Genomic DNA, 104,123 nt, shown 5'->3' on the forward strand with positions numbered 1-104,123 from the left:
TGCAGCCCCTCCCCAAAATAAAGGAAGTTCATTATATGTTGGATTGAATATATATTTTATAGTCAATCCAACACAATTCTTCACTCAATGCAGCCCAGGCAAAGCCAAAAGGTTGGACATGCCTGATGTAATCTAATCTGCTCAATACAGAAATCTATTATCACAGCATCCAGCAGGAGTACCTTCTGAAGTACTCTACTCCATTGCTAAATCGTTCTTAACATTAGGAAAATTTTCCTGATGTCCAGCACTCTCCCTGTCCTTTCTTTTCCAGTCTAAGCATACCTAGTGCCTTCAACGGTTTGTCACACATTTTCTTCCAGGATATATTCCAGTCTTCCAGTTTCTTCCCAATGTAGTGTCAAGCACTGTATATAAGTTTCTAATACTTATTTAATTGCTTGTATCACAGATTTTTCTCTTGGAAGCTCAAAGCAATTTATATTCTTTCCAAAATAATTCTTGCACAAAAACTTCGTGACAAAGATGCCACAAAAAACTGGGCACCCTATTGAGCTTCACAGTTCAGTGGGGACTTGAATCCAATCTCTTTATTAATCCCAACAATTTGGCTCCTGCAACACTCATGGATGTACTTGGCAGAGTATCCAATTTATGTTTTAAAAAGTTAGAAATTGTCAAAATCTTGCAAGGCTTCAACATTCTTGCATAGGGTTTTACGTAATACCAAGTAACAAACTTAACTTTGTAAGATATTAACGTTTTAATTTTTTTTACAAAAATGTATTTTAGTCTCCAAAACGAACGAGTTAACATTTCTGTTTTAAGCTATACAACATTGTTAATCTCCACCAAGAAAGCTATTTACAACTTTTATTTGCCCAATCTCTTTATTTCTTGTGTTCAAACAGAAATGATCTTAAGCTCCATACCAGCACAAAGTTCCTGGAAATAACAGTTTTCTTCAGTCTTTGCCAATATTAAAGGATATTACTTCTGTAGTATCAATGCCTGCAACTAAATAATCTCAAATGTTGTGCAATACACCATTGGGAATTGTTATAATAAATTATTCTACGCAACATATTTGAAGGTATCCTGTTTTGGATTATGAAATGGATTGAGTTTTATATTGCATTCAGTATTATTATTTCTATTTATGTCCAAAAGATCAATATTCAATAAAGTTATTAAACAACTCAGGTTTGAAGCGCTTCGAATATTTATTTTCATGGCAAAAATAGACTATAATATAATTCATTTCACATATATTACATATCAAAGAAAAACAACCCTTTCTATCAAATATAATCTGCACATTGTTTTAAAAACCCATCTCAATTGTACATGATTTAAAGCTGCAGCAATTATACATTTTTACACTTGATAGAGACAAAGCAGATCTTATGTGTAAAAAACACTTTAGCTTGACATTAAAAAATAATACTTCAATTTTGAGATGTGCTACTCAATCCTTGTATACTGACGTAAAAAAGGAGAAATTGTGTAAAAACCACTGTCTTTTCTTTGCATAGATTTAATTGCTTAAGGCTAGTGGGATGTTGAGGCATCTATTTCAAGATGCAACATGATGCAATATTGCTACTTTTACCCAAAACTAATTTCAAGCTCTACATCTTCATACATTAGAAGAGTAGCATGGGAGCTGTTTTCTTGGACTTCAACCCAGGTCTCTAGTATAGCAGGACATGATGTTCATGATGTACTGCCATTTTTCCCCTAACAAGTGCTGTTCAGTCCCTTGGAAGGACTCTACTGGCGTGGGAATGTGCAGTACTCTTAGATTTAGATTTTTTAAAACCTGCCTTTATTATTTTTATAAATAAGACAGAACATACATAACACTTCTTCCTCCTCCTATTTTCCCCACAACCACCACCCTGTGAAGTGGGCTGGACTGAGAGAATGACTGGGCCAAAGTCACCCAGCCAACTTTCATGACTAAGGCAGAGCTAGAACTCAAAGTCTCTTGGCTTCTAACCTGTGTCTTAACCACTAGGCTAAACTGGCTCTCATTCATCTTGCCCGAGTAGTTTCTTGGCAGAAAGCCCAGAACTGAATAATTCAAAATAAATTCCATACCACTGTAGTGGTATGAATTCAAATTGTCTCACAGTAATTCAACAAATGAGGTCGGACATGTTTTGGGTCCATGGTGAATACAAGAAAACAGCATTACAAAGAAAGTTTGACATTGTTGATTTTATGTATTTTGTCTGTAAAAAAAATTATGACCAAGTTTGGTTATTTTTGTAGCTTTTATGAAGATTTAACAGGAACGTATTTTAGCGAACCTAACTGCTCATTTTTATTCTGGAACCTGAAAGTTCATTTTAGATTGTTTCAAACTCCATATGTTTAAAGGTGATTCTAATAAAATAAAATGGCACATAACTTCCCTCAATATATATTTAGGCATAATTTCTTCTCAATCTGTGCTCAAAAAATGAGGACAAAATATAGTGGAATTTTAAAAAGACATGCATTATAATACACAAACCACAACTATGTGGTTTGTTTCATCTATATTAAAGCAAATGATATTTTATTTAGCACCTCTGAAGAAAAAAAAAATCAGTGGCACTTGCTTCTTTGCAAAACACAGCATCATGTCAACAGTGATTTTGGCCAAACAACATACTAGTTCATTTAGTAGCTTGTTCAAAACATAAAATGCAGTTTAAAGAAAATTATGCCCAAAGGATACATTCAAAATAGAGCAACAACTGAGTTGGAAAGAAGCTGATAGCCCAAAAAGACAAGTGCAAGGCAAAGAAACTGGTCCCTACAGTATGTAGCAACAAGATCCTCAACTCAGATAGCATTCTTCTCTCTTTCCAGTCTTTTACATTCTTCAAAATATTTCCCCTCCTACTCATGATGTTAGAGTTTATCTGCAGTAATTTGATCTACAAATTACATTTTTCAGATTAGGAAGGAAAAGAGTAGGCTTCACAAAGAAAGGAGTAATCCCCCATAGTTATCTGGATTGTACCTAGATTGGACAGTACAATATTGTGCCACTGAGATTTTTTTTTTCACATCTCCTTCACTGCACTGGAATAGGTCATCTAAGATGTTTCCTTGTAAGTGTCATAGCTTATAAATCTGATCTTGAACTTAGCTTTAAGAACTACAAACCACATACAATCACAGACAGCAAGGCAACCATATAAATCACGTTGCTTGCAACAGTCTATCAAAGTTAGCAAATGTATATAATTTAGATATTTAGAGGATGATATTAGATATTAGATATTTAGATATTTAGAGGATGACTTCACTTTGCAGTTCATTTTGCTCTGTAGTGCATGCTAATTAAGACCATTCAAGCGCAGAACAGAGAAATCATTTTATTCTTTCTTGCACCCCACCCCTACCAAGTATAACTGTTAGAAGATATCCCACCAGAGAAACAGACGAGCAGAATCCTTGAGCTCTGACTTCATAAATAGGTTCATCCATAATATTAATTTCCCACTTCTACCTTTCTACCTTGTGCTGCGCAAGCCAGGCCCAAATAAACAGCAAACAGTTTCATTATACAGAAAACTTTACATTGAACATTTTTTCACAGAACGTCGGAGAGCCAAAAGATAGAATTTAACCAAGACTTAAAAATTAAAATTTGAATTTTCAAAAACTATTTGGAACACACCTTTATGGACTTGGACTACCATACTGCATTTCAAAAGTTAAAGTGAATGCTTTAGGAACATCATCTTGCAAATTATTGTACAGTATTGTAGACACTAACACTCCCAAATGTATCTTCAGCCCGCCCTAATGCATAGCCCCATCCCGCCATCAAAAGTTCATGCCGGATATCTTAACTTTCCTGAAAAGCTCTTTTGAAGAAGGTAGTGTTTTCAAAATGAAATGCCAGTTCAAGGAAGATCGGCAAAAGCCAACATCTTCAATGGATTGTTTTCAAAAACTGCTACTATCACCTTGTAAAAATTGCATGGAAAACCAGTTCATATACACAGCTCCCAAGTGGTAAAAAAAACAAGGAACATCGAGATTGCACACTGGATATTAGTATCATTAGTATCAACCCATCTGATTGTTCTTTTTGCCATAAAGATCAATCAAATAATCTAAGCATCTCAGAAACACCTTTTGGCATCTCAGCCGGAGAATGTATAATGCATTCCTGTAAACTAAAGTTTACAAGAAATATTCCTTAGAGTCTGCACCACAAACACAGATCAGTTTGACTTCTGGCTTAATAAAATCTGATACTCTCAAAAGGACACATAGTACTGCTTTGAAGAAATAGCTCCCATGTTGTTCGAAGTATCATACTATGCTTACTGTGTTGTACAGCTGCCTGAAGCATTCATGCATCCATCCAACTTTCCCTCCCTTCCATCCTCTTTGGTACAACTATACAGCCTAGTGGAAAATACATAACTCTTGCTTTTCACATGTACACTTTCCATCAGTCATTTCTGCTTTAAGAAGCATGCAGACTTTCTAATGTTAGCATAATGTTATTGGAGAGGCTGCTTTGGAGATATTATCCAGAGGAAAAGAGAAATAAATTTGGTGACTAAAAAACATTCATCCTTTTTCTTTTCTTTTTTACTTTCTTGATAGGGAATTATTAACAAAGGCAATTTTACTGCCACTTTGCTAAATTATGCAGCCCAATAACCACATTCCACATTAAGTCAAATTCTTTTGTACTCGCTCCACATTCAATACCTTTTTCTAAAATGAAATTTGCAGGCTAAGCAGATAAACATACCGTTTCTCTAGATAAATAAAATATTTAAACCAGTGTTTAAATATTCATCTGTATTCAACTTGATTTCAATCAGAAGTAACAAGCTGTTCCTTAAAGAAATCATTCTGGAGCTACACTTCATTAATTATTACTTTCTGAAGTTTTGAGGAACTACACACGATTTCCTAGGATAACCTTTTTCTTTTATTGTACTTTTTGACCTAGAATGTGACCCAACAATAATTTCCTTACAGCAGCAGCTGTAAATTTTGTCCTCGCTTTTACCATCTTATTTTCTTTCTCTTCCCTTCAAAGATTTGCCAACTATTTGTTTAATGTACCACAAATGTTACCACCTGTTACCATCTTCCATTTAACTCTTTTCCTGTTACAAATCTTAAGCCAAATACTAATGTTCTTTTATTGCATGCTGTCTGTAGCCTGCAGTTTCTAGAGTAGTGCCCCACTTCTGGCAAAAAAATAACAATACACTCTCTGTCTTAAGTGCTTCCTTTAATGGCTTGTTGGTGATGCTGGTTGCAATATAAAAATCAACACACACACACACACACAAACATTCACAGAGATTGAAATAAAAAACTCAAGCACAATGATGCCATTTATCACTACTGTATAGGCAGGGCACACTTCTTTCACCACAGTCTATCTACAAGTATACATCAGTATAGCTTTCCATTCATAATGATATAACCATCATGATTTTCAGTACAGCGCAGTAATGTCTTCCTAGGATCAGCAGTTGTATGCCTGCCATGAACACAGTTTCATCGGAAGAACCCAATGAATCATTCCCATTTCAAATCACTGCTCCCCAACACACACACATTCCTTTCAGCTTCAACATGAACTCTGCTAAAGCAATGCCCAGTTGCATACAGAATTTTTAAACTTCATGTAATCCTGGGAGGCAAACGTCTGCTTTTGTAAACTCTTGAAAAGAAGGAGACTTTTGAAGCTTGAATGAAGAAAACTTATATAAGCCTTGAACTCTTAAGAAACTGGATGAGAACTCCATAGACAAATGTGTATTGGCTTAGGGTTTGCACCATCATCATCCTTTGCTGCCTCAGCATTTCTAGCATTCTTGGGATATCCAGTGCCTAAAAAAAACATACACATAAGTTGGGAAATTATTTAAGTGGTGATAATAAGCCACAACTGATGTAATAATCTGGGAAGAACAGGAGGAGGAGATTCAGTTTCACAGTGATCAGACAAAAGACATATCAGCCTACAGAAGGAATGATGATGGAGGAAGCATCTCAGAAGGGTCCCTCCCTAGTTATCGGAAAAGTAAAGGGAATGGAGGGGAAAAGTACTTTCAGACTTGCAGGATTCTGTGACAATATAACAAAGGCAATGTTAGAATAGAATAGAATAGAATAGAATAGAATAGAATAGAATAGAATAGAATAGAATAGAATAGAATAGAATAGAATAGAATAGAATAGAATAGAATAACAGAGTTGGAGGTCTTCTAGTCCAACCTCCTGCTTAGGCAGGAAACCCTGCACCAGTTCAGACAAATGGTTATCCAACATCTTTTTTAAAACTTCCAGTGTTGGAGCATTCACAACTTCTGGAGGCAAGTTGTCCCACTGATTAATTGTTCTAACTGTCAGGAAATTTCTCCTTAGTTCTAAATTGCTTCTCTCCTTGATTAGTTTCCACCCATTGCTTCTTGTCCTGCCCTCGGGTGCTTTGGAGAATAGCTTGACTCTCTCTTCTTTGTGGCAGTCCCTGAGATATTGGAACACTGCTTTCATGTCACCCCCTTCTTTTCATTTAATTAGACATACCCAATTCCAGTATCTGTTTTTTATATGTTTTAGCCTCCACATCCCTTAATCATCTTTGTTGCTCTTCTCTGCACTCTTTCTAGAGTCTCAACATCTTTTTTACATCGTGGCAACCAAAATTGAATGCAGTATTCCAAGTGTGGCCTTACCAAGGTATTAACACTTCACGTGACCTTGATTCTACCCTCTGTTTATGCAGCTGAGAACTGTGTTGGCTTTTTTGGCAGCTGCTGCACGCTGCTGGCTCATGTTAGCATTCGTGGTTTTGTTTTGTTTTTGTCTGGATTACATAGACACTTGTATAACAAGTCTTTAAATATCAGTAAAGAAACAGAAGAGGAAGGAAATGACATGATATTCTTTTTAGGTGCTGCTCTGACAAGGTTATTTAGGAATATCTTCTTGGAAAAAACATGCTAGTTCAGGGGTGTCAAACCCGATCACATTGCGGGCCGGATAGTGACATATCGGGATGATTTTTGCCTTTGCGGAGGTGGGATGGGCATGGTCTGCGTGGGCCGTATCCGGCTTGTGGGCCACCAGTTTGACAGGCCTGTGCTAGTTTTTGTGGATTTTGGTTTGAGTAGGTTTTAGATCCCTAATTTTGTACTTTCCAATCTAACATTGAGACAAGCACATTACTGTTTGTCCAGTAGTTACTTCAATCATGAAAGAAGGTTGGTGCATTGTGAGGATCATTACTGAACATGAAATAAACTTTCGTGGGCTTTCTCAATAGGTATCCCCTCAAGGATATTCCCATTTACTCCCATAATTCCTAGTTTTAAAATTAAGGAATTACCTCATTGTGCTCCAAACAGGCAATCATGATCTCTGATAGGATGACCACTCCAGTTCTTCCTACACCAGCACTGCAGTGCACCAGTAGAGGGGGATTGGGAATTGCAGGGTCTGCGGTACTGTTGGTATGACGCCGTACTGACTGTATCTCTTCCAAGTATGCTATCGGATCCAGAGGAAAAGAAGAAAGGGAAAATATTTAAATTAGATATCACTGATATATTTTTTGGGTCTTTGTAGTAAGAAAAATGTATATCCTAATTCCAACTATGTATTGAACTATTCAACTTTTGAGTTCAGAAATTAAACAAAACTGAGCTTAGTATTTGGATAAGATCTTTAAAAAATATTACGGCTGTAGGTCTGGATAAGATGATGCAAAACATCCTGGAAAAAGATACTTCAAACCACTTCTCTATTGCAACCAATAAAACTGCAAAAATGTATCCATCAAAACATTTACAGCTGACTTTGATTCAAGGGAGAATTTAGCAGTGCCCCACGCTAACACTAACCTGGAATATATATCTACATGTAAACTTCATGTTATGACTGTGATTGAGCCCTTTGAATGATCTGTTGTAGGTCAGGCTGGTCATTCAACAGGTCATCACATGACAGACCCTTTTTGATGACATTCTTTGTACTGGCCATTAAGCAATTTCCGCAATGGTGTTTTTGTTTTTTGCCAGAAACCAGAAGCTAATGCAGGTTTCTAGCAAAATAGTAATAAATCACAGTCACCTGATTGCAGATGCTGCAAATAGAAGTAAATGTGAACTGACTGCTGAACACCACAAAATGTGATCATGTGACCATGAGGGGAGGATATCAGAACTTTCAGGTTGCAAGTACCACCCACATATGTCTGCTGGAACTTTGAATGGATGCTAAGTGACCAGTCATAAGTCAAGGACTATCTGTATTCAGCACAATGTTACATACAAATAAAGTCTGTTTAAATATCTTGCCTTCTAATTAGGAATTTAAATAACATAATTAACTTTATTCAATGAAATATTGATATATTTCAGTAAATTTCAGCTTTGCTTGCTCTCCACAACCTTCCCTTCTGAAATGAGATGAATTTACTGTGGTCTCCTTAACAACGATGTCTAATGTTCTCTTAGGTGACAGCTGTGATTAAAATCTAATGACCTTATTTTTTTTAAAATGAGTAAATTACTAAAGTTCCTAACAGAACAAAACAGCAGAAATGAAAACAAAAGTGTGCTCAGTTATCCTTATGGCAATGTGGGAGGAAGAGAGAGTAACATACAAACGCATAATGATTCTTTCATATTGCAATAAACTATATCTTAGCTCAGAGCCTAAACAACTATTGATGGTGTCCACATATCACATAAATTGCATTCTTTCTCTCCCTCCCCCCCCCCCCCCACACAAAGAGGTTGAAATCTTGTAAGAACATTAAACCTTAAAAGATTTCAGTATTTTTACAATGTATTTCAGGGCTGATTTGGCCAACATTTGGTAATGTTGGGATAGGCTAACCTTAAAATTGCACACAACAGTGCTCAGATCACCATGCACCTAGTGGAAGGTGTGCATTTAGACTTCATACATAGCCTGGGGAGCCATAGATGTAAGGCAAAACTTAGCTACTATTTTGTTTCAGCTGGTTTCCTATGTCATATGCTTTTACATAATAGAAATAAGAAATAAAGGGAAAGGAAGGGAAAGGAAGGGAAAGGGAAAGGGAAAGGGAAAGGAAGGGAAAGGGAAAGGGAAAGGGAAAGGGAAAGGGAAAGGGAAAGGGAAAGGGAAAGGGAAAGGAAAGGAAAGGAAAGGAAAGGAAAGGAAAGGAAAGGAAAGGAAATGCAAGCACATACACAGAAACCCTTTTGTGTCTTCTGGGCAGCCATGCTCTGGCCAGTCAGTATACTGAAGATGCCAAACTGTTCTCTCTTGTCCTGTGAGGAGATGTTTGATCTTCAAACCTGTGGTGGCATAGCAACCAGAATCAGTCCGGAAGCGAGTAGTGATCTTGAATCTCCCATAGGTCACTGTGTTGTGCCTTGAACCAAGTCTCGGCCAGTATCGGAAACTTTTCTCTCGGCCAACTTCCTGCAAATATAATGTCTAATCAGCAAAAGAATAAAGAGGTAGCTGCAGAACATTCCACAAGACTTATTATTAATATATTATTAATTATTATTTTGGGGGAAGGAGTTTAGTAATTCTTCACCCCTTCATCTTCAAGGTATCTTTTCAAATACCTTGTAATCCAAATTGGGCTGAGAGTTGCACGGGTCAATGAGATACAAGAATCAGAAAGCATGACTTCCGGTTAAGCTGAGAAGTGAAAGTTTTTGGCTGACCGGGATAATAAGTAACATTTAAATACCCTGGAATTTTAATTTCATTAAAGATACATCGTTCCCAAAGAAGATTGGAAAAAGTGACAGATGAAAGTTAAAAGGGAAAGTTTTTCTTCTCACTCTCCTTCCTTACGGTGATAGCAGATGGAAATCGGAAAAACCCGTTTGGCACTAGCAGGTAATTAAACTTGAAAGTTAAAGCCAAGGGGACATTAAAGATTTCTGAACATTGGGGGGAAAAAAATTTTTGCTATAAGTGGGAAGGGAGAGGAAAAGAATTAATATTAAGATTTTGCTGGAGGAGGCTGCTTGGAACTTATAAGACTAGAGTTAAATTGTAACAAGACTTCTAAAAGATATATTTTGGAACTTTGCAATTGAACTGTACCCCAGGAAGAGAAAGTATAAAAGAAGAAAGTGCTAAATGAAACAGTTTGTGTATATTTGGATTGCTTGGTGACTTTGGGACCTTTGGAAATTATTATTTGAAAGACTAAAAACATTTGGGTTGTTTAAAAAAACTTTTTCATATTTAAAAAAGAGATTCTGCAAAAGTATATAAGACTGTATTGGTGTATTTGTATTTGAAATAATGTTAGAAAACTGGAACATTATATGATTATAAAATGGGATGAAATATTAAAAGGAATGTGTAAAATGCTTAAGATTTAATGATAGAGTTTAATTTGCTATGGATTATTGTTTTAATTATATTATAAACTTATTATTTTCCTATTTTAAAATATAGTACATAGCTTTAGAATGTACTAAGCAGAATCAGAATGAAAATTATATATTATTTTAAGTGTTAAATTTAGGGGAAAGATATAAAGGCGTCATACTTCAATCAGTGATTACAGGAGAAATTTTTGTGTTAATGAGAAAAGATAATAGATAATTGAAATAGAACAGACAAAAGATACAAGCATAATGATTTAAATTGAGATGAAATAAATAAAATAGAATTAAGAGAGTGAAAAGAGGAGAAGCTATATAGAAAAATATAGAATGGTAAATAAGATATGAAATGGTATATAAAGTGAGCATGAATTTGATTAATGTCTGTACAAAAAATGTAACCCGGGACTAAGCCGCTTTCCAAAAGAAGTTTTATGTTTTCATGTTTTGTGTTTTGTTTGTGTATGTTTGTTTATTGAAAATTAATAAAAAAATTATTAAAAAAAAAGAATCAGAAAGCATCCAAGTGTCTACTGTTGATTCCTAAATCAGTTGCATTCCAACTTGATGTCCTATAGATATATTGGAATGCAACTTCCCATATATTAAGGTAAAAAAGGCAAGCAAACAATTCTAGTAGTTACAGTCCCTAAACATTTAAAAGGGACCAAACTGAATAAAGTATGTGTTGGTTTTGAATGATTTTCCATACTAGTTCTCTACATCATTTTCTGGAATCCAGTCAAGACAAAAATCAGCTTAAACCAAAGGCTGACCCGTACATTCATTGCAAAATTATATTTTTGAGGGCTGAGGTATGATTCAGGAAGATATATTTACCTCTTCTGCTGTCACCATGGTTATAATGGCAACCCCTTGCTCCCATACCATCTGCCAGAAATCTTGGCATGTATTCTGCAAAGGACCTTGAGTTGCAATATAATCCCACTCCATGCCCCCGACACAGACCTGTAGAATAAAAAACAGGATATGGATGCCAAGATTATGAAAGGATACTGGTCCACAATGCAAAGGGAGAAAAAATGAACCCATATTCTTTAATTTCTGTATTTAATCCCAGAAATAGAATTTTGAAAAGCTTAAATGCTAAAAATGGAACAAAATAAATTTTTGTTCTTTCCTTTAAACATGGTTCCCTCCAGTGGTAGGATTGAAAAAAATTTACTACCGGTTCTGTGTGCATGACCTGGCTTGGTGGGCGTGGCTTGGTGGGCGTGGCAGGGGAAGGATACTGTAAAAATCTCCATTCCCCACTCCTGGGGGAAGGTTACTGCAAAATCCCATTCCCTCCCCACCCCCCTAGCCTGATTTCCAGCTCCCTTCTCCTGTGCAGAGCAACAAAAGAAGACCCAGCTGAACAGCTAGGACTCGGGAGGCAGAGAATAGATGGGGGTGGGGCCAGTCAGAGGTGGTGTTTGCTGATTCTCTGAATTACTCAAAATTTCCACTACCAGTTCTCCAGAACTGATCAGAACCTGCTGAATACCACCTCTGGTTCCCTCCATACCAATCAAAACTATTAAAAGAGTGCTTTCTAGGGCCATTACTTTGGGGGTGAGGTGAGGGACTTGGACAGGAAATGCCTTTTTTCAGTTGATTCAGACTACAGATAAGGCTAAAAAAGCATGCTATGGTTACATTCTTAACCTTATATAGCGCCAACCACAAGTCCCTAATCTGTGCTTTCTTGCTTTCTTGGACTGTAATTTTTTTGTATCATTATCAAGCAATTATATTAACATATATTTTTTGAGTATGATCTCAGACTTTGGGGAGAATGATATTTTAAGAAGTTTTTGAAATTTAAGTGGAAGAATTGTTTATGAATACACATCTTATTTCTAACCCTACCTTAATGTGTGATGCGTTGATATAGCCCGTATTATTTTCCTTAGTAGGGACTAGCTCAACTCTGGTGTCATCATAAGGAAGCACATCCTGGAATCGGTTCCTTTCTGCATTTTCTGGGAGACAGGCTATTGAACAGTCACCTTCTACAAGCCTTTTCTTCTGAATCCGTTCATATTCCGTAAACACCATCCCTTGGTCTAACCTTTGTTCCAAACCCTTAAACTAAAAATACAGAAACACAGATGGAATCATACTAGAGATTTTTCCTTCCATAAATATATGGTAGTGAAAAAAATATAGGTTATTTAAAAAACATTTAATATATAACTTCCCATTTTATATTATCTGAGTTTGTCTAAAATATTCTTGTCTTTTCCCTTAAGCCAAATTTCTCAATGATTTGTAACATATTTAAAATAGTTGTATATGTTCCTTCTCGTTGTTACAAATGCTGGCAAACATGCCAATAGAAATTAAATAATTTAGATGCATGTACAAATAAAACCTAGCAGTGAAATTCCAGACAGCCAATACCTGAAATGAGATGAAGCCAAGGATAATTTGGAAAGTTTGTTTAGGGCCACTGACTCTACTCTTAGGCACACAGAACAAGGAACCAATATCAAAAGAGTATAATAATAATACAATGGTTGCCATCTACCATTTCTTTTAACAACTGTTTGCTGTATGAAGGCTGTCTACGACAGAGTTGCCCAACTTTCTGCTTTGCAAACTGGAGGGGGAGGGAGGAAGAAGATGGTCCTGTGTGTGCAGCGGGCAAGTGTGTGTGCGTGCAACTCCATTTGCATAAGCAGCCATAAACACCCACTGCTCAAACAAATGGGAGTGCGCGCACATGCGGTCACCTGCTGATCACACAAATGGGATGCACATGCACACGGTTGCCCACCACTTCCACAGATCACTTCCGAAAGGCGAAAGGCCCGGTAGTAAGCTGCAGCCCGGGGGTTGAGGACCCTTGTTCTAGGAAACAAATATCATTTTAACTAAATATTTTTAAACCATTTCTAATGAAAAAAAACTATAAAACCTGTGCCTCAGTCATCTTTTCAGAGATATTTCTTTATGTAAACAGAGAAATAGAATGACAAAGGGCGGGAGGAAAAGCAGTGAGCGTAGGAGCAATGTCCCACTTCCTGACAGCTTCCCCACTGAGTTTCCCAGTGGGAATCTGGCACAGACTATCGCAAATTTCCCCTTTGCTGCTGGGTGGGGGAGGGCGTGACACTGGCTGAAATTATCACAGAACGTTGAAAATGAAAGCTCACATGACTGCAATGGCAGTACAGCAGCAGCAACAGTAAACCAACCACAACTTTTCTAAATTTTATTCCTTTGAGAACCATGGCTACTGGATTTTGGATACATTTTATATGTTAGCCCATTTGAGGCATGTTAGTTCAAAAATTGTTGCCCTGTGATGCACTGTTTTGCAAGAGAGTTTTAGTAGTACATAGATAACTAATTAAACTTAAATAAATATATATTTGGTCTAAGCAGTTAAAAGACACTGATGATTGACAAGCTGATGATCAATCCTAATACTATTCTTGTGTCCAAAATGAATTTGGATAGACAAGTTTGAATAACTAAACATTGGAGACAGTGGTGGGATTCAAATTTTTTTACTACCGGTTCTGTGGGTGTGGCAGGGGAAGAATACTATAAGATCTCCAGTCAGAGGTGGTATTTGCCAGTTCTCCAAACTACTCAAAATTTCCGCTACCGGTTCTCCAGAACTGGTCAGAACCTGCTGAATACCCCCTCTGATTGGAGATGAATTTTCAATACACAGCCACAATTCCAAGCAAACTTCAGACCAACCCGTTCATCATTTGTTGCTCTGGGAGATTCTTCCTTCCCCTCACTTGGCAGAGGAAGACGAGACAATGTTAGTCCATTCAGAGCTGCTAACTTCAAAGGTCCTATTTTTTTAGCTTCAGCTCTGTTCTTTTTCATGACCTGTTGGAAGAAGACAATCTTTCAAAATATATTGTGATAGAAACCAGAGACAAACTGGATCGCTGGAGGAGCAACAAATTTGGGAGACAACCAGAAAAGTACTTCACCTTTTCCCACACACACACTAAGGAAGGGCACACCATCAGATCCTCTGGCCAATACAGTTCTACAGATAATGACAGCCAGGCAACCTTCTTTTCATGTTGCCCTCTTTATTTAATTCTTAAGTTTCTGAAATTTCACAAATTAATAAACAGACTTGCCCAAGAAAGTGGAGTTTCATGAACAGTGAGAATAACAATTGAGAATTAGGATAGGGTAGCTACAACTTCAGGGAGATCAATTTATTCAGTAAGAATGGTTAAAATCTTGCTTTTTTCCCATGGAACTCAAGGAGAAGCAGATATAAGCCCTTTTCTATATAAATAAGGAAATAACCCTATATGTTAGGTGAGGCTTAAAGTGCAGTGGTCCAAACTTTGAAGTTATACAAGAATATGAACACTTCCCCATTCAAGCCTGGTACTCTAGGGGTCTGCGTGTGTGTAGACGTATAATTTCTCTTCATGAAATAATGAATCATAACATAGCTATACATGATATACATACGCTAAATAAAAGTAAAGATTTCCTTTTTCCAGTCATATTTGACTCTAGGGGGTGGTGCTCATCCCCACTTCTTGGCTAAGGGAGCCAGCATTGCCTGAAGACATTATCTGTGGTCATGTGGCCAAGGCACACGGAACATTGTTATACCTTCCCACCAAAGTGGTAGCTATTTATCTACTCACATTTGCATGTTTTTGACCTGGTAAGTGGATAAGAGCTGGAGCAGGAATGGGGAGTTCACCCCATTGTGGGGCACTTGGGTCTTTCCAGCTGACAAGCTCACCATTTTTTACTGCTGAGCCACCCTGCCTCGTGTATGCATATATGTATACAGAGGTGTATCTATCTATCTATCTATCTATCTATCTATCTATCTATCTATCTATCTATGGAATGTTTGATACATTTCAGTAGGATATGATATGACATGCCATAACATGCTATAAACTTACATAACAATCTTCTCATGAAGCAATGAGGGAATCATAATAGCTATATTTAGGATGTAGGACCATTTAAAAAATTCATGTGAATCTGCTTCTATGTGAGTATTAACACGAGATCTCCGTAAATTTAATATGTATACTAGTTTTCTCCAGGCCATGAAAGGGACCATAGCTTGAAAATAATCCATATTCTTTTCATACCGTCAGTCCCATGTTCATTGCCATGTCATCAATAGACAAACCTAGCAGAGACATATACTTATGATGCCACTGGTTTCCTGTTTGATTCACATGGGGAGTTTTTCAAATATGACATAAAAAGAGGAAAAGAAGACAGTCTTGAGAAAACTCACCCCTAAAGGAGGCAGCCCTTCTACAATATTCTTCTTCCCTGACAGTAATTCAGACACTGGTCTCTTCTTTATGGAATCCTTCCGCACTCTATACCGGGCAGAAATGGTTAAGTCAGACTCTGACACAGATGGAGTTAACAGTCCATCTTCTCTCCTTAGCACCTGAGAGTCACCCATGATGTGTGAGGGGCTCACATCTTTTACCCTCCTGTCAGTCTCAGTAATGTGCAATTTAGGTTCATGTATATGTAAAGGACCAGGAGATGAAGCAATGGAACTATAAGGGTAGTTCAATAAAGATTCAGTTGGATAACATGCCATTAGGGAAGGAAGCTGGGATTTTTCATTGAGAAATGGTAGCGCTGGATTAGCCTTGTTTTCGTCTTCACATTCTTCCTCTTCCTCGCTGCTATGAATGAGCATAGTTGCATCTGAAAGAGATTTCTTATGCCCATAATTCACATGGTCTTCTTGCTCCTCAATTTCTTCTTGCTTTGCCCTTTCTAGGAATACAGAAGTCTGTGACCCAGAAGGGATCGCCTTTGGCTGAGCCACATCTGCAGCTGAGGCTGACATGGTTCTCTCTTTAATCCTCATGGCCTCAAAACTGTGTGCCAGGCCAGCAATTTCAATGCTGTTTCTCTTCTGCAACTGAGCATGCCGGGCTGATGTCAAAGGCTCGCTCACTTCCTGAAGGGAATGGGCAACTGGTAGGCTGTCCTCCTGGAACGTCTGGACAGAGTGATGGACCCGTCGGGTGATGAGATCAGGATTGCTATTGCTACTGTAGAAGTGCCTGGATAGATCTGGTGTGCTGTTAGCAGGTCGTGGATAAGGATAAGGAGGCGGAGGGCGGTATACTTGAGTCTTCATGATGTTTGGTGCTGGATATTCTTGGGCTTGCAATTGAACATTTGTTAGCTCAGGAACACTCACGGCTCCAACTACCAAGCGCCTTTCAGCGGGATACGGATAGGAGGACTGGCTGTGGAAGCTGTAATTCAGATTAAATGGGTAATGACCAGAATGGGGAGAAGCAAAGTTAGCATGTTCTCGGATTTCAGGCTGACTGTACACCAAGGCATCAGGCCTACTATAAGCGTATGAATTGCCTATATTAAGGTTTCTCATGGAATGACTCTGCTTGTCTGAATTCATCATTCCTCGGTTTAGTTGCTTCATCACAGTCTCATAATCTGGGGTAGGCCGATAAGAAGGTGGTATTACGGCACTATGTCGATGCGATGGGACATAATCTGAATGGAGGACATCACTGCCAGTAATGCTCGGGTTGGAGGACATGGGCGATGGCTGCATGTAGTGCTGCAGGTTATTCAAGGAATTTGTGCTGTGAGCACTGTAGACACTGCCATTGCGGATTCTGCCATTGTAGTCGTGTGGTGCTCTGTCTAAGCTAGTCTGAGAATGGCAGTAATAGCCATTCTGGTTCGTCCCATAGAGATTATCTGGAATATAAATGTTGGCATCTATTTATACCCGCACAATGGTAGAAAGAGACAAAAAACGACAACAACAGTTGCTATCATGATATCATTCCTTCAATTCCAGACCACTGGTAAAAGCAGCTTCTATTTAATGAAACATACATATATTGAAATAAAACCACTATTGCAGATTCATCTAAAATATTGTCTGCTCACTCCCTCCAGCCCTTCCTTCCTGAGGAAAAAAAATGGCTCTCTCTCTCTCTCTCTCTCTCTCTTTCTCTTTCTCTTTCTCTCCCTCCCTCCCTCCCTCCCTCCCTCTGTCTCTCTGTCTCATAACGACATACAACCTTGGCCCTTGGCCCTGCACATAGCTTCCAGAAGGATATCTATGAGTGAATGCTGTTATTCTAATGAAAAATTCTCCTCCCTGTATACCAGCTGAACAAGTTTTTAGTAATTAGTTCTTACTGTCTCTCTAAAATATGATTAATATGACTACTAATTATAAAGTTCGCTGGTTCTATTTTTCTCTTATAAAAATGCTCTTGTATTTTCCAGCTGTAAACAACGCAGATGCTCAGTGGTAGAATATATATTTTGTAAAAAGAACTCAGGTTCAAACTCCAGAGCATTCAGTTTAAGGATGCAGATAGCACATGATCAGTAGGAGTCTGGTAGCAACATTTCTAACTAACACATTTTATTAAAAAATAAAATGTGGCTTTCATGGGCTGCTGTCACAAAAGATACTGGCAGACTCCCCCAGATTTTTTTGCCATGATAGAAAACATGGCTCTCTTCCTATAATATTTACAACAAGCTATCACATGATGTATTTTTTTTAATTAGAGAACTTGAAAGGTGCTGCCAGTGTCAACAACCAATCTAATGAAACAAACAATTTGATCTGGGACAAGGCAACATCTTATCTTCTTACATTAGAGCCATATAATTAATTCCTTATTCAGGTCCTAAGCAGTTTGCATGCTCTAAGCCATGTTTCTTTTAACCACAGTTTATTGAATAAACCACAGTTGCTGAATTTATATACTGCTTTATGTCTTTATATGAATCCAACCACTGATTACAGGTAGTCCTCAACTTCCAACAGTTCACTTAGTGAACGTTCAAATGGCACTGAAAAAAGTGACTTATGACGGTTTTTCACACTTACAACAATTGTAGCATCCCCTTGGTCACGTGATCAAAATTTGGCTGCTTGGCAACTGATTCATGTTTAGGACATTTGCAGTGTCCAGGGGTCATGTGATCAGCATTTCTGATAAGCAAAGTCAATGGGGAAATCAGATTCACTTAACAACAATGTTATTAATTTAACAACTGCAATGATTCTCTTAACAAATGTGGCAAGAAAAGTCATAAAATGGGGCAAAACTCCCTTAAAAATGTTTCACTTAGCAACATAAATTCTGGGCTCAATTGTGGTCGTAAGTTGAGGACTACCTATATACCAAGAGGACTAACTATATACCAAGAACTATCTACCATTAACTATTAATGGTTCCTCAATAATATCCTCCAATTTCACATTTTCCAATTGTTCTTTTGTGAAGTAATCCAGTTTCCTAAAAATGCTGAAAATTTACCTTGCGAGGATGCATATGGTTCTGGGTAGTGTCCATTGTAGTGTAACTGAGGTGGTGGAGGCATCATATAAGGCTGTGGTTTGGGCTGCTTGAAGTAAGTAAACATAGATAACCATTAGAAAGAAACTTTACTCCAGTTCTAACATCTGCATGCACTTTAAGCCTGAGCACAAGAATATCAATTCTGATAATCATAACTAAAAAGTACAAGAAAGTTTTACAGAGATGAAGGAGCTAGCCTGTAAAAGAAAATTGAATCAGGATATCTATACAACCAAATATAGAAATATGAATTTTATACAAAATATACTGCAGCACCTTTCATTCCAGTTGATTTCATCCAGAGCCATTGGATACAAGATAGGCGGCCAATACTTTTTATAAATAAATAATAAATATGTATTAATTAATTCAGATTATTATTATGGATTTGTTCTACTATGAAAAACCTGGAGTAGTCAACAAAATCAGTACGTCAGCAGTGTCCTTAAGTTTGCATTGTTAAGAAAGCCGAATTCAAGATTGGCTAGATAATGAATCAGAGTTATGTGTGATTTTAGGAAGTCAATGTGATTTGCTTCCCAGAAAAAGCAGCTTATAGGAACACATGCATTGTTGTAAAATATATTAAGTTATATTGAAGAGGATTTTTCAAAAAGAAGATAATGTATTCTTTAGATTTTCTTCAGCATTTATAGATTTAAATTTATATATTTAGATACTTGCTAAATTCTTAGCTTCACTAATGTAAGTGACACTTGAAAATATATGAAAGAGATTGTGAAATATGGTAATTTTTATATATTTTTTCCTATCCCATTGCAGCAATATTATATTGTCAACAGAATTGATTACCTACTTAAGTCTCTCAAAATGTTTAGTCTTCTGGTTAAATCTAAATTATCCAGATTATGAAATCTTGAAACAACTTAGTGTTCAGCTTGTTGCTTTTCCTTTAACTTAGTACTGTATGCAGTTTTGAGCAAAATCTTTTTAAGTAGTGAGAATAACTGAAAAGTGTTTGGGTATATTACATTTCAGTGCACAGGCAGAGGAATATGCATATACTTAAGCTAAAGTGTGCAATACTAAAATATCGTGTAATGTGCTTAGTTTTTATAAAAGAGGATACTGTTACAACATTTAGCATTCATCTAATTTATTGCTAGATTTTATTATAATCTCTCAATGTACTTCATTGGAGTAACTGATAACAAGTATGGTTATCAATAGGTTAAATTCAAGAAATAAGAAAGAGCTCACGTATGGAGTGCTTACCAGAGACAACCTGGAGGTTGATCGCCTTCTAACTGGATTCACTGTCACTGTCTGAGCTTGTCTACAAAGCATAATAACATAACACATATTTTGTAGTGACATCCTATTCATGCATATTCATAGATTTCAGTATGCTTAGTGGGAATAAGTGTCTTTAGGGGAGTAGTTTGCAACAATTCAAATTCATAAAATGATTTTTCTCCCATTACATACTGAATGTCGGTTTAATCATCCACAGCTGGAAGCATATTGCATCAGATCAAAATCATGTATGTTAGTATATGCATCCCTTCCAGTAGCAGTCAAAAGGACAATGAATACTCATCAGATAACACAGCAATATTTCATTCATTCGGATTAGACTACCGGGGCAAGAACATTTAAATTTTCAGAAATACAACAGATTATGAAAAATGATATACGAAACAGTATTGTATTGTTTATAGCCAGAGTCACCTAATTGGATAAATGGGTGGTATAAAATATATATATATTGCTTAGCCATCAGCAGAGTTCATCTACCCGAACTGTAGCTAATTCAGCTACAACCTAACTACAAGTTATGTGATTAATCATAACTGATGAATTTCTAAGTGAACTTCAAAATAATCTTCCTCTTTTCTTTGTTCATTGATAGACTAAATGAAGGGGAAGGGAGGTTTAATTTTGTCAAATCACAATGCTATATGTAGCTTTATCAAACAGCGAACAGGACATACTGGCAAACATGGACAGAAAACAGCATGCATGGCTAGATATTATACCCACTTTTGAAGAAAGCCATGCCTGCATTGACTGATATATCATAGCCCAGAGAAATCAAATCAACATAGACTACACAGGGATCAATCTATTAGAAAAATATAGTAGTAAGATGTATAAGAATTTCATACAATGCTCCACATGGCCTGTTATAACATTTGAAAAATAAAACAGTATTCCTCTAAACCCTGTAATTTAAGCAACTCCGAACAAAAATAGCAGGCATCATCTTTTAAGAGTTTTACGCCATTAATTTCAATGAGTTTTTCTCCATAAAAAAAATCCAAGGAGGAGAAGATGCTTTTTTATTAGCAGTGCTCAAACTCATCACCTGGAAGGAAACTAGCTCAGGGGTGGGCTGCTTGGGGTTCGCGAGACCCTCTAGCTAAGACTCTGCACAGTTCGAAGAACCCCAAATCCCACTCCCAACTGGTCCCGCCCACCCTGCCGCTTCCACAAGTCCCCATGCGGCCTGTTTGGATGCAGGTAAGTGCAGGGTGCACGGTGAGGCTCAGGGAGGGTGAAAAATGGGCCTCCCAGAAGTTCGGGAAGGCCAGAAACAGGCCCGTTTCCAGCTTCCAGAGAGCCTTTGGAGCCCAGGGAGGCCGTTTTCGCCCTCCCGGAGGCTCAAGAAAAGCCTCCGGAGCCTGGGGAGGGCAAAAATGCCCCCCCTGCCATGGTGCAGGAGACCATCTAGTCCATGCCCGCCAAGGCCATGCCCACCCAGCACCAGGACAGAAACCTGTTGCTAAACGTTTTGAAGCCCACCCCTGAACTAGAACAATGTTCAATTGTGAAACAACATTTTTTTTTTATTAAGGCAGGTGAGACCGTTGTTATATGCACTCCCAAGTTCACTTTACAGTCACTCACCTTTACTCAGAACCTGGGAAAATAGCCACCCTCATATTTGCTCTACACACACAATCATCCACACTTATATCCATCCACATTTACTCACGTCCTTCTCAACTAGGTTGGAAGGCACTAGGCAGGGAGTTTGAAACAACCAAATCTGGATCCAAACACAACTCAAAGAATGGGAGGGCTTCAGGACCCCTTTTATCCCCCCAAAGGCCTTGACAAAACTGGCAGCTACTCTTGCCTCGTTACGTTTGGTAGGTGTTGGTGGGATTTGGGGAAGGGTTTTCAATGTGCTCAGGCCCAGCTACTTTTGTCTGGTCCAGGTGACATGTTTTCTTTGTTTCCTTAACAACTTAGTTCCTTCTTACTTACATCCTTTAAGGAATCTTTCAGACAGATTCCTGGCTTTGTGGCTTTGTGCACCCTGATTACATGCCTCCATATCTTTAGGCACAGCAGCTTCAACCTGGTCTCACACAGTGATCGATTATTGGTTGGTTTCTCTCCCTTCCTCCAGAGATATGCAAGTTACTAACATTGTGATAGTACAATATGTACTAGTAGTAAAATATGTAGATGGGATCTGTGAACATTATATAGTTTTAAAGCAGTAAGTCATGGTTAAGATATAGTTTATTTATTGTCTAACTTATAGGAACTATACTTTAGCAAGGCTCATTTCTGTGGCTTATGGTTTCTTCTTGTGCCATTCCCAAATATCTAACCAGTCCAAAGAGATGCATGACAAGTGCCATTAAAAAGATAAGAACATGCCAGGAATTGAAAATAGGAGCCATTTGTTGTTCACCTAAAACCTACTAGTCTTGTTTATAGATCATTCTTCATACCATGGCTAAAATGGATTATAGCTTAAGATATGTGAATGGATGCATTCTAACTGAAATTGTTGCTTTTGAACTTTCTCTGACTCAGCTCTGTTCCTACATACAAAAAGGAGCAATATGTTTTTAAGGGCTCCCCCAAATAATTTCTTTTTGCATATCTTGTGTTCTGTATTAATTGGCCTTGTGACAGAAATCATTGGCTCATCAACAATATTCTAATGTGTACCTATTCTTGTAAACACCAACCTAACATATTTATTCTGAAACAAAATGACAAATCTTACATACCCACACCTACATTCTTTATATGTGTAGGGCACAGACAGATAGGAGGTTTGGTATATTTATTGGAAATCAAAGTCCAAAGGCTTCTTTAAATCACATCACTGTGGGTGCATAAGTAAACATGGGAGCACTATAAATACTAGACATGCAAAGTGTGCAGGAGGAAGGAAGAAAGAAAGAAAGATTGTGTGTTTTGGCTCACCCTTTGGGCAGAGAAGGACGAGAAAGAATTGGAAAGCGTGGAAAGGCAAGAATGAGGAAAGATTTCTGAGAGCCTTCCTCAGGCGAAGAATCTGGGGAGTCTCTAAAGACAGGTACATGCAGACAAAATATAGGCAATGAAATAGCTCATTAAGAAAATGTTGGCTATAAACAAATGTGACATTATAATAAGTTTTAAAGTTGGCTTATTAAGGATAACATCTCTTCTTCATTAAGACTCAACTCTTCTTAGGCAGAAAACCTAAGCTTGCTTTTACAGAAGGGTTGTGTTAGATAGCTATGGGGACGCATGTTTTCTGATTTTAACCAGTTGGCCTGAGTTAAAAGGAAAATAATTATTACTGCAATTTTAAAATGAGAATTCCTAATTTACATGAAAGGTTAAAAAAAACTCCCATAAGCTGAACAACTCCTGGTGACTTAATAGACATGTTTATATAGTTTTTCTGATAACAATACATAACAATACATAACTATTCTGCATCCATAACTAGAAAAAAAAGTCAGCTGTGTAGATTTAGCAAACCAGGAGACAAAAATATCTGTACATGCTTAAATCCCAACTCCAACGTTAGACTGAAAAGAACTTTACTAGTTACACATTTATTCTGAGAAGCAAACCTGGGTACATGTAACATATGAAGGTTTTATGAATCCTGTTCATGATGTGAAGCTCAGCGTCATCTTTCATGAACAATTTTCTTCATTTCATAATTAACATTGAATATTGATTACATACAAAATAGAGTGAGGTATGCAACTAGAGCAGGGGTGTCCAACCTTGGCAACTTTAAGACTTGTGGACTTCAACTCCCAGAATTCCTCAGCCAGCAAAGCTGGCTGAGGAATTCTGGGAGTTGAAGTCCACAAGTCTTAAAGTTGCCAAGGTTGGACACCCCTGAACTAGAGCAAAAGCACCCCCAACAGTCTCATTTTGTAACCCTCAGACTGTCAAGGATCAACCCTGAAATTCTGGCAATTTTGGCTAGTACAATTAATCCCCCTTCTCTTTCTTTTACACTTTATGGCTTAAAATAGATTAGTTCCCCTCTCTCTGCAAAAGCTTTAAAATATTTCTAATAGGAAAGTGCAAAAAAATGGAAAAAGATAGCTAAAGACTATGAAGTTATGGTTTTCTAGAACCAAGTTTTGCAAAGGCGTTTGATTATTTACAGCATGGAGGGTTTTAGGTCATAGAAGGAAAATAAAAAAATACTATAATAGGCATCACATTTGTTATAATAGGCATCGCATTCTGTAGGCACTATTATAGCCACTATAATGTGATGCCTATTATAGACACTATAATAGTGCCTATAATAGTGCCTACAGAATGTAATGCCTATTATAGTTAACAAATGTGGTGCCTATCTCCATAACTCCATTTCCATTTCTTGGCTATTCTTTGAAGCAGACTTCTTTCTTCTTCTTTGTTTACATTTTTAAAAAATGAATTTCAAAAGTGTACTTAGTGCTGCTAGTACATTTTAACATGCCCATAATGTTTATTACAAACTGTTTCCAGGGTATCTATCTCTTATATGAACAATGGCATTCCATTATTTCTTGTAAAACAATTCTCCGCTACTTTGGCCTGTCATACAATTTATTTTATCAGAAACTTCATCAAATAAAACTATAGACCAGATGTTATTATGCATCTATCCACTATTCATTGTTTAATAACAACAAATTTGACTGCAATGTACAAAAAAACCTATTGAAGTTTCTTTTTAAAATTTGCAATTCTGGCCCCCAAACTTACATTTGGGAGCGAATTGAATCATTTTTTTTTGCTTATATGTTTCTTTAAACACATTCTTCAAAAAAAAAAAAAAAAAAGATATGTCTTAAAAACACTTAATCCAAAAAGGAGTAAACAGATTAACTTGATGGAGAAATGCAGGAATCATTATCTAAACAAAAGCAGCTGAAGCAGTTTTTTAAAAAAATCTAGAAGTACAAAATAACATTCAGATATGACTTAGGCAGAAGCCTTCCTAACGCGCCAAACTATTTGGAACATAAAGAGAGACAATCTTGCTTCTATTTTTCTCCCTCTGAAATTTCCAGACCTAGTCATATCCATCCTCCTCCACAAGTCTTCCTTCCAGATTGATCCCTAAATTTTTAATAACCTATTTTTCCCCTCCTAATCAATCCTGCCTCCCTGTTCAGTCTTAGATCAAGAATGAACCAATGGAATTATCAAGGGGACACCCCTTCTCAATATAAATGGGAAGGTCTTTTCCTGCTCTCTGACTCCTCTCCACCTAATAAAATATATATGTTTTAAAATATCAATTATACCTGAAATATATATTCTTGTCCTAATGCAAGTTAGTTCAAGTTTTATATACTATTCTAGATCTTTAACTTTAAATGTAAAGAGTTCGATTTGTTATTTTTCCCCTTTCTTCTTGCATCTGTTTGAATTCCCCTTTGTCTTTTATATCTGTATCTGCTTGTTTTAATCTCCAAGATTGTTCCTTTTACTCCTCGGGGAGTCCTCTTCAACTATGCCAGAGTTTCATTCATATCCTGAACATATGAATGGTTTCAAAATTATAAGCTTGAATGTAAATTCCCATTTTTAACAACAATTCTGATAAAAACTTGAATATAATTCTTTTTTGTAAGGAAATTTGGCTCGTGTATTAGAAAAACCTTTCCCAGTTTTTTTTTATTTCTGCTTGTGGACTTCCTGAATAATTTTATCTCTGGTAAATTCATTAAGAAGCATAATTGTAATAATCATTTGTTTTTTTTTTAAAAAAATTGCAAGCCTGGAGTTTTTACCTCTGATATCCTAAGTTATTTTCAGACAAATATACATCTGGGAAAGGCTCGTTAAGTTATGTTACTATATAATCTAATCATCATTCTCAGTTGTTCCTAATGCCTCTACTTCAGAAGTTATTTTGCTTGTTACAATCTTCTGCAGAGATATTCTACAATAATCCGCCAGAGATATTTTAAGCTCCATTGTTCTTTCATGTACATTTTGATCCCTTTAGTTTATTGCAAAGCACCTGTCCTGAAGACTTAACTTTTTTATTTCTTCTAGAAGGGAATTCTATATCGATAGCCAGTTGATCATGGTGGGCAAACCGATCAGCAAAGCTTTCAGCATGTCATCTCCTACGGAGGCCAAGCCATGGGATTTTTTTTTCTGAAATTAGGCTGTCTGCTAATGTGTTAAACAAGTAAAAACACAAATTCAATTGTATACTGATTCAACTGTCTACCTTATGCCTAGCCCTGATCCCTGTTTCCAGTGCTGTATGTCCTTTCCCCAAAGAAGGCAAGCTAGTATCTGTCCATCAATGTTAGTCTCTGAAGTGGTAAAGAAGTCAGAGAGTAAGAATGCTTTCACCCAAAATGCAGTACACTTGGCTCTTCTTCATAAAAGACAGAACATGAAGAATGGATCAGCACCATGATCCATCATTCTCTTTAAATTTATAAAGGGCTTGCTAGAAGTATAACAATTCAGAATGTGGCTACTAAAATGGTGCACAGACTGTCAACTTGGAAACAGATACTGCCGTGGTGATTATCTTCTGATGTCATTAATTTAATATGTTCATTTAGAAATCTAAGTACTGTATCTTTGGAGCTGATGGAATTTATTTCCAATGACAGAATAACAGAGTTGGAAGGGACCTTGGAGGTCTTCTAGTCCAACCCCTTGCTTAGGCAGGAAACCCTATACCATTTCAGACAAACGGTTGTCCAATCTCTTCTTAAGAACTTCCAGTGTTGGAGCATTCACAACACGTGTCACTTCTTTCAATTGTATTTTTAAATTCTGAGATTCTAGGAAAGCCATCTGACAATCTTAAAGGCATCTCAATGCTTACAGATGTTTCAAGCATTTAGATGCCTATAAGTTATATAAGCACATATAGCACTGCAAATCCATACACTAGTTCTTCTACAATAGTTCTAGAATGTGCTAGTAATATTGTCTCACAGTTCAATCCATTTAGTCAGAGCCTGCAGCAAGAAAACCTCTTTCACCATACACAGCTGCTTATATGAATGCTGAAAGCAAAATGTCTAAGATAATTAAGTCACAGAATCAGGAATATGCTTTCAAAAAGAAAATACCATAAATTAACTATTTATAAATATCAAATGCAGATAAGAAGCTGAAAGATATGGTACTTACAGGCTACATTTATTTAATCTGTAAAATTTGTGTCTGGCCACACACATCCTCCACACATATTTTGCTGTTTCCATATCTTCCTGTCAAACAGAAAAGTTACATGTGAAACAAAGCAGGTTCTTAGTTGGGCCCAGCATAAAGGTCACGCAGAGACAAGCAGGATCCCCTGCAATACATATGCCTGCTGCCTCTAGAGGTGCTTTCTTTATGATCCCCACATATGAACAACCAAATGCAACAAGCTCAGAACTAATTCAAGTCATATACCCACATTATCACAATATAGGTTTATACTGCACTTCCTCAGAATTCATTACAAAAATGTTTTTATATCTGTGAGAGTTACTTCACACACAGATAGGAATAAATGGCTGTCAAAACAGGAAACAGATGCAGACTCTTCTTCCTTTTCAAAATAAGCATGCGCCTTTTATCATATAAATGTAGGATTGTGATAAATCATGTTTAAAAGTGCAATGAAACTGATAAAATTGTTAAAATATATAAAAGATAGCAGCATTACATTATCAATAATGCAATATTAGCCAAACACTGAGAGAAATAATAATAACAAATCATGTTTTGCCATAACCAGAGCTATCTGTTTTCTGGCAAGTACTTTATAAATAAAGAGGAAAAACAGACCAAGAGATAGAAAAAATATGATGCTATCTATACCTCTGAATAAAGCAGAATTATTTCATTATAAAAATCTGGCTTGGAATCATCCTCTTAAAAAACATAGAGACAGTGAGTTCTCCTAAGAGAGCTGTAAATTTTAATTCCCTGAATGCTATAGTGACAAAGTGCAGAACATATGACAGATATATGTATATTGGTAGGGATAATATATGAAGATAATTGTTCCTGTCCAAATATGTTGGTTGCTAAAGGATTATATAACTTATGCTAATATTTGCTCTAATAGCAGAATAATATAAAAAATTAAGAGACTGTCACCAGATACACAAACTTTCTCTCCTACATACATACAGACTCATATATCATACACAGACATATCTATATATACTCTCATTTATAGAGAATCTGATTTCTTCCTCGTATCACAATTGTTTAAAATGTTCCAAAATAAAAACTCACAGTTTGGAATTGGATTGTCTCTTCTTTATTGGCTAATTCTAATGCAAAAAAAGATTTGTTGTGGGTCATATTAGCAATGTCATGCCACCTGCATATGAAAAGAATAATGACAGAAACTTAAGCACCCATAGCTTTCACACATAATTATGTTGTAGTTCCCTGTGTAAAAAAAATATATTGATTTGCTATTATTACACATTTGCAGAAGTTGTTAGTTTCCATATTTCAACTTCAAATCTATAATCAAAGCTATAATCAAGTTGCTTACTTTTGCTTTAGTCTCCACACAAGGAATTGCAAAAACTGAACTAACACCATCTGAGGTCAGGGACAAAGATCTTATACACCAGAGTCTTACATAATTACAAACAGGGAAGAAGGCTCATCATTTGCTACCCTTCCATTTCTTCCTGGTCAGCAACTAGAGCTGGCAAAATCCAAAGCTGGTGGCCTGAGATCAGAAGCAATGTACCACTGCCAGCTACTTCTTCTGAGAAACAAGTGCCTCTAATTCATTACAATCTAAGGGTGGGAAAACTGATGTACTGTTTGAATCTGGAGGCTGCTGCTGCTGCTGCAACTGTCATTTAAATCCTAGAGTTTGCAGTGGCTGAATTTATTTATTACTAAAGGCTTTTGTATTAGTAAATTTATTTTATCACAGCTGTGTCCTCGAATCTTTGTAAGCCTTTTAAGTTTCATATTGATATGGGAAAAATAGAAGTATGGGAGGAAAAAGTAGTTAAGAGTCAGAAGTCTTTGGATCTCAATCTTCCTGTCCAGCTGTGCTTGGAACCTTATCCTTCTGTGTTCTTCCTGAGACTTTCTCAGGTAGGGATCCCCCAACTTCAGGAAGAGCTTCTCACTGAAGGCAGTTGATTTAAAATTAAACTTGATTTCTTGAATTTTGAACCCTATCTATTAACTTGGAAGGGAGAAACACGCAATCACTTTCCATGATCCAAAGTTAGATATTGCACACTTAATTATCCCTACAGTAATTACTGAAAGATAAACAAGAATTTCATAGCACAGATTAGACTCTGAAGAAGCAGGATAGGAAGAGTATTGGTGCTTTTGAAACTTAATGTTGAAGATCCCTGAGAATACAGTGGACAGCAAAGGAAACAAACAAATCAACCCAGAGTTCCCACTTGAGACACAAATAATCAGGTCCAGGTTATCCTATTTCAGATACATTATGTGAAGAACTAGCTCTCTGGAGAAGGGTTCTAATGCTGGGAAAGGTGGAGGGAAAGAGAAGAGAATAATCAGCAGCAAGGTGGATAGACTCACACTGGTGATGAGTGCATTGTTGAAAGACCTGAAATACCAGCTTAGGCACAGATTATTATGGAGGAAATCTATTTATGTGACTTGATGGCATGTCAATTAATCACAGTAGAGGTCTCATTAGTTGTGTGACTACAGCTTTATATCCTGTATGGCTTTAGCACCGGCAACATGTTCTTACTTAGCTCTAATACATAGAGATTATTATGATTATAAAACATCACCTTCCCATCTTGCTTGGAAAAAAACTCACCTAAATATTACAGGAGGCCGACCATTTTTATGCTTGACAAAAATTCCATCAAGACAAGCTCCGATGAATATGTCACTTCCTTGGCTATCCTAAATAATGATAATGAAAAAAGTAAGTTGTTAATGTTAGTATGGCAACCATTCAGCCACAGCTAGATGAACATTTAAATTATATTGCAAAAATGATATGCCAGCAGGTTAACCTAATTATCTAATCAAGAAAGGACTGTTTGAGGCTATTATTGAGGGCAATGCTTCCTAGAATAAGGAAATAGCTTTGTTTCCTTATACATCACTTATCCAAACATTCCCTAAATAATTAATGCTTTCAACATTCAGTTATTACAAAAATATTATCAGAGTAATTTATCAAAGAGTAACATAAATAACATTAAATGATTAACCAATAATCCTGCCAAATAATAGAAAAACTAATTAAAAGGTAATTTTAAGAAGTAATATACACAATCCCTGCAGGATTACACAAGAGTTCTATAAACCAATTATTGGTTTAATTTGGATTACACACTGTGCATGCCCAGAAATAGTATTTGCCATTTTTGCATACCAAAACATTTGGCATCCTCCTAAGCATAATACTGGAATGATATATCTTACCTAGGGATGCCTCTGCAATATGAAATTAAAAAAACACAGATCCCAGAGTTACTAATATTTTCTATCTGCCAAGCTGAATGGATACATCTTTAATTGTCATCTAAATGAAGACAGCTTTTGGTCATCCTTATTTCCCTTTGAAGTTACTTCCTTAATTGAAAAGATTCACCACACTGTAAACCAAATCAATTTGTGGGTCTATTGGAAAGTCTTCTGTGGTGTGATTTTATAGCCCCAGAGAAGCTCATGGTGGCCTGAGCTGTGGTAGCGCAGTGCTTAGAATGCAGAATTGCAGGCTGATTCTGCTGACTGCCAGCAGTTCGATTTTCACTGGCTTGAGGTTGACTCAGCTTTCCATCCTTCCGAAGTCAGTAAAATGAGGATTGTTGGAGGCAACATGCTGACTCTGTAAACCACCTAGAGAGGGCTGTAAAGCACTGTGAAGTCATACATAAGTGCTATTGCTAAGTGCTATTTTAATATTGGGGTTCTCATCTTTTTGGATTTTACAGACTAAAGTCTGCACCTCAAATACAACTATGGAACCTTCTGACAATGAGTACAATGTTTTCAGGACCAGCGTTGTGCAATCTCATTCATCAATCCATTTAGCAATCAGATACTTATGCTTTGTACAACTGCAGCTTCCATGCTGTCTTCAAAGATAGCCCACAAAGGGAAATTATAGTAATCTAAATCTGAAGTTATTAGAGGATAGAGGATAGATGACTGATGCCAGACTACCCTAGTCCAGAAGGGTTATACCCTACAACCAGCGAAAATTAGGCTTATCTTTTCATTACCAATGAAAGGCCAATGAAAGGCCTCTAGTGACAATTTGGAATTGAGATTAGTCCCCCAATAATGAACCTGTTCCTCAGAGGATAAAGTACCTATTCCAGAATAAGTCACCTACTTAATTCCTAGGCTTGAGAATGCATTATCTAAGTTTACCTTCAGTTTGTTTGCCCTCATCCAGTATATTATTACTTCCAGGAAGATCCTGCATAGCTTCTTCTAACTGTAAGTTGCACACTGATGACACAAAATTGTCAATGTACTGAACTCATTTTTTAATATATTTGAAATCCTGCCTTTTAGGTTTACTAGATATAGAATACAATTTTTATGTATTACAAGACTATGTTTGCTATATTTATTGGTTAACATGAAATCCAGAATATTTTCAGTGTAAATTTTTGCATTCTAAATGGAAATTTCAATCCTATTTCTGGACTGACATCTGAGTGTTTCTGCTAAAGGTTTTAACAAAAAACATTATCAGTGGTACAAGATGAAAGTATACTTTTAAAAAGAAAATTAAAAATGCAACAGGGAAATAAATTATCATATTTGTACATCATTGACTGACACAGGCCTTCAGTAAAGTTAACTTTTACCTTAGCAGGGTAGGTCTCTTCACCATAACCTTCCATTCTCTCAACTTCTTGCATATATAACATCTCTGCATCAGGTGGTGTGAGGCCCCTTCAAAAAAAGGAAAGGAAAAAAAACTTAACTGGCTAACTAGTTTCTTAGTTTCTGTCTATATTAATATAGGGTATATCGCTTGAAGTTTACATAAATACATTGCTCCAAAAATGTGATTTTTTTCGCTAACAAAACACAATAAAGCAGATCAATGAAGATTAAAAGATGTCAGAATGTTTGCAGCGTGACTACTATTGTGAGACAACCCAGGAGCAAAACACCGGACACAGAGGCTTTGTCTTTTAACAGTGGTTTATATACAAGACTGCTATATACATACACATGTTAGGCACGTACCAGGCAATCAATCAATCAATCTTCAACTCTACACGGAGAACTACAATGGAGATAGAACACGAGGAGAGAGAGAGACCCTCTCATGGCCTCCCTTCAACTTCTTAAAGTGGCAATAACCCTGCTGACCCATCCTCATTGCATCAGCATTTACAGCAGCCTTACAGCAACTGGTCAGCTATTAAATCTTCATAACCTTAACAGATGTATATGCACAAACACACATACAATAGTTTACCATATCTTATGAACTCAGACTACTGAGTTATTTTATGATTCAATCTATTCTAGAAATTCAAAAAATAAATTCAAAAAATTAAGCCAATTCAGTAATAGGCTTAAATAAGTTTGGTAATTTGCTTCATATAAACAAACTAACCCACAAATAAGGAAATCACAATAGTTTTTTATTTAAATCCAACCATACAACAACACACAAAATACAAACGATTACAAGGAGCAAAAATGATATTTGTATTTTCAGGTCTCTTACAAATGTATCATAAGCAGAATTTAGTAAATCTGTTGCAAATTCCAAACATGGGGCCAATGCAAAGAATACGTTGGGCCTCTAAAAACTGTAGTTAATGATTCTAAGGCATCCATGTTCCATATTCAAACAATTTGTAAGTATAATAGTATTATTAAAGCAAAACTGTTTCCCTTTAAACCACAGTTGATTATCACTATTTATCATGACTTTCTGATCAATGGAAGCTAGCATTAAATATTTACAACTATTAATAAACAGGGTTTTCAGTAGCCTAAGAGCCACATCAAGCAGGACAAAGATGCTGAAAATATTCCCTACATTCATTTGTTGGGATCACAGTTTAAAATACATGTTAAACCTACTGTAAGCTTACAGTGTTTTTGATGTAGCTATTACTTCAAAAGATTGATAAATAGATTCACCAGATTTCAATCACTGGGCCAAAAGAAGGATTTTGGGCTAAGGATTTTGGGCTAACAAAGCAGATTTCTGTTAACATAGAAACTAGATTTCTCATCATCAATCCTAATTTAAACAAATCCCTATTTTATAGCAACAATTAAGTATGCAATCATCTGACAACTTTCAGACTTGAAGCAATGTCAAAAATTCAGAACCAATACCTATATTTTTGGTGGAGTAATGCCACTTTCTGAGTTGCTTCTTCTAACATCTTCTCATCTTGCAACCAGCCCTTAAAAATGGAAAACAAAGCATTGTGCTTATTCCTCTATCCATTGTTGACATCCTAAACTCTTTTTGTTGTAAGATGTTAATTAAAAATATGAACATATACGACTCCATCTGCCTTTCTTTCAGTTATTTATATACAGTATAAATATGTCATCAAACCAATACACTAATAGCAACTTATATAAGATCAATAATTAAAACATTTACAGTGAATAACTTAGTTAAAATATCCACAGAAAACAAACTGAGCAAGTATTCATGATACCCATATAAGGGTATCATGTAAGGGTAATATTTAATATGACATAAAAACATGCACAAAACGATTAATGTTTCCATTGTTTGAAATTAGAGAAATCATTTTTTTTTATTTTCCCATTCTGATATTTAAAGGAATTCCGATGTGATCCATATTGAATAGTTTGATCTGTGTTAATCTATCTTTCACATTTCAAATGTCCCAAGTCACAGGTTTTTTTTGGAAAGATTTTTTAATATATATATATTGTAAGCTGGATGTACATTAGTCTTCGATTTACAACAGTTTATTTAGTGAATATTTGAATTTACAACAAACATGTGATTTATGGTTATTTTTCACACTTACAACCACTATAGCATCCACATGGTCACATGATTCACTTAACAACTGTGTTATTAGTTTAACAACTGTGGCAAGAAATGTCGCAAAAAGGACACAATTCATTTAACAATTGTCATGCTTAGTAACAGAAAGTTTGGGCTCAATTGTGCTCATAAGTCAAGGACTACCTGTATCAGCAGGCAGGACTGATTTTATTTTATTTTTAATCTGCCTTTTAAATATCTCCAAACATGAGAGAAAGACAAAACTGGACCATCCTTACCACAGGAAACAAGGCAAATCTCTGTAGAAATTCTTGTGATTCATATTGGTCATAATCCCCAAAATCAGCTGAGGAATTAAAAAGAAACAAGCAGAAATGAAATACTTAACATATAATTATGTTGGAAAGTAATTCTGTTAGTGATGAAGCATTATTTGACCGATGAGCAATAGGCCACAAATAATTATTGCATGCATAGAGAAAATTCCTATCCAAACTCCCATAAGTCATATAAACAATACAAATGGATATGTTACAACTTCCTGTTTTCTTATTTAGAAACAGAAGTGTAGAAAGCTAAATTATTGTATGATATATATGTCCAATTAAGTAATTATTTGCTGAATCTCTATGATTTGAGAGTCAGCTGGGATAAATACGAAAGGCAGAATGTTTGTCACATAAATTATTGTCTTGCATTTCTTCTATCCCGCTGACAAAATTAACATTCTATATAGCACAATATTATTGCTCTGAGCATGTAAAGTATAACAGAAAATAAAATGAATATTCATGGCTCCCCATTCCCATGCCAACAATTCATCTTTTTTGCCAATCTTTTCTATAATACTTATGTATTATGTATTATGTATCATGCAAAAATATTATTAATAGGAATCTTCATACATCCAACATTTCAAATATCAATATCAGGGCATACTTGCAACATTATTATTACTATTAAAATTATGTGTTTCTTGAGGTACTAGGTGACTGAGAACATGCTGTTCTCTAACTAAAGCCCCCTGACTCACAGCAGAGATAACCAAGAAGGTAGCAAAGCAGTGATGTATTAACCATTAAGCAGACTAAGCATGTGCTTAGGGCACCACGCCCAAAGGGGTCACCACAAAGTTGAGAATATGGCTTAGTTTGTACAGTATATACAAGGGGGGGGGGGCACCAAGATTTGTCAGTGCTTAAGGCACCAGTGAGCCTTAATCTGCCACTGTAGCAAAGAAATACAAAAAGAATTCTATAATCTCAGATCTAGTGGTCATCTAGATTTTTGCAGACCAGATGGGATATATCTTACTTATTTATTCACTCAAAGAAGTATCAAGAAAAAATCCAAAACATTTCCTGTATTTAACTCAAAACAACAACAAAAGTAAATCTAAGCATCCTACAAAACTATATAACCCGGACGAAGGTCTGGCAGAGAATGACTGCTTCCAATTCTCCTGTGATTTGTGAGGAAATAACTCTTAGTAAACTTTTTCAATCTGCATATTTTGGGATGGGCAAATTCTGCCTGCAGGAGGCAGTCTCAATAATACCCAATTTCTGACTTGCATAGGAAAGTATAACTTATAACCAGCCCCTAAACTGCAATAAGAAACAAATTGGTAACTAGTAGAGGATGCATAATGTTGGTATTATATGATTATGTTGGGACATTCCCATTAGTACAAATACAGCTGCATTCTGCACCATCTGAAGTTTCCAGGTAGTCTTCAAGAGTAGTACCATATACAGGTAGTCCTCGACTTAAAACATTGTTCAAAATTAAAATGGCACTGAAAAAAGTGACTTCAGATTGCTTTTAAGAAGACTTACAACTGTTGCAGCATCCCCATGGTCACATGATCAAAATTCAAAACCTTGATAACTGGTTCATATTTATAACACTTGGAGTATCCCAGCGTCATGCAACCAGCTTTTGTGACTTTCTGGCACTGTCATTCAAGCACTGATATAAATCCCTTCCTCCTAAATAAGCTAAACATGATTGCAAGCGTGGAAATTACCTTGAACAGCTAAGCCAGCAAGATGAATTGCTTGTTCAAAAGTGCAAGGTATGTTTCCTTCCAAGATGTCTTTCTTTAGTTGTAGGTAATACTGATATCTATGGGGAAAAATGTTTTTCAAATGCCTCCGGTTTATGAAAATGCACATAGTCAAAAACATTCTATGATGTATATATATGTACATACTTATATGCCTATACAAAGATGCTACTACTTCTCAGCTATCAACAGTTGATTGTACACAAGTTGGGGCCTGAAATTATGTTTCGCTGATATGATTCTATGGAACAAGAAGTATGTATAACACTTTCAACATATGGGGAAAAACAGGATATATAAATAAAATAATATTATATAAGCTGATATATGCATATGATATGATACATGGTAGGCCAGGCATTGTAATTTAGTAGAGGAGTATATGCAGAAATTCCAGATTCAGTCCATAGTTTTTTCATTACAAACAAACAAACAAAAAGCAGCAGGCAATATGAAAAATCAGTATATGAGATTCCAGAGAACTGCTGAGCAAGTTAGTAATTTTGGAATCAGTAGCGTGACTTTGCAGAAGCCAACTTCCCTTGTATCTAAATAATAAACAAGTGAAACTATTAAGGTAATGTTCCCCATCTGATATTAAATCCTTAACTCACAAGGATCTCAAGTGCAACATTCTTTTTCTTTACTCATAGATCCTCCACACATTCCCTTCATTACACTTCTACTAACTTACAAATTAGCCTACATTACCATTTCTTTCTTTGTATTTCCATTTTTAAGCCTTATCTAATTCCATCCTTCATTAAAATTTATCAGTTGGAGAAGAAGTATCACTTAAATCCATTAGTATACTATTAAATTCTTCCGACAGATTCAGATTTCATGTCTGAGCTTGAACTAGGTAAAGAAAATAGTCTTTGTTGCACATGGCCTTCTATTCTATAAAATTGTTATATAATCTAAACTGGTGAAGGATGTCCCAGATTTGATGCTGAAGTCTCTTCAACATACAGTCTGTTAGTAAGAAAAAGTAATAACTCCTATAGATTTGGTTACTTGTATCATATTTACTAGCAACTAGACAATTCATAGTCTGTTGGGTAATCTTTCAGAGATATTTACTAATTTATTCATGCATCCCTAACCTTCTGCCCTCACTCACACCCGCACAACACTTATCTAACTTGCACCATACCCATGTGTAACCTCCCCAAGCAAGAGGGCACCCTTTACACAGCTCACACAACCTCCCCAAACTATACTGTCTCTTGCACATCCTCCTCAATCTATATGGCATCTCTCACATGCCCCAGAATATACTCCCCAAGTTGCATGGCACTTTTCACACATTGTCTCTGACCCGCATAGTGCCACCTCTGTGCATCCACTCACTACCTTCCCACCTGTTACCAGATACTTATCTGCTGACCTGGAACTTCAGACTTCCTGCAGGCTTCCCCATAAGCTTTTCTTTTGAGAAGCTAGCAGGATGCACTGGAAATAACACTATGGCATGGCAGTGCTAAAGCAGCCCAACTTCTCCAAATTTCAATCCCACAGAAATAATAGGTCCCAGATTTTTTAAACATTCTATAATTTAGCCCATTTGAAACACCTTGATTCAAACATTGCTGCCTGATGCCACACTGTTTCATGAAATTGAAAGTTACAGTTATAAATGTTTTAGTAGTATATAATTTCCTACAAATAATAATAATCTCTCACATTGCTCAGTAAAAATAGCAGCCCACATTTCCATGGTAAATTGCTTCGATTCAATCATACTTCCAAGATTTTTAAATGTGAATTGTGACACATCAAATCACATGATGGATGACTATGCTTGTGAAATAACTAGATTTCAAACATTGGTACTGTTTGTTAACTCTGATCAACACCCTTCCTCCATTTATGAAAGAAGCATCCATGAAATTGATAATATTCAGTGACAAAGATATGCAAAACTTAACCAAAAAATAAAAATAAAAAGTAAAATGCTTGTTCACATTCAATATTTGACATCTCTAAGTAAATCTTAGACTCTGGATTCTTAAGTCATCCCATGCAGTGTAAACCAATGCTTCCCAAATAATGCCATCCCAGTGTATTTTCTCCTATTTTCTAGGACAAAAAGCAACCAAGAACTTCAACATCAAATCTGAGACTTCACTCAGCAGCTTAGTAAGATAACATTTTTTATCACGTACGAAAGGAAATCTACTTGTGTTTATCTGAGCTAAAATCCACTGCCCTTGAAAGAAATAATATGCATTATTAATCAAAAAGATTTTTGTTCAGATCCAGAAGGACTAATCTATAGTAAAGAATATAGGAAAACAACTGGTATCAGATTCAATAGGGCCATGTAAAATGTAGTTACTTTATATTTAGAATTATTCTATGAAAGCTTACAAGATTCACCTGGTAATTTCCTGCTGAAGTTGAGAGACAAAAGGCACATAAAACACCACACCAAAGAACACAGTTGGCTCCAATGCATATTTATCCAGTTGCTTTTTGAGAGGCTTATCCAAGTCTATCCACCTGCGCTGGTTCTGCTTGTTGAAATACCAAAGGCTAAAATAGGTAATCTAAAAGGAAAATATGAAAAGGAACCATGTGACATGTTAAAAAGGTATATCACAAAGGGCAGATATTGTCCTTTTATTCTTTTATATACAATAAACAAGTCTAAGAAATCAGCCTAGAACAGGGCATATCTTTAATTCATGTTTACATATGCAGCATGATCATCATGTAAAACAAATCAAACACAGACCTTTATCATTTGAAAAAAGTCCCTTAAAAAATCCTTGTCTTTACAAAATAAACATGATACATACTCATTTCTCTCTATAGCAATCTAGAACTATAAAGGAAAAGGTATCAATTTTGGATGCTTAGATAATTCATAGCAGGAGTTTCCACATGAATAAAATATGCTCTTTCCGGTACACATTCATAGCTGCAATTGTATGTTTTGCTTCAGGTGCTCATTTAAGAATCTTGCAGTGTGAAATATATTAAAAGGCAATAATATTTTAATCATGTCTAAACAAATTGCTAACATTAGCAAAAGACAAATGCCAGTCCTACAGAAAGCTGACATAACTCTAGAAATATTTTAAGCATTCAAGAATAATGCTGTTGTAAGATTTTTTTAAAAATTACTCTTCATTCAATTTCCAGGAAGTAAATCAACCCTAGACAGATTTTTACATAATTATATTCCATTAATTGCAATTTTTCTGATCTGCTCAACAAACAGCATAGATGTTCAATCTAAGAATAACAGTTGTGGGAATGTTTAACAATGGATTGGACTAGTGCAAAATACATGAATACAGGAAAAAAGCAATGTGGAAAAACTAGTAGTACAATATTATTTATTCCTTAGGGAGATATGTCAGAATAAGAGAGTTAGAAGGGACCATGGACAACTTCTAGTCCAACCATCTCCTTAATCAGGAAATCCTATACCACTTCAGACAATTAGTTGTCCAATCTCTTCTTTAAAACCCATAATTTCTGGAGGCAAGTCATATCAACGATTAATTGTTCTGTCAGGAAATTTCTTCTTAGTTTTAGGTCTTTCAAAACCTAGAACAAATGTATAACACACTGCTCAAAAAAATAAAGGGAACACTTAAACAACACAATGTAACTCCAAGTCAATCACACTTCTGTGAAATCAAACTGTCCCCTCAGGTAGCAACACTGATTGACAATCAATTTCACATGCTGTTGTGCAAATGGAATAGACAACAGGTGGAAAGCATAGGCAGTTAGCAAGACATCCCCAATAAAGGAGTGGTTCTGCAGGTGGTGACCACAGACCACTTCTCAGTTCCTATGCTTTCTGGCTGATGGTTTGGTCACTTTTGAATGCTGGCGGTGCTTTCACTCTAGTGGTAGCATGAGACGGAGTCTACAACCCACACAAGTGGCTCAGGTAGTGCAGCTCATCCAGGATGGCACATCAATGCGAGCTGTGGCAAGAAGGTTTGCTGTGTCTGTCAGCGTAGTGTCCAGAGCATGGAGGCGCTACCAGGAGACAGGCCGGTACATCAGGAGACGTGGATGAGGCCATAGGAGGGCAACAACCCAGCATCAGGACCACTACCTCCACCTTTGTGCAAGGAGGGACAGGAGGAGCACTGCCAGAGCCCTGCAAAATGACCTCCAGCGGGCCACAAATGTACACGTGGCTGCTCAAACGGTCAGAAACAGACTCCATGAGGGTGGTATGAGGGCCTGACGTCCACAGGTGAGGGTTGTGCTTACAGCCCAACACTGTGCAGGACATTTGGCATTTGCCAGAGAACACCAAGATTGGTAAATTCATCACTGGCGTCCTGTGCTCTTCACAGATGAAAGCAGGTTCACACTGAGCACATGTGACAGACGTGACAGGGTCTGGAGATGCTGTGGAGAATGTTCTGCTGCCTGCAACATCCTCCATCATGACCGGTTTGGCAGTGGGTCAGTAATGGTGTGGGGTGGCATTTCTTTAGGGGGCTGCATAGCCCTCCATGTGCTCACCAGAGGTAGCCTGACTGCCATTAGGTACCGAGATGAGATCCTCAGACCCCTTGTGAGACCATATGCTGGTGCAGTTGGCCCTGGGTTCCTCCTAATGCAAGACAATGCTAGACCTCATGTGGCTGGAGTGTGTCAGCAGTTCCTGCAAGACGAAGGCATTGATGCTATGGACTGGCCCACCCATTCCCCAGACCTGAATCCAATTGAGCACATCTGAGACATCATGTCTCGCTCCATACACCAACGCCACGTTGCACCACAGACTGTCCAGGAGTTGGGGGATGCTTTAGTCCAGGTGTGGGAGGAGATCCCTCAGGAGACCATCTGCCACCTCATCAGGAGCATGCCCAGGCATTGTAGGGAGGTCATACAGGCACGTGGAGGCCACACACACTACTGAGCCTCATTTTAACTTGTTTTAAAGACATTATATCAAAGTTGGATCAGCCTGTAGTGATTTTTTCCACTTTAATTTTGAGTGTAACTCCAAATCCATGGGTTGCTAAATTTGATTTCCATTGATAATTTTTGTGTGATTTTGTTGTCAACACATTCAACTATGTAATGAACAAAGTATTTAATAAGAATATTTCATTCATTCAGATCTAGGATGTCTTATTTTTGTGTTCCCTTTATTTTTTTGAGCAGTGTACTTTGAAAATTAGGCATAATTCTTAGCATTCTGCTAATCTGTCAAGTTAATGAATACTTTGCATATAGAACTTCACCAACCAGTATACTTAAATCCTGTTGAAATTAATTCACAATTTAACCAAACCTAAAATGGCCAAAACATTATACCACAGCTATGTAAACAATTATCTCATGTAAATCACCTCATTGCCAGTAATATGATTGTATAACTTCAGGTGCTCTAATTGACATGAATCTTCCTCCTCCAAAAAAGAAAGTACGTGAAAAATTCTCTTGTCTCATGACACTAACAGCTAGTTTGTTATCAAAATCTGTGTGATATTCTTCTTCCACTTCAGAACTTTCTATAGACATAAGTAGTTCAGTAATGAGTGTGAAGGGATTAAGGCTCTCCACTTAATGCTGAAACTATAACTGTGTCAGACTTCATTCTTGGCTGCTTCAAAATAGTTAATTCAAGAAGCAATCTCGGAGTTTTGTGAAATATGTTTATTAGAAGGAAGGTTAACAGTTAAAACCCCAAAATTCCAGTGATTACTTTCAAGTTAAATACTTTCACAGAGGCAGTTGAAACAGGCAAAACGCTTGTTCATTTTTTCATTTTTGTTTCAATGCAGTGGGCTAGAAACTTGCCTCTTCCATGAAGAAGTCTGCATGTGTTCCCTGTTTTAATACCTGCAGACTCTATCAGTGTGAGAAGAATCTCTCACAAGTTCTTTAGAATTCCTCATAATTGGCAATGGTTAGCTGGAGGTACTAGGAGCTGTACTTCAACAAGTACAGCTGAAAAAACACTGCTCTGTCAAATGGGTAAAAGGAATTATGCTTATATCTGCCTCATGTTTATATCTGCCTTGTACAAACATTTTTTAGTGGGCAATGTTCATGAACAGATTTAAGGGGGATGCCAGAAATGGTTTGGAGCACAAGAATTTGTTCCCAATCAACCTAGGCAGGCATTTCTCTAGGCAGAATAGGAATCTGATCTGACACCTCTTCAATGTGGATCCACAGAGATCTAGCCATGGAAGCCTAAGTTGACTGTAATCATGGCTGGATCAATGTTAAGATGACATAGAAGGGCTCTGGCACAATGCTGCAGAGATGCACAGCTGGGGGCAAATTACTGCCAGAGTTTGTTCCCACTCTGCTTAGGCAGGTCAGGATCCCACATAGCTGTTGCTGTAAATAACAGATATTGTTCCAAGGTAAGGGTGGAGAGAAAGGAAGCGAATAGGTACCTTGAAAGCACAATCTGTATTTCAGGAGTTGTACAGACTGGCAGGCTGATCCTTTAGATTAAGTGGTATGGTTCTGAATTTAGTTGCTTTGTTTTTCACTTCAAATGGAAAGTGTTTTTTGAGCCAGTGTTTTTTTTTTGTGACTCTAGACAACTGCCTGGAAAGTCTCTATAATTTTCTTGGCAATGTTTCAGAAGTGGTTTGCCATTGGCTGCTTCCTAGGGCTGAGAATGACTGGCCCCAGGTTACCCAGCTGGCTTCGTGCCTAAGGCAAGACTAAAGCTCAACTGTTGGTTTCTACCATGATGCCTTAACTATTATACCAAACTGATTCTATGTTGTTAAGATTCTATCATTGTTTCATTTGCTATACAGATTGAAAATTATTGAGAGCAGGTACATTTCTTCTCACATAGTTTTGTCATTTTCAGACGTGGTGGTGCTGCAAAGTTTGCAAACCCAATTTAATCTGTAACTTTCTACACTATATTTGACTTCACTTACATCTCTTTTGAATTCACTTAAATGATGTGCAAGATCTTTTTTAGCATTTCTCAGCCATGCCTAGGTACTATAGAGCAGGGGTCACCAACCTTTTGGACCTCAGGGACCACCAAAGTCATAATTTTAAATCCCAGGGACCACTAACTGGTTCTGTGGGCATGGCCTAATTTGTAGGTGTGACTTGGTGGTCATGTGACTGGCTGGGCATGGCTTGTATGTAAATATTATAAATATTTATATAAATATTTAATTTTTTTATTAAAAAGAGCAACTTTTACCCAAAAACAGGCAAAGCAGGCAGGCAGATTGAGTTGCTCACAGAATCACAGATTCACTTAGAGATCTATCTATCAGCAATCGGCTATCTGAGTCTGTCACACAAAATTTGCTAGCAAGCAAACTCACAAAATTAACTCACAACACACCGTGTATGTAAATATTGAATTTTTTTATTTAAAAAAGAGCAACTTTTACCCAAAATCAGGCAAATGAGGCAGGCAGATTGAGTTGCTCACAGAACCATTCAGTGATCTATCTGCCATCGGCTAGCTCAGTCTCTCAAATTTGCTTGCCGTGAGTCTGCACTGAATAATAGAACCTTCAGTCCTAAGGGAGGTTTGGCTGTGCTTAAAAGCACAGCCAAAGTTCTAAAGACTAGCTAGAAAGCAAGAAATCCAACCCAACACTTGATGGTTGGAAAAAAGAAAAATAGCAATTTAGCAGGCAAGTTTGCCAGGTAAGGAGTGAGTGGGCGGGGAGGGTTCCTGCAGACCATGGGGGTGGCGCAGCCTTGTGTTTCTGTGCAGCCTGGATTAATTGCTTTGGGGGGGTGCTCTGGGGGTGAGATTTCTCTGCAGCCCACCAAAATTTTCTCATGGCCCACCAGTGGGCCCACCAGTTGGCGACCGCTGCTGTAGAGTCTGTGTGTATCTACACTTGCTCTGCATTAGGATAGTCAATTATTCAAGCTGGGATCGTGATCTATTACAGTAACAATCTGACTGCATGTGTAAGCATGCAGATACATGTCTCTCTCTTACTACAGCTAGTCCTTGCTTAGTGAGCACTATTGGGACTAGCAACTTGGTCACTCAGCTGAAAGTCATGTGACCATGACTAGGCTTACACCTTACTTCCCTTTGATCATGAAGTAAAGTAATGCAATTACTAAGTGAACCGTGCCTGAACTTACAGTTTTTACCTGTGAAATTGCATGCCAGTTGCAAAGCATGTGAATGGCTATGTGACTGATATATATATATATATATATAGCACAATATTGTACTGATTCATTCTTTGATAATGGTATTAAGACTGTTACAATGTATTTACTTAATCTTGATAACTAAGAAGACTCTAACTAGATGGATATTTTAAGTTATGTTTCTTGAAACTGAGAATATAAAATATTTCCAAGTATTGTTAAGATATTTTCACACTATACTCTAAACAGTTCAAACCACATAACAAATTGCTTCACAAAAGTAATCCAAAACATCAGCTGCTGGAGATTGACTCAAGCAGCCTCAGATGAAGGGGGATTAGCAAAAACAAGGCAAGGGGGTGGGGGACCTCAATTCCTACAACTAGCTTTTTAAGTTCAAATAACCACAGGAATCTGTTTATCTTTCAGAACGGCTTATCATGTGATGTAGTGTAGTCCTAGTATTCTAGAAGCAAACATTTATGATTGCATAATGTAATTACTTTAAGCAATTGTTCAAAAATGTCAGGACTCAGTGTCTCACTTACTTATAAGGCTATTAACTTTGCCAACTAATTAGAAACATGTAATGTGGGATATAAATAGTCCACAGTACTGGGACTGCTAGAAATATCTGCTCCCAGAATATTTTTTAAAGCTCCCAATAAACACTTGTAACAAAATAAGCCACAAAGACAAAAAAAGAATTTTCTTCACTAATTTGTGACCTATTTTTTACTAACTTGAACCAAAATACAAATCTAGAAGTAGGAAATATAACCATACAATAGAATGTATTAGATAATGTCCTCTTCATAATATTTCATATATTATGTTTTGAAGAGAAATGTTAACCGGTACCTAGAAACACTAAGGTTCACAAGTTCACATTACATTTACTAATAATGTGTCAAGGCAAGAGACTATCTCGACATCCTCATATCAGTCTTGGTTTAGATTACATTCTATTTACTGATAAGCATGGTTTATATTTTTTATATTACCTTAAATCAAAGTTTCTCCTTCAGCCTAATCTACCTTGTATTTTAAAGGTATGCTTTCCTAGGCTCCTTAGGATAAAGTAGAAATAAAATGTAATTTAAAAACAAATCCCCTCAGACAGACAAGATATCTGGTCATAGTAGAAAACTCTAGTGCTGATGTGTTTGTTCTCCTATGTTGTGCCATGCGTTTATGAAGTGGTTATTTCATTTTACCAATGTATAGATCTGCACATGGCTCATTGCATTGTACTGCATATACCACGTTGCTCAGTTTCTGTCTGAGTGTTTTATCCTTGGAGTGGACAAACTTCTGCTTTAGTGTATTCTTGGGTTTGAAGTGTACATGTATCCTTTGTTGACTAAAGATCCTCCTGAGCTTTTCTAATATGCCTGCAATGTACAGAATGACAATGTTGCTTCCTTTACTGTTCTCATCATTGTCTGTTACAGAAGAGCTCCTATAGGGTTTTTGGGGGGATTTGATGAAGGCCCACTTGGGATAGCCACATGTTCTGAGGGCTTCCTTGATATGTTTACATTGTTTTTCTTTCCACCTTTGCTGTTAGGCAGGCCTTCAGCTTGGTGATGTAAGGTTCTGATGACTTCCATTTTGTGCTGCGGTGGGTGGTGGGAATCAAAACGCATGGCACAACATAGGAGAACAAACACATCAGGACTAGATTCAGCAGTCCATCTGCATTTGAAAGACATATAGGCCACTCTTTTGAAGACAACAAAGTCCATATTTTGGACAGAGAGGATTGCTGGTTTGAAAGAGGGGCTAAAGAAGCCATCTGTGTCAAAACTGAACAGCCCTCTGTCAACAGAGGGGATGAGAAACGACATCATCTCTCTCCAACACAGTCCTTTCAACAGTTCCAAGAAGGTGCCACACCAATTTGTAGTACTCAGGTGACCCTGATGACACAGATAAACCTCCAGGTGACATTAACGACCTGCTAAAAGAATGCAAATGTCCACTGTCTGCAAGGAGTATAAATCCTTCCATTCCTCATCATCCAATCAGAACTAAAGAAGCTTCTTGGATGAGAAGCGAAACATTTTCAAAGAAAAAAGAAAAACCAGAAAGTCCAGGTGTCTCTTGAAAAAAGCATCTTTGGGACTAATTAGCTAATGAAAAATAAATTACTGAAAAACAAGAGACAGAACTCTAATATTTACCCTTATAAACATAGAAAAATATTCAGAGGCAAATAAATCTAAAGAGCCCCACCTGTTGTATTTAACGCATTTGGTGTTATCAATATCGGTCTGTAATCTGTTCAGAGTGGGAGTTGAATATGCTGAAAAAAATACAGCTGGCTCATTGGTTGGAAAACTGAACAAAATAATAATGGGATAGTAGCGCAACATTTTGCCCAATTGTTGAATTAACAATTATGTACTGATAATTACTAAAATTTTAATGAACTCAAGACAGTACAAACAACCATGTCAGTGATGTTCATTGGAGAGTGTAAATATGAAGCAGAATGTTGTTAGATATATATTATAATCACTACACACTTCACAGGTAATTAAGGCATTACTTCATTTCAATGGAACTGCTCTTGTTAAAGTTAAGAATACATTTGTTTCTATTTCTGTTCTTGTTTTTAATATTATCTGTTCCTAGACTGTAACCTTATTACTCCAGGCAATCTAAGTATAATCTCTCAGGTATTTATAGCACAACCCATTATTAGTGAAGATTCTTTATAGCTTTTGCTACATGTGGGTACACTTGTAGAGATATTTTTTAATTGCAAAATCCAGTTTTGTTTATGTGAATGCTTTATTTATTTATTTATTCAATTTCTATAGCTGCCCATCTCAATCCAATTGACTTTGGGCAATGAACAATGTCAAAACCAAATAATGCTAGAGAAGCCATTGTGCAGAAAGATGGAGGAACTCTACATCACTGACGGAAAGCCTGCTTTGTTTTGTGCATAAAAGATCAGGTTCAAATTCCTGCTACTTTCAGTCAAAAATAATTGTGTGACAGGTGACAAGATTGCTGTTTGTTCAATACACTTGAATATATATTGTAGATAGCAGACAATAGTAATAGTAATAGGGTAAATTTAAAATTGAATCTGACCTACTACAATTTAGTTTTTAATCCTCTTATATTCCAAGGTGGAGATGCCAACAGCCATGTTTCCTACCTCTCGAAGTTCAAGTCTCTGTGCCACAGCCTCCAGACTTTCCTGCCCAGTGCTTTCCACCGATAGTGTGAACTCCACAAACTCATTGTTAAGTAGATGAATGCGGGCTACCAAGCAGCTCTTGCTAGATACTGTATAGCGTCGAGTTCGTTTCAACTTCAGCCCAAAAGGTAGAGGCATTTCTTCCTTCACTCATTTACAAAAAGCCTACAGAAAACCATCTGGCAATATTTTCTCTTCTATTAAGAGTTTCAGATGATCATCCAGCAGCGGCAGCCATTAAAAAGTGGCAGGTTTTCTTCCAAGTTCTGAATAAAGGAAGCATCCACAAAAATTCTGAAAGAAAGAGGGGGAAACTGAGTTAATTAAAACAAGGCTCAGAAGTATTTTCACATTTTAATAGCTTATAAGACCAATTTACACCAGCCACATATTATAATTATTTTTATGTAACACTCCCCAACTACTTAATTAGCACCTCCATAAACCTTCCCTAACACCGTTACAAAAATGTTATTCATTTTAAACAAATAACAAAAAAGAGAAAAAAGATTAAAGGTAAGACCACATCTCATAAATTCACAGTTTAGATAAAATTTGAACTGAGATCTTCCCACCTCATGTTCTTACCAGGTCTCTCACATTTTTTCTGGGACATAAGGTTAATTTTTCCAATAATTAGTTGAGAGATGTAAACATTGTATGACCAAATTTATAACCAATTTTGGGTAATGAAATCTAAATAGAAATTATATGGTTGTTTATATAATAACATACCTTTGAGTGTTTGTTTGTACCGTTCAACTGGGAGAATAGGACAACAACTATTGAACTAAGATAATTCAGATGAACTAAGTTACAGAATGCCAGAATCTATGACTCCTACAGGAATGAAATTTGGAAAAATTGTGGCTGCTTCTGCACCACAATGCCAACAGACCACATTTCTCAGAAACCCATAGACTGTGTGGAACAAGATAAGATGGGAGGGAAGTATCCCTGTCGCCTTTCCTGCCTCTCTAGTCCCTGCGTGCAATCAGCTGGTTGGGGTTGGCTGCTTTGCAACTGAGGTTGAAATTTGATATTTCTTAATAGCAGTGGGTGATGAGGGAAGGACAAGGAAGCAACTTGGATGCTGCTGGCAAGATAGGCCTAGCTGAGGTGGCTTGGTAGTTGATGGGTGAGTCCTCTTCCTCCCTGTAGGGAGAGGGCCCTTAGGGACAGACCCAGTTGTGAAGCAGGGATAGTTTTCCTCATGATTCATGGCTCCTTTTGTTCCCCCTTCCCCCAGCAAAGTGGCATACAGTGCCCTGGGTCAGTCAAGGAGGAGGAGGAGGAGGTCTGATGTCTTATACTCCCTGCCAACTTCTCACAAGCAACATCAATGGAGAAGTCAGCAGGAAGGTGATAAAAATGGAGAAGCCAGCAGCAAGGTGATAATTGCTAACGCTCCCATTCCTTTTTGCCTACCCATAGTCATTCTATTTCTCTGTTTAGGTAAGGAAATATCTATGAAAGGATTGGGTTACATGTTGTTTAATGGGTCACATGTTGTTTAATAGAAATATAAAACACCTCAATATAAAGCATTTAATATTGTGGGTTATCGGTTACATGAAGCTCCCAAACTCATATGCCATAGTATTAGCATTGAGAAATGTTGATAACATTTCCCATATATTTTCAGTTGAAGAACAAAATAGTGTGTAAAACTTATTCAGGTTTCACAGACCTGAAGAAACAAATGCAAGAAAATAAGCCATCCTCTCAAAAACTTTAAAAAAAACCATCTGGACTGATGCCCCAACTTTGCATAATTCAATGGTTTCATTATATTACTACCCAATTCCTATTTTCCCTACCTGCACATTTTTTAAAAACATGTACTCCAAGTTTTCTGAAATATTATAAGCAGGATTTCATACAATGTGATCATGTGACAACTTTCAAAATCATTCTGAAAGCTTTGGAAGGACAGAGATCTGTCCATTCTTGTCTGTACTTTATTTGGTTTAAAAAGCAAGAAATAAACCAAAATGTATAAGATGAAGTAGGCTAAATGGAAACCTCTCATCAATCCCTACATTAAGGATACTTATTATTTCCATAATATTTCATATTATTTAAAATATTTAATATTTTAACTTGGAAATAAGGAGAAACTTTTAACCTGGAAATAAGGAGAAACTTTCTGCAAGTGAGACCAATCAACCAATGGAACAGCTTGCCCTCAGAAGTTGTGGGAGCACCATCACTTGAGACTTTCAAGAAGAGATTGGACTGCCATTTGTCAGAAATGGTGTAGGGTCTCCTGCTTGGGTGGGGGGTTGGACTAGATGACCTACAAGGTCCCTTCCAACTCTGATTATCTGTTGTTATGATTAATTTATTTGGGACATTTTATGTCTGCCCAATTCAACATGATTCTGGATTGTATACAAAAATAATCAACAAACACAAAACAAAAGCAACATGTACGTTAAAAGAGACCTGCTGAAACAATAAAATAGCGACCATGACTGTAATTTGCTATAATTTATTTGGCTTATTCAGCTATTGCAGCCACCCATATCAGAACACTATTCCAAAAAGCAGGGACCTTCAGCAGAGGCCACTGAAAAGGCATGCCTTCAAAATTTCGAACAACTACATTGTTTCAATGGTTCTTTTTCTCAATAGAAAGAGGAATGGATTTGTACATCCTGTCCTAGGCTTACAGTTACTTAACCTTCTTCTCCAATATAAGCATATTGTCGATTACAGTGAAAAAGAGACCATGATATTTATCAAGATTCTCTGGTTTTCAGAAGATATTCACCAGGGCAAAGAAATCTGCAAATCAGTTTGAACGATCAGGATGTGCCTGTATTTCCTATAAGATGTACAATATTATAATAGTTTCCTCATTTCCCCAGGGCCTTTCCAGTTATGATGATGGAAAAGGGTATGGAAAGGCTGAACTTAAGACTCTGCTACCCTCTCCCTACTTTTTAAAAATCTCTACATGAAGCCACTGAGCAAAGTCACCTTTAGACACAGGGCGAGGCATCACAGGGTAAGGCATCACCAGTACATTGGCAATTATGCATATCCATCTCGGATCAGCCAAATAATGTTGTTGAGGGTTTTTCTTGATATCTGGAAGCTCTGGGGATCTGGATGAGCAATTTTTGAGGCTTCCTGGACTCACAGCTCCTACTGAAAAAAAAGTTCTTCTTGAGCAACAATCGTGCTGTTTTCTGAGTTAGGAGTTTAGACGACTGTAATACACTCTATACTGAGTTGCCCTTGAATTAGTCCAGAATGCAGTAAGGCAGGCAGTTTTGGGAGTTTCACAATATACTCATATATTATTCTGATCTGTGAGCTGCAGTGGCTCCCAGAAGGCTTCTGGGTGCAGTTTTAGGGGCTGATGATCATCCATAAAACCCTACATAGCAAAGGACATTATTTGTGGGTCTGCTTGTTTCAATTATCTCTGCTCATACCACCAAAATTAGCAGAGTGGCCATGCTCCAGAGCTCATCTATTCAGCACTGACATATTATGAGGCCTACGAATCATGTTTTCTCTGCCACAGCACTTGCCCTTGTAACAACGTTAGCCTAGAGATTGAGAATGGTCTTGATCCTGTTGGTCTTTCATAAGGCACTAGAGACCTAATTGCCTCAGGATTTTGGATTGGAAGATTAAGCAGGGTTAAGAATGTGTGAGTTCCAGTCTTTGGATAGACTTTGAATGATGTTATCCTTACATACTGTTTATTCTGGGTATTCGTTTTATATTGTATTCTTATTTGGTTTTTACCATTTAGTCATTGGGAAATGGGCAGCTATATGAATTGTTTAAATTGATCAATAAAAATATTTTTGCTTAAGTTTAGTAAGGTCACTGCTCAAAAAAGTCCAGTTTCTTAACTAGGTAAGTTAAAGAAGAAAGTTTGGGAGCTTTATTGTATAGTATCTTAAGATATCCCACTTAAGGATGTGGGCTGGGCTATTATTTTTCTTAGTAAAAGTAGGATGCAAGCAACCTGAGAAGGAATTGGTGGTTCTCTCCCCATCCCACCCCTAATTTTACACCAACAATTATATTAACACTTTTAATCTGCTACCTGTTACATAACAGGCAACCATGCAGTATATACAGCATATCTCTTTGTATCATGATGGTTAATCAACCAGGTTGTCTTGGTTTAAACTGATTTTCTAGATCCATTTCAAACCACTTGCAGACTTGGCAAGAAACTGAATAGAAACTAGTGTAAAGTCATCCTGTGAACTGTGTCAGGAAAAGGACAAGCTGAGTGTGACTCTGTTGATCCTCTTGGACCTGTCAGCAGCTTTTAATACCACTGACCATGGTATCCTCCTGGAATGGCAGAAGCTTTATTTAGTTATTCCATTCCTATGGCTGCCCATCTCAACAAGTGACTCTGGTGTGACTCCTACTATGATGTATAGATAGCGTGTTTGTTAGTAGAATTCACTGGTTTAGGGATTTTTTCTTTTTTGTCTTCACCGTGAGTTGTGTTGTGGGTGTGCACGAAGGGAGACTCAGCCAATGTCATTGTACACATGTTGTACTCTGACAATAAAGGTTGGTTTTATTTGATCTGACTTAGATGGTCATTTCCAGAAAAAGGTGCTGGGAGGTTATTCTTCTGACTCATAGCATTTGGGCTTTGGAGTCTGTTATGATCCCATCTTATCTTCTTACATCTATGTGAAGCTGCTGGGAGTGGCTTTCTGGAGATGTGAGCTGAGATGTTGTAACATGCAGTACGTAATAAATAGTGCTGTGGAAGGTTAGCAGACTGTAACAAGACAAGACTCTAGACAAAATAGAGGTACTGTTTATGAGTGTCGTATCTGTCCAGTTAAATGATGTTCCTCTGGTACTGGAATGGTCTGTACTCATGCTAAAAGAATAGGTTTGCAGTTTAGGGATGGTTGTAAATGCATCATTTGTTGAGGCTCCAGTGACCTCATCAGCATGGAGTACCTTTCTTCTGATTTACCAATTGCACCTTTCTAATAAACATTAACAGAACTGGAAGGGATCTTGGAGGTCTTCTAGTCCAAACCCTGCCCAAACAGGAGATCCTATATCATTTCAGACAAGTGGTTGTCCAAACTCTTCTTAAAAAGCTTCCATGATGGAGCATTCTCAACTTCTGAAGGCAAGCTGTTCCACTGATTAATTGTTCTCTTTATTTCTAGGTTTGTTCTCTCCTTGATTAGTTTCCATCCATTGCTTCTTGTCCTGCCTTCAACTGCTTTGGAGAATAGCTGATGCTCTCTTCTTTGTGGCAGCCCCTTACATATTGGAAAACTGCTATCATGTCACCCCTACTCTCTTCTTTTCATTAAACAAACATACCTAATTTCTGCAACCATTCTACATATGTTTTAGCCTCCAGGCTACTAATCATCTCTGTTGCTCTTCTTACCTGGAAAAAGACTTGCCACAGTTATTCATGTTCAGTTTCTCAACTGGATTATTACAATGCATTAAAAGAGGCTGCTTTTGAATATTCTCCAGAAATTTCAGTTGGTTCATAGTAGAGCAGCTTAAGTGCTCATTGAGATTGGGTGATATGCATCTATTATGCCAGTACTTCGCCATCTACACTGTTTGCCAGTTTGTTCTGGGCCCAATTCAAAGTGCTGTTTTTCATCTTTAAAACCATAAAAGGCTTAAGACCAGATTATCTGAAGGAGCACTTTCTCCCACATGCAGCTACCTGAACCTTAAAATCTTCTAATGAGGTCTTTTTTCAGATAACGCCACCAAGGTGACATGAGCTTCTACAAAAGAAAGTGTTTTTGTGATGTTACCCTGTTTATGGAATACCCTCCCTAAAGAAGTTTGACTGGTGCCCACATTAGTATTATTTTGAAATGAATACATTTTTATTTTTCCAAGCCTCTTAATCTTATTTTAATTTATATTGCTTCAGATTTTGACAAATGCCTTTCCATGGTCATGGTATGATGGTCTTTATTTCTATTTTTTTGTATATGTTTTAATGTGTGTTTATTTTCTTTTTGTGTTTTATTGTAAACTGCATAGAGAGCTTCAGTAATAAACACCAGGAAAATCTTGTATTAGAAAGATTTATTATAAATCTTTACTAGCACCAATCTATAATAAATAAAATTTTAGCTATATCAGCAATAGATGATGAGCATGTTGCACATATTTCAATAATAAAACTACATAGAAAAATACACAATTCTGCACATTCCTACATTCTTTACAACATAAAGAAGGCTAGGACATTGTTCAATATGGTTCACAGATAATCCTATGCCAAAATATAATGTCTTCAATAAGGAATTGACTGCACTCACAAGAATCACTAAGCCATAACATGTTTATTATAAACTATAGTTTATACACACACACACACACACACACTCCTGAAATAACATGGCATATAAAAACCAACAAAAATATTTCTAGTACTCCATAAAGCAACACCTCCCTCACATCCAACAAACAATTTTTGTGAGCTTCAACCACATACTACCTAATACTTGTGGGATACGCCAGGTCTTCAAGACTTATTGGAAGTCTCGGGGCTTGCTGATTCTGAGGTGGACCACTACTGAGGGCAGGGACCACTACTGAGAAGGCATCTTACCTAGGTCCCATTAGATGCAACAAATTGATACATATCTTTATATAATGTGCGTACACACAAAGGTCCAACCTTTTGTAGGCCAGAGATCTCACCTGGTCTTTGATGCTGTGTCAGAGGCCATACTCCGAAAAGTACTGATGGATAAAATTAAATTAATTGCATTATTTATTTTGATTATAATTGAATCTTTATTAAAATAAGTAATTGTTATTTTCCAATGAATTTGTTCATTTTTACTCCTAACATATGAGGGATACCTGTGTGTCATATCCAAGCTTTTGGAAGATCCCAATTGTGCACCTCTATGCTAAACTATTCAGGTTAATGTATAGTAATTACATTATATTACATTACATAATCTATAGATATAAAAGCAAAATACCACTCATGCAGCATCACGAAATCTCCAGAACCGTAAAGCCTACAAACTTGAAATTTGGCACATATGTTCTTCTTGGCTTCTAGGTGCTCACTAAGAAAGGATTTTTCAAAATGACCATCAGGTCATTAGTATTTCCTAATACAGTAATTAACACTCTGATGCTAATGAGTTCTACTCCCCCTCCCTACCCGAAAAGAACTCTGTTCCAACTGCCAGTTGCCTCACATTCCGTTACCTCACATTCTGTTACCTTAGTAACTCCACAGCCATTTGCACCACTCAGGTGACCCAAGAACACAGACAAACCTCCAAGTTGCCTCAAGTTGCAAACTACACTTCCCAACAAGAAGCTACTTTGGCATCAAATGTTGTAGTATTTTTATTACCCACCATCTAATCAGAGCTGAAGAAACTCCTTGGATGAGAAGCAAAACATCTTCAAAGAAAAACCAGAAAGTCCAGTTGGCCTGAAAAAAAGTACCTTTGCGGCAACTGTTGGAGGATTGTATATAACACTTTTGCTGAATGGATGGATGGATGGATGGATGGATGGATGGATGGATAGATAGATAGATAGATAGATAGATAGATAGATAGATAGATAGATAGACAGACAGACAGACAGACAGACAGATGAAAGGGAAGGGAAGGGAAGGGAAGAGAAGGGAAGGGAAAAGGAGGAAAGGGGAAGGGAAAGGAGGAAAGATGGAAAGGAAAGGAATGGAATAGGGAAAGGAATGGAAAGGGAAAGGGAAAAAGGAAAGGGAAAAAGAAAGGAAACCCTTATTTGTTTCAACCACTGACCACCAGTGAGCCAACTGATTGTGAACCGAATTTCTCCTGCATAGCCCAATCACATAGTTTCGTTGAGAAGCATGGGTATCCAGCTAGTATGTTATATTACTGTTCTGGTGATGTAAATAAGTTACATTATACCTAGTGTGATATATGATCCTTAACTATTAATGTTATGCTGAAAACATAATCTAGAAATTGCATTTTATTCATGAAGTAGTAACATGTATTACTATATTACTTCCGTAATTCACAACTCACTCAATCAAAGGCAGCTACATTTATGACTATTATAGAGCAAGATTATTTTAAGGAAGTGAAATGTAGTGCTTTCAACCATGGGACATATTTGCAACTATCACACCTTTCCTTATAGTATTCATGAGAGAAAGTTTTTTTAATTTCCAAAAACAAACAACAATAAAAATACATGAGATCTTGCAAGTAGAAAATATACTTGAAGTTGAAATGTCTTCAACCAGACAACGAACAAGTTGGACTGCTCATGAGTACTTTAAAGACATCATCAGGATGAATCTCACACCTGATTAACAGCTCATGATGAACTTATTTGTTTTCTATAGTCTGTTGAAGACAGTTTGCCACTACACTGCTGAATCTCAATCCTTTGTGAACAGTACTAATGCTATTACTCAGGAAAGTTACTTTTTTATCTCATTAAAGGAAAAATTAATATTTTTTTTACAATTTGGACCTCTGTTTACTTCTTATTCAAGATGATCAAGGCATGGATCCATTCCAGTAATAATTCACAATTATCAGAAGCTCCAATACTGACCTTAGAAGTATTACAATTGGATGTATAAATGATAGTCCTCTGAATCTGTTCCTGTTACTATATTAAAAACTACATGTGTTAATCTTTTAAACTGTTGTCATTCCCCATCATATTCATCTACAACCTCAGTACAGCACAAAATTATATATTCCACCCAGGGGTGGGATTCAACTAGCCTTACTACCGGTTTGGTGATTATGTTTTGCGCATGTACATTAACCTTAGGCTGTGCCTCTGAGAGAGCTGAAAAGCACTGCGCGCAGGTGCACAGCATTTAAAACCTCTTTTCCCCTGCTTTTTCAACTTCAGCTGTGCCACACAAAGCAGTAAGGTTGAAAAAGCAGGAAATAAAGGACAGGTAAGAGCCCAGGCAGGCAGGTGGGCCAAATAGCAGCAAACACAGAACCGGTTCTGTGTCTGCTGCTCTTCAGAGCTACCGGTTCTATAGAGCCAAGCAGAACCGGTAGCATCCCACCCGTGATTCCACCTAGATGCAAGTACCATATTGCAACATTCTATAAGGTTTTTAAATTATATATTAAATACGCTATCTCAGAAATATGCCTGAAGTTTGACATTTCACCATATTTATCTAATCACATATATAATTATTAATGCATGAAATTCTAAAGCTTCTTCCATTATTCCTTATACCATATTACATATTCCAACAAATACTTATAGCTCTAATGTTCTCATTTAGAAACATTAAGCACATGCTTAAGCCTATAGTTGCATCCATGTTTAATGATACTAAGACCTATTTTAAATTACTGGGACTCACTTTTGAATGAGTATGGTCACTTTCACTGACTTCAATGTATTGCCATACAACACTTACTTTTGGCTAGATGGTGCACCATGTTGCATCTTCTATTGGATTCATTCTTTATTAGACTGATTTTTTGATTTAGGAATATTTTTAAAATGTTAATTTTCCTGACAATGAATCCTATTTTTACACTTCAGAAAAATCAGAAGGCCAAAACATTCTAAAATGTATCTTCCTAATCTTTGTAACTTTCCAAAAATGAGCCACAGAGAATGCAGTCATATTACAGCAAGTCAATTAGAAAATGCCAGCGGATGGGTGGAGAAGGTATCATGCTTCAATCCTATTCAACAAGTTTCCACGCTAGCCAAGCACAATTCTTGCTAACACAGCACAACCAGTTTTGTTTAGCAGCTGTTACTTTCTGCTACCAGCTGCTGTCATGTTAGACTTCGTCATATTCGCCTATTTTAAATACTCTCCATTCTGCCTAGTTAGGGTACAGAGATTAGTAAATCCAATAAAATGTATGTTGAAATCATAGCAGTCCTAGAACTCTTTACAAGAATCTGTTTTATCCCATGTTTTAGTATGCAAAATATAACCAGCAATATTTCCCATATAACTTTGTTTTCAGATTGGATTGCATAAGAATTCCATACAGTAATAAAAGAAGTGGGAAGTATCATATACGTCAAGGAAAATGATAAATCTCCCTTCTTCAGCTTACATATTTTTAGTTCAAAAAATTAAAAATGGAGGGAACATACATATTTATGTTAAATGTTCATTCCATTACAATATATTTTAAAGCAAAAGAGCAAGAGAACATTGTTAACATTATTTTGTTAAGAATGGGATGTGCCAATATAGAAGATGGTCTCAAACCATTTTGATCTTAATCCACACATCAAATGCATCCCATAAAACACTGAAGATTAGTTTTTTCCTCACACTGGTGCGTAGAATTAGAATAATAGAGACCACTGAGAACGCAAAGCACTATAACTGCTCAAAAAAATATCTCCATACATAACTCGATTTAGTTTCCTACACAAAGATGCTTCATCTCTTTTCTGTCGTTTGTGAGATATATTAAGCAGATGAAGAGACAATTTTATTTTAGAAACGATGTTACATCGTTTAGTCAGACTCAACCAGATAGAGATTAAAAGGAGTAACAGGAAGCGAGAAAGCAAAAGGTAAGGAAAAAAGATAACCAGTTTTAAATTTAAATTACTTACAGAGCATGTCGCGAACCACTTTGCCATCCAAGACCGATTTTACTGTGAAACAACCTCCTTTCCCCGCCCTCTCCTAATTATGTCAAGGAGAGAATCCACTTGCCATTTACTCTTTACTGCAACCTTTCCGGAGTCTGAATGGGGACTTTTCCAAAGTGAGTGAAGAAACCACGAATCCTACTTTGGAAACGTTACCATCTTAAAATAAAACAACCAAAGGCAACCCCCCCCCCGCGCCCCATATCCTTTGCCCAGCACCACCATCGCCATCGGCTGGCTCACTTTACCTGTTGCGAAAACCCAAGGCAAAAACAAAAAGGTCTCCTTTAGCTGCAAAATCCCGACAGCAGCCCCGAGAGCGCTTCAGACGAAACCATTTCACAGGTTATTCCTTCGGGAAGGGGGAAGGGAGAAAGGAAGGTCCTGTCTAAAGCGAGCCGCCTCTCGGCTCTCCTCTCGGGCACTCAGAGTGCGAACGTGCCTCACTTCCTGCCTCTCAACAACAACATCAACACCCCCAAATTGAGTCTGGATATCATTCCACTCGGCGAAAAGTTAGGGAGAAGGTGGGAGAACCAACGCGGGCCGTCCCCTTCGCCAGCCAATTCTCTTGACAGAGGAAGGCTGCGGGAGCACAAGGAGAGCTTTTCTCCGAGCGCTCAGTTTCCCCCTCCGTCTCCCCCCCCCGCCCATTCCTTCCTCGTTCCCCTTTTGGAGGCGTTCCCATTGGCTCCAGCCATGCGGAAGGATACGGTGTGGTCATTAGAGTACAGCCCTCTGTGTTTGAAGCCCCATTACCTCAGAGGCCTGGAATGCTCGGCAGGGGGAATGTCAGCAATGGGACAGCTGCTGCCGCTGCCCTCGCTGGAAGGAGCGGAGGCGGAGGCGGGGAGCTGGCAAGGCACGAACGGGAGATGCCGGAGGCACACGTCCGTCCCTAACTTGCCATTCCTCTTCGTCGCCTTCGCCCGCTGCAGCAAGAAACAAAGACTTTTTTTTTTTTTTTGCCCGACAAAACTCGTGCCCCGTAAATTGTCTCAGTTTTTACCCGGCCGTCTATATCCCTCTATCGTCGAGCGGCGTTGCGCGAGTAAAAAACAACGATGAATAACAAAGTACAGGCGTGATTGGCACCTCGTAATGTGTGGTTCTTTGCTAGCTTCTATTCAGGCAACTGAGAAGTTTCATTGGCAAATTTACACTCTGATCGTCTCCTGAATTACATCTGAAGAAAACTTCAGCCGAGGCAGTTATTCCTGGCTCTTCTGTTTCTCATTTCTTCTGTGAGCGTTTATAGAGTGGTGTTACTGATTTAAAGAAGCACATCAGCCAGCCTGGCCTGATCAGGACCCATCTGATTTCCAAAAAGGATGATGTTCCAGAGGGCAGGTGCCATGACAGAATAGATTCTGCTGAACCCCCCTAGTAGTTGATACATGTTTGCCTATGGGATTTGGAGTATGCCCTTCCTGCTTGACTAGAAAGGATGGGTAGAAACAAAATACAAAGTGCCAGTCAGTCCCTGATGCCCCCTCAGTGTCTTTATTTCATGCTATGTGCTTTTCCTAATGCTTTGTGAAGATGTGCATAGGAGAATAATGGGTCTCCTTATCATTTTAGACCAGCTTTGGCGAACTAGATGCTCTAAAGCCCTTGCAAGCAGGAGCTGGAGACCTATCCCTTATCCACCATTGTTCCCTTGAAAACTGGTATTTGGAAGCATGCTGCTCCTAATGGAGACCTATTGTTCAATTCCCTTTTAAAGCCATGCGACTTACCAGCCATCACTATATTTTGTGGCAATAAATTCAAGTTAAGAATGCATTACATGAATTACATGAGAAACTGGTTTAATTATTCTATATCACCTTCCAAGCAGCTTCACTGAGTGGCCCTTGATCATAGCCTTTCAAGAAAAGGGAAAACTTTTTTTTGTGGACATCCACTGTCATGCTGATTTTCCAAAGCCATCTAGCTGTGTCAGTCTACACATGAGATGATGCTGACAACAGTATGTTGGCTTGAAAAACACTCTAAACTAGAGATTCTAGCTTAAAGAGAACAAGGTCAGCATGTATGAGGGAGCAATAGACCTGGTTGTTCTTGTAATATACTCAAGATATAGCCAAACCAATTGGCATTATCCTAATGATTATCAGGGTACACCAGAACTATAAAAAGTATTCTGGATGTGACATACCATTAATTGATACAAGGACATTGCAAAATTGGTAGTTCTATTTTCAATCTTTTTTGTGATCCCTGGCATAGAAATTGCCATTTTTATACAGCTGCTGTACTCTGGGTACACATCTTCGGGGAATTCTCTTAGAAGCCATTCTGCTCTCAAGGGAAAGGGGCAAAAGTACCAAGGTGACTGCAGGGAGAGGGGCTAGCTGGAAGTCAAGAGCCAAGAAAAGGAAGGAGGCAAGTTTTCATCAATAGGAACATTTTGATTATCTGCTTTCAAATCAGTCTTGGCTCTTAGTAATCACATAGATTTCCTCCATTATGATCTGTCCCTGACTGGGTTTTCCAGTAGTGCATCCATCACTACTGTAACTCAGTCTATCCGCTTTACTGCTGGTGATTCTCTTCTCTTTCCTGTCACTTTTCCCAGTGTTAGAATTTTCTCCAGAGAACTAGGTCTTTGTATAATGTATCTGAAATATGATAATTTCAGGTGTTATTTGTGCCTTGATGAAGAACTCTGGATTGTTTTGTTCAATGATCCATTTGTTGGTTTTCTTGGCTGTCCCTGGTATTCTCAAAAAGTTTGCTCTTACCCAAGTTTGCTCTCTACTGCAACTTGACCATAGACATATCTGTCCAACACATTCAACTGTGAATACCAATGTAAACATCATCATTAATTTACAAAATAGTCAATCCTTCTTTGGTTATATTTTCAGTCTGTGTTACCTAACAATCCAATCATTTCTCTGGCTGTTTCACTGTTTCTATTAATCTAAGATTTTTGAAATATAAAAATGTGGTTTTTTCTCTCTCAGGCCCTCATCCTGCTGAACACTTAATTCTTACAGTGCTATCTAATGTTTGTGCGTATATACCCAAGTAGTATGGTTGTAGCATTATTATTTACCCCTATCCTTTTTACTCCCCTCTCTTATTGGTATGATGATGATGATCATTATTCTGTTGCTTTGCATGTACATTTAAACCTTCTGCATCAAATTCCTTGTGTGTCTAGTCCCACTTGGCCAAATAAAGTATTAAGTTCAATAATGCCTCAATGCCAATTTATACTTATTTGCTAGTATTTGTGCTACTTGTTGTTCTTCTTGCTTAGGTAAGCTTTCCACATGTTATAATAAATATTTTTATCTTTTACAGTTTTTCTTGACTCTCTATCTCATTAAAATAGCTAATACCATTGTTAATCTGTGGTACATGCTCTAGCCAACTTTTCTTTTTATGGTTTTAAATAATCTCCCAGCATTTTAAAATGATTTAAACCCCAATGTTTCTTTTAGGGGCTACAATAGCATATTTATATTCTATTATATACTATTAAGATAGATATTATTTCTCATATTAAATATGAAAAACATTTACTGTGATCTGATTTCAACCTATTTTTCCTTCCATCACTATAAAATTAAACTCTAGAGATTGGAGAAACCAGCAAAGGGGGCAAGAGTCTGACTAAAAATGATCATGCACACTGAATTTGTGTATTGTGTTTACTAAAGACTAAGTCCAATTAGAGCCAATTTGGTGTAGTGGTTATGGTCTCTTGATTTCTAGCCCAGCATCTTTAACCGCTACACCAACTGCTCTAACTGTACTTAGTTCAATTAGACCCATACATAAAGCTATTTCTGCCATAAGCCCATAGCCAGGTGATTGGGTTGGGCCAGTTACAATCTTCCTTGGCCCTGGAAAGGAGGCAATGGCAAACTACTTCCAAAAATCTTGCCAAAAAACCTGCAGAGACTTGCCTAGGCAGTCACTGGGGATTTGAAGAGACAAAAAGAAAAAGAAGTCAATTAAATTCAATAAGATTTACCTCCCAAAATGCTGGGAAATAGGCAAATGGCTAAATAAGTGACAGAATCTTATATTAACTGTATGAACCAGAACAAAGAATTGATTAAAACAGATCTCTGTTCAGTTTCTAAAGCTCTGGTTTCATCTCCTTGTCCTTTTCCATCTGGAACAGGAAAGACCTCAAATTTCTTCTTCCTGGCAATGCTGAATTAATTCAGCATTGTTGGAGTCAAGCTGCTATCACAAGAGTGAATCGGGTCAATAATTCATAAAGGAGCCTTACTCTTTGTTTTTCTCTAAGTTAATTTCTGGTGGGAGCGCTGGCCACTTGTGGCCAATTGAAAGCAAGAAACTGAGGAATGAAAAAAAAGGTTAAGTCCTTCCTTTATTTTTATTCTTCATACCAGAGGTGGTATTCAGCAGGTTCTGACCAGTTCTGGAGAACCGGTAGCGGAAATTTTGAATAATTTGGAGAACTAGCAAATACCACCTCTGACTGGAGATTTTACAGTATCCTTCCCATGCCATGCCCACCAAGCCACGCCCACAGAACCGGTAGTAAAAATGTTTGAATCCCACCTTTGCTTCATACATTCCATTCACCTTCTAGAAGCATTTTTTTCTTTGCTCAAACAGGTTGACAAAATAGAAATTTATCTATAGTATTTACTTTGGTTTTCAGTTATTTGTGCTATGTGAATAGTGAGACATATCATGGGCCATTATGCAAACACAGTAACTTGGACCCAGAGTTACAAAATGTTTGTGAAATTTAAGTTTTCTGTCCTTCCTCCTCAATGTAATCCCATATATACCAAAAGTCATTTTGTGGAAATCCAAGAGCCACTATAAAATCTAGAATATAATCTAAGATGTTTGCATTTTACGGCCTATGGGCCACATACGACCCTTTGGCTCTTCTTGTCCAGCTTCCCACTGCTGATGGCTTCTACAATAGTCATAGTTTCCCATGTGGCCCCCTGGGAAAATTAATTGCCCATCCCTGATATAGTCTATTAAATAAATGAGGGGAAGGGGCCATATAGTTGGGAATTGAGAAAAACTTCGGCAATTTCTTCAATCATCAATTTTATCAATCAAGAAAGTACAAAACCTATGTTGCATTTATGCAATTCTATGAAGCCTAAAGTAAATAAGAGTGCCCTTTGTAGGATCAGTGAACCCAGAAAATTATGTAGTGAAATATAATAATTGAAAATTAATATGAAAAAAATCAAATATAAACTGGAAGTGGCAGACATCGGTTTCACTCATCAAAGAGAAGACTATGTACATTTGCAGTTATTACCTTAGAAAGTTGGAACGTTTAGCAGCGAGAATGTCAGCAATGGAACAGCTGCTGCTTTGGCTAAAAGGCCATTGCAGAAATATAGATGGGGTTTACAATAAATAGCAGCTGATCAGTTTTTTTTTATTATGCTAAGCTTTTCTAATTAAAGTCAGACTTTCCAAATGCATTGGTTTTATTTTTATAGTTCTCAGAAATGTTTTAATCTTCTCCTTAAATTAGGTTTACTGTCAATATACTGCAGATGGACCAGTGGGTGCATTTTAAAATGTCCGTAATCTGAAACAAAAATAATTGTAATTTGTCAGCTAATAACAGTGTAAAGCTATCTAGCTGCCCTCTTGCAGATACTTGCAGAGAAATATGAAGGAAAAACACAAATGTAGTCACATTAGGAAAAAAAGGCTTTTTATATCAATAATACATGCAAAGTATGAAAACTTCTTGAAAGTACTGACTGGGACACTTCTAGAAGTCAACATTTCTTTATGATCTGTATCATTGTTACAAGTTTACAAGATTATTATACTCAGAATCAGTGGTGGAGTTCAAATTTTTTTACTATTGGTTCTGTGGGTGTGGCTTGGTGGGCGTGGCAGGGGAAGGATTTGCCGGTTCTCCGAACTATTCAAAATTTCCACTACTGGTTCTCCAGAACTGGTCAGAACCTGCTGAATACCACCTCTGCTCAGAATGGATTTTTTGCTTTTTTTTGTATTGTTCTTTCCTTAGAATAGTTCTAAGTATGTCAGTGCTTTTAAGTCTTTGAAAATATCTTTTAGTTTAAATTTCAACCCATTGTTTGCATAACTAAGAATCTGAGTAGTATAATCATTCTTGGTAAAAAGTCAGAATTATTACTCCACTACATAAATCTTCTATATGACTTTTCAGTGATAATTTCCCATTTGACCTTAATAGGCATAACAGAAAACAATGTCTTTATAGACTGGCTTTGTTTTGATTCCGCCCCCCCCATCAAATGTACTAGTTGTCCGGTCTCTTCATCACCACTGCATCCTTTTCAGTGAGATAACCTAAGGAAGCACTCAAAAAGAAATACCGTCTTAGATCACAATAAGATTAATCAAAAAAGGAAATTATTTATAACTGTTATCCATTCAACATAGATAGCGGAGGTACAAACAACATTTAACACAGCCCTATTGTAAGAAAACCTGTGTTGTCACCAGAACGACAAGTTCATAAATACATTCATAGAGCATCCTTTCAAAGTTATAACGGCACTGAAAAAAGTGACTTACAACCATGGAACATCCTTGCAGTCATATCATTTAAATTTGGGCATTTGGCAACTGGCATGTATTTGTTAAGGTCAAGTGAACACCATTTGCGACATTTCCTGTTGGCTTCTGATAAGCAAAGTCAATGGGATGTTGGAAGAGTTATCCTTCTGGGTTCAGTTCCAAGTGGGGAAAAAGACACTGGAAACATGGAGGCTGTTTGGAAAGATGGCTTAATGGTGGACAAGACCACATGGCTTGGAGCTCCAAAGAAGGATGATCACATGTTTCAAGGTGAAGGAAAACGGAAGGGCTGAGATGCTGAGAGTGCCTGGTTTTATACCCTTTGTTGAGATTTGAATTTGAGCTTATATTCTGATTGGTTGTCAGACTCCCATGGGGCCATGCAGGGGCAACTCTGTAGGCTGTCCTGAGTTCCAGGCTTGGTTGAGCCTTGCTGGATGATGATGTAATGAAAAGGACAATTGCTATAGCTTTATCTGGAGAACTTTGTAATGTAAAATATTCTGGCCCAGGCCTTAATGGCCCACCCATTAACAAAGGTGGGGGTGAACCTCTGCTTCTGAGGTGAGTTTCTGCTTCTAAGTTTCTACTCTTTTTAGGGGGAATATTCTGCCTTTTTAATATTTCCTAGGATATTTCAATTTTCTAGAGAGGGGGGGTGCGAACAGGGGAAAGCTGAATTTACTTAATGACAAATTATTCACTTAAGAACTGCAGTGATTCACTTAACAATCATGGCAAAAAGGAAAATTTCCGGTTTGAGCTTCTTCAGCAACAGACCGAAACCTCGTCTTTGCAAGGCTTCGATCTGTGCTCACCGCTGGAGCGCCCCGAGCCGGCTGGTTTCGGGGCTAAGCCACCCCGTAGAGGTGGTGAAGAGGGGGGAGACTGCCTGCAGGGTTGAGGAGAGCCGCATCTCTCCTCCCCAGCTGGCCATTACTCCCTTTCCCGAAGGCGGTTGCAGCGGTGGTCAGAAATGGCCACCACAAAGAAGAACTCAACAGGAAAAGAATGTGCAGGAGGAAGATAAGAGAAAGTTTTGGTTGACCGGGTCAAACAGCAAAAGCAACAAATAAGGTACCCTGGAATTGAAACTGTTAAAAAACAATAACATTGTTCCCTAAGAAGATTTTTAAGCTGCGAAGGAGAGAAAAAAGGGAAAAGATTTGGTTTTCTCCCTTTCCTATACTGACAGCTAAGAGACAAGCAAGAAATTGGAAAAAATCCACTTTGACATCAATAGGCATTTAATGCTGAAAATAAAAAGTCAAAGGGATAATAAAGATTTCTGGATAATTAAAAGCTTTTGAAAACAGGAAAGGAGAGAAAAAGAATAAAAGGGCAGGATCTGGAAGGGAGGAGACTGCCTGGAATTAAAAAAGAATTTACAGCAAAATCTCAACAAGATTTCCAAAAGATACATTCTAACTGAAATATTGCAACAAAAACCACAGGAAGAGAAAGTCGAAAAAGAAATAAGAAAATATAACTCGGGACTATCTGGATTACTTGATGATTTCTGGATTCTTGGTTATTGTTTTGAATGACTAAAATCAATCGGGTGGTTGTTTACAACTGTTTAAAATGGCTCCACTTTTAGAAGAACTGAAAATGGAACTTAAAAAGTACAAAGAAGATGCACAAGAAGGAGAAGTTCTTTTAGCTTTATTTCAGTTTTTAGAAATGGAGATTTGGAATTATGAGAAACAACAAGAAATGCCTGCAGAACAAGAAGATTGCGACAAAGAAGAAGCCATCTTTAATGAACAAGTAATCTTAGATGGGGGAAAAGGAAAGGGGGAAAGAGAATGGAAAGTTTAAGATTGGGAAAAACAACTAAAAAAAATAGAGTGAAAAATAAGTATAAAATCAGAAAGCAACAGAAGAGGGAAATGCAGAAGAGAGAATTAGAACTAGAGAGACAAGGGGGTAAAAAGGGGAGGGAGAAGATGAGAGGGAAGAAAGGAAAAGAAGTTATAAAGGACAGAAGCAAAATATAGAGAAACAGGGCCTATTTAGAGATAATGGGTGAAAACTTAATGGAAAAAGGGATTCTGCAAAGGTACATAAGATAGTATGGTTATATTAGAAACAGAAATAATTTTAGAAAATATGAAACAATGTATGATTAAAATGTCTCATAAAATAGCTATCATAATTCAGTGGAATGCTTGTCAATAAATAAATGTAACAAAATGAATATAAGACATATGTGAAGAGAAATAAGGGAAAAATTAATTATGGAGATTATATGTGTTTTTAAGGAAGTATGATATTTAATTAAAAAGTGTTAAAGATGTTAAGATTTTAATGATTATTAATGATAGAACTGAACTGGAACGGAATGAGGGTTTATAATTACATATATTTACAACCTTTCTTTCTTTCTTTTTTTAAAGAATATAGTGTGTATTATAAGAATGTACCAAGCAGAATTCAATTGGAAGTTATGTATTATGTATTATATTGAAGGTCATAAACTTAAGGTATATATTGAAGTTTAAATAAGAGTTGAATGGATGTAATTAAAAGATATAAAGGTGTCATACTCTAATTAGTAACTACAGGAGAAAGTTTGTTTAATGAGAAAGGATAATATGAAATTGAAACAGAACAGACAAAAGTATAAATATAATGATTTGAATTGAGATGAGATAATCAAAATAAAATTGAGAAAATTAAAAGACGGGAAAAACTATATAGAAAATTTAAAATAGTATAAGATATGGAATAGAACACAAAAAGGAGCATGAAATTGAGTTTTGTGTCTGTATAAAGAAGTTCAACCTGGGACCATGCTATTTTCAAAAAAGATGTTTTACTTGTATTTTGTATGTGTGAAAACCCAAATAAAACTTTATTTAAAAAAAAACAATTGTGGCAAAAAGATTGTAAACTTGGATGTGTTTAACAACCACCTTGCTGGTCCCAATTGTGATCTTAAGTCAAGGATTAATACATTTTTTAATACTCCATACTGAATGGTTAGGATTTTTGAGTTGCCACGGGGACTTTTTGCTTATTTTAAAATTAGCATCAAATATACTGAAAGCACAATAAAAGTGTATAAATATCAAGTGAAAAAGACACACCACACCCTCAAACTGAGTTAAAAGTTTCTTTCAAGCGCTCCTACAGAACATTACGGAATGGCATGTACAATAAATGTAAGAAGGAAATATAGTTCTCAAACCTGGACAAATTGCGTGTTATTAAAAATGTTATTTACAATGCCTCTCAATGTAAAATATTCGACTCTCCACTTTTTCTTTGGCAAATGGGCTTCGATCTACCTTCCCTGACGCACCCTTTGTGGCGAATGTTGCCATAACAACCCACTCAAGGTGAATAGCTGCTTGGCCGACAATTGTGCTTTTAATTGGACAGGTTGCACAACCAACTCACAAGCCGGCTGCCTCCCCAGAGAAAAGCATCAGCTCAGAGAAGCTTCTTGTGGAGGGCGCACTAGTACCAGCTCCGCCGCCGGCTTCTTCCTCAAAGTGGACGCTCCGCTTCGGCTAAGAGTCCAGTGAGGCCCGCAAGGAGGAGCTTTGTTTCCTCAACTACCGCCAACTACCGCCTCATTACCAAAAGGAGGCGCTGTCGGCGGAGGCCTGTTTGGGTTTTGTCCCGACTCTTTTTCTGCCTCTCGTTCTCTCTCTCTCTCTCTCCCTCTGTGTCTTCCAGCCTGTAGCTGGATTGGGGTTGGGCCTAGCTGGTTTCGGGAAGAGTGGGGACTGGAAGGCTTTGGTCGTGTCGGTGGCCATGGAAATCGGCACCGAGATCAGCCGGAAGATTCGGGTGAGAGACACGAACCTCGGTGGGGTGGCAGATGGTGATGAGGACTGCAGGGTACCCCTCCCCCACAAAGGGGAAGGCGGGCAAAGAAAATGTGGAGCGGGGTAAAGCGCTTACCCCTCCCCCCACATTTCTTTTTCCGCGTGGGCCCTTTTTCCGACTCGTTCCCTTCCCCCCTCCCCTTCATTCTCCCCGCAACCAATGGCAGGGTCGAAAGTTGGTTTGTCCGAAACGGTTGCCGCGCGTGGGCTTCTTCTCGGGGGTTGCCTCCGAGGCTTAACCCAAAGGTGCTTTTTCAAGAGGCATCTGGACCAGAAACTCCAGTTGCCTCTTGAAAAAGCACCTTTGGGATAACATGACCTGGATGACTGAGAATCTCCCATAGACATTCTCCGAGGTTTAAGCGTCACCTCGTCGCTTCATCCCTAGAAATTGATGGGCGCCACAAACTGAGTGCTGCTTGCTACAAGATCGATTAAAATACAGTTTTGTACACAAAAATAAAAATAGGAGGAACCTGCAGGTATCTTAAAGCTGTAATTATCGATTCCTGTTGATGCACGTTCACCGATTTTAATTCTATAATCTCCCCTCCCTTTTTATCTCGTCAATGTCTTTCTTAATAAACATATCTATTCTGCCTCCCTGCCCAAATCCCCGGGTACTCCTATGAATAACTTTGGGCCAGTCACTCTTTCTTAGTTTAACACACCTCATAGAGTGGTTGTGAGGAGGAAGCACTGTGTATCATGTCATTCTCCTGAATGAAAAATGGTGTATAATTTAATAAATCAATGTGCATCTGTCTAAAGAGACAACATTTTTGACTTGTCAGTTCACTCAAAGTGAAGGAACTAAAGTAAGTAACAAGCAGCACAGTCTTCAAGTCTATTGGCTCGAAAGTTTTGATCCAAACTGTCTGCCTTCAAATTGGGGGAGAAAAAACCTGCAGAAGAGGTGCTCCAGATAATGACAGGTATGAAACAACTGCACTAGAAAGAAAGAAAAAAAATATTTGGGATCATTTAAAGAAATAGTTTTAAAGATAAGATATACTAGACTTTTTTGAGCAAAAGGCATAACAGATTTTCAAGCAATATCATCACATTTCTGGAATTATTCTGGTTATAAAACTTTTCAGGACACTGCTTCCTTTTTATTGATATGCTTAGTCAATTTGTGGTTGTATGGATCCTGTCCAGGTTATTTTTATGTATTATATTTTTTATTGTTTTTCATAGTATTTACTAAAAAGAAGAGATACACAGAATTATTTATGGTGCAAGGAGAGTAATCAAGGACAGTTTTTCTCATTGATATTAGCCTACAATATCATTAGCAGCCTTGAATAATGAACAGTTCTTTAGTAAATATGAAAAACAATGTATGAAAGTAATGCTTCACTTAGCATGTAATGGAAAATAAAAAGATAATCACCACAAGAAACAGTGTTATCTATCTATAGAGAGTTATGGTCATTGGCTGGGGAGCACAAGCAGGTGAGTATTGTCTGGCTGGCTTTTTCAAGGCATACGATTGGCAATTTATTGTGGGAACAGAATATTTGATCAGATTGACTTGCATTAATTTGGAATGTTCTTATATTATTCCAGCAAAACTCTTATTTGGTGTACAAATGAAGCCCATTTCACAAATTCTTTCAAATATAAAGGCCCAAGGGATTGGGGTGCATATATTTGTTCTTTCCAGTGCACAAACTTTGCCTTTTTACTTTTAAACTTCCATGGATTATGCAAGGAAGTCTGAAAAGGTGCTGTACTCATATTTACTTGAATGTGTATCTAGTTCTTCATTCTATTGTATACTGAGAGGGCTGTGTGTCAAGCAAATGAAAGTGTAGATCTTTAGTTCTTGTGCTTGACAGGAAGTTAGAAAATGAAAAAGGAGGGAGGTATTGGTCACTGCACAATCAACTGCTCACGTGCTTGTGATTCTCAGTACTTGTAAAGGTTTGTGAATAGGCTTAAATGTTTATAGGACTATAATTCCAGATAAATGAGCAAATTATAAGTTTTTTAATTTATTTTGTTTTGTTTTTTAATTTTGGATCAAAATACAATCATTTATAAAAAAAATTGAATGGATAACCAATGTCTATAAAAGTAAATGTATAAATTCTGCTCTTTATTTAAAAATATTTTGTAAATTGGAAATCCATACATATTAGTACTGATTTGGAAAATACTTCTGTTGATATAAATGTAGCTATGTAGAAAAATAGTGAAGGGATATATTTCTAGTCAAATAAAGCTTTTGATTTTGTCACATTCCAGAATTATATCATCATGCTGTTGTGATAAGAAAAGCTCTATTTCATTTTCTCTAATTACCTAGCATAATTTTTTCTTCTATGCAATTCCTAAAGGTACAGAAATCCTCTTGGCATGGTATCTATAGTAACCTGGAAGCAGGGATCTTTTCATTTGCTTTATTGTTAAAGAACAAAATAGTCCATGTAGTGTAATTAAGTTTACTTGGTAAGAAATGGCAAAGGCTTTCTTTGTTTATTTTATGCTCAAAGAAATCTTGCTCCTTTTGTTCACTTGAATTCCTAGAAAGTTACAGGTAGTCCTTGAGTTAACGAATGTAATGGAGTCTGCCAAGTACATTCCTAATCTGAGTATTTGTTGGAGTGAATCACGTAAAATGAACATGAAAACTCCCTGCTTTTCACCCCACATTCACTAATTGAATGTGCAAGTGATTAAATGCATATGAGGTATCTCACTCAAGGTGGAGAAGGCCAGGGGGGGGGCTAGTAATGGAACAGACCACCTGCTTAAGACCACCCAAGACTTCCCCTGACCCACTGAGATACCTCATGCTCCCCACAATTGCTCCCCCCCCAATCCTGCTGCTCTGGGTCACTTACCTTGCGAAGATTTAGCGAGCTGTCTCCTCTCCAGCCTCTCTGCCATGCAAGATCATAGCCCCCAGAAACTTCCAGTTTCTGCCCAAAATGTTTGCAAGCTGTTGGGATGCTTTGAAGCACTGAAATCACACTCATCTGCCTTTTCAGAGAGTGGTGGCCTGAAGTTGCACGAGATCATGGCCCTCAGAACATTTCACTCTCAGCACACAAAACATTTCCAAGGATACAGGTAGCAAAATTGTCCAGCGTGGCAGGATGGGAAGGAGGAAGCAATTGTGAGGAGCCAGGGAGGGGGAGGAAATAAGCAGGGTGAATGTTGCTGCGCCTTTGCAGTCGTTCATAAAGGTGAACGACTGCCGTGGTGCTGCAACATTCGTAATTTTAGGGCTGTATTGTAAATACTTGGGAAATTGATTATTTTGTATCTTTGAACAGTCACTGTGAACTGTCATAACTCAAGGATTGCCTGTATTTTTTTTCTTACTATTTTTCTTTAGGTAGCTGCAGGAATGGGTATTTAATTCTGTCTCATTTGCTGAACATATTTGTTGAGTATGAACAATCAAAATCTTATCTAACAAAAACTTTTCATGGACAGTTAATTTAGGATATGTGGCTCAATCAAGAAAGTGATTAGTTTACTTGGTTCTTCAGAAATAACAATAGTCCAATTTCATCATAGTCCACAATTCCAAAAATGTGTTCTTCAGTTCAGTCATACAGATCCCTCTAGTCAGCTTATAAAACATTATGAAAGCTGTTTGCTTGAAATTAACTTCATATCAAATAAGTAAGTTTTAGGATTGTGCAATGCTTTGGACTTGATCTTCCAAAAGTGCTTCAGAGGATGTAGAAGCACAACCACAGCACCATTCTTTAGTACAGTAGCAGCGGTCCCCAACCTTTCTGGTTTGGTGACCATAACAGTTCCATCATAAAACCACATATTCCAGACTCACTTCCTCTCCTGATCCACCATCTAAGGGAAAAACTAGATTTTAACAGTCTTCCATTGTTAATATAGTGAATAGCATAGAAATCAAAACACAGGTAGTCTCATCTTACTACCATAATTGGGGCCAAAATTTCTGGTGCTAAATAAGATGTGATATAAGTGATTTGCATCCCATTTTATGATTTTTATTGTCACAGTTGTTAAACGAATCATACGGTTGTTAAGCGGACTTGGCTTCCTTCATTTATTTTGCTTATTGGAAGCCAGCTGGGAAGATTGCAAATGGTGATCACAGCACAATTGCCATAAATACATGCCTGTTGCCAAGTACCTGAATTTTGATCATGTGACTATGCAGTGATCGTAAATGTGAAAACCAGTCACATGTCACTTTTTTCAGTGCTGCTGTAATTTTAAACAGTCACTAAATGAATGATTGGAAGTCCAGGACTGTACTATACTATATTACTCTACTATAGTATCTGAAAGTGTAACCTTGGGTAATTTCTCAAGCATTTAATTTAAGTAGGTGTGTAGAATATCCTGTTTTAGGGGTGGGAAGTTTTGTCAGGAAAAATATGTAACAGTGAGATTCTTTGCATGATTTATTTATTCAATTTCTATAGCCACCCATCTCAATCTAATTGACTTGGATTACTTGAAAGAAAGCCTATTTGCAGTCACTTTTATGTAAAGTGTGCAAGGAGCACGACCCACTTCTCATTTTTAAACCATGTAATCCTATGCTGGAGTTGTGTTTTCAGAACACTTAAATATGAAAGGGACGCAGTGCTCAGTGAATATATAATTAAATGGAGGTTTTATTTCTCCTTGAAATATACCCTAAATATGTGGATTATATAGGTTATATGTTTTTAGTATTGCAAATTTTTATCTACATAAAGCAAATTCTGGATTGTCTTCTACATGACAAAAGAGCCTAGGCAAGACCTACAGAATGGGTAACAATAATAATGCATTTGTCTGCATATTTACTTGCTGGTTAATCCCATTGGACAAAGACCTCTGTATAAATATTCAGAATTTCTAGAAGGGTACATAATATTGCCCTTAGCAACTTTGATTTTAGTAGTTGCTTTTGGCTGTGTTTGAAGACAAGAGGAAATAACTATGGGTTAGCACCTTTTCTATTTACCACTACCACCACCTCAGTTGGGGCTTCAGTGATGGATGGTGCACAGGAATCAAAAGCAAATATATGTGCTCCATCTTAGTTTAAACTGTGGTCTGAGTTTGAAAACATAAGGTCTCAATACAGGAATAAGCCCCTGCTTATTCCCCTGGGTTGAAAATCATAACTCAATTTTCTAACCTGCTGATAGGCCACAGAAGCTTTCTGAAGGTGTGATGATATCACTTGAAGGGGTAGAGCTGGAAAGTTTTATGTGTGCTCAATTTTAGTTTTAGGGATGGATCTGAGAATCTTCTGCCTTGTAAGAAGCCTTTTATTTCTATTACCATTTTCTCCCCACAGAAATTCAGCAGGGTGAACTCAACATATTTCAAGGGTTGCAAATGCAATTCTAGGGAGGGGTGGTTGGGGATGCCTGCATACCATGATCCACTGTGGATAAGTTTTGCACAGGTTCTATATGTTGTATATAGAGTTGTTAGGCACAAAATTAAGGCAGAATTATAAGTGTGTGTGTGTGTGTGTGTGTGTGTGTTATGTATTTCAAAATGAACAATTCTACACTGCAGAATCTGTGAGACATATTGAGCAATCCAAGGATGAGATCTACATTTGCATTTAGTCATCTGAGTTCTATCTAGGATATTATTTATTATATTCCTTGCTAATAATATATAATCATTAATCAAGGAGGCGCTCACTTGGCTGGGGGAGCTCTTCAAATCTCAGAAGTTTTGTAGTCTCTCGGTATTAGTCTGTTTACTCTGGGACTTGGCCATCAGCTGCTTATATCACAAGCTTTATCTCATTTGCAGAACTTTTAATTTATAGATAATAAGTGATTATATTATCTCCTTTGGCAGCTGAGAATTCTGTTTTTAATTTTTCCTTCTTGACCCATTTCTATGTATTTCTTATAGTTCATATTTTAAAGCTTGATTTATTAAAGCTTAATTATCATGCCATTTGACTATTTTATAACTGGTTTTAATTGACACATCTCCCTAAATTTTTCCTAACCTTAAGAATACTCAGCTGATATATACTATATTTCCAAAATGTTGTATCAGTTTATAAAATAATCTGATTATCATATGCAATTTAGCACTGTCAACATAGGACAACATTAAACCTTTCTCTGCTTTTATAATTTATTATAGTTTAGGTTAGATTATTATAGGAGCTTAATTTATGCATCGTGTTAAGCCAAATCCTAGCAGACTGCATTATATCGTAATATGATGTATAAACTAGGTCAGTATGTTCATTAGATCATCTTTGAGCCAAAAAGGAAAACATTTAATTTAAATGCTACAGCTTTCATGGTATATCTCCGCCTTAAACACATCATTTAAAAAAACCGCCTCACATTGCATGCAGATTGAATCCTATGAATTCTTGCCCTCCCACTTGTCATCTTCTATTAGTTTTTTTTTGTGCTGAATTTTAGATGAGTTTTTCAAGTGAAGAACCTGTTCTCTAAAACTGGCATGCAGTCGGGGTTGTGCATTTTATAAAAACAAACGAGAAGAAGTGCTTTAAACTTCACATGAGCATAGTGTATGGGTTGCTGTTCATTAAAGCAACTTGCTCTTTTCAGGCTTCAGTGCAAGTGTGGAAAAAATGAGACTGATTTAAGGAGTTTATTCATTAAAGTTAATCCAACTCTAAAACAATTGCTACTTTTCTTTCAGGCTTGCACTGAAGTCCAAAGAAAACTTGGTATACTTTAATCAATAACAAAAAAAAATGCAAGGCCTAGACTAGAGCACTTCTGAAAAAAATTTGGAACATGTACAGCCTATCACATGTATTGATATAATGCTTTATAAAGTTTTTAAAAATGTTTGGCTATTCATAGGATCTCTTGAAAAAAACATTAACATTTTGCTTTTTAGATGTTTGAAACAATTTCAGAATATTGATGGTTTGAAAGTAAGATCTTTTTTCTCTCCCTTTTGTCCTGTACATATAGAGTGCTATAAAGGGAAAGCTACAGGAACTAGGAGCTTACGTTGGTAAGTTTGATAATAATTTTAGCTGTAAAAATAGAAAATATACAAAATATTATATTGATATGCAGGCTGTTTAGATTTGTATTTTCCTCTTGCATAAATCTGTTTTCTAGGGCAGCTAGAAAATAATTATAAAAATAGAAAATTTAAAAAAAACATGTAAACTACATTAGCAGCATTCTTTTCAAAAAAAGAGGCACTGAGACGCTAACATTAGCAGTTTTAAAAAGCTAGGAAAACAAAAAATGGAAAGCATTCCAAAGTTGCAAAAGCTATCATTAAAAAGGTGTGACACTTGAGAAAGGCTTCAGATAATGGTCTTGTTTGGCAGACAGATTGATCTGGAAAAAAAATGGTTCAACTGTTATTTGAAGAGCAATTTTTAAATAATAACTTTGTTAAAATTTACAATACAAAGATAAAATGCTAATACAAACTAATAAAAATATATTTTTTTAAAAAAAGTGCGGATAGGAAAAAGAAAATAAGAGAAAAGATATATAAAAGCTGTCTCCCCTCTCCCTCCACATAAGTTTAAACAGCTTCAGTAGCTTAATAGCTTTTCTACTATTTCAATAAAAAAATTACCTCTTCTTCCCATATCTTACCAATAATCCAATTATAAAATACTTCAATTTTTAGTTCTAATTAGCCGAAGTTTACTAAGAGCTGCCAAAAATTAATAACACATATGTTTTGATCTTGATCAATTAAATCAATTTTTAGTTTACCGGGCTAAGAGCCGCCAAAATTAATAACCCCACCCCCCCCCCCAGGGGCGTGAAGGCTCGCCGCGGGCGGGCGGGCGGGATGAAGCCCGGATCAAGGAAAGCCAAGGGCGCCCACCATCCGGAAACCTTTATTTGTACATACGCCCCTTAGCTTTTTCGGGCAAAGTCGTTAACGCCCAAAACTCTTTAAGAAATAAAGCAAAAGAATTATCTTCTTCCTTTATAAACAGATCTTTAACAACTTGTCATTCAGTCCTAATCAAAAAGTAGTTCAATTAATAGCTAGTAGGAACCACAACATATACATTTTAACCCTGGTCAAATAAATTCACTTTATATTCCTAGAGTTTACTTTTATAAAGCTTGCTTTTTAATCCCATCAGTTAATTTCTTATCATTTTATCTTTGTCTGCTTTCAGGAACAGCTTCAGTAGTTTAACACATCCTTTTCATAAATCCAAAATAAAAAACCTTTCAAATCATTCTTCTGATTTATTATTTATATGTCCCCTTTAGTTAGTAAGACGTCAGCTGGTTGCAAATGTAAATCCATTGTGACATCCTTTTCCATATCACTCTTGTACGCTGGCATTTTCAAATTCATGCTCAAATTAACAGTAATTAGTCTTTGTTTTATACAGTAAAATTTGTTTTTCTTATATATCCTCTCACATCTAATTCAATTCAGTTTATTGCAGTCATAGACCAATATGAGTTGTGGTGGCTCAGTGTTTAGAATGCAGTACTGCAGGCTACTTCTGCTGATCACTGGCTGCCAACAGTTTGGCAGTTTGGGTCTCACCGGCTCAAGGTTGACTCAGCCTTCCATCCAGGACCCAGATTGTTGGGGGCAATATGCTGACTCTGTAAACCGCTTAGAGGGGGCTGTAAAGAACTATGAAGCGGTATATAAGTGCTATTGCTATTGCTAATACAGATGCTAAACAAAATAAAGTTTAAGACCGAATTAAAATACATTTATAAAACAACGCAGCTAACATGTATACTTGAGATTCAGAATACAGCCTAAATTAAATTATAATGTAAATACCAAAATTATATTAAATATGATAGCATCTAAAATTACATCAAAGTAAGAGTATCTAAAGCTACTAGTATCAACCAAGTAATAATATATAAAATTTAAATGAATTATATTGAATTATATTTACAAAGAATACATTGTGGGCAGTTAGCCCATCAGCATCTGATAGATTTTTGATATTCACAAAGCCTAGCTGCCTCATATATACATACATACATACATACATACATACATATATTTTTTCAGGCAAGCTTGTAGATAATTTCTGAGAGACTGTATATTGTTCCCAGGCAGTTTTAATTTCTAGAGTTGAATAATATTGATCCATTGTATTAATGGCTCTCTTTAATTGTAATCTTTAATTCTTTCTGATTCCCTCTAGTCAACTTTCAAATTCCCCTTTTTTCCATATGTGATAAGTCTTTATTGATTAGCTCTTGGGCTATATCAAAATGCAAAGGTCCAGCAACAATTTGTTACTAAAATTTAATAAAAGCAATTCAAAATGAAATTTGATAAAATACTATTTAAAATGGAACTTGATAAAATACAGTTTAAAATGGAATCTAGACAAAATACGATTTAAGATGAAATAGTAATAAAATACAATCCAAAATAAAATTGTAATAATGTACAATAATTTAAGATATGGATAAAATATAATATATGTTTATTTTCCAATCAGCAAAACTTTCCCACAGGAATATTTCTTCCAATTTATTTTACAATATTCAGATATTCTTTTACAAAATTTTGAATATCCTCATGGGCATAGGAAATATCCTTTGAAGTCCATCTAGAACCCTTCCAAAAGTCAACATTCTAATCCTCCTTTTGCTGTTTTGTAAAAGTTAAGGTTTTTTCTTTTTAAACCTTAAAACTTATATAAAACTTTTTTATCCATTAAAATACGAGATAGAAAGAAATTCACCCAATATGATGAAACCTGCCCTTCAGAAGGTTCTTAACAGCCAGAAAATTGTTAATAAGCAACTCCTAAAGTAGTTGAGAGGAAGTAGGCAAATCCAGTGTTCATTTGAAGGTTCTGGACTGTGGCTTAGGCAGAGTGATTTTACGGAGACTCTCCGAGCTGTAAAAACCACTGGAGACAGTCTGTGGGTAATCCTAGCCTTCTTGATTAGGACAGGAGTTCCAAGGAAGTGATCCATTCATCAGTTCCTCTTCTCGCTGTGGCCATCAGCTCTGCTGTTATGGAGTTGTCTTCAATCCACCATTGTTCCCTGAAAGTTGAAGACCAAGTTTTTTCTTCATGGTCTCTGTGCATCACATTCATAGAATGAAGATGGGAAAATAATTTGATTAACCTATTGGGAGATTAAGTAGATAAAACTCTATAGCTGTTGCTTTGACATTTAATTTTTAGATTTATTCTCTATTCTTTAAATCAGATGAAGAACTGCCAGATTACATTATGGTCATGGTGGCCAATAAGAAGAGCCAGGAACAGATGACAGAGGATCTTTCCCTTTTTCTAGGAAGCAACACTGTGAGATTTACTGTGTGGTATGTATCTTCCATCTGTTCCATGTACCAATATATGTGCTTATTAAAAGGCACAAAAATAGTACAGCACTACAGCATTACAAAAAATAATCCTTAAAGATGAAAAGCCATGTGGAGAAGGGAGGAGGAAAAAATTTTCCTACTTTTTTTTCTTCTGTAGGTCAATTTTTGCTATTGTTCTGATGCAAAGAATTGAAAAATGGAAATGTGTTGAATATGAAATGTTTTCTTCTAGAAAGAGAAAATCTTTACATTAAGAATTCTTACACTGAAATATTTTATTCTTCTCAGATTGTCTTTGAAACCGTACACCAAAAATACATATTTTTCTGAATGGGGAGATATTATAATTTGCATGCTCAAGAGAAAAATGATACTTGCAAAAACAAGATAAACCTCTCCCCCAGGGACCACACAGAGAAGATATAGGTTTCTATTTTTTCAATAGTAGACTCACTTTATTTCTGTGCAGTTCTAAATATTTTCTATTCCCCACGCTAGTCTGAAAAGGATGCAGTGCAGTGGATAGCAATCTACTTATTTTCATGGGTTAGAAAAATAAATCTTAAGGTAAGCAGAGGAAGTATAATGATTTTGGAGTCTAAAATCAAAGTTTACAGACATTCTTCCTATAAATATGTTTTAAAATGTACAGGACAACACAAGATTATTGAAGTATTAGATACTAATTTAAATATACATTATCTTTAGAAAGCCCTTTTACAGTGCCTTTAGAAATTTTATTTAAACAAGAAGTGTACATGTTTTGAGCAGCTGGGAACCATATTTCATCTTTGTATGGTATACTTGGAGCCATATTCCAGAAAATAGGCAGGTTTAGGATAAAAAAGGTCAGAATGAATTTAGATTTGATTTCATATAAATTTAAAATATCTTGCAATGTAATTACAGATAATATGGTGACTCCTTTTCCAAGTTTATAATAAAAAACACAGTTTGGTGACAGTTTCTCTGGACCTTCAGCAACTGCATGCAACTCTGGGTCTTGAGTTCATTTGTTGTCATTTAAAATTTACTAAAATATTTTCTTATTTTTCAGGCTTCATGGTGTCTTAGATAAGCTTCGGTCTGTAACTACAGGTATGTAAAGGCTACATTACATCTTTGAGATAACTTGAAAAAAAAATGTGTGCACATACTTTGATATAAATTTTGGGCATTCCTCAAAAAGTATTGATAAATTTATTTAGACAAGGTGACAATGGTCTAGGCAAGAAGAGCAATAAAAAGTGTTAATGTGAAATTTACAAATTGTTTCTTGTATTGTATGAATAAGAGCAGATATATTTTTATTGAATCCACAGTGGAAGGCAATTTGCAGTTCTCTATAAATACCACCCTTAATTTTGAGGTGAAACCAATTTTACTTCTTTTTCTAGAGCCCACAAATCTAAAATCTTCTGAACCTAACATTTTTGAGAGCAGTCTCTCTTCTGGCAAAAGTGCATCAAGTCGGAATGAGGAGAGGACTGGAGAAGAAATCCTACAGCCTCTTACAGTGTCAAGTTCTCTACCTGAAAGGATCGACTTCCGAGTTTCTACCAGTTCTCAGGAACAGAGAGCTGCTGCTCTTCGGTAAGATTCTCACTGAGTTATTAGGAGCTAGTGATACATTGCAGATGAACAGATGTACATCACAACATTTCTGGTTGAGATCTCAACTACACCATAAAATTACCAAGTAGACTTTAAAAATATAGCTATTGTTATTTAGATTCCCTCAAGTATAATGCCCCAGAAAACTGAAGCTTTGTGTTTGTGTTTTCTCCCCTTGTGTATTTTCTCCTCTGTTCTTGTTTAGTGACAAACATTATTTTCCATCGCAACCAATACAGAAAACAGTGATTCATGCATACATTAATTTATATATGCTTCAGGACTTCAAACATACTTTGAAATTCAATTTAGAATCTTGGAAGCAGATGGATGGCTTTCTTTGAAATTGGAAATAAGAGGGAATCAAAAAAGACCTGAGGGGGTGAGAGACAAAACGTGGGACATAACAGCACATGAGTAATCCATAAACTATGATTGGCTGTTTAGCTTAAATTGAGGTACATCTGCATTATGGGAATGTTTGTCTATGATAAAGTAGTGATGGGAGGATTACTCAAATAATGTAAGGTGCTGCAACTTAGTGTACCCTTGTCTTTAAGGCTGGCTTTGGGCAGTTGGCACATTTGACAGTTTGAAAATTCAAAAGGTTTGAGTGACAATTTGGGTACTCAAAAAGAAAGGCAGAAAGAATCATGTGAAGAGGAGTTTGCCCATTCTGATTGGTGAAATTGCTCCTGAGCATCATGTCTGCTTTTCCATATAGTTCATTCCCCAGCTTATATGTATCTCTTTCTGGCTAAATGACCACATTTATGAACAAAGCACTGGATTAAAGCCTCTCATGGCTTTTTTTAAAGAAAGCCAATAAAATCCGTGTGTGTGTGTTGTATTTGAGTATTTTCTCCTCCCCAAATAACCTGCATAGGAATGTTAAATTCACTGAAAATAATGGAAGATGAAACGCAAATGGATAAATAAAAGCCTTTGAAAATAAGCCCGAAGATTATTTACTGTTTGGTAATGGATGTTATTATAATGGATGTCATTATTTTTTAACACATTCATTATTTTTATTTCCTTCCTATCCAATTATATCTATACCTAAATTATATCTATACCTAACTTTATCAAGTTTTGTTCTCTCCCGACTTTCTCTTTCCAGTTCAGCTAAGCTATTACTTATTAAATGATTTGTTTTATGGGAAATTAATATTAATTAGCTGTTAGTCATTTAATATGATTTAATATGTGTGTATATACATATATACATACGTATGTATGTATGTATGTATGTATGTAAATAGTTCACATAAACACCTTCATTTGGGAATGTAACAAACCTTAATGTAACAAAGAGAAGAACTTAACCATTATAGTCCTTTAGTGATTGCCTCAGACAGTGACTGTTCACACTTATGACTATGATAAAAAAAAAAGCTTTGTGACCAGTGCCTGCATATAGGATGGCTGCAGCATGTCTCTCAGTCATGTGTTTGCTATTACAGTTAATTTATACATACTCTGTGCAAATTCATAAGCACAGACGTGGTCACATGATTTTTATGCTTCACTTAATAACCAAGTTGCCAATACCAATTGTCATCACTAAACAATGACTAGTATTTATTTCTAAACCCCCTTTTGGGTAGACTGAAATTACCTTAAATTCAGGATCACTTGTCTTTCCCATTGATTCAGTAGCCAGGAAATCTAATCAGCATTATACAGCTTCGTAGGTTAAGCGCAGAAGGTTATCTTGAAAGCCCTAAAAAATCTGGTAGCATTTGACTATGTCAGAATTTCTTTAAACTTCTTTTACAAGGTTATCAAAAATTAACTACAAAGATAATCCATATGTAGCAATATATGCTGCTAAAATTATACTATGTAATAGAATTTCTAGATTATGTGGAATTGGTATTAGTTGCCTAAACTTTATTCTTAAGGCTATGCTTAACCAGACAACTTTTTCTAATAGGAAATTTTGGAAGAAATTGTGAAAATCAATCAGTAATTTTTCATAATGAATTCTGTTACTGATGTATTATCCATATGTCCTATGGCACATAAATTTATGAAACATAAAGAATTGATTTGCCAGATATCACAAATCAGTGGAAAACTAATGGGTGTCTTTCATTAGTTGATATAAATAATCTGTTTGATGACATTCCAAATTGCAGTTGATTAATTCAGTTGAATATTTTGAAAACCTGAATTCTGTTACTGGTGTAGTTATAGTCGCAGATCGCCCCCATACAGGTTCATGAAGATTAAATACACATTTTTCGTACACGGTCTTTAAAAAGGTTTGTTTAAACACACATCTAGGGGCTGCAATACAGATGTAAGCCCACCTGGAATAACTGCCAAAGTAACTTGAGAAGACTTTGCCAATTTTTAATGTCATCAGATGTGTGGGCTCTGAACATATCCCAAACTAGCAATGATGGTTTTTTTCTTTAAGGCTGTTCCTGGACGTCCATTCCAAATTTCTTCCAGCCATTTTTTGTTCCGTCTTCATCCATCCAGCCTTTAATATGAGCACGCACTGTAATTCGTGGTGGGAATTTGACCTTTTAGGCAAGGTCTTTCTTTGAAAATAATGACAGGCCGCAGCTTAGTTCCATTAGCCAAACATGACAGAACGACTGTGAAATGGTTTTTTTCATTTCCTGTGGTTCTGAGTAAAATAGTTTTTTCTCCCAAACTTGCCACAGTTCTGTTGCTAGGAAGATCAAAGGTCATAGGTGTTTCATCCATATTCCCAATATCTCCCAGGTCAAAGTTATGGATCCTTCTTTGTTTTATGATGAATGAATGGAATGACATCACTTTCTCATCAAGGTCTTTTGGCAACTTCTGTGAAATCTTTGTTCTTTGCCGCAAACATAAGCCATGTCTATTCATAAAGCGGGTACACCATCCTGCTGACACAACAAAAATTTTAATGCCTGGTGCTTTTAATTTGTCATCTTTAGCCATTTGAAGGGCACGTAAGCGAATTCCCATACGTGTCACGCAGTAACCATTTTGACGACACTCCATAACCCATTTATACAATTCAGTCTCTAGAGCTTCATATGAAGGCTTTAAACCACGTCGAGCTTTTTTTGCCTTTGGAATCTTTTCCAAGTCAGCTTTCATTTTCCGCCAGTCCCTCACTTGTTTTCCGTCAACACAAAATTCCCTACTTGCAATACTGTTATTGCTCTCTTCTGCTCTTGACACAACCTTAAGTTTGAAACCAGCTTCGTATGACCTGCGTTTTTGTTTTGGTCCAGGATTAGACATATTGGGATCCATTTCTAACAGGATAAAAAAAAAACTTTGAAAACTTTTGAACAGTACGCATGCACTCATATTATTTGTGGACAAAAGTGGATATTCATTCAGGCTAGAGTGCTTTAAAATGTAAATGAGGTTAGTTTCACACACACTCATGCACACCGTTTCGCTTTCCATAAACTAATTTTTTAGTGCATGACAGATGAAGTGCCTGACAGATGAAAGTCCTCTTAGGAAACTTTAGATCTTAACTGGCATTACATTTAAAATCAAACATGTTCACATCCTTAATATCTCAATTTTTTTCCATGGCAAAGTGTTTCTCAAATAATAATCCATACAAAATTCTCACCCACCTGCATTGACCAAATAAAATTACTAATATTTTGAACATGGAGAGAGCTGTGTACCTATCTGCCATTTAGCTGCCCAAAATGAGAAGCCAACCTGGGGAGGGGAAGGAAACTCATACCACAAACATGAGATTCCACCCATTGACTCTTGCTAAAGTGCATGATAATTGCTAAAGTGCATGATAATCCTTTTTGTAATAGCATGTTAACTAAAGAAGAAATGAATTTGAGGGATGGTGCTCATGGCAAACTTTCTCTGCTTGGATTTTGGCTCAGAAGTCCTGAGAAACAATCACATTTCAATGGGCTTTAGTATCTGGGATATTAGACTTCCAGTATTCCAATATATTGGAGAAGAATAAAGGGTCTGAGATACTTTTCTCTCTGTTGATAATGGTACTTTTCATCAATCAGGTGGTGGGCTATGAAGCAGGAAACAGACCAAGTGTACAGAGTGAGAAAAAAGTTTCACCTAGATGTCATGATCCAAATCAGAAAATAAACCAGGATAAGGCTCAATCCAGGTTTTAGTTAAGAACTAAAAGTTGCAAACTTCACATTTCAACTTTTTAATTTTCTTCAGGTTTTAGCAGCCCCAGTGATAATGGTAACAGCACTGAAGTAATAGTAGACTTCTATGAAATATAACTAAAAAGGCATGTTGCTTTCATTAGTGTCAAGATGGCATGAATTAACATGGCATAAATACTCAATTGCAAGTTAACTTCATTCACTCTTGGCATTAAAAATGCCACAGGAGGGAATTATTATCTAATTAAAACTTTCACTAGGACAGTTAAGAATAAGTTTGATGTTCACAATTTCCTCTTTGAAAAATACCAGTAAATAGGGAACAAGAAGATGAAGAATAAGAAGTGTGTTTTTTCACACTTTTCACACTGCAGTGAACAAAAATGGCATCATAGGAACAGGCTTATTCTCAGTCCAAAGGTTTGTTTCTGATTTCTTCCCTGATTTAAGGGAAATTTGGGGAATGACCTCACTATCATGAAAGGTTTAATTGATTCACTAACCCAAAAGAAGATGATGATGATGATGATGGTAGGCAGGAGTCACTCTCTCCCTTGCAAGAAAAAGCAAGAGCCGTTTTATGATCTCTCTCTCTCCGGAATAGTCAAGCCCTTTCCAGCAGGCGCGATCCACCGCCCCTTTGCACCTTGCAAAGGCAAAACCCCGGGATTTTGCATTTGCAAGGTGCAAAGGGGCAGCGTGAATTGCGCCTGCTGGAAAGGGCTTGACTATTCCGAGAGAGAGAGAGATCATAAGTGAATCAATTAATTTGGAAAAGCGATCTCATTATGAAAGTCAGTGTTCTCTGCTAGTGGGGCGTTTGGAAGAAAACAACCCGCGGTATATCCACGTGTAAGGGGATCAGAAATCCCGCGTTAAGCCACGAAGTCCCCCAATCGCACAGCCCAGAATCGCCCTCCCCTCATGGGGCAGCAACGACGCTCTGCCCGCTTGGTTTTCCTCAGCCCCAGCTGCCTTCAGTCCGCTGGGGAGGAGGAGGAGGTGGTGGTGGTGGCGGCGGCTCGCGTTTTTTGAGCTCTAGGCTCGCAGGCTCATAAAACAACGAGAGCCGAGGTGCCTTCGGCTCCACTTGGTTTTTGCTTAGCCCCAGCTGCCTTCAGTCCGCTGGGGAGGAGGAGGTGGTGGCGGCGGCGGCGGCGTCTCGCCCCACGCCATTTTTTTTGAGAGGGAATCTGACTCGAGTATAAGCCAAGGCGGGTTTTTCAGCACAAAAATGGGCTGAAAAACTCGGCTTATACTCGAGTATATACGGTAACCTTGTTCAGCATTTATTAGGAATGCTATGAATAGTTCTCCTCAACGTTTATTTTCATCTTTAGAAATGTTATGGATAGAAGATAACAGTAGGACAGCTGTCTTTCTTGTATTTCTCCTTAAAATTACATACATATTCATGTTCATATGTATGTATACTCCAGTGTGAATTTGTTTTTTATTTGCCTTGTTTTCTCCCTCACCTACTAACCTCAGCTTATTTTAGTTTTTAACTCTACTACTTGTTTAGTTTTAGTTTTTATCTTTTTTTAATTAAAAGAGACATAAGAATATATTTGGCCTGGCAAGTTCCAAGGAAGCATCAGAAAGTACTATGTTAGTCATTGCTTCCTTAGAATAAATTAAACTTAGTGGAACCTGCCTCTGCAAATACCATAGTTGTGAGAGCAGTTGGAAATAATTGAAAAATGGAGAATCCCCCTAATGTCAAATTAAATAAATGCTCTTTGTAGATTAGATTGTTGCCTTTTTACTCCATGTCAGTAGCTAAGATGAACAATTGATGTACAGAATTTGTAAATTATATTTGTGCAGATTTTGCTATTGGCTTTCTCATTGCCTTTATTGCAAAGCTGTTTCTTAAAAGATGGCAGACAAAGTTAATCACCCACTTTCTCCACAGGCAGCCCAGTCATGATGGGTCACCATCCCCGTTAATGTCAACTGTAAAACCTTTACGGGAGCTATCCTCCTTGGAAGCTGTGATTGACATTAAGCCTGAACCAGATGATCTCATTGATGAAGATCTGAATTTTATACAGGAGAATCGGTTACCTCGGAAGAAGCCTCTGGTTACAGTAACATACGGCTCTTCGCGACCAACAGCTGAAATCTACCGTCCACCCGCTAGTCGAAATGCTGAAGGCAGTGTTCACTTGCAGAGGTTGCCACAGTCAGGCAACCTGCAGACTGGCAAGCAGCTTAATGTACAGGGTGATAGGTCACAGGAAACCATCCACCTTTGTGATCCAGATGTATTTGACAGCTTGGCCGAGAGTTACCAGCCCCCTTCAAAAGGGAACGCTGATAAAATTAGCAGTGAGGTAAGTATGTGAGTCCAAGCTATGCCAGTATTTAACATGTACTCAACAAACAGAGATCTCCATGGATACCTGAGGTCTTCTGTTCTAAACATAGCAATGTTGGTCAAAAATATCTCATGACTGGCATGTAAACTTTGTGGCATCTAGGCTCTAGTTGCTTTATGGATTAGAGGTGAAAAGTGTCTGTGGGGTATGTGTTTTTAGTCTAAAACAAATAGATGTTGTAATTTTATTATTCTAGCCATTGGCTTGGTTGGGACCAATGCTTTTACAATTCCAGCATGACAAACTCTGCTGATTAATACTAAATCAAATGGTTCCATACATTCTGCCATTAGGAAATGCTTTTCATGATAATCTTCTCCTATAAGACCATGGAGTACAATCAGTCAAGAATGGACAATTCTTACCCAGTGTGACATATATAATTAGAGTTTTAAACTCTTGTTGGGTCTCTTACTATTTTTGTGCACTGCTGCATTCCACTATTCGTGTCAGTGGTTCAGTTGTCTACATAGCCAAGAAGCCTTATGAATCACTGTTTCTCAGCCTACCTCACAGGGTTGTTGTGAGGATAAAATGGAATCTTGCACATCATATTGATGCTTTAGATGGGAAGTATAATACATATTAAAACTAAGCATAGCTGCCATTCCTGTTTGAATGGAAAATGTGCTACTGAACATTGCCAGCCAGGTATATGAAAAATATTCCAGAGTAGTCAGGAAACCATTATTTCTTCAAGCCACATATATCTGACAGTTCCAGAAGTATCCCAAAAATTATCTAAAGAATTCTGATCCTAAATCAGATAGCTTGGGAGGGAGAGAAGAAAGGGGGATGCTAGCTTAATCTAAGATGGCAAGGGTTCAAAGCCTGAGGATGCCCCCAAGAAGGCCTTTTCTTACAATCTCAGAAGATATGAGGTAGGAAAAGAGTTTCTTCTCATGGTTTTAATAATAACAAATGGCTAATAATAAATGGCTTCATCATAGCCTCAGAAACAGACTAAAAGTGAGTGGAACTGTAATTTAACTCCTGTGACCAGTCCCATCATTATGGGCTAGTTGAAGTATCAAAACTATTACGGTGATTCAAATTGGGATATAACTAAAGCATGCATCACCATCTCAAGAAACAGGTGTAGTTGGTATTCTAGTTTGGCAGTCCACAAATTTCATTGGTTATTGATCTATTCCAGCTTTAGTTTCAGGCTTTAGCTTAAATAGCATGGGCCTGACTTTTCTTAGCGGCTATTCCTCTACATATAAAATTGAATTTGTCTACATATTTATTCATATTGTATATTTGTTTATCTGTGCAATATCTTTCATTTCTGAGGCATTTCCATTCACAGAGATGCAATTGTTAAACTGTGGAATTAGTATGAGAAAGGTGCATCAGCTTTGGGTTTGAAGCGTCCATCTCAGTTTGCTTTATTTCATGGGTATTTTTAATTAGGGTCTCCTAGTTGATACTTGTGTTTGCTAATGTCTACTGTGTATTTTCTGGTTGCTGATTGTTGCCATTTACAATCTGTACTTTGCCTTATTTTTCTGTCATATATTTTCATCTTTGTACATCAGGTTGAAACACTGAGAAACCTAAAAATTAATAAATGATATTCATATCTTGATCCCCTTGCCTCTCCCTTTCTAATGTTTCTTCCTCTATCAAATTTAGATTTTAAACCTTTTGGGCCTTTTACAAAAGTCATCCAGTACATAATGTCATATTCTCAAATGTTCCCATTGGATAGTCCATGATGGGACTGTAAGTACTCCAGAGTAGAAGTCCCCTCCCTACAAAATTTAATAACCAAATCATGTGAGAGTGGTTCTTTTTATTTTTCTCACTTAAAATCCTGTGAGGTTTTACTAATCTTTAAAGTGTTTTCTAAGTGTGTGGGGTCTTTCAGAGGTTTTATGAAAGAGCGTTATATGGTCAAAGGTATCCCCAAACACTGCATTGCTAACAGCTGTCTTCTATGGAAATACTAAAAACATTTGATACCAGTGTAGTTTCACATAAAGGAAAAAATTGGAACTGCTGATTTATTTGGAACTGATTTATCTGTCAGGTTGTCAGGTTTCACTTGTTATAGATGGGGTAATATGTTTTTTAGGAATCAAATTTCATTGTTGTAGGAATGGAATTCTAGCACAAAATACAAACAGCAGCACTTTGTTGATAAAATATATGATTCCTGTATTTTTTCAAAACAAATTCTCTTAATAGTATTTATCAAAGCAAGTTAACCTCATATTGTTTTGGTCTGCCAGAATGATAGTTATTTCTGCCTTTCCTGAATTAAGGATATACTGTTACTGAAGACTTCTATACCTGCTTGATGTATGACCAGGAGTCATCATATTCTTAAGTTTTTAGGAGGCGTTAATAATGGATAAATGATTAGGATATTGGTAGAGCTTTTTACGATAACTGAAATCATATATTTAATACTGAATAGAGTTCACAACACTGATTTTGAATTTGAGAATTAGTTAGCTTATTTTTTTTTAGAAAATAACATTTCTAGCCCTTTGGTTTGTTAATATATACATGCAAATATTTGAAATATGCTAGAGAGAAGATTTTCGGCATGATATATGGGATTCTGTTCTAAAAACTTGCTATGTAAGCTGCATTTTATGATTCATACACAAAAGCACACATACAATCTTTTGCTGGCTCTTGTCTTTCCTAATTTTTATCTTTTATTCTCTCCATTGTAACTTTTTAAAGGCAGATAATAAATCATCCGCTCAGATTTCTGGGAATTTTGAAACCCTACATAAAATTCAAATCTATTTGAATGTTATCTTATTGTCATTGTAGATATTTTGAGTATCTGCATTTTTAAATATTTGATATGAGTTATCACTAAACATTTTTTATTTGTGTTTCAGTCTTTATATATGTAACATCATCCCCAGCACTGAGCACCACATTTGACAGTACTTGACTTTAAGCAATACTGATTGTGATTAGTTTGAATGAGGACGACTCATTCAAATTCTTGTTCAAATCCTGTTCTACAAATATAGTGATCAATCTTATCTTGGTTAAACATTACCTCTCTCCTCAGTATACTGCATTGCTCTGCCATAGAGATAAAATGCAGAAATATATATATATATGCTTATATTAATTCCTTAAAGAAAAAAGGAGATATAAATGTGCTGAATGTTGAAAGTCCAGCACAGTAATGTTGTATGCCAAAAGATAAGATGAAATAACCTTTATTGTCATTTTTTTAATTGTGAGCACAGTGGCACACATTAAAAATGAAATTCCTGTCCATATTTTTGCCTTAAAACCTGGAAAGATAAAACAGCAGAAAAGAAAGAGTTAATGGAAAGATGATATAATTTGTCTTCTTGCCAATTATTTGGCATTGTTTTGATTATAAGCTGTGATATATCAAAGCATAGGATAGAGAATTGAACTAATTGATCTACAGGGAATTATTCTAAGGCTTTGAAACAAAATTGTTGCCCTCCAGATGCATCCAACTAAAATATCCATAATTGCTTGAATGTGTGTTCAGAAAAGAGTTGGACAACACTACTTAGTAAGTTGAATCCCAAAGATGCTTTTTCAAAAGGCAACTGGACTTTCTTTGTTTTTCCTCAAAGACGTTTTGCTTCTCATCCAAGAAGCTTCTTCAGTTCTGAAAGATAATCAGTTCTTTGATTCAAAAGACAACTGGACTTTGACGGTCCAGTTGCCTTTTGAAAAAGCACATTTGAGATAATCATGACCTGGATGACTTAGAATCTCCATAGATAAAAGTTGAATAAAAAATATTAATGGAAAAATAGTGCTAGAATATCGAGTAATGCGTCTGTCAATCTGTATGTTCTTTCATTTCGATATTTTGTATGGAAGCAACATTAGGAAGGGTGGGGATATAAAATAAACATATAGAATCTGTATTCCAAATGTGAACTGATTATTCTCCTGAATAAGAAAATTTCATTTTATATGCTGCCTTGGGATAGAATACATGACAGGTGGAATAGAAATATTTATCTAAACAAAATCAATAAACATACCCCCCAATATAATCTAGTTTTCACTATTTTTACTCTACTCTTACTCTATTGCTTGTGCAAAACAAAGCTAGAATTTTTTTCCCTCTTCAAAATGAATAAATAAATGGAAGTTTGGACACAGCTTTACTCTGTCCAAATCTGATTATATTGTTATATTTATAATTTGCTTAAAACAAAGGAGCTTGGTTCTCTAAAATCTGCTGCTTCTTCGCGTGTTTATAATTTATAAAGTACTATCCAGACTTTTATTACTTGATCAGGGCCAGCAATAGCCTTCTTGATGGTGATTACCACTGTTTTTTTAAAGGAAGCAAAATTTAAGCCAAGGTTACATATAACTCATCAGCACTCTTACCCCAGAAAATCCTCACAATGAGGTGGGGAGGCAAAAAAAAAAATCAGCTATTTTTGCATTTTGGAGTTCCCAAGGTGCAAAAATATTTTTAGCCTTACAGATATTAAAGGCAAATGTTTAAGATTCTTTAAAACTTTTGAAATCTCTCAAAGTTCGTCATGATTCCACCAGCTTATGGAGAGCAGCTGTCAATGTGCTAAACACAGTTTTATGAGGGAGCCAACATCCCATTACATGCTGCAATCAATGTGAAAGTAAAGCCTCTATTACTTATTCCATTATATTTTAAAAATTGGATTGGATTCTTGATTTTTTCTTGTTCTTGAATCTTCTGTTGGCATCTTGAAAAGGTTGCTTAAATATATTAGTTTGGTTTTATCGTATTTTTATTGTTTTAAGCTACTTTGTGCTCTTTATGTCTATAGTAAATGTATAATAATCTCTCCCTCCCTCTCCATACATACATACCCAATTGCACACATATGAAAACATACTTAAACAGACACTGTTGTCTACTGTGTATCTCCCTAAAACTGCTCTCAGAACATATTGTGTGATATTCTTTTGTTTTGTCGTGCTGTATGGATTCCTTAGTAGTTTGCAGAAAGGAAATAAAAAGGAAAGAAATAAAAAGTGCTTGACTTGTGAAAAATCAGGAATTCTTTTACATAAATCTTCAAAGTATAATTTACATGGAAGTTACCCTGGCCGGGAAATACATTCACTGATAGATCAGATTTATCAAATAAAATATTATCCTATTACCTGCAGGAAGAAACATTGAGGAAGAGAAAACTCCCAGTTGTAAGTTCAGTAGTCAAAGTGAAACGGTTCGGTAATGATGGAGAGGAAGAAGAAGAGGAAGATGACTACGGTCTGCGACTGGGAGGCATTTCAAGTAGTGTGTCTGTGCCTGCAAAACCTGAAAGAAGGTACTGATCTCTTTTTTTAAAAATACATATTTTTGAATTATACAATTAATAATTAATATATAATTATATTTATATGATGGTAGCTTTATTTTAAAGTCTGGGTAGGCCTCTGGTATGAATCTGTAGATTTAGATTCATATATTCTGCAGAAAGCAGGTGTCTGTCTATACTAGATTTTGTTGATAATAGTTTTGATAAAGTGATAAAGTTGATAAAGTGACTGTGAAATGTAGCATACTTTACAAGGTTGAGAGACTGAGTTGGGTGACTATTAATGTATCTCCATGGATTTCCACCCTTTTTTTTTTAAATGAAATGTGGCAAAAATTAAATATGTCAGAAAAATGGAAGTATTACTTTAACACCTTTGTATCTGTCTTATTTCGATCATCTAGGCCTTCACTGCCACCTTCCAAACAAGCTAATAAGAATTTAATATTGAAAGCTATATCCGAAGCTCAGGAATCAGTGACAAAGACAACTAATTATGCTACAGGTAGATCAATTTCTGAATGATTTCTATGCAAGTGTGAATGTAGAATGATACTTTCCACATCCGGTGAAAAGATAGCTTAGAGCAAAATGAGTTAGTTTTTATTAGAGTGATACAGGATTTTTGCTGCATCAGATTAACATGACCATCCTTTTGAATTTTTTTTAGCCCATATCTCTTATCCATAATAGCCTTTTTACAAGCAAAAATTTGCTTGTAAGTTGGCATGAAGCAAATGCAACCAAAGCCCGATTTGTTACATGGAAACAATTGTTCAAGTTTGTTTATATAATAGATTAATAGAACATATTTTTTCAGAAAAGTATTTAAGTTAAAGCTGATGAAACCTATATTGATTATGACTTACATTTCCCAGATTCTTTGGTCATAAAAATTAAACTATTACAATTTCAATATAAGTTCCTAGTGCTGATCTATTCTCAGATCTTCAATATATAATTTATAAGTTGATTGTCCACTTTTGACCAAAGATTCTCAAAAGTTACTTGCAGTTTAAAGAACCACATTGCAGTGGTAAAGATAATTAAGGTTGTCTAGAGGAAAGGCCTCTGAGGCCTTTGGAAAGATGACCATGTGTTTTAGTTCTGCAAACTGGCTGGGAGATTTTTTTTCTTTTCCACATGTTATATTTTTTATTTTCTTTCTTTCTTACTACCTTTCTACCTTTTTTCACTATTAAGCAGCCTCTCTCAGTCTTACCAACTGACCTTGATAAGAAGTTCTCAAAACCAGATTTAAGTCTGTTTGGAATTAATCTAACCTCTCTTTTGTTAGTAAAGCAGAGTATTTCTATAAAGGTTATCTCCATAAACCAATTAGTATGCTGTGTGAACAGTGGCATTTCCTAGTAATCCCTGCCTGCTTAGCCAATAATGAGGGATGCTGGGTCAAAATTGCAAATTACATGAATGATTCCACAGCACAATGGGTATGCGCACATTGGATAGCCCAATCTTTTATACTGAAAATTCAGAGTATCTTGAAAATAGTAGTCTTCCTAGTTAAGAACTGTATTTTGGGGCTAAATTTAGCAGAATTTTTTAGAACATCACAATTTGGGATAAAATACCTGTCATTGTTTGCTTCTTTGTATAACATATTGTTTTGGTTTATGGAAAGTCCCACCAAAGCAGACAGTTCCTGTGGCTCCCAGAACTCGAACTTCCCATGAAGAAGTCCTCCTTGAAGTAATTCATGGGCAGAATCAGCCAAGCAGAGTGAACTCTCAGATACAAGAAGAAGAGCCAAGAGAACAGACATTAGGAAGAATTCCAGGTAGTATTGAATATGGCACCATAGTCTCAAGTGATCAGAAAGCTCAATTATACCTAGATAGTGAGATATTGTAGTGGAACCTTGTCTGATGCACTCTTTAAAGGAAGATATTTCAACCTTTTTCTCACATCCAGAATAATTCACCTGTACTCAGATAAGCACAGAAACACAAGTAGTGCCAAATGGATTTTATATTGGAGGATATAAAAGAAGCTTCTTTAGATCTCAAAAATCCATGTGATCTAGCATGTTGTTTCTCATTGCAGAGCATCACTGTTCTGAGATAGTTCATCAGTACAATTTTAAGACAACCCCCTTCCCTTCTCCTGATAACATTTCTGAGCATGGAAATGGGGTAGGAAGGAAATGAGTTTGTACTGTATGTCAGTAGTCCCCAACCATTTTAGCTCTGTACCTGCAGTGTGGGGAGGGAGGGAGTGGTTTCATGCATGCAAACTAATCCTGTACATGTGCAAATTAACTTTGTGCACTTGCCCGCTGCTTCTGTGCCTCATTTCCCAACGGGCAGCCAACCATTACCAGTCCATGGCCTTGCAATTGGTGATCCTTGCCATATGTTTAAGGGAACCAATCTGATTCATAGGCATTGAGAGATGCAATTATTTCATTTTGATTATTTTCAGTTTTAAAGTACAATTCTTGTCTTGAAAAATAAATGCAAAATATGTTTATTAGGGAATGGTGTATGTGAAAATAAATATTTTTGCCAGATTTATTTAAAATTATAGTTTATACGAAAGATAGAATCGTGTAAAGCTAATGTGGTCCAGAAATACACTGATTCATGTGCTTTTATTGTAAATTTGATTAGGCTGCTCCATGAATTTATCTAGTCTTTTTAAAAAAATCTTTAAAAAATCAATCCTAAATTTTGTGAGGTGCAGTTATGAAAATAGAGATAGGATGCAAGCCTAATGGCTACATTCAACTTCCTACCAAATAGAATTTGGGAGAGATTTTGTTCAAACAGTCTGAAAGAGATAGAAGCAGAAAATGTTGAATTAAAAAAGTTCCCCAAAATGGGGAAAGTTACTTCAGTGTTGTTCCCTAAGTTGAATTGAAGAGGAAGGAAACTTCATTTGAATTCTTCATTTATTTTAGGAAGCCAACAGAGGCAACTCTTTTCCCGTCTCCAGATTGAGCCGGGCACTGAAAATATATTACAAAAAACTGAAGGTTAGTTGTGGCTGGTATTTTTAAGTATTATCTTATATTTTAATACGCTTAGCAAAAACTAAATTTATTTTCTGATTTTTTTTAGTAAATAAAATTTCTGCTGCAGCAGGAATTGCCAGTCCGACTTCTTATGAGTTTTTTTTTTTAATATAGGCTTTGCAGCGTATTGTTTCTGTTGGGCTTTGCTATGTATACTTACTATTTCTTAGGGCTCCTGTGTTAAAAACTTGCCAAGGCCAGTATACAAGCTGCAGAATCATTGTTTGAATAGCTTTGTCTGCTCAGCAGAGAATAGTTTGCCATTTTTTAATGATCAGTAGTCATGATTTATCTTCATTGAGTAGCTTCATGCTTACTCTCCATTTACAGTATGTTGTTGATTTCAAAGCTGTGTGAGACATTTGCCATTTTCTCTGGTTTAGATTATTATGACTTGGAATCAGTGATCCACACAGATACAAGATCATTTATTTTGAAGAAGCCCAAGCTGTCTGAGGAGGTCACCATACCCAGAAACCTGGAAGTGGGAAACAGAACTACAGATGCCTTACAGGCACTTTCAGGACGGCTCATTCAGACACGGTAAAAAAAAAACAACCCACTCCTTTTAGTTCAGTAGAGACATAAACTTGGAACTAGGCGCATTCATACAGTGTATCTAAATAGTGAAATTGGTCTTTGCTTGCCCTAACTGTGAAAGTAGCACGCTTTATATAGAGACAAAGCAGATTGTGGTAGACTTATTTCATATGTTTCCTTAAGCCCCTGATTTGTCTATTCAAATATTTCTACCAGTCATAACTTTTCTAGTCAAGAAGCACACAGAACAAAATTATGAAGAGCGGATAGATTTCCTTCTTTGCACAAACTAAGGATATGAGACACAAGTGTCATTTCCTCTTTAAGGGTATTGTACATTTTGAGGGAGAAGTGATTTAATCTGTGAAATCTTTTAGGTCTTAAAAAATAATTTATAAATAATTATGCGGTATTGATTGTTATTAATTATGTTCTATTGATTATATGTCATCAAGTAATCTTCAACTTGAATTGTTGGTATCAATTACCATTCCTTTGTTCTTGTTTTAGTAACTTAAACAATTTTTATTCTTTTATTATAGAGAGCAGCTTATGTTGTCAGAGAAGCCTGCTAGTCCCAAGTTTATAGTCACTTTGGATGGAGTCCCCAGCCCTCCGGGGTACTTATCTGATCAAGAGGAGGAGGAATTGAATCTTATGGAGGGAGTTAGGCCTATTCCATCCAAACCAACAGGGAGCAAGGGATTAAGAAACCTTCGCACACAACAGATGCACATTATATCCAGACAGCTGGACAGCACAGATGGTAACACTCTCATCCTCATTGATAAAGTCTTTATGGTATCTTGATTGCAAAATATCTTTGGGAAATTGAAAACTAAACTAGAGGCAGGAATTCAATGACTAACTTCTAAGCAAAATTTCTTAGGATATATAATTTTTTTACAGAACATTTTAAGTCTAAAAGAACGTAGATTTCATTCATCTACTCTGCCTGAAAGTAATTAGGGAACAGCACTGGAAAGAGAGGATGACCTGCCCCTTGCTGAAGGGGGATTGAAAGCCTAAGGCCAGACCTTGTTTCTATACTCCTTATCTCAAGAATTAACTAGCAAGATCTTGTTATTGCCTAAGCTCTGGATGTCTTTGAATGCCAGATCTGTCTGTAATAAATCTCTTCTCATCCTTAACCTCATTGTGGATGAATACACACCTACTTCTATTACTGAGACTTGCACTGGCAAGGGTTTTGCCTAGCCAGGTTTCAGCGGTTGCCATCGACGGCGACTTGGTGTTTGAGGTTTTTCAAGGATGGCCCTTGGCCTCTGGAAGCCTTAGATGTTCAGATCACCATCTCCTTACTGCATTTTTGAAGACTTCTGAAAACATGGTTGCTTGGAGAGACACTTGGAGTTTGTTGGCCTCCTGGGGCAAATCGGATAGGAATCAACAACCAGATGAGCGAATTCTACTTTATTCTGGAGTTACAGTGTTGCCCAGTTTAGCAAGGTCAAACTTTCCCACATAAAATTACAGGGACACTTGAAGATTCTACTTCTCAGATAGTGACACATCAGGGCCGTGTGGTTTGTTTTTTTATGTTCCTTGCTTAATGACTCTAATTGGTACCAGATTTTCCATTGCTGAAAGAGGTGGATGCTAGGCAAAGCATCACTTGACAAAATTGCTTAACAACAGAAGCTTCAGTAGTCCAGATTGCTTCTCCTCCTGACTCTCTCTGCTTCAACTCTCCCCATATATCTCCCCCCATCTCTGGCCTTTTGGCCATCCTATGTTTCACCACCCTGCTGCCATCTTTGTTGCCCTGTGCTCCACTGCCTCTACTACCCTGGTTTTCACTGCCCCTTTCATCTCTGTTGCCCTGCACTCCATTCCCAGCTGACCTCCATCTTCCTCCTCCTGAAGAGGTGGGCCTGGTCTGGCAAAGCAGCTGTTCATGTGAGGCTTTTTTTCAAGCAGTTAGTGAATGAATAAATTTTATAACATGTATATAGCCGCCCATCTTTCTACCAATTCTGGCTGTTCTTGCTTCAGTCAATTTGAGAGTTATAAAAATTGCGTAGTGGCAAACTTATTCTGTCTTTGTGGATATTTCCACTTTTCTGAATTTCATTCTAAATTCTGTATATCTAAGTAGTTGTTTTGATCAAAACTCTCTTCTATAATCCCAATGTTTAACTTTGCTTCTTTGGCTATTACTCACAGTAGAGATGGAAGAAATAGGCATCTTACAGAAGTTGGAGAAAGTACCCGAGCGGTGCAAATACTGGCCTGCCTGCAAAAATGGAGATGACTGTGCCTTCCATCATCCTACACTGCCATGCAAGTAAGTGGCCCTGAACTTCTCAATGGAACTCCACCTAACTTGCCTTCCTAGTTTTCAGGCACACAGGTTAGCGCAAAAGAAACTTGTTGCATCACCAGCACCAGTGAGAAGATGTTTGCTCTAAAACTGAATTTCATTACCATGAGTCATGGCTGGAGCCAGTAACTAAAAGGATAAACAGGGATTGGAGGATAATTGGTCATTACCAATATGTAGCTTCCAAAGTGCTATCAAGATGTTACCAAATATTTCTCATTATTAGGCATAAACAACTTGACTTGAATTGACGGGTAGTCACTACTCCCAAAAAGGGGGATTTGCACTGTGAGTTTCACAGCATTACACCAGCAGAATAATGAACAAGGCCAAAACAAGACTGGAAATTCTGGATGTAGAGTGTTAATTTCTTACCGGGAAAAGACGGGTGTTTATCTATTTATATTAGGCAATTTTTGCACATTCTAGTGATTTATTTGGTTATTTTATGCTATAGTTCTTACTCCTCATATTTAATTGATAGTTGTGGAAAGGAACCTAGAGCTGTGCCAGGTTCTTGAAATTTAAAGCAAGAGATAAAAATTTTTCCACTTTGACTCTCCTGCATTGTGGGAAGAGTTCAGATGAAACAAACACTATTTTGTCAATCAGTGCTGAGTGACCCTAACCCATTTGATGGAACTGTGGATATAAGGATAACTGCCACTTTTTATAGAGCTTTATGCTAACATAGGAAATAAAGGAAACCTATTGCCCAAGAACTTATGGTCTAAATTTCAACAAAGAATGATCAGAGAGAAGAAGTAGGAGCAGCAAGATAGCAGGTTGTGTGGGGAGAAAGGCTTTTGGCCTGATTTTTAATTGGGTAGAAGATAGAAGTTCAGACAGAGATTTTTATTTTTCTGTCAAAGCATTAATCATTAATTTTTCTCCATTTCTACGTTGGAAGGCTGGGGTGAAAATGTATAATGCTATCATAGTGTGTGAGTGTGAGCATGTTTCCCTATCAACCTATTTCTAGAAAATTGCTGAATATCAAAAGGCATCATAGCCTCTTTTACATAATTCTTACATTGAAATGTTTACAGATTTCTTTTTTTCTTCATTTTTCATGGTTGTAGCTCTTATGGTTCAGATTAGTGAACTTGCTCTCTATTTCTTAACCTGGGAAATTCATTAATCGTAAAATGGTGAAGATTATTTTTTTTCACACATTGGTGAAGGACCTTATAGTATAATTGGGTACTTATTTATCAAATATTGAAACTGCCTATCTCCCTCAGAGGGACTCTGGGTGATATACAAATAACTTGAACAAAATCCAAAGCCCTTGGGAATCCTTTGGGCCTTTGGCAGTTTTTTTGGGTCATTTGGGACGGGAGATTTTGCACATTTGTGCACACATAGAACAACCAAAATACACATTTTGGTTTAACCTCTACATGTGGAAATGTTTTCTGCTACTTTGATTTTTTTTTTCTGACTTCTGTCAAATTTTAATCAAAGTTTTTGGAGCTTGAGTTTTTTTTTAATCCTCACTGATCTCTTTCATGACTTGACTTGAACCTGAAAACCCTATTCTCATGTTTTATGTAAAATTATATTCTGCATCAGTAAACATAAGCAATTTTGAAAGGGTGCATCTTGGCAAGCTCGTTCTGAAGGAATAAGTATTTTGCATTCCTATTTCAGAGTCTTTCCAAGCTGTAAGTTTGCTGACAAATGTTTATTCATCCATCCAAACTGTAAATATGACGCCAAATGCACCAAACCAGATTGTCCTTATACTCATGCCAGTCGACGGGCACCGCAACCACCTCCTAAACAAGGTAAGATTTTCTCAATATTTAAAAAAATGGGCTTTCTTAGAATATGCCAATGACAGCAAACTCAAAAACAAAGCCTCATAGTTGCATTGTCAAAATAAAACTGCCGCCTAAGAACAGCCACTAAATTCCAATTGGTTGTGAGCTCTCTGGTCATATGTAGTATGGTCAAAGAGTGGAGGATGTGGGTCCAGTTCCAATGCGTTGTGCATCAAATACTGATCATAACTTGGGATAGGGCATTAATGGGTACCCCTCTTTCTTCATTTCTGCAATGTGATGGGCCCAGCTTCAGTTCTCAACAAAAATTGCTCTGTATGCGCAGAATGCTAAGATTCCTCCCTTTCTAAAGCAATCTTGGGCACAGCATTATTAATGCCACTCTTTCTCATGACTTATTCATAAAACTAGCAGGAAATCTATTATTTTTTTACTTTTTGGAAATCACAGCAGTGCCTATTGAATTCCATCATGACCTCCTACCCTGCTAGTGGCTAGGGTCAAAATTCAGCAACTTCAACTGTGTGATCTTCCATAATTATACATTGGGAATTGTAGGAGCCACCAATTAAAATTACATACCTATATGGCAATACTCGCAAGTCTTTAATTAAATATTTAATTAAATATCAAGCTTTGGAATAACTTAAGAATAGCTGTTTCTTTCTCATTAATTGGTTTAGCAGTTTCAGCTCCAGCCCCACCACCATCTTCTACCAGCCAGCTTTGCCGTTTTTTCCCTTCGTGTAAGAAAATGGAATGTCCCTTTTACCATCCCAAAGTAAGTCTTGTAGATAGATTGTGTGTGTGTGTGTATGTGTGTGTGTTACAGAGAAAAATTGGAAATGGCTGAAACCTGGGCATTTTATATAAAACAGGATATGACTGATTATATATACAGGTGTGTATGTGTCTCTTGTCTGCACACGTGTGTGAGAATTTGAAAGAAATAGATGGGACAATGAACAAAAATGGGTGATGAAACTTGAGAAGGGAAGAATGATCCAAACAGAAGTCAAATGGACATTGTGCACATAAGACATGAAGTACACAAGACAAATGTGTGGAGAGAGGAAAGTTATGCTGGTGGTGATGAAAGATCCATTAAATATGGGAAAGAGAAGAGACACGTGAAACATCAATCTGTATTAATATTTAAGTTTACAGAGTAAATATAATATGCAGGATTTTGGTAATGAAGGCTGGAATCTGTAAAGTAGAAATCAGCACCAGGACACCAAAATGGCATTCTGTGTTTAGAAAAACAGACAAACATAATAAGTAATAGCAAGTTGTTAGCTTGTAACATCCTATGCAAAATTTCTCATTTGGTATTTTGTTATTATATAGGATCTTTCCTTTAAGACTATATTTCCCATAAAATTTATATTTTTCAAATTCAGCATTTTGTTACTTCTAGTAGTACAATTTTGGGTTAAACTCTAGGATAGAGTTTTTGCATATTAGCATTTGCAGCTTTGGTGATGGCTTTCGCATGTGAATGCACAATCAGTGATGCCACAAATAGACGTTTGCGTCAAATGCATTTTTTATGATTTAGGAGTTAACTTTAAAAAAAAACCACAGTAATAGAAATTTTCCAACTTTGGTTCAGTTGGCTTAGTTTAGATACTTGAACGATCTCATTGAGGAATTGCATAATTTTTAAAGAAAAAGCATATACTAAATAAATTAAAACAAGCCAGATTTAATTCTTGCAAGCAGTTTTTAAGCCTTTCATTTATCTTGTTAGCACTGCAGGTTTAATACACAGTGTACCAGAGTGGACTGCACATTCTACCACCCTAATGTTTCTGTACCACCACGTCATGCCTTGAAATGGACTCGAACACAAACTAGGTAACTAATTCTTTTTACTGTCTGTAATTACATGTCTTAATAGAACATGAAAATGTACAGTCAGGCATAAAACCTATGTTCTTTATTGTTCGCTGAACAATGTGTATATTGAAACTTCAATTTTGACACATTTGAAAGATGATTTCTAGAGAATACTATTTAAATGAGAGAATGCTTGCTAATTTTCTGTATTTGTCTTTCAGTGAATAATTCAGAGATCGCCATTCAATTTTCCTCATTGTTCTATGATGGTGGCAAGATGCTGGCTGATGGTACAAGACGCTGTAAAAGTTTGCCACCTACTCCAGGCTTTGAATATGTATTGTTTCATAAAGTGAAATTGATTACACACTTGAAATATGTAATTTTCAACTGTTGTATATTTAATAACTGGTTTTACATATTTTTACTGTAAAATTGTCTGTAGGAAAGAGGAAATTTGCTTTAATTCTTAATTAAAATACCAAGGCAAGCATTTTGTTCTACATATATTGACGTATTGTCTTTTTTACTACTGAAAAAGTAGACTTTTTGTTGAAAAAATAGGTCATAAGCTATCTAGAATAGTTCATATATGCTTTTAGGAGAATGCCTTTTCTTGAAAGTTCTCTTTTCATAGAAAATGACAGGCAGCATTCTCTCCCCCGACTCTTCTTTTGACTTTTCATTTCTTTACTTAGTGACTATATTCAGAACAGAAATCAGTATGAAGGCTTAAAGCAATCCTCTTTCACATGGAACTATATTTCAGATCAGGAGTTAAAACTGGATAATTAAGACTGCAATCATATGGGTCCCCAGCTGCTATTCCAGGGACTGTATGATGCATAGATTGGCGCTCACTAATAGTATAGAAAAGGCTCCAACCTTGGTAATAGTATAGCTCATTGCTTGCCCTTACTTGTTTCCGAACAAAAGCTCTCTCCAGTGTCCTAAAGGTACCAAATTGGCGTAAGTTTGCAATAAAGGTAGATTGTGATCAGCTACGTATACTGATATTTTTCAGAAATATGGTAGAAATGGTGATTTGTTGCAGGGGCTGTGTGAGTACACAGTCCTCCAAGCTATTGTACTCCCTTAGCTGCGATTTATCAAGAGCTCTACGTTGCATCCATACTCAGTTTTAGACATGGGTAATGAATGGTAATTCCCAGGAAAGATGCGACATGGTAAGGCCACTATAAAGGTATACATTCTATCAGGCTTATATAGCATGAGAAAGTACACCTATCAAAAGTTTATGAAATCTCACCAGCCAAAATTCTGTTGGGCTTTTTGGTTATAGCATTAATTAATTAAAAGATTAAATGGTAACAATGTGTTTTAAATTACATCTTTTGCACCTTTTACTAGGCCAGGACATTGTGTGAAATTGTATTGTGTACCTTGTGTTCAATTGTTACTACCTAAATGTGAGATAGTTATTTTTTAATGTTTATAAAAATAATTTGGATTTTTAATTATTCTAAGTTGCCCAGTCACTTAGATGTTAATTAAATGAGCTTGAAGAACTCCACCCTACAAAAAGCATGTGGTTATTACTATTGAGTAACACCACAAGTTTGTAGATGTAAATCATATCCCGGTTAAAAGAACTATCCTTAGACCTCAGAAAAAAAAATGTCAATACATGTGAATCTGGAAAGGGTCACAAAAACATTATCATATATTCTGGTACCATCAATCCAGTGTTAAGCAGATAATATATAAATGAAGAAAATGCTATGCCATTGTTACGTGTTCCAATAGGTGTCCAATACAATCCACCCTAATAACAAGATGTACAATATTCTGGGAAAGTTGTAGTCTCCAGATTAATGTCAAAAATTTGCAGGCCATCATAAAAACAAATCCTGAAAAAGAATGTGTCTTGGAGGATGCAACTGCTTTTCACTGCTACTTGTTTTAAACACACGTGGCTGATTGTGCAGGACTGTGGAACAACAATCTGAATAGCTTGGACAAATGTAGATTGTTTTTGCATCAATGAGAAATTGATGTTTGAAAAAAAAAATACATTTAACAAAAGAACCTCAACTGACCCATTCAGTATAGTAATGGGAATATCAGGATTTGAGGCTTCTTTGCTGCCATTGGAGCCAGACAACTCATAATTGATGAGCTAATAATTTCAGGACCATAGCAACAAAATGTACAAATGAAGCCAAACTGAAATTTAAGCAAATGTAGATCGTGCCGCACAACTGCAATCCTATACACGCAAATCTATGACAGAATAGCTAAATCGGAAGACGTTCTCTTTATTGGAATGGTTATCAAAGCCCTGATTTTAATCTATTGCACTGTAACGTTGGGGTCTGAAGCAAGCAGTAAAAGCCCAAAATATCAATAACTTGAAGAAGTTGTATGTACTTCCATGCCAATGTGCAGAATTTACTAAGAGATTCAGAAAATGTTTCATTGACCGACTACTGCTGAAGTATATGCCACCAATTACTGTAAAAAATTCCAGCAAAGGTAGAGAATGTTTAGTTGAACATGTTAAAACATTCTA

General features: G+C 36.7%; 2 protein-coding genes and 1 long non-coding RNA gene across 12 annotated transcripts; 1 reads left to right on the forward strand and 2 right to left on the reverse strand.

Moving 5' to 3' along the window:
- Positions 1 to 1,165: 1,165 nt before the first annotated feature.
- Positions 1,166 to 58,803, reverse strand: PTPN21 (protein tyrosine phosphatase non-receptor type 21). Of its 7 annotated transcripts, none has more exons than XM_087952048.1 (20): positions 58,715 to 58,788; positions 47,276 to 47,611; positions 38,377 to 38,546; positions 35,956 to 36,053; positions 34,205 to 34,272; positions 33,269 to 33,339; positions 31,768 to 31,855; positions 29,751 to 29,839; positions 28,205 to 28,292; positions 27,104 to 27,183; positions 22,910 to 23,011; positions 19,952 to 20,012; positions 18,674 to 18,761; positions 15,619 to 17,084; positions 14,073 to 14,210; positions 12,228 to 12,449; positions 11,196 to 11,324; positions 9,189 to 9,423; positions 7,337 to 7,497; positions 1,166 to 5,835 (listed from the first exon to the last, which is right to left on the reverse strand). In XM_087952048.1, exons 2-20 carry the CDS (start codon positions 47,453 to 47,455, stop codon positions 5,707 to 5,709), a joined length of 3,663 nt encoding a protein of 1,220 aa, XP_087808174.1. In that variant the 5' UTR covers positions 47,456 to 47,611; positions 58,715 to 58,788; the 3' UTR covers positions 1,166 to 5,706. The 7 variants fall into 7 exon arrangements, with proteins under 7 accessions (XP_087808174.1, XP_026534940.1, XP_026534941.1 ...); XM_026679155.2 differs by lacking the exon at positions 58,715 to 58,788 and adding an exon at positions 58,204 to 58,598; XM_026679156.2 differs by lacking the exon at positions 58,715 to 58,788 and adding an exon at positions 58,204 to 58,597 and having other exon boundaries at positions 18,674 to 18,758.
- A 9,321-nt stretch (positions 58,804 to 68,124) lies between these two features.
- On the forward strand, positions 68,125 to 102,095 carry ZC3H14 (zinc finger CCCH-type containing 14). 4 transcript variants are annotated; one of them, XM_026679161.2, is made up of 17 exons: positions 68,125 to 68,305; positions 75,279 to 75,321; positions 78,504 to 78,618; positions 79,679 to 79,719; positions 80,019 to 80,214; positions 86,287 to 86,707; positions 91,892 to 92,052; positions 92,448 to 92,548; positions 93,686 to 93,841; positions 94,964 to 95,038; positions 95,461 to 95,620; positions 96,160 to 96,383; positions 97,805 to 97,925; positions 99,615 to 99,751; positions 100,432 to 100,529; positions 101,502 to 101,608; positions 101,812 to 102,095. In XM_026679161.2, exons 1-17 carry the CDS (start codon positions 68,270 to 68,272, stop codon positions 101,816 to 101,818), a joined length of 2,199 nt encoding a protein of 732 aa, XP_026534946.2. In that variant the 5' UTR covers positions 68,125 to 68,269; the 3' UTR covers positions 101,819 to 102,095. The 4 variants fall into 4 exon arrangements, with proteins under 4 accessions (XP_026534946.2, XP_026534948.2, XP_026534947.2 ...); XM_026679163.2 differs by having other exon boundaries at positions 68,149 to 68,305; positions 100,435 to 100,529; XM_026679162.2 differs by having other exon boundaries at positions 68,149 to 68,305; positions 97,808 to 97,925.
- LOC148133452 (uncharacterized) lies at positions 83,691 to 84,710 on the reverse strand. Its single transcript, XR_015746820.1, has 2 exons — positions 84,593 to 84,710; positions 83,691 to 83,831 (listed from the first exon to the last, which is right to left on the reverse strand). It is a non-coding gene; the product is annotated as an uncharacterized LOC148133452 (long non-coding RNA).
- Positions 102,096 to 104,123: the final 2,028 nt, after the last annotated feature.

The sequence above is a fragment of the Notechis scutatus genome, chromosome 1, assembly GCF_049901735.1.
Source record: "Notechis scutatus isolate UNSWTSFEM ecotype Mainland chromosome 1, rNotScu1.2, whole genome shotgun sequence".
NCBI classification, from domain to species: Eukaryota; Metazoa; Chordata; class Lepidosauria; order Squamata; family Elapidae; genus Notechis; species Notechis scutatus.

What these genes read in the sequence shown, in the direction of transcription:
- PTPN21 (XM_087952048.1), bottom strand. Translation starts at nt 47,455, where the DNA reads ATGCCTCTACCTTTTGGGCTGAAGTTGAAACGAACTCGACGCTATACA. An exon ending in CTTCAGCAGGAAATTACCAG is followed by an intron (nt 36,054 to 38,376) that starts GTGAATCTTGTA and finishes TTTTCCCCATAG; the next exon opens with ATATCAGTATTACCTACAAC. An exon ending in GATTTGCCTTGTTTCCTGTG is followed by an intron (nt 33,340 to 34,204) that starts GTAAGGATGGTC and finishes TCCATTTTTAAG; the next exon opens with GGCTGGTTGCAAGATGAGAA.
- ZC3H14 (XM_026679161.2), top strand. Translation starts at nt 68,270, where the DNA reads ATGGAAATCGGCACCGAGATCAGCCGGAAGATTCGG. An exon ending in CTGATAAAATTAGCAGTGAG is followed by an intron (nt 86,708 to 91,891) that starts GTAAGTATGTGA and finishes TATTACCTGCAG; the next exon opens with GAAGAAACATTGAGGAAGAG. An exon ending in GCAACCACCTCCTAAACAAG is followed by an intron (nt 99,752 to 100,431) that starts GTAAGATTTTCT and finishes TAATTGGTTTAG; the next exon opens with CAGTTTCAGCTCCAGCCCCA.